Genomic DNA, 103,075 nt, shown 5'->3' on the forward strand with positions numbered 1-103,075 from the left:
CCTGAATTGAGCAGGCCCTGGTTAAGACAGTACAAGGCCCTCTCATAGTTGGTGAGCTCATTTAAGACACTTTGTTCTCATTGTAAGGCCAGACCTCTCATTTTAAAGTGGAGCCGAGGTTTTGTAACATCATAAATCCCAAACACTCGGGCTCAGCATTCCTATGCAGGCTGTCATACTCTTCTCCAGTTTCTGCTACTTGGTTTGTAAGGCCTACAGAACAAGAATATGTCACCTTTCTGTTCACGAATGGCTGAGCTGTTCACTGTTTGAGAATCTGTCCTAACCAGTTAGACCAGTCAGGTCTCTTCTATGAAGTTCAGCAATCAGGAGACTGCGCTAGAAATCTTTCTTCTGACACATGAGAAGAAGGTGCTGCTTGTTGACGCTTCGAGCTTTTTCGCTTGTGTGTTTTTGTTGTTCCTATTTTTAGGCGTATTTTAACACAACACTGCTTTAGTTTTCTTCTCACCCATATTAGATGTGCACATTCAGTCAAGAAGATGTTACTTAGCTGCACCAGTATGAGCAACAATCCTTATAGCACTGCTGGGATTTGAACTGACAAACTTCCACTTAGCCAGTGAGCCACCATGATAGATAGATAGATAGATAGATAGATAGATAGATAGATAGATAGATAGATAGATAGATAGATAGATAGATAGATAGATAGATAGATAGATAGATAGATAGAAGAGGTTCTACAGTACATAATAGATGATACATTGAAGGTACTAAGGAAGGACATTCAGCTGATTGCAGCCCACACACTGAGGACAAAACCACACTTTATTTGGATGCTGATTTGACATTAGAAGCCCCCTCTCTCCTATCACACACACACTACAGTCTTACTTTTACATATGTGCTGCTCATATAACCCCAAAAATCCTGTGGTGAACATTTTATCCACCTTCTTCAATATTGTGAAACAGTGATGAAGGGCTGTTTTAAAACACCTCTGGATAAGTCCGCTGTAATCACAAATCAGAGTAATGAAGGACAAGACAAAAGACAAAGGTCAGGAGTGGCTGTACATACATTTTTATCTCATCTGATGCTTGCAAATTCCAATGGCAACATCAACGTCTCCACCAATCACTAGCTGATACCTCATAGGTAAGCTGAGCTCTCCCATCACCTGATTTCTCCTAAAGGTTGGTTTCTTGCTGACCTAAATATCCTCTTTTCTTCCTAACCAATCAGAAGCTGCCACACACTTCCTGCTCCACCACTCCTGACCCCGTCATCAATGGGTGCGCCCAATGCTGTGGAGTTTCTATTGTTTTGTGTGACTCTGCTTTGCTTCTTCTCTGAGTCACAGGTGATTATTTCCCATTTTGTGTCCATTTTTATTATTTTTCCTTTGCTCCCATTGTTGATGTCTTGCCTAGGAGGCAGATAGCATCAGGCCAGAGCAGGGACATCCAACCTGTCAGCATTTGTCCTCAAATGGCTACAGTGAAAGACATTCTGGACTGCTGCCCTCCATTGTCGCCTCTTGAAATCAAGGTATGGAGGACACCTCAGGCTTTGAAGCCAAATACTGTAAACCTGCAGCAGCAACAGGAGCAGGGCCATCTTAATGAATGGGCAGGCTGGGCAGTTGCCTGGGGGCCACACTAGCAAATGGGCTCATGATAATCTATGTCTGTTGTGACTTGCTTTCAATAAATCAATACTATACTATACTAGAAACATTTATTATTGTGTTACAAGTGGGCATTGGCATGCGCCTCTGATTTCGTATCTCACGTGCCTGTATGTGTATGGATCAAACGCACTGCATAATGCAAAGGCGTATATGTTAACATCGCTTCAACTCAATTCCCTGCAAATAAATTTCTCAAATATTTGTGTTGAACACTTGATTAATAATAAATAATTCCTAGTAATTTCATACTGTGCCATCTCCATCTGTCTGGTTTGCCAATTGAGTATAATTTGTATGTTTTTACGTTATTATTCAAGGCTCATGTTATATTGTTCAAACGTCTGTGTTGATTAATTTGGTTAATCTTTGCTGTACAGCACGTTTTCTTTATTGTTTAAACACTGTTTTTGTTGGAAGCACCAATACAATAAAGATATGTTTAATTTTGTCGACCATTTTCATTTTTATTCCTGTGACTGGTTGTATAGGTAGGGGCCCCAGTGAATGTACCCGGGAGCATAGGTCAGGGGTGGGCAGATTCAGTCCTGGAGGGCCACAGTGGGTGCAGGTTTTTGTTCCAACCCAGTTGCTTAATAAGAAGCACTCATTGCTCAAGTAACACTTCTGCTTCACTTTAGTTGTCTCGCTCGTTAAGGTTTTGAACCCTTATTGCTTATTTTAGTCATAAACAGCTGTAGTATTGATTTTTAATTGTTCCTTATTAGCAATAACATGCAAATGACAAAAGAAACCAGCATTTCTCCATTTAGCTTGTTACCATTTACACCTGTGTGTATTCATCATGCACTATTGGGTTTAATTAAATACTTGGAAGGAAAGTGAAGAGAAAAAAGTAAAGCACTGAGAATAACTCGTCTGTTTTAGACTTCAAATCATTTGGATGATATCCTTAGAAAGGAAAACAAATCTAGGATATGAGAATGACCTGACATGGCAGAGTTAAAGCGCTAGCAAGCCATGAAATTAAATAATTGACAAGGATTGTTTTTTAATTAAGCAACTGTGTTGGAGAAAAAACCTGCAACCACTGCGGCCCTCCAGGACTGAATCTGCCCACCCCTGGCATAGGTAGATGTATAGGTAGATGGCCCGGAAACTCTAAGGTGTGGCTGCCTACCAAATATAGAAGTGCGGTGATGAGTCAGCATTTCCGGTCTTTTGGGAAGGTCTTTGGAGGGGTGGAGCGATCGCGTGGCTAACGTATAAGACGACGACGTCGACACGCGATTCTGCAGTAGTGAAAATAAGTGATGGAGAGACTTTGAGAGGACTGCGACGAGAAGCACAGCAGGCGCGATCGGCACTCAGCACAGTCCACTACTGAAGTGATGTGGCGTCACTGTCTTGGTGCCCCTCCGTGGGCTTCAGATGACAAGACGTCGCTTTAACTTTCGGAGTGTAGGACTCGGATTGACTTGTGCCGTGCCAGCTGGAGCTAAAGAGTTCGAGCCGGTATGCAGGTCGTGCCACTGTGTGACTAAAATAGGAACTCGGCACGAGAACCGCAGCCCGGGCGCCGTGAGCCCGCCAGGCTGGAAAAGTTCAGAGGAGACTTTTCGAATCGGATGTGGAGTCACAGGTAAGGCGCTAAATAAAATATTTTGAAGTCTTGCTTGGACAGCTTTTTTTTTTTCTTCTGTTATTTCACATTTTCTTAATGGATTCGTTATGGTGTTTAAACACTCTCATTACGATAAAGTGTGGGAAAGGTAAGCTGAATGAGGCGCAGGCTTGACGGGACGAAGTAGTCGCTTCAGTTGACATGCGGAGTGTAGGGTCCGCAGAATTGGAGTGTTCACGGGCATCAGTCTGTGATCTGTAGGGGCACAAGGATCACAAAAAATGTCCAAAATGACTCCCAAACAGTGTTAGCATTTGTGGTTCAAGGATCACAAAAAATGCCACAAACAGTATTAGCAGTTGTGGTTCACTTCAATGTATGTAAAGTGACTCCCGACCTTTGTCTTTTGTCGTGTCCTTCATTGCTGTGCTTTATGCTTACAGCGGATTTATCCAGAGGTGTTTTAAATGGCTCAGCCCTTCATCACTGTTTCACAGTATTGGAAGAAGATGGATAAAATGTTCACCACAGGATTTTTGGGGTTATATGAGCAACATATATGTAAAAGTAAGATTGTAGTGTGTGTGTGATAGGAGAGAGGGAGCTTCTAATGTCAAATCAGCATCCAAACAAAGTGTGGTGTTGTCCTCAGTGTGTGGGCTGCAAACAGCTTAATGTTCTTCCTTAGTACCTTAAATGTACTGTAGAACATCTTCTATCTGTCTGTCTGTCTGTCGCTCAATAAGAGTGCGGCTGTTTTAATTTTCTCGGCGATCAGTTCGGTAACGCAAACCGCCCATTTATACCTTTACCATTTGACAACAATATGGGTCATACTCGCACAGAGTAATAGCAGATAAACCAGTATAATAACCTGATGTGTCTTTATGTTGTGGTATATGCACCCTGCTGAAATACAAGGAAGCCCGTCCCGGACACCCTGTGGGTGGATCAATGTCATTCAATATGCAACCGACCAGAGAACCAGGTAGAACGTCTGCAGGTCTTTCTCTTCCAGATAATCCAGGGCGCCAGTCCAGCTGAGCAGTACAATGTTCTGCTGTGTCTTCAGCAGAGCGTGGCCATTTTGCCGGTGACCGCCGGTTTGTGGGTCGGTGTCAACTATACGTGTTCTTACGAGGCAAGGCGCCCAGTTGTAATTCTAATTTTCCACGACATTTCCACAGGCTCAAACACGAGCTAGACGGTGTCGGAACCCGGAGGCCGGGTGAATGAATGCGCTGATATATCGCATACCGCGCATACGGAAACAAAAGTCAGAATTTATTTTAATGTATTTTTCAGTTTCATACTTTCTTTTTTGGCGGACTAATGAGAAAACAAACTGGAGGCTGTTGTTTAACGTAAGTATTTATTGAAGAGGGACCTAAAATCCGTCAAACTGTTTAAAAAGCACAAATAAGTCATGATACATGAGGTGTTCACTTTTCTTTGCACACTGAGAACATGGAGCTTCTCATTAAAACAAAACAAAAAAAAACGGAGAATTTACATCAAACGTAAGGCTCATTTAAATAGCAATGTAAAACACTGAAAACAATTGAACGACTGGTCTTCTCTATCACATCCCGCACCGCCCGCCTGCCTGTCACTTGACATGGCACAGTCACCTTGCTCGTTCAGCTCCTCCTCCAGCTGCTTTGCCTGCTCGTTCTTGTTCATCGCTCTCAGTATTCGCAGAGTCTCGGTGGGTGCGACTACCATGGTGTAGTGCTCGATGAGCAATATGGCCAGAGAAATAGTCGTAGTCGCCGCGTCCACCTTGCCAGCCGGGATCCGAGTGCCATCTGTCTGGGTGATGTCGCACATCAGACATTTGAACGTCTTCAGATCATCCTCTTGCAGATTGTCCAGTGCTCCAGTGAGAATGATCAGCAAAGTCTTCATCTCTATACGACACTGACTGTAAAATCAGCTGGATTGGACTTTGTGAACTGCCAGTGCAAATGCAGCCAATTTATAGTGTGCCACCGACTACCGACGAGAGTCGTCTCTATCGACGTTGAGGTTCAACGCCATCCAACGTGTAGTTGAAGTTCGTGTCCATCTGAAGTCGATACTTCAGGTTCCGTTCCGTTTTCATTGTCCGAAACCGCTGCGTGTATACAGTCATCGCAAACTGCTGCATTTTCGCCAGAACCTTTGCATGTGGAAAGGAACGAAACCTGAAGTACCGACTTCAGAGGGACACGAACTTCGGTACTTCTGATACTTTCCACTTCGGTGACTGTTCGATGGATCGTATGTGCAGTCACCGAAGTGGAAACTTCTCCTCCTGAGTTTTTCAACCCGGTGGAAGATCCGAACACAATTCTCAGGCGTCGAAACCAAGTGCTGAACACCTGGAGAGGACTCTCGTCAGTAGTCGGTGGCACACTATAAATTGGCTGCTATAGCCGCATTTGCACTGGCAGTTCACAACGTCCAATCCATAACCGTGGAATTCAACTGATTTTACAGTCTGTGCCGCAGAGATGAAGACTTTGCTGATATATTCTCACTGGAGCACTGAACAATCTACAAGAGGATGACCTGAAGACGTTCAAAGGTCTGATGAGCGACATCAACCGGAGAGATGGCACTCGGATCCCGGGTGGCAAGGTGAACGCGTCGACTACGACTATTTCTCTGGCCAGGTTGCTCATCGAGCACTACACCATGCTAGTCGCACCCACGGAGACTCTGCGAATACTGAGAGCGATGAACAAGAACGAGCAGGCAAAGCAGCTGGAGGAGGAGCTGAACGTGCAAGGTGACATGACAGGCTGGCGGGCGGTGCAGGGTGTGATAGAGAAGACCAGTCGTTCGATTATTTTCAGTGTTTACATTGCATTTTAAACGAGCCTCACGTTTAATGTACATTCTCCGTTTTTTGTTTTAATTAGAAGATCCATTTTCTCAGTGTGCAAAGGAAAGTGGACAACTGAGCAACATCTTGGAGAAGACGAGAGGGGGCCCGACTCTCCAGAGCAGCCGTGCAGATGAGACGATAAGACAGAAAGAGGACGAAATCTGTGACCTGAGATATGAGATTGCTGTGCTGGTGTACACCTCATGCATCATGATTTATTTGTGCTTTTTAAACAGTTTGACGGATTTTAGATTCCTCTTCAATAAAGACTTATGTTAAACAACAGCCTCCAGTTTGTTTTCTCATTCGTCCACCAAAAAAGAAAATATTTAATACCAGAAACTGAAAAATACATTAAAATAAGACATTCTATCTCGTGTTTGAGCCTGTGGACACGAAAATTAGGATTACAACGGGGCGCATTTCCTCGTAAGAACACATAGTTCACACCGACCCACAAACCAGCGGTCACAGCCAGGAGATGAACATTGTACTGCTCACCCTGACTGGCGCCCTGGATTTTCTGGAAGAGAAAGACCTGAAGACGTTCTATGTGGTTCTCTGGTCGGTTGCACATAGAATGACATTGATTCATCCACAGGGTGTCTGGGACCTGCTTCCTTGTATTTCAGCAGGGTGCATACGTACCACAACATAAAGACACACCAGGTTATTACACGGGTTTCTCTGCTATATTCGATCTGGGCGAGTATGACCCATATTGTTGTCAACGGTAAAGGTATAAATGGGCGCTTTGTGACTGATCGCCGAGAAAAAACAGCCGCACAGTGTCTTAGAGATGAAAACGTTATTGAGCGTGATAGATAGATAGATAGATAGATAGATAGATAGATAGATAGATAGATAGATAGATAGATAGATAGATAGATAGATAGATCCGAAGTGTATAAGACAATTGAAGTGAACCACAACTGCTAACACTGTTTGGGAGCCATTTGGGACATTTTTTGTGATCCTTGTTCCCATACAGATCACAGACTGATGCCCGTGAACACTCCCAATTCTGCGGACCCTGCGTTCCGCATGTCAACTGAAGCGACAGATGAGGAACGCGACCGTCCCGTCCAGCCTGCGCCCCATTCAGCTTACTTTTCCAACACGTTACCGTAAGGAGTTGTTATGTTTAAACACCATAACGAATACATTAAGAAAATGTGAAATAACAGAAGAAAAAAACGCTGTCTAAGCAAGACTTCAAAATATTTTACTTAGCCTTACCTGTGACTCCATATCCAATTCGAGAAGTCTCCCCTGAACTTTTCCAGCCTGGCGGGCTCACGGCGGTTCTCGCGCCGAGTTCCTATTTTAGTCACACAGTGGCCCGACCTGCATACAGGTTCGAGATCTGCGCAACTCTGTAGCTCCAGCTGGCACTGCACAAGTTAATTCGAGTCCTACACTCAGAACGTAAAGGCTTCATCTTGTCATCAGAAGCCCACAGAGGGGCACCAAGACAGAGACGCCACATCACTTCAGTAGTGGAATGTGCTGAGTGCCGATCGTCACAGAGAAAAGCACAGCAGGTTTTTACCTCTCAGAGTCTCTCCATCACTGTAGCTTATATTCAGTACACCAGACTCCCGTGTCGACGTCGTCTTCTTATACGTTAGCCACGCGATCGCACCACCCCTCCAAAGATCTCCCCAAAAGACCGGAAACGCTGACTCATCACCGCACGTCTATATTTGGTAGGCTGACACACCTTAGAGTTTCAGCGTGGGCTTCTCCTGTTCAGGTCATCTTAACAGCATTATATGCCCCCGGGTACATTCACTGGGGCCCCTATCTATACAACCACTCACAGGAATAAAAATGAAAATGGTCGATAAAATTAAACATATCTTTATTGTATTGGTACTTCCAACAAAAACAGTGTTTAAACAATAAAGAAAACGTGCTGTACAGCAAAGATTAATCAAATTAATCAACACAGACGTTTGAACAATATAGCATGAGCCTTGAATAACATAAAAACATATAAATTATACTCAATTGGCAAACCAGACAGACAGAGATGGCACAGTATGAAATTACTAGGAATTATTTATTATTAATCAAGTGTTCAACACAAACATTTTGCGAAATTTATTTGCATAGACCCCGTGACCCTGTGTTCGGATTCAGCGGGTTGGAAAATGGATGGATGGATGGATATTTGCATAGAATTGAGTTGAAGCGATGTTAACATATACGTCTTTGCATTATGCAGTGTGTGTGATCCATACACATACAGGCACGTGAGATACAAAATCAGAGGCGCATGCCAATGTCCACTTGTAACACAATAATAAATGTTTATAGTTTAGTATAGTAGAGTATTGATTTATCGACAGCAAGTCACAACAAACATAGATTAGCATGAGCCCCTTTGCTCGTGTGCCCTGCCCCTGCCCCAAACCCCATTAGGCAACTGCCCAGCCTGCCCATTCATTAAGATGGCCCTGCTGCTGTTGCTGCTGCGGGTTTATTTTGCTTCAATGCCTGAGGTGTCCTCCATACCTCAATTCCAAGAGGAGGCAATGGAGGGCAGCAGTCCAGAATGTCTTTCACTGTAGCCATTGGAGGACAAATGAGGACTGGATGGATGTCCCTGCTCCTATCGCCCTGATCCTATCTGCCTCACGGGCAAGACATCAACAATGGGAGCAAAGGAAAAATAATAAAAATGGGCACAAAATGGGAAATAATTACCTGTGACTCAGAGAAGAAACAAAGCAGAGGCACACAAAACAATAGAATCTCCACAGCATTGGGTGCACCCATTGATGAGGGGGCCAGGAGTGGTGGAGCAGGATGTGTGTGGCAGCTTCTGATTGGTTAGGAAGAAAAGAGGATGTTTAGGTCAGCAAGAAACCAACCTTTAGGAGAAATCAGGTGATGGGAGAGCTCAGCTTACCTATGAGGTATCAGTCAGTGATTGGTGGAGACGTTGATGTCGCCATTGGAATTTGCAAGCATCAGATGAGATAAAAATACAGCCATTCCTGACCTTTGTCTTTTGTCTTGTCCACTTATACAGAGGTGATTTAAATGACTCACAATACTGAAGAAGATGGATAAAATGTTCATCACAGGATATGAGCAACAGATATGTAAAAGTAAGACTGTAGTGTGTGTGTGCTAGGAGAGAGGGAGCTTCTAATGTCAAATCAGCATCCAAACAAAGTGTGGTTTTGTCCTCAGTGTGTGGGCTGCAAACAGCTGAATGTCCTTCCTTAGTACCTTCAATGTCTGTCTATTATGTACTGTAGAACCTCTTCTATCTATCTATCTATCTATCTATCTATCTATCTATCTATCTATCTATCTATCTATCTATCTATCTATCTATCTATCTATCTATCTATCTATCTATCTATTTATCTATCTATCTATCTATCATGGTGGCTCACTGGCTAAGTGGAAAGTTGTCAGTTCAAATCCCAGCAGTGCTATAAGGATTGTTGCTCATACTGGTGCAGCTAAATAACGTCTTCTTGACTGAATGTGCACATCTAATATGGCTGAGAAGAAAACTAAAGCAGCGTTGTGTTAAAATACAACGCTTAAGAATAGGAACAACAAAAACACACATGCGACAAAGCTTGAAGCGTCAACAAGCAGCACCTTCTTCTCATGTGTCATAATAAAGATTTCTAGTGCAGTCTCCTGATTGCTGAACTTCACTGGAGAGACCTGACTGGTCTAACTGGTTAGGACGGATTCTCAAACAGTGAACAGCTCGGCCATTCGTGAACAGAAAGGTGACACATTCTTGTTCTGTAGGCCTTACAACCAAGTAGCAGAAATTGGAGAAGAGCATGACAGCCTGCATAGGAATGCTGAGCCCGAGTGTTTGGGATTTATGATGTTATAAAACCTCGGCTCCACTTTAAAATGAGAGGTCTGGCCTTACAATGAGAACAAAGTGTCTTAAATGAGCTCACCAACTATGAGAGGGCCTTGTACTGTCTTCACCAGGGCCTTCTCAATTCAGGGCCCACAGGGCACAATGTCCATCCCAATAGCAACCTTCTTTATTTTTTATTTGTTTTAACACACACACAGCAGGAGAAGGTTGTATCTGCTGATTTGTATTTTTGTTCTATTAGGTGTTCGGTTCCGTACACTGTAAAAAGCAATTCAAGGGACCTCTAACTGTCACTTAATCAAATGTATGCTATTAGGTTAAAAATTCAAGTTCAATGATTTTATTAAATAATTTAATTTGAAAACATTATTTAATGTGTTGACGTGAAAGAATTATATTAGTACATACTTTAGCTTAGACTTGCAAGTAATCTAAACTCAAATTTCTTTTTTCATTTATTGAAAAACAAAAAACAAAATCTGCGGTGGGTTGGCACCCTGCCCGGGACTGGTTCATGCCTTGTGCCCTGTGTTGGCTGGGATTGGCTCCAGCAGACCCCTGTGACCCTGTGTTCGGATTCAGCGGGTTGGAAAATGGATGGATGGATGGATGGATGGATGGATGAAAAACAAAATTTAAGTTCGTCTAACCTAATCTAACGCTATGGCTACTTAATTTCTAAGCTTCATGAGTGTGAAACTCCTCCCACTTAACATGCTGTGACAAGATCATAACGCCATACTGCAAATGATAAAAACAACTACGGTGAGTGATAGGATGGATATTTTAGTGATAGAGGAGCAAGTTCATGCTAATAATTATTTACATTGCTCTAATATACTAAAAATCATTTACTTATTTTGCTTGACTGATTGACTAGCTCTAGTGAAATTTAGTACCGTCCATCTTACCATATTTTCTCAACATTACTATTTTGTTCCAGCCACTAATGATTTCTCACATGCGTTTGTATGCTGATTAAGGATTTTAAATGCAATATTGCCTTACTGGATGTAAGCCTGATGGCATATTGAGAAGATACTTCATTAATTGTAATAATCTTTCTTTGAATTTAATTATTTTCAAGTTGTAAGGTTTAGAGTATACTCCGAAGCTGTAATGTAAAATGTTTTTGCATCTTGCAATAGAAGTCAGGTTTGACATATTTGGCAATTGAATATTACATTGAGGCCTATATTTTTGCTGCTTTTGTATGGCTATTTGTTAGACAAAGTTTTTGAAAGATGTTGAAAAATGTAAAAATGTAAATAAAAAAATGTAAATTTTGCAACACTTTCATTCTTTAAGTGGCTGTATTTTAATTTACTAAGTAATTAAACTCGATAAAGCTTAAAATTATAGGCAGAAAACAGTAATTACACCAACTTCATTTTTTACATCATCACAACTTTAAAATACATTAATAATTAAGTATGTAGAACTTAAAAGTGTCTTTAAAAATGTAACATAAATTAGTTGGGACAACTTATAATTTTTATGTGCAGTGAATTTAAAAAGATGTGTGTATCCTATATTTTTTAAGTAGATGGTACTTAAAAGTAATTTAAGATCTGAAGGAAAAACCTTTTCCAGTTACTCAGTGTTGTGGGTTGGTTCTACGTAATTTTAACCAGAAGTTGTAGTAACTCAAAAAGCTTGATGCAGAGTGTTGCGTTAAATTTATTTTGTTTGCCCAAAACTATTGTTTTTTTGTATGTTTCCCTTGATAGATAGATAGATAGATAGATAGATAGATAGATAGATAGATAGATAGATAGATAGATAGATAGATAGATAGATAGGCATTGTGCCCCGGGGGCCCTGAACTGAGCAGGCCCAAACAGAACCGGCTCTAAGTTAGTAAGACTCCTCGTTAGAGTACCAAAATTCCCAGTGTATGTGGACTCGAACGAATACACACACACATTAAGTATAAAAGACGAGCTTCTCTGTCAGTAGAACACATCGGGACGATTTCTGGCGAGATACCTGGAAGAAAATTAAATGGAGAACCGAATTACTGAATAAATGAAGCCGATTTGACCGACGAATCCCCGACGCGACTTTGCCCCCCTGAAGCACATGAGTGCTTTGAAATGGGCACTGAGCCCATCGGATGTTTCATCTACATACTGATTTCCACCTTCATGTGGGACGAGTCAAACGTCATCATCAGGGGTCTCGCCCGACTTGCTTCTAAGATCATGGAGAATGCCCACACCAATCTGAAGGAAATTCTGGCAGAGGAAATTCAAAATACGAACCCCACCGCCGCCTTGGTACTTTGGGTCGTGGATGTCTAGAAGTTCTTGACTTTTTATTATACTGATGGTAGGAGCTTCGCGGTGGCGCTGGTTCGACTTGTCGACGTTTCCCTTAGGGGTGCCGTCTTCATCTGCAGCAGGAAACAAAGACCCTGAGCTGTGGGCGGGATGAGACATGGACATAAAGCCGCTAATGCCGTGCAGATTAGACAAATGTGCAGAGTGGAAAATTAAACTAAACACTTTAAACTCATTCATTTGTGTGTCTCTTGTATCAGTTTGTATTTTTGAAATTAAAAAGGGATTTTTTTAGTGCTGAAGAAAGTTGATCGATTGATTGATTGATTGATTGATTTTTCTTGACCACTTTTTACACTGTGGACTCGTCCAGTTTCTTAAGACCGATTCCCAGACAGTGTCCTGTTTCAGGGAATAACTCAAAGTCATCTGTTTTCTTCTGTGTTGATGTGCTCCACCTTCATCTTCAGTGAAAGAGTCGACACCTTTTTGTTCGAGTTGTTTTCGTCTCTGGTGAGGGGTGGATCTCCAGACGTGTTAATTTATTATTTCAGAGAGTCGGTGCCACCGAGTGCCTAACAGAGGACGATACCGACATGAAACTCAGTGCTATGTATAGCACAGCCAGAACAACGTGAACCCATCAGGCTGGAAACGTTCGGACTAAACGCTTCGGATTGCCTGCGGAGCCAAAGACAAATCAATAAATAAAAAGAAATTGAAGGGGAGTTTGGCAGGATTCTACTGTGTCATTGCTCTCTTTTTTCTTTTTCTTTTTTTTTTCATTTCTGACAGAGCGATTTTGATACAGTGGGACAAAGTTAAGTGGAAAGTGGCGGAAGGCAGGGACCGACCCTGGACGGGACAGTCACAGTCCTCATCTGCCGCTTCAGTTGTCAAGCGAAGCGCAGAGACCGCAGGACTGGAGTGCTCACTGGCACCAATCTGCCATATGTACAGGCGAAGGGTGCTCTAAAGTGTGTTAACTAGTGAGAGCTGCACTTAAACATATCTGTCTGTGATTATGGCAAGCCAAATTAACATTTAGAGATATCTCAAAATGAATTTTATGATATCTGGAAATGCATTTTAGATATCTCAAATTGAATTATAGATATCTAAAAATACATCTATTTTAAGATATCTAAAAAGAATTGTATGATATCTCAAACAGATTTCAAGATATCTTGAAGTGATATGCTGTACATTTTCAGATATCTGAAATGCATTTCAAGATATATTAAATGCAATTTGAGATATCTTGAAATATGTTCATGTGCATTTTGAGATATCTCAAATACATTTCAAGATATCTTAAAATACAGCATGCAGGCATTTTGAGATATCTGAAATACATTTTCAGATATCTTAAAATAGCTTTCTGCACATTTCAAGATATCTCAAATACATTTTCAGATATCTTAAAGTAACTTCCTGCGAATTTCAAGATATCTCAAATACATTTTCAGATATCTTAAAATAACTTCCTGTGTATTTCAAGATATCTCAAATACATTTTCAGATATCTTAAAATCACTTCCTGTAAAATTTCTTATACTTTCAATGGAACTTCCTGCCTATTTTAAGATATCTTGAAATGCACAGGAAGTAATTTTGAGATATCATGAAATGTATTTGAGATATCTTGAAATGTGCAGGAAGTTATTTTAAGATATCTTGAAATGTATTTGAGATATCTTGAAATGTGCAGGAAGTCATTTTAAGATATCTGAAAATGCATTTCAGATATTTCAAAATGAATTTGGGATATCTTAAAATGAGAAGGAAGTTATTTTAAGATATCTCGAAATATAATTTAGATATCTTAAAAAGCATTTAAGATATCTTGAAATTCATTGTTGTTTCAGATATCTGAAATACATTTTTAGATATCTAAAATTAATTTCATGATATCTTAAAATGGGTCTCTGCTCTATTTCAGATATCTAACAATGTATTTCAAGATATCTAAAATTGTGTTTCAAGATATCTAAAATGCATTTTAAGATATCTTTAAAAGGACGCTCAATTATTTCAAGATATCTCAATAGCACTTTCAGATATCTACAATACAATTTAAGATATCTCAGATACATTTCCAGATATCTCAAAACAGCTTCCTGTCCATTTTCAGATATCTCAAATACATTTTCAGATATCTCAACATCACTTCCTGCTCATTTCAAGATATCTCAAATACATTTTAAGATATCTTATAATAAACAAGAAGTCCCATTGAAATAATAGGCAGTTTTACAGGAAATGATTTTGAGATATCTTGAAATGCATGAAAGGTCAATTTTAGATATCTGAAAATTCATTTGAGATATCTTGAAATACAGACACAATTATTTTGAGATATCTGAAACTGTATTTGAGATATCTTGAAATGCATTTGAGATATCCCGAAATGTATTGCAGATATCTTAAAATGTAAAGGAAAGTATTTTAAGATATCTCAAAGCGAGTTTCAGATATCTTAAAAAGTAAATTACATTTTAAGATATCCGAAATTCATTTTGAGATATCTCTAAATGTTAATTTGGCTTGCCATACTGTGATCGTAGGTTTTGTTTTGCTCAATTAACGAAAGCAAACAATCTGATAAATTCCTGTTTTAATTTAAAATGCCATCTTAAAGGAGGGCGGCACGGTGGCGCAGTGGTTAGCGCTGCTGCCTCGCAGTTGGGAGATCTGGGGACCTGGGTTCGATTCCCGGGTCCTCCCTGCGTGGAGTTTGCATGTTCTCCCCGTGTCTGCGTGGGTTTCCTCCGGGCGCTCCGGTTTCCTCCCACAGTCCAAAGACATGCTGGTTAGGTGGATTGGTGATTCTAAATTGACCCTAGTGTGTGCTTGGTGTGTGGGTGTGTTTGTGTGTGTCCTGCGGTGGGTTGGCACCCTGCCCAGGATTGTTTCCTGCCTTGTGCCCTGTGTTGGCTGGGATTGGCTCCAGCAGACCCCCGTGACCCTGTGTTCGGGTTCAGCGGGTTGGAAAATGGATGGATCTTAAAGGAACTGCAGGTCTGTCTTCCCGCAGAACTCCACACAGCGCGCTCCTCCCTCCTGCCTGTCAATTACGGTCCCGTAGCCACTCCTGTTAAGCCACGCCCACCTTGATTGCTCGGCTCCTCCCTCCGCACTTGTCCCGCTGATTCACCTGCTCATTCTTGTTCGACAGTCTTAGGGTTCACATCGTCTCTTTATGGACTGCTGTGCAATGTGCTACACAACGTCGGCTCCAGACCAAAGTGGGTAGGGGGCGTCTAACACTAGGGTGGGCATGATGTGATAGTATATGAGCACACCAACAAGTAAATATGGCAGCATGGTAAAAGGAATTTGATATTACATTTGGGGGCGCTTAGCGTGAATTGAACGGGACCAGGTGGTACATATCACCCTTTTGAATAGCAGAGAGGCGAACAGATATCGTAAGAAGACCCGAAGGTTAAACAGTTGTTATGTTGTACAGAACATTAGTTACAGAACAAAAATGGGTAAGATGGCGTCTGAAAGGGCTGTGATGTGAAAATAAATAAATAAAACAACACGTTTCATTGCACAGCCCAGCGTATTGAAATAATAAACAGGCTGTCCACTTCAGGGCTCCATTAGATGTCCATAACTGCCATGCCTGCCATTATGCACACGCCCATACAAAGTCATTTGTACCAGAACCACTAATTTAGGATGAGAAGTTATTTTTGTAATTCAGTCCCCCCTGCATTGGTACAGGTAGTGGTTGAAGCAGAACAGTAGAGGTGGCACTTAATGGCCCCCTTGGTACACAGTGCATCACTCTTAAAAATGAAGGTGACAGAGCGGTTCTTCAAAGTGATGCCATAGGGGAGCCATTTTTACTTCCCCATAGATGCATCCACATGGAGGTTCCACAAAGAACCTTTCATTTATTTAGATCTGTAAGAGGCTTCTTACAATAAATAACCATGAAGAGATGGTAACAGATTTCACAAATACTGATGGGCCATAACTTTAAGAGGACTCGTGCTGCATATGCCAGTAGCAAAGGTTATGTCCAAGTATTCTTAATCTGTTGGTCTCCTGCCAGGTAGCTCACCATACATTAAACTTTTTTTCTACATATTAGGAAGTTTTTTAAAGAACAAAGAAACAACTTCATATGCAAAGAACCCTTCTCAGAATGAGACAGTGCTTTGCCAAGAAAAGGTTCTGTGAGGGACCACAAGATCAAGTAGTGTTACCTACAGGGGGTTTTGCAGCACCCCAAACCCCAGACCCAGCCTCACAGACACAGATTCTGCCATAAATAAAAGGTCCATCTTGCACAAAGGCTTTAAACAAGGAAAAGACCAACCACAACACCATTCTTCTCTTCTCTTTCTCTCCTCCATAGCTCCCAGGTGAGCTATGTCCTCCTTGCCTCCACACGACTCCATCTCACAAGGATGAGGTCGAGTGGTGTCTTTTATCTTTTACCCAGGATGAGTACTTCTGATGTTCGGACAAAGCCTAATGAAAGTACTTGCGGGTCAATCAGAAATACCACAAAGTAGAGATTAAGAATCCCATCAGCTCACCCTGGCAGCCCACTTGGAACACAACAGGGTTGCCTCATTGGACTACAGATTCCAGCATGCTCTGTGGACATCTGTGTAGGAATCCTTACCCTGGGAGGCTGCCACTTAGTGTACTGGGAGAGAAGGTATTCATCTGTGCTCTTCTCCCCTGGTGCTTCCATTACACTGGTAAGGATTCTTGTTTCAATCCTGGCCGGGATGCCATTCCATGTGTGCCATCCATTACAGTAAATAATAAGAACTCATGGTACTCTTTGTTGTTTTGGCTGATAACTGTCCAAACTTTTGTGGATACTGCCCCCCTCGGATTTCTGAAGGCACGTAGATACATATAAACTGTTGAAATTATGTGAAACTAATGAAATTATTTGTTAGTTGTGAGGCAAAGTGCCAGCATTTCATAATCAATGACCCATTTTTGTTGCTAATTAACTCCTTTTCCCTTCATTTTAATAGCCCCGTTTTTGAGGCTTCAGTCCTCTGAATTGATTCTTTTCCTTCATTAAATGACAGCCAAACAGAAACGGGGACGTGAAGTGATCCACCAGATTTGAGAGACCGTTAAAGTATTTAAAGTTTTTTAGTGGAGTATTTTTTAGGTGAGATGTTTCCATACTTTGTTATGTGAGGTTTCACTGCAATTAAAAGAGTACTTGTGGGCAGACCCTTTTCAGACATTCTTATTAGCTTTGCCAGAATTTGTACATAGAATGTTTGCCATTTATTTGAATGTTATTTTCTATACAAGAATACGTCATTCTGCCATCAAGTTTATCCTGTGAGTTTGTATATAAGGATTTCTCCCATCATTCAGTGTTTTTGATTTTGCTTGCAGTTTTACTCAAATTCAACTGACTTCAGTAAAGGAAGCAAAACAGAAACTCTTGTCCGTGTGGTCAGTGGAAAGGAGTGAACCTGACTGCCGACTCGGGCAGAGGACAGGACAAAATGCTGACATTGGCTTCTTCCCTGGTGCGCTATAATACTGTAACACATGATAGACCCCAGCATCGGACCTTCATAAGACAGCGGTCATAGCACTATATAGTGCTTTTCAGTCTTGACAATATGAATTATTGGTATTGTGTGGTAGCAGCTTTCCTAATGGTTATAAGCTTTGTTCTGACTTGGGGGCAGGTGGTCTTTGGAACCCCTAGAGATTTCTTTTGCACCAGGTAGAGGTTTTATTTTTGTCTCCTCCCTGGCCTTCTTATAATATAACATGTCACAAAGATATCATCTTTAGTTGTTACTTACTTTTGTAACACCATTCCACCCATTATCACTGTAAAGCACTTTTAGCTACAATGAGCTAGTTGAGTCCGCTTTTCTGTTTTTCTGGAAAGATCTGTTGAGGTGTGGGGCAATCACATGGCTGCATCCTACAGTGGTCCGACAAGCCTGGTGCTCTCCGTGTCTCTGCCTTCGTCTCTCAGGTGAGTGTGGAGCTCAGCATAGTACTGACTCCTTCGCTCCAGCGTTCATTGAGCTGTCCTGCACTCTCCGGTGAGCCTTGTCTAGCTTGGGTCACAAAGTTGCACAGTAGACCAGAAAAGGTTTTCTGAAGAGTAGAAACTTCATTGCTGTACAGGTAGATATCAACACAAGTTCCTTTCAGATGCGGTCTGGCCTCCTAGGAAACGGACATTAAAAGTGACAGCTCAGCCACCAGCTCCTGGACACAAGACATTAGCTACTGGTGCAGAGGGGATCTGGGGAAGAGCGGACAGGAGAGTGAGACATTAGAATGGTTGTGGGTCGGTCCTTTAAACGTCCATGCGAGCAAACCTGCAGCTGATCCCGCACAGAGGAGGGTGAAGAGTGTGCAAGAGTGAGTTTATTTCCCAGGGGGAGTTTCTGAAGAGCGGCTTCGTTCCCAGGCTGTAGCGGTCACACTCCCAACCTCAGCTTTGTTCACACCTTTGTGAACTGAACAATCTACTAAACCAGGCATGGCTAGCCAAGACAGAACATCGACATTGACGTGAGCAGAACCAGGACCATGACAGACAATAAAATGAAACGCCTGCAAGCTAACAAACCACCTTGTGAGACGGGAGTTTGTATCATGTTGTCTGCAGGGGGGTCATGATCAGTCACTAAAGTAAATTTACGCCACCACAAATAGTAACGAACTCCCCCTTGACCAGCGTGCATCCGTTTAGCTCCCATCCTGTCCAGCGTACCCGTCGGGCGTGATCACACACTCCTCAGGGATCCCCAGTCGGACGCTTCTCTCTCATTAGTTCACCCCAGCGAGACACAGGATTGTTGAAGGAAACAAAACACGAAAACAAACTGCGTGACAGAACAATGATGGCGGCCCTCAGGTGTATTGTGTTCATTTGCAGTATGATAGAGAGAGCATGACCGGTGGCTAGGGTGAGGTAGCCACTTTGTAAATCACAGTCTGCCCACATAGGCTTGTAATTTTATCCACTGATTGCTCCTGGCGCCTTCTATGAGTGTCTATTTGTTTTATCATGGGCTGACACACTAAAAGCCATCTCAGTTCACAGATTTACAATCTGGTAAATGCTTTACTCCATCTGCGAATGCATAACGTCTGCAATACAATGGACTTCAAAAGCAGTCTCTAAATCAGCATGAGCTCCCAGCCGTGACTGAGCAGATAAGTGCTTCTGAACACTGAGAGCCGAATGGTGACGTCAGCAAAATTCTCTCTCACTCAGACCCCACCATCCCATGCAGCACCACTACACCACAGCGTTGCTATGCAACAATTTTCACTTGGCTGTGACATGACTGGGGGAAGTGGAAGGTGCATTGTTAGGATACTGCATTATTTTACCCATGTGCCAGGCAACATGGTATAAAGAGAAAGATATTCATTTTAGCATAGCAGTCAGGATAGTGTGGTGGATGGCCGGGGCCCATGCCAGACTGGGACACCCCTTCACTATATGTTCAGGGGGAGCAACCATGGACTTTTCAATACCTCCCCCTGGACGCTAGATGGCAACCCCCTGAGTTGGAGCAGTGCCTCGGTTTCCTGCAGGGCTCTATGGGGATTGGAGTTTGGTGCAGCCCTGTTAGGTCTCGCAGGCACCACCAGGGGGTGCTGCAGCTGGGACTCCTGAGTCCTTGTGGGCAGTGGTTTCTCCACACGCAGAAGTGCAGCCGGAACTTGGCAATCAAGAACCTGGAGCACTTCCGGGTGGACTATAAAAGGAGCCAGCAGCCACCACTCCGGGAGTCTAAGTCGGGAGGACAAGGACAACACTTGCCTGGAGGAGTGGTGGAGAAGAGTGTGTTATAGTGTGTGCTTTACTTTAGTTTATTTGGTGGGACATGGAGAAGACGTGGACCTCAGCTGAAGAAAAATAAAAGTTTATTTGTTGATTTTACGCATGCCTCTGTGTCAGTCTGTGTTGGGTCGGAGGTGGATATAGCGCCTTTTACAATAGATAGATAGATACGAGGGTTGTCTGGGTTCTGTGCGGAATTTTATCGTTTGTCGAGTGTCAGCCTGTCGAAATCTGTTCTGCTGTGTAGAGGGATTATTCAAGTGGTTGCATGTTTTTGTTCAGATGTTTTGCTCCCTCTCTTCCTCCAGAATGAACACAAGATGAAAACGAACTGAGAGTGTGCGCAGCATGCACTAGCGGCGAAGCTCCCTACTCCGTGCATGCGTGACTTTCGAGTGATGATTTTTTACGACTTTTCTGTTGGTTTAATCCGCTCGGTGGAACGCACCATGTTTGCCATCTTTTTCAACATCAATGGCATTGTCGCGTCAATTCCACTGATGGAGAGGACAACTGTGACCTCTGAGTGGTACACCACTCAGTGCCTGCCTGACGTTTTTTCTGCGATGGCTATAGGCCGGTCCAAGAACTTGCGAAGGCACTTTTTGCATCATGACGATGCGCCAGCCCACACGGCTAATGCGACGAAGCATTTCATTGAAGACAGTGGTGTCAACGTTTTGAACCCGCCACCCTACTCGCCTGATCTTGCACCATGTGACTTTTGGCTCTTCCCGAAGGTGACAGAACCCCTGCGAGGCCACAACTTTGAAACTCGAGAGGAACTGATTGCAGCTGTCAAAGAACAGCTGGACAACCTCCCAAAGACAGCCTTTCGCGCGTGTTTTGCGGCGTGGGTCAGAAGAGCCCAAAAGTGCATTGATGTTGGCGGTGAATACTTGGAAAAAGTTTAAAAAGAATCGAAGTACATGAGAAAAATAGAAAAAAAAATCCTTGGCTACTTATTTCGAGTGATTCCGCGTGGAACCCAGACAACCCTAGTAGATAGATAGATAGATAGATAGATAGATAGATAGATAGATAGATAGATAGATAGATAGATAGATAGATAGATAGATAGATAGATAGATAGATAGATAGATAGATACTTCATTTGTCCCAAAGAGGAAATTAAAACTTTACAGAGGTTTAAGAAAAAATTAAATATTACAACAAATCCCAACCTCCTAAACACAGAAAAGAACTTCTGACTTGGATAATAAGAGGGCTGCTGATGTTGGATTATCAAGCTAACTCAATCCAGTTCAGCAGCACTGATGGCAAGGCAGGAATTAACCCCGGGAAGGATGCCAGTCTATTGCTGGGCTCATTCATGCACACTCACACAGAGTCAGTCTTGAACCACCTTCAGTCTTATCATGTCACCGCTAAATGCTGAAGTAATGCCACATATTCTGAATGTCCCCATGGGATTAATAAAGTTTATCTAATGTAATGATAAAGAGAGGAATTAAAAAGTTTCATGATGATTGTGACCTTAGGGAAGTGTAGATAGATAGATAGATAGATAGATAGATAGATAGATAGATAGATAGATAGATAGATAGATAGATAGATAGATAGATAGATAGATAGATAGATAGATAGATAGATAGATAGATAGATAGATACTTTATTAATCCCAAGTATGATCCCAGGCTGAGAATAAATTTAGTTTCTTCTGTTTTTTCTTTAAAAAGTGTCTTTGAAGTCCTGTGAAAGAACACAAACTGAGAAATCAGTGTGTGAAATCAGAGATGTGAAGTTTTCTACAACAAGCTTGGTGAGATCTTTAATTTTAGTGCCTCCAACGTGCTCCCTGAAATAGCCTCCCTGTCTCACCTCCATAGATGACTGAACGCTTCCTACAAGAAATGCAGTAAATACGATTTTTAGACTGGAAAGTGGGATAGTCAGAGAGATGCTGAAAGTAGACAAGAGTACAAGGAGATAAGGCACAAGGTGAAGACAGAGGTGGTGAAGGCTAAAGAAAAGGTGCATGGTGAGTTGTATGAGAGGCTGGACACTAAGGAGGGAGAAAAGGACCGATTGGCTAGACAGAGGGACCGAGCTGGGAAAGATGTGCAGCAGGTTAGGCTGATAAAGGATAAAGATGGAAACGTACTCACAAGTGTGGAGAGTGTTTTGAGCAGATGGAAAGAGTATTTTGAGAGGCTGATGAATGAAGAGAACGAGAGAGAGAGAAGAGGTTGGATGATATGGAGATAGTGAATCAGAAAGTGCAACGGATTAGCAAGGAGGAAGTAAGGACAGCGATGAAGAGGATGAAGAATGGAAAGGCAGTTGGTCCAAATGACATACCTGTGGAAGCATGGAGGTGTTTAGGAGAGATGGCAGAGGAGTTTTTAACCAGATTGTTTAATGGAATCTTGGAAAGTGAGAGGATGCCCAAGGAGTGGAGAAGAAGTGTACTGGTACCGATATTTAAGAATAAGGGGGATGTGCAGGACGGCAGTAACTACAGGGGGATAAAATTGATGAGCCACAGCATGAAGTTATGGGAAAGAGTAGTGGAAGCTAGGTTAGGAAGTGAGGTGATGATTAGTGAGCAGCAGTATGGTTTCATGCCAAGAAAGAGCACCACAGATGTGACCTTTGCTCTGAAGGCGTTGATGGATAAGTAGACAGAAAGCCAAAAGGAGTTACATTGTGTCTTTGTGGACCTGGAGAAAGCATTTGACAGGGTGCCTCAAGAGGAGCTGTGGTATTGTATGAGGAAGTTGGCAGTGGCAGAGAAGTGTGTAAGAGTTGTACAGGATGAGGAGGTGGAGGTGGGATTACATCAGGGATTGGCTCTGAGTCCTTTCTTGTTTGCAATGGTGATGGACAGGTTGACAGACAAGATTAGACAGGAGTCCCTGTGGACTGTGATGTTTGCTGATGACATTGTGATCTGTAGCAATTGTAGGGAGCAGTTTGAGGAGACCCTGGATAGGTGGAGATATGCTCTAGAGAGGAGAGGAATGAATGTCAGTAGGAACAAGACAGAATACATGTGTGTAAATGAGAGGGAGGTCAGTAGAATGGTGAGGGTGCAGAGAGTAGAGCTGGCGAAGGTGGATGAGTTTAAATACTTGGGATCAACAATACAGAGTAACAGGGATTGTGGAACAGAGGTGAAAAAAAGAGTGCATGCAGGGTGGAATGGGTGGAGAAGAGTGTTAGGAATGATTTTTGACAGACAGGTATCAGCAGGAGTGAAAGGGAAAGTCTACAGGACGGTAGTGAGACCAGCTATGTTATGTGGTTTGGAGATGGTGGCACTGACCAGAAAGCAGGAGACAGAGCTGGAGGTAGCAGAGTTAAAGATACTAAGATTTGCACTGGGTGTGACGAGGATGGATAGGATTAGAAATGAGAACATTAGAGGGTCAGCTCAAGTTGGACGGTTTGGAGACAAAGTCACAGAGGCGAGATTGCGCTGGTGTGGACATGTGCAGAGGAGAGATGCTGAATATATTGGGAGAAGGATGCTAAGGATAGAGCTGCCAGGGAAGAGAAAAAGAGGAAGGCCTAAGCGAAGGTTTATGGATGTGGTGAGAGAGGACATGCAGGTGATGGGTGTGACAGAACAAGATGCAGAGGACAGAAAGATATGGAAGAAGATGATCTGCTGTGGCAACCCCTAACCGGAGCAGCCGAAAGAAGAAGAAAGAAGGACAAATAACATTACTATTAACGTTATTGTTAGATTGCAACTTCATATCGATCCTGCAGGTGGCAGCATCACGCCGTGACTGGTATTCTTTTGCGTTCTACTTAACGACGCTCGCTCTATCTCCCCGGTTTTGACGTTCCTGATGTCGGTACTTCGCGACGTTGGAGAGTTTGCTGGATGATTGGTTTCAGAGTTCCTCTTTTTGCAAAGTTTGCGATTCATTGCAAGCTATTTGCCTCTTAAAATAACGCTGTGGGTTAACGGATATGTACATATACGTCGTTGCGCCTACTCTCTGAGACCTTTCTGCCTGGGAGCGATGCGTCCGCGTATAGCGAAGATTGTTTGGGATGACGAGTTGTCAATAGTTATTTTGCTTGATAGTTTATTGAACTAAATGTCATACAGTCATTCATTTTCCAACCGCTATATCCTGACACAGGATCACAGGGACTGCTGGAGCCAATCCCAGCCAGCACAGGGCGCAAGGCAGGAACAAATCCCGGGCAGGGCGCCAACCCACCGCAGGACACACACACACACCCACTAAGCACACACTAGGGACAATTTATGATCGCCAATGCACCTCACCTGCGTGTCTTTGGACTGTGGGAGGAAACCCAGACAGACATGGGGAGAACATGCAAACTCCACGCAGGGAAGCGAACCTGGGTCTCCTTACTGCGAGGCGGCAGCACTGCCACTGTGCCACCGCAAGATATTTTATTTGAAGAAAATATTATTCCATACAATCAAGACTTACTTTTACAACAAAGAAAATAACGGTGCATACAATTGAGTCAAACTTAACAAACTAGAATTAAATCCCCACCTGAATTGACTTGACTTTAGGGGAGTGGGCCACGGCTCAGTCGTTAGCAGAATATCGACCGACAAGGGTTCTCTTCCAGAGAGCAGGATTAGTATGAAGCAAGGTTAAACTATGCAGGGTTCAACAGAAATAGGGCTAATTCTGTTCCAGCAAGTGTAGATTTAACTCCACCAGCGTTTCTAGGATGGATAAAGCCAAAAATTACAAGAGCCAAAGATTTGGATAACTCGCTCCTCTTGCTTTCTGAGGTGGGTCCAGGATTTGGGTTTTTTAGTATTGATTTCCCACAGTCAGATAGTTGAGAGATCATTTTCCATAAACTAACAATGTAAAAAAGCAAATTTAATATGAAGGATTAACGCCTTGCAACTTCAATAATCAAGATCAAAAGTCGTAAATGTCTTGTCAGAAATGCCGACCTTAGTTGCACTGTTTAAGAAACTGAAAAAGCCGATGAAATATTTAAAAACAAGTCACACCTCTTTTTGAAAGAAAAATCGACACAGAGGCACAACTCCTTCATATCTGTTGCAGCCCTTTACCCCACCTTTTGATGCTGATTGGTTGTTTGATTACGTGTTGAATGGCAATGCAATACACTCGGAGTGCAGTGTCAATTCCAAAAAAAACTTTAGTGTGGGTGAGCCTGGAAACAACTTGATGGGCAAGCACCCTCCCATAAAACTGCAACTGGAGAAGCAGCCCCTTATCAGCCATTGTCTACACACTCTCTTCAGTTTCAGACACTTGGTGGCCTCCAATGGTCTTCTTCTTATCCAGTTACTCATTTTTTGTGGACGACGTGCTCTAGGCAGTTTTCCATCCATGCTGTACTTTTATTTTTGTTTCTTAACAACTCTTTTCCCTGGACTCCAAGGGATATTCATTGTCTTGGATGCTTTCTTGTCTCCATCTTCTGACTTTTGTTTTTCAACCACCTTTTCACTGAGTTGTTTGGAGTGTTCTTTTTGTCGTCATTGTGTAGGTTAGGCAACCATGTTGACTCACCACAAGTTGGACTCTTCAGATATAAAATTGCATTTAGACTACAATCAAAAGAAACCACAGACAGGTGATGTCTACTGAACTAATTATGGCACTTCTAAAGCCGATGAAACATTAGAAATTTTACAAATGACAGCAGAGCCATTTCTTGCTATATGTGGAATAGGTAGATGTGTAGGGCCTCTGAAGTCACTAACACTGTACCCCAAGCTGCAAGTTGAACCTCAATATATTTGGTGGAGTATTAACATTACCTGTCTGTTTGTAACTAAGCTAAACCCCATCATTTGATTAATGAAGAACTTGTAAGCTTAAAAATTAAATGTAGAATATAAACAAAACTAAGCTAAAATAATAAGGAATCTTTGGTTTGTGTTTGTGGGGTAATCAATTCAAAATCAATGATTATCACTATAGGCTGTCGTGTCGCGTAGTAAGTGACATCTATGGTAGGTATGATGGGAAGACTCACTGACAGACGCACATCATGACAGGAGTACAAAAACAGTAGCCAAAGCCACATTGATACCTATGATGGCACCAAAAAGGCCTTATTCCTCTGGTGCTAAAAATGGTAAAAAGAAGAAAAATGTACACAGAATAAAGGTAAAGTATTTATTAACGATGTTACAATGGATCAGAGGCGGGAAGTAATGGAGTAAAACAACTTAATTACTGTTCACAAGTGGAATTTTCATGTAGGCTATCTGTATCTTTAAATATTTTATTTGTTTGAAACGTTTTACTTCAACTCACTACATTTCAAAGGAAAAAAATCTGTACTCCCTACAATTATATATACTGTATATGGTGGCAAAACATATTCTTGCCAAATACCACTTATTTTGTATTTCACTTGTTTTGTGATTCTCCACTTTGACTGTTGATTTTTTCTGCCAATATAGGTTTCTAATAATCTTAATATCTTTGCTGCTTAGACTTATTTGGTGTAAGCTCCACACTCCTTTTCAGAACCTGGGTTACACAATTGTATTGCAAAAAAGGGGCTTGTATTCTCATCTCTTTCTTATTTTTAGGTGATATTATTTTAATCTTCTGTTACATGTGTTTAGAGAAGAAGAAAAAAAACGGTCTACTATGGATCTTTTTTCTTCACTGATCTATTTTAAGTGAGACGCTTACATACTTCAGGGCTCCATTTCTCCACTATTAAAGAAGAAAACATAAGTACCACCACAGATATTACCAATTTACCGACAAATCAATAATATTTTAATGGTATCAAATTAAATTTAAATGGTCTGTGGAATGTTAAAGGGGTTAAATATCCACCCAAATGCTGACTCCTCTATAGAAATGTAATCTGTGGAATGTTAAAGGGGTTAAACATCCACCCAAATGCTGACTCCTCTATAGAAATGTAATCTGTCTGTGGAATGTAAAAGGGGTTAACCATCCACCCAAATGCTGACTCCTCTATAGAAATTTAATCTGTCTGTGGAATGTAAAAGGGGTTAACCATCCACCCAAATGCTGACTCCTCTATAGAAATGTAATCTGTCTGTGGAATGTAAAAGGGGTTAACCATCCACCCAAATGCTGACTCCTCTATAGAAATGTAATCTGTGGAATGTTAAAGGGGTTAAACATCCACCCAAATGCTGACTCCTCTATAGAAATGTAATCTGTCTGTGGAATGTAAAAGGGGTTAACCATCCACCCAAATGCTGACTCCTCTATAGAAATTTAATCTGTCTGTGGAATGTTAAAGGGGTTAACCATCCACCCAAATGCGGACTCCTCTATATAAAAATGTAATCTGTCTGTGGAATGTAAAAGGGGTTAACCATCCACTCAAATGCGGACTCCTCTATAGAAATGTAATCTGTGGAATGTTAAAGGGGTTAAACATCCACCCAAATGCTGACTCCTCTTATAGAAATGCAATCTGTCTGTGGAATGTAAAAGGGGTTAACCATCCACCCAAATGCGGACTCCTCTATAGAAATGTAATCTGTCTGTGGAATGTAAAAGGGGTTAAACATCCACCCAAATGCTGACTCTAATCTTCTCAAAACAGCACCTGCATGTCGTGTCCACAGTTACACTGCTTTTCTTGTTTGCCACCAGGCAGTTCATGTGTGTTGGAAGGCAGCAGATGGAACAAGTGGATAAAATGGTGAAGTGAAAAACTCACTCCACTGCTTTCTGCTTTATCATCCTTACATACACTTTATTGACTGAACTGAAATTTATATCATTGATTAACTGTTTTAAAACCCTGTCAATATGACAATTCATAAAATCATTTGGACTTCCTAACACACAGGAGTTCTTTTTAATTAATCATATTATCCTTGTCACATAACAACTTTGATCTGTGCATTTCAGAAACCGTTTTCCACATGAAAAAAATGCAAACAGAATTGATAGGACTGCCCAAGGTTAATGAATGACCTTAAAACACAGCTTATTAATAAATTTCCTACAAGTCATAAACACCATCACACACATCAAGGACGTGGTTTTCCCCTTGCATGAATTTTCAGATGGGATTTGAGGAGGGCAGATCGGTTGAAGCTCTTTCCACACACATAACACTGGTAAGGCTTCTCCCCAGTGTGAATCCTTTGGTGTATTCTAAGGGGTCCTGACTGATTAAAAGTCTTTCCACATTCAGCACAGCAGTAAGGCTTTTCTCCAGTGTGAATCCTTTGGTGGATTTTAAGGTGGGATGACTGGTTGAAGGTTTTTCCACACTCTGTGCACTCATATGGCTTCTCCCCAGTGTGAATCCTCTCATGAATTTTAAGGTTAGTTAACTGACTGAAGGCTTTTCCGCACTGCATGCAACAGTATGGTTTCTCTCCTGTGTGTATCCGTTGATGTGACTTCAAGTTTATTAAATAATTGAAGGTCTTCCCGCATTGGGAACAACTGAAGCGCTTCTCTCCCGTGTGATGTTCCATCAAACTGATGTGGTGTGTGAAACTCTTACCGGAATCAGTGCTTTGGTTATGTTGATGATGAATAACCCATTGTGGTATATAACTATCCTCTGACTGCTCCTGGACTGTGAAATTACTGCTCTCCATTTGAACCTCTTCAGAACTGTTACTAAATGAAGCACGCTCTACATTAGGTGCTCCCACTAGTACGCGAAAATAGTTCTCAGTCTCAGAGAGCTCCTCTTTAACGGGGGGAGATCCGAAAACCTGGACCTCTTCCTTAACAGGATACAAGCTCTGCTTCCTGTAAGTCCCTGAAACGTGAGAACTGTCCGTTTCACTGTGCTTGAAGCTTTGTTCAGAGTCCACTTCACAAGAGAAGGTATTTGAAGTGTTCTGGAAAGTTCCATGTAAATTCCGGTGAAAAGGTTGCTCTTCCTCTCGTTGCTCTTTTTGTTTATCATTTGGAGGACTATCATCTTTCAGTTCTATGAGAAGAAAGAAAGATAAAAATTTAATTTTGTCTTATTCTAATCTTGTTAACCCCAAATGTAACTAAACCAACACTGAGATTTTGCAAGCATTTCTATGCATTTAAAATCATACAAATCACATAAAATAGTAAGTGCACCCCATGAAATGGGCCCACAAATGTTACAGATGACAAAACATCAAGATTTGATCTTCATTTAAACATTATCTACAGAAAGTAACCGCACCAACATCTGCATTTACATTTTGTAGTCCACTGTATGATTTACAGTAAATATACATATAAGCAAATTTTGCATGTGGAAAAAGAAAGTCCATTCTTACGTATCACTGAATCAAGCACCTCAAATCAGAATCAGGTTCAAATGATTAGCACATCATTAGAGAGGATCTGAACCTGTCCTACTGGAACCTCAGGCACTTAGTTTGACTTTTATTTGTTGCTGAAGTGTGCGTTATCGCGAAGCCGAGACCGAAAGAGCTCTCTGAAGCTTTCAGAAAGGAGGTTATTGATGCCTAAGAACCTCAGAAGGAATTTAAAAAGATCTCCAAACAACTGGAAATCAAGTATTCAAACTGTCCAGAAGAGTATCTACAAATGGAGAAGCCAACACATCCAGGCCAGGCCACCACTGCAAGATCAGCCTGAGAACAGAATGCAAAATGCTGAAAGCAGTCTCAGAGAGACCCAGAATTTCATCACATGATGTCCAGGTAGCTCTTTCCACTGCTAATATCAAAGTGCATGAGCCTACCATTTGAAAGAGGCTGCGACAACACAGATTAGACCTACAGGAGTGGTGTGCCTGGAGGAAATCTTTGCTGTCCAGAAAGAACATCAGGCAAGGACAAAGTTTGCCACTAAATCCTAAGAAAAGGCCAGGACTTCTACAACAATGTGCTTTTGACAGGTAAGGCAAAGATAGTCATTTAGTGTGACTAAAGCACCAAGAGACGTATTCGGTGAAAACAAAAGACAGCATTTGACAAGAAGAACCTGATATTAACTATAAAGCATGGGGATGGAAATGTTATGGTTTGGGGCTGCTTTGCTGAATTAGTTCCATCAGAGCATGGAGTCAACCATGAGAAAGAGGCAGCACAAATTAGATCTGCATGGGAAAGTGGACCAGGAAGAAGCTTTTACTGTCCACAAAAACAAATGCAACAGGAGAGTTTGCTTATGAACACCTAAGCAAAGATCAGCACTTGTGGTTCTATTATATATTATATATATACTGTATATACATATACATATACACACACATGCAGGGCAAGTCAAAATTATGTTAATACTAATGGTACTGCTATGTATATATTTATAAACAATTTCTGTGGACAAATTATGTGCCACATATGGTACATGTGTTGATCATGATGACGAACAAGTTGAGACATTCCTGTAAATCATCTTGTATATATGAAGTATGTTTTGTGAATAAATTGTTTTTGCAATTCAAATGTTAACATAATTTTGACTCATCCTGTATATTATTTTATATATATATATATTATTGTAGCGTGCAGCCAGGACTCCTCCACGCTGGAAGGACCGGCGGAGCAAGCGTGGCCAGAGCGTTACCTCCCCTGGAACACTAGATGGCAAACCCTCTGGGTTGCAGCGGTAACTCGGACTCCCGCAGGGCTTCATGGGAGTTGGAGTTTGGTGCAGCCCTATTGGGATCCGCAGGCACTACCAGGGGGTGCTGCAGCAGGAGCTGCTGTGCCCTTATGGGCAGTTCTCCCGCCACACCTGGGTGTGCTGCCGGAAACGAGTAATCAAGCACCTGGAGCACTTCCGGGTACCTTATAAAAGGAGCCAGAAGCCATTACTCTGGGAGCCAGAGTCGGGAGGAGGAAGACAAAGTTTGACCCCAGGACTGAAGGAGTGAAAGAGACTTCTTGTATTGTGCTGTACTTGTGCTGGGCCAGTGTTACACTTGTGGGGAGCAGGGAAGGCATTTCCCACAAGGGAAAAAGAAAATAAAAATCAGAGTGTGCCTTGAAGGTGTGTATATGTATATATAGGTGTGTATGTGTATATGTATATATTATATACTTATCCTATATATCCTTACAGGGTATATACACATTAATTAAAGGATAAGTGTGTGTGCCTCTTTCTGGATGATATGTCTGTCACTCCATAACTCAGGTGAATCACAAACTCTTTCAGCAATAAAATGCATTCCATTTTTCATTCCAATAGATGACACATCACAAGCATTAACGCCGCTTTTACGAATCCTATACTAAATGGCTTAAAATTGAGATGTATGCATTTCATGCATCATTCTAAAGGATGGTGCATCACAAACATTAACACTGTTTTTACGAATCCCATGCCAAATAGCATATAGCAGAGACGTACGCATTGCATGGTGCACTGCAAACGTTAATACGAGAGATCTACATTGATAACTTGAGTACAACCAGCCTTAGACAGGTAGCACAGCTAGTATGTAAATAGAGAGACAGAAAAATATGGCAATTGGTGTCTAAAAGAAAGCTACCACATAGTAAAGAAAGGTAATCACTATAAGACAAAGTTGCTTTGAAACAAGGGTATAAAGATCAGATATAAACTATTTGATTCTGAACAAAGTCATAATCTTAATTATAATAGGCTGTGCACACTTATGTAACCAGAATTTTGTACGTTTTTGGATTGTTTCCCCTGTACAGTTTCCAATTTGTTTCTTTTTAATATGTTGCAATTTTTATGTTTTATATTTTATACGTTTCAATTCTCCTGTTTATAGGTTATACAAAAAGGTGGAAAACGTTCAATAATGACTTATCTTGGTATTGTTTTTTCATTTTTTTACTTCACAAAAACCTGCAGTTTGAATAGGGGTGTGTAGACTTTTTCCTTAATCCTGTTCAGGGTCATGTTTAGGCCTTTGCCTTTATCAGCAACATCACAACAGCCCCGTACCCTCAGCCCTCTCACACATACACCCATCCTGGCACTGATCCACCAATAAACCCTGTGAAATCCGCAAAACACGGTGAAATCTTACATTCACACAGTGGAAATGTACATAACGGGGATTTTAAAACAACGAGACAGCAGGGCTAACTACTGCGCCACCGTGCCTTTCGCGCAGTGCAAACATCTCGCTTACCCAGCCCGCTGCTGCCACTGTCGCTCACGCACGCGGTGTCTTCTTGGCTCCACTCCCGCACTGTCTGCGGTATATCCTTATGACCTCTGGGTACGCCTTTCGATCGCGTTTGCTCGGCGTGTGCCGTCTCTTCAGCAGCGCCAACTAGACGGCAGCGCGGGGAGTGGGAAGTTTCGCTGGTGGCAGCCGGTCCGCCATCACGGACAGCGCGTGATCCTTGTGGCCGAGCCTGTGTCTTCCCAGTCGCACTTAAACTTGACACATTACAGTCCGAAGTACGCAAATATTTCCGCATAGACCTCACTTCACTCCTGGACAGGTGCAACTGAAGCTTCAGACTTTCAATTTCCTTCTCCTTTTCGGACATTTCTAACAAAAAGCCTGCAAATCTGTTGTCCACGGAATGTGTGAAGTTTAATAATGCGGAGTCCAGTGCCGCTTTTAAAGATGCAAAATGCTCTTCAAAAAGGCTGCAGGAGAACCTGGACTCCATGCCAAGGACGATAGTCGCGCAGTTTACTGGCGTGTTCTCTGTCTTAAACGCTGACGATGGATTTGAGGGGCTCCGAAGGGAATCAGTCGGTGATTATTCAAAATTTCCAGAACAAGAACTGTTGGTTCTGAGGAGACCTCCAGGACGTCTTTGTAAAAATACAATTATCCGCGGTTTCCGTTTGGTAAGGTTGGCAATTCGCTGCTAGTTCTAAGCCTATTGGGTGGCGCCATTTGATCAGCACTCTGAAGCAGGAATCAGAAAAGAGACACGCCCACTTCCGCTTAGCTGTACATTCAAAACAATAAAACCCCAGACTTCCGGTATTCTATTCAAAGCGTCTTTACGTCATCGGAGTGCAGGGATGCAACTTGTGCGTCTTGACACAAATAACGGTTTACCTGTTTTTACAAGTAAAACCTAGCATTCACCCCTTATCATTTAAATAATTAAATACCTATTCTCTCATGGGTAAGTAGCATTCTTGATTTACACCTTTGGGGAGTCAACGTGCCGCTTTAAACTATAAATAAAGAAACTCTTAGAAAGTTAACGAAGGCACATGCAGTTTTTTCAAAGTCGGCTTTAGGCATATTTGTTACAATACCAGCCTTGATTAGAAGACATGTTTAATGATAATGTTGTTAACCATTTTGATTGTCTTAACAAAATAAACGTGTGCTATATAAAACAATCCTATTCAAAGCATTTTTATAATTCCCAACTGGTGCAAATGCATTTTGAAAAAAGAAAAACATGAATACGTTTTTCTTTCAGTATTTTTTTACACAAAATATCATTCAAATAAAGACTGTTAATCTTAATCTTCATTACACTTTTTATATTACCATGGCGACTTTAAGAATGTTATTACAATGCACAGATTTTAATATATACAGCATATTAAGTGTGGAATCTGGCATTTCGTATCATATTCTCAATTTGAAATGTTTCTTCAAAACCTCCAATTGTACCGTGAACATAATTAAGATCTAAAAATAAAAATTGGGCACATCAAGCATTGGTTTATCAAATTTACACTTGAGGACCAGACGGTGTACAGGGGATTCACAAAGTATTCAGACTACACTGCACTGCATTGTAGATTTATTTTTCAATGGATACATTTGCCATTTCTGACCATTAATTTACAGTCAATAACCCATAATGATAAAGTGAGAACACGTTTTTAGAAAAGTCTGCAAATTTACTAATAATCAAAAAGTGAAATTTCTCATTCATGTAAGCACTGTGACCCCATGCTGTGGTACTCGACTTGTGCTCACATGTATCCTGTTTACTTTAATTATCCTTGAGCTGTTTCTAGAACTTGATTGGAGTCCAAAGATGGAAATCATTGAGATGTGTATTTGTGTATATAAAGTCTGCATGTTTGCACAGAAACCAAGCCATGAAGTCCAAGGAACTCTCTGTGGACCTCAACAACATTGATTGCAATCAATCTGTGGTGAGTTATAGATCAGGATTTTTGGTTTTTTGATTTGATATACCTTATTAATCCCCAAGGGGCAATAGGATCTTCTTCTTCTTCTTTCAGCTGTTCCGGTTAGTGGTCACCACAGTGGATCATCTTCTTCCATATCTTTCTGTCCTCGTCATCTTGTTCTGTTACACCCATCACCTGCATGTCCCCTCTCACCACAACCATAAACCTTCTCTAAGGCCTTCCTCTTTTCCTCTTCCCTGGCAGCTCTATCCTTAGCATTCTTCTCCCAATATATTCAGCATCTCTCCTCTGCACATGTCCAAACCAACACAATCTCGCCTCTTTGACTTTGTCTCCCAACTGTCCAACTTGAGCTGATCCTCTAATGTCCTCATTTCTAATCCTATCCATCCTCGTCACGCCCAGTGTGAATCTTAGCATCTTTAACTCTGACACCTCCAGCTCTGTCTCCTGCTTTCTGGTCAGTGCCACCATCTCCAACCCATATAACATAGCTGGTCTCACTACCGTCCTGTAGACCTTCCCTTTCACTCCTGCTGATACCCGCCTGTCTCAAATCACTTCTGACACTCTTCTCCACCCGTTCCACCCTGCCAGCACTCTCTTTTTCACCTCTCTTTCACAATCCCCACTACTCTGTACTGTTGATCCCAAATATTTAAACTCATCCACCTTTGCCAACTCTACTCCCTGCATCCTCACCATTCTACTGACCTCCCTCTCATTTACACACCTGTATTCTGTCTTGTTCCTACTGACCTTCATTCCTCTCCTCTCTAGAGCATATCTCCACCTCTCCAGGGTCTCCTCAACCTGCTCCCTACTATTGCTACAGATCACAATGTTATCAGCAAACATCATAGTCCACGGGGACTCCTGTCTAATCTCGTATGTTGACCTGTCCATCACCATTGCAAATAAGAAAGGGCTCAGAGCCGATCCCTGATGTAATCCCACCTCCACCTTGAATGCATCCGTCAGTCTTACTGCAGACCTCACCACTGTCACACTTCCCTCGTACATATCCGTACAACTCTTATTACGTACTTCTCTGCCACTCCCGACTTCCTCATACAATACCACAACTCCTCTTGAGGCACCCTGTCATATGCTTTCTCCAGGTCCAAAAATGCAATGCAACTCCCCACAAAGTCTCAAAGCCTAAATTGCTGCCAAGGGGGTTTCTACAAAGTACTCAATATTTGCAGTGTTGGCCCTGCTTTCATTTTGAAGACCTCTGCAATTTACCCTGGCAGGCTGTCTGTTAATCAACTTCTGGGCCAAAACCTGACTGATGGTAGCCCATTCTTGCAGAATCACTGCTTGGAATTTGTTAGAATTTGTGGGTTTTTTGTTTGTCCGCCTGCCTCTTGAGGATTGAGCACAAGTTCTCAATGGGGAGTTTCCTGGCCATGGACCCCAAAAATGTTGATGGTTCGTTCCCCATGCCACTTATCTCTCACTTTTTCCTTCTGGCCCGGTGCTCCATCATGCTGGAAAAGGGCATTGTGGGTCACCAAACTGTTCTTGGATGATTGGGAGAAGTTGATCTCAAAGGATGTTTTGGTCCCATTCTTTATTCATGGCTGCTTTCTTAGGCAAAATTGTGAGTGAACCCACTGCCTTGGCTGACATGAATGGTCTCAGGATGCTTTATTGTTGGCCTGAGACAGAACTGATGGTAGCGCCGCTCACCTTTGCTTTTTTTCCAGATGCCCCAAACAATCGGAAAAGGGGTTTGATCACAGAAAATGACTTGACCCCAGCAGTCCAATCCCTGTATCTTTTGCAGAATATCCGTCTGTCCCCGATGTTTTCCTTGGCTTCTTTGCTGCCCTTCTTGACACCCACCAGGCCGTCCTCCAAAAGTCTTCACCTCACTCCCACCTGCCTGCTGCCATTCCTGAGCAAGCTCTGCACTGGTGGTGCCCCCAGCTGAATCAACTTTAGGAGATGGTCCTGGCACTTGCTGAACTTTCTTGGGCGCCCTGAAGCCTTCTTCACAACAAATGAACCTCTCTATTGTAACTCAGTCAGCATGACAGAGTGATCTCCAGCCGTGTCCTTCTCACCTGTTAACGAGAGGATCGCTGAAATGACGCCAGCAGGTCCTTTAGTGGCAGGGCCGAAATTCAGTGGTTTTTTGGGATTAAGTTCATTTTCATGGCAAAGAGGGACTTTGCAATTCATCTCATCACTCTTCAGAACATTCTGGAGTAGATGCAAATTGCCATCATTAAAACTGAGGCAGCAAACTTTGTGAAAATTAATATTTGTGTCATTCTCAAAACTTCTGGCCACGACTGTACGTTGCACAAAATGTAAAGTTTACACTAGACTGCTAGCACTTCATCCTACAAAACATAACATAAAGAGCTGGAGTCGTGGGTTATTTAAAAAACATTTAGGTACTCACTTACTTTTCTAATGGTCACCCAGGGTGCTTTAAACATCAACACTGTGGTTTTGCTCTTTCATGGATTTTCAGATGAGATTTGAGGAGGGCTGACTGGTTGAAGCTCTTCCCGCACACAGAACACGGGTACGGCTTTTTCCCCGTGTGAATACTTCTGTGTATTTTGAGGGGTCCCGACTGATTGAAAGTCTTGCCGCATTCAGGACAGCTGTAAGGTTTTTCCCCAGTGTGAATCCTCTGGTGGATTTTAAGGTGGGTTGACTGGTTGAAGGACTTTCCACACTGAGCGCACCTGTATGGCTTCTCTCCGGTGTGAATCCGCTCATGGATTTTAAGGTTAGTTAAATGACTGAAGGCCTTTCCACATTGCGCACAACTGTATGGCTTCTCTCCGGTGTGAATCCTCTGGTGAGACTTCAGGTTTATTAAATAATTGAAGCTCTTCCCACACTGGGTACAACTGAAGCGCTTCTCTCCCGAGTGCTGCGTCAAGTGTTCCTGCAGACTGGTGTTTTGTGCGAAATGTTTGGCAGACTCAGTGTGCCGGTTGTGTTGATGATGAATTACCCAACGTGGGATATAGTTCTCGTCCACTTGCTCCTTATACATATGCACCTCTACTTGACTGTGCTGCTCCTGCACTGTGAAATTACTGCTCTCCATTCGAACTTCTTCAGGACCGTCAATAGCCAAGTGACTCTGGGCAGCAGACTCTACAGAAGGTGCATCCAGCTGAACGTGCATATACTCCTCCATCTCAGAGAGCTCCTCTTTAACCTGAGCAGATCCACAAACCTGGTTTTCTTCTTTAAAATTATATGAGCTCTGCTCACTGCAGGCCCCCAGGAAGTGAGAATCGCTTGCTTTCAACTCCTTCTCTACATTGTGGCCGAAGCTCTGCTCAGGGAGGCCTTCACAAGAGGACGGATTTGGTAGGTTCTGGAGTGTCGCATGAAGGTCCTTGTTAAAAGGCTGCTTTTCCATAGTCATAATTTCTCTGGCGACTGGCAGTGTAGCTTTCTTTATATCTGTGTATAAAAAAATCGGAAAGGCCAATTAAGGTGTGTATCTTCAAATATTTGTAAATACCTAATATTCTCAAATATCCATCCATCCATCCATTTTCCAACCCGCTGAATCCGAACACAGGGTCACGGGGGTCTGCTGGTGCCAATCCCAGCCAACACAGGGCACAAGGCAGGAACCAATCCCGGGCTGGGCGCCAACCCCCTGCAGGACACACACACACACACTACAACAACAACATTTATTTATACAGTAATCCCTCCTCCATCGCGGGGGTTGCGTTCCAGAGCCACCCGCGAAATAAGAAAATCCGCGAAGTAGAAACCATATGTTTATATGGTTATTTTTATATTGTCATGCTTGGGTCACAGATTTGCGCAGAAACACAGGAGGTTGTAGAGAGACAGGAACGTTATTCAAACACTGCAAACAAACATTTGTCTCTTTTTCAAAAGTTTAAACTGTGCTCCATGACAAGACAGAAATGACAGTTCCATCTCACAATTAAAAGAATGCAAACATATCTTCCTCTTCAAAGGAGTGCGCATCAGGAGCAGTGACTGTCACAGAGATAGAGAAAAGCAAACAAATCAATAGGGCTATTTGGCTTTTAAGTATGCGAAGCACCACGGCACAAAGCTGTTGAAGGCGGCAGCTCACACCCCCTCCGTCAGGAGCAGACAAAGAGAGAGACAGAGTTTGTTTTTCAATCAAAAATCAATACGTGCCCTTCGAGCTTTTAAGTATGTGAAGCACTGTGCAGCATGTCGCTTCTGGAAGCAGCTGCACAGAAGGTAGCAACATGAAGATAATCTTTCAGCATTTTTAGACGAGCGTCTGTATTGTCTAGGTGTGCAAACAGCCCCCCTGCTCAATCCCCCTACGTCAGGATCAGAGAAAGTCAGCGCAAGAGAGAGAGAAAAGTACGTTGGGTAGCTTCTCAGCCATCTGCCAATAGCGTCCCTTGTATGAAATCAACTGGGCAAACCAACTGAGGAAGCATGTACCAGAAATTAAAAGACCCATTGTCCGCAGAAATCCGCGAACCAGCAAAAAATCCGCAATATATATTTAAATATGCTTACATATAAAATCCGCGATGGAGTGAAGCCGCGAAAGGCGAAGCGCGATATAGCGAGGGATTACTGTATAGCACATTTTCATACAAAAAAGTAGCTCAAAGTGCTTTACATAATGAAGAAAATAAAAATAAAAGACAAAGTAAGAAATTAAAATAAGACAACATTAGTTAACATAGAATAAGAGTAAGGTCCGATGGCCAGGGAGGACAGAAAAAACAAACAAAAAAAAAAACTTCATACGGCTGGGGAAAAAAATAAAATCTGCAGGGGTTCCAGGCCACAAGACCGCCAAGTCCCCTCTGGGCATTCTACCTAACATAAATGAAATAGTCCTCTTTGTATTTAATGTTCTCATGGAAGGACTTGTTGATGATGGTCAAGCAAGCAACCGCAGGCTCCCAGCGCTGTAGCAGTTCGCCGTAAAAGAGAATCCAAAAAGATCGCGGTCAAACTATAAGCGCCTACCATCGATGGGTAATACAAGGATTATTATAAATGCAGGGCACAGTATTACTTAGCCACTAACCTGTCCACGAGCCGGCCTGATTGCTGGGTCTGTGTATAGGAGAGCGGTAGATCCCGCTACAATAAATAACCATGCTGTTCCTGTTTCAAGCTGAATAAAGCTGGCTTTGCTAAAGTACTGAGACTCAGCCTCATGTTTTGGGGTGCATGACAAGGACTCGCATGTTACAGCACACACACATGGTCACCATGCTATAGTAAACAGTATATGCTCTTTACGGGTGTGACTATATGAGTGAGGCACGCCGAATGAGAACGAGCATGGGAGACGAGTACCCACAATCCCCACGTGATGCTCGACGGACAAAGACCTCGCTCGTTTATCAAGTTAAAATGTATTAAAAATTTTAGCTCGTCTTGCAGAACACTCGCAAACCAAGTTACACGCAATCCAAGGTTTCACTGTACCTGCAAACGTAATTTTAACATCATCCATCCATCCATCCATTTTCTAACCCGCTGAATCCGAACACAGGGTCACGGGAATTTTAACATCAGTTTCGCTGAAATGTATGTGAACTGAAACTTGCCTGTTTCACTTACTCATCAGTAATTGTTACAATGGGTTTTGACCTATGAAAATGATGCATATCACAGATCACTGTTGAACATGAACAAGTATCTAAAAATGTTAATATACTGTATCTAGGATGGGTAAAAAAAAAAAAAAAAAAAAGCAAGAGCTCTTCACCAAATTCAGTTACATTAGAAAAGTACTCCTAATCCAAAAGTAATTTACATGATGTTAATTGTTAACATTTTAAAACTTGTAATCATATCTCAAGTAATTAAAATAATTTAATCATCAGTTGATCTGAACCTGCGGTGGGTTGGCACCCTGCCCGGGATTGTTTCCTGCCTTGTGCCCTGTGTTGGCTGGGATTGGCTCCAGCAGACCCCCGTGACCCTGTGTTCGGATTCAGCGGGTTGGAAAATGGATGGATGGATGGATGATCTGAACTCAGTTCAAAAGAAAGTCTGATTACAGAGATTTTAGATCAGAACAAATATTCAAAATATATCCCTAAATATGAATGAGCTTCAATATAACAAAGACAGTACATGTATCGATTAACATTCCTGGATACTAGGGACAATTTAGGATTGCCAATCCACCTAACCCGCATGTCTTTGGACTGTGGGAGGAAACCCATGCAGACATGGGGAGAACATGCAAACTCCACGCAAGGAGGACCCGGGAAGCGGACCTCAGGTCTCCTAACTGCGAGACAGCAGCGCTACCACTGCGCCACCGTGCCACCCCATTCTCATATAACTTAATCCAATTTGGGATCACAGGGTGCCAGGGTCTGCCTAACAGCATCGGGCACAAAGCAGAAAAAAAAAACCCTGAGCAGGGCACCAGTCCATCGAAGTCCAAAATGAAATGAAATGAAGATTTGTATTATACATTTCTTTATCTCAACACCATTGCCAGTTAAAGCAAGTTTAACTATCGTATTTCTTAAAATCACCCATATGGGAAGTTAAAAATAATGACTGGCTTACGTCAGACAGGAAAGATAAAAGAGTGAAGAGGACAAATCCCTGCATTGCCTTCTATGCTGTCAGTGCTAATGATGAGAGTTATGGCACCCTTCTAGGGGCACAGAAACATGATAAAAAAAAAAGTTGTGGGTCCGGACTTTCAATAATAGGTCTGCCACGGTGCCCTTCACTGAAAAGTCAATTATCATGAATAACAAGGGGGGCTCTGCCCCCTGCTTGCTTCGCTCACCTACCCCCGGCGTTGGGTATCCTGAAATACATTAGTCGAGGCCGTTCGTCTTGGAGCCGTGCCCGCTTTGCTTGCGGCATTTCAGACGCGCGTTGTAGGCGCCTGCGTTCATTGATTTTATCCAGGCGGGCTCGTGTTTGTATATCCGTCAGTCGAGCTCGTTCGTTTTGAACCCGTGCCTGCATTGCTTCCACAGTTTCAGACGCGCGTTGTAGGCTCCTGCGTTCATTGATCTTATCCAGGTGGGCTCGTGTTTGTATTGTTGAGCTGTATTGTGTTTGCATTCGGTGTAAAGCGTTCAGCGGTTTCTACAATCCCAAGCAGCACGTTATTCCTAACTTTACTTCGCAGTAGTGCCACTCACAATATGGCGGTGACGCCTGCGCCTACCGTAGTTGTGCCACTCACAGTGGACCTGTGCCGCCTCCGTAGCCTCTTCCGTTTGAATCTTGGCTGCAGCGCAGAATCCTCTTTTTTGTGTGGCTGTGTCGTTAGTCGTTAGCTATGGGCGCATTGTTGCTTCATTTCTCATTCACGTCAGTTGAGCTCTTTCGTTTTTGGGCCATGACTCCTTCGTGTGCGGTGGATACGACTTCGCTTGCGATGTATGAGACGTGCGCTGTACGCGCCTGCGCAGTATGTCTCATGGTCCCATCGCCGTGTACCTGCGTCCATGCCATCCGGTTTACCATTCTCGGTTAGTAATATGGATAAGACACAAAAGAGCAGCTGGTTAATGTCTGGGACTTGATTTGTTGACGTCTTTTTGGTGAACTCTACTCCTACTTTCAAAATAACTAATATCAGACAAGTTTTGATAAGAACAGGCCATTCGGCCCAACAAACTGGCCCACCCTATTCACCCAGATTGTCCAAAATAACATCAAGCTGAAATCTGAAGGTCCCTAAAGTCCTACCGTTTACCACACTACTTGGTAATTTATTCCATGTGTCTATGATTCTTTGTGTGAAGAAAACCTTTCTAACATTTGTGTGAAATGTGCCCATAATAAGTTTACAGCCGTGTCTCTGTGTTCTTATTTGTTTTAAAGGAACAGCTGGGATTCTCTGATCTAATTCCTTTCATAATGTTAAACACTTCTGTCATGTCCCCTCTTAACCTCCATTTGGTTCAACTCCTTCAGTCTCTCCTCATAGATCACACCTCTCAGTAACCTGAATTACTCTAGTTGGAATTCTTTGCTATGTCTTTTCTGTAATGTGGAAACCAAACCTGAACAAAGAACTCCATGTGAGGACCTCACTGATGACTTATAAAGCTAAAATGTAACCTCCCTTGATTTGAACTCCACACACCATGATTTATAACTTAACATTCTGTTAGCTTTCTTGATCACTTCAGCACGCTCTCTGAATGTAGATAATGACAAGTCCACTGTGTCTCCCAGGTCCCCATTAGAAGGGATGCTTTCGAGTTTAAAACCACCCAGTGTGTATTCAAACTTAACATTTCTACTTCCTACATGTAATATTTTACAATAACTAATAAAGATGTACTGCGGTGGGTTGGCATCCTGCCCAGGATTGGTTCCCTGCCTTGTGCCCTGTGTTGGCTGGGATTGGCTCCAGCAGACCCCCGTGACCCTGTGTTCGGATTCAGCGGGTTGGAAAATGGATGGAATAAAGATGTGTGTTAATCATTCTGCCACAGAAAAGGAACGGCTGTAGAAATCATTGAAATCCCAGTACTGCCCTAAAATACAAATCCGTTAGATGAATGTTTGTAAACGTTCCACCACATCTATTTATTTGTAGCAGGCTCCATAAATACTTATTAATAGATTATAACAGATTTCTGAAGTAGCAATGGTTCATGATTTTTAAAGGACAATAACACATGCTGCTTTTCTCATTTTTCTCATGCTAGGTAGGTAGCCTACTAGATGTTAAAGATTTCAGTGTCGTCAACATACAGATGCTAGTCATAAAATTAGAATATCATGACAAAGTTGATTTATTTCAGTAATTCCATTCAAAAAGTGAACCTTGTATATTAGATTCATTCATTACACACAGACTGATGTATTTCAAATGTTTATTTCTTTTAATGTTGATGATTATAACTGACAACTAATGAAAGTCCCAAATTCAGTATCTCGGAAAATTAGAATATTGTGAAGAGGTTCAATATTGAAGACACCTGATGCCACACTCTAATCAGCTAATTAACTCAAAACACCTGCAAAAGCCTTTAAATGGTCTCTCAGTCCAGTTCTGTAGGCTACACAATCATGGGGAAGACTGCTGACTTGACAGTTGTCCAAAAGATGACCATTGACACCTTGCACAAGGAGGACAAGACACAAAAGGTCATTGCTAAAGAGGCTGGCTGTTCACAGAGCTCTGTGTCCAAGCACATTAATAGAGAGGCGAAGGGAAGGACAAGATGTGGTAGAAAAAAGTGGACAAGCAATAGGGATAACCGCACCCTGGAGAGGATTGTGAAACAAAACCCATTCAAAAATGTGGGGGAGATTCACAGAGAGTGGACTGCAGCTGGAGTCAGTGCTTCAAGAACCACCACGCACAGACGTATGCGAGACATGGGTTTCAGCTGTCGCATTCCTTGTGTCAAGCCACTCTTGAACAAGAGACAGCGTCAGAAGCGTCTCGCCTTTGGACTGCTGCTGAGTGGTCCAAAGTTATGTTCTCTGATGAAAGTAAATTTTGCATTTCCTTTGGAAATCAAGGTCCCAGAGTCTGGAGGAAGAGAGGAGAGGCACAGAATCCACGTTGCTTGAGGTCCAGTGTAAAGTTTCCACAGTCAGTGATGGTTTGGGGTGCCATGTCATCTGCTGGTGTTGGTCCATTGTGTTTTCTGAGGTCCAAGGTCAATGCAGCCGTCTACCAGGAAGTTTTAGAGCACTTCATGCTTCCTGCTGCAGACGAACTTTATGGAGATGCAAATTTCATTTTCCAACAGGACCTGGCACCTGCACACAGTGCCAAAGCTACCAGTACCTGGTTTAAGGACCATGGTATCCCTGTTCTTGATTGGCCAGCAAACTCGCCTGACCTTAACCCCATAGAAAATCTATGGGGTATTGTGAAGAGGAAGATGCAATACGCCAGACCCAACAATTCAGAAGAGCTGAAGGCCACTATCAGAGCAACATGGGCTCTCATAACACCTGAGCAGTGCCACAGACCGATCGACTCCATGCCACGCCGCATTGCTGCAGTAATCCAGGCCAAAGGAGCCCCAACTAAATATTGAGTGCTGTACATGCTCATACTTTAATGTTCATACCTTTCAGTTGGCCAACATTTCTAAAAATCCTTTTTTTGCATTGGTCTTAATTGATATTCTAATTATCCGAGATACTGAATTTGGGACTTTCATTAGTTGTCAGTTATAATCAGCAACATTAAAAGAAATAAACATGTGTAATACATCAGTCTGTGTGTAATGAATGAATCTAATATACAAGTTTTACTTTTTGAATGGAATTACTGAAAAAAATCAACTTTGTCATGATAATCTAATTTTATGACCAGCACCTGTATTAAGAACCTTTTCAAAAGCCAAATTCATATGCCAACTTCTACCAGGCACTGGCTCTGCGAGGAACCACACAACCCAGTAAAGTGTATTTTAAGAGTGTGCCATCACTAATCAATATATGCAAGTCCCGTTTCAGAACCCATCCATCCATCATCCAAATAATGGGTCACGGGGGTCTGCTGAGGCCAATCCCAGCCAGCATAGGGTGCAAGGCAGGCACAAATCCCGGGCAGGGCGCCAGCCCACCGCACTTATTAATTACTTAATGAATTAATTAATTAGTTAGTTAGTTATTGAAGCACAACCAATATTCTAGGAATCCTCCGTTAAGTCCTCTATCTGCATAATACTAATTGCTTACCGAACCCTGCCGTGGCACAGTCGCTCATGCCCGCGCTCTCCCGGCATCTCCAGCTGTGCACCGCCTGCGGTAAATGTCGGTACGCTCTGGTTGCTTGTTTCAGCTCCGTGTGCTCGGTCTGGACCGGTGCCGTTATTCGAGGAGATGACACATCAGCGATAAGTGATCGACAGCTAGAAGTAACCGCTGAGCCCCGTTGGCCACAGTCCGCCCCGGGCACTCGAACCGCTCTCGAGTCGGGCCGTGTACTCGCCGTCTTCTCCTTCTGGACCGCGCTGAATTGCTGCGCCTTACCGCTCGCTGTTTGCCCGCCTGTCGTGGACCTCGTGAAGTTAACGTCGGCGGTGCGCAGGTATTTCCGCATGGACCTCACTTCACTTCTGGACAGGTGCAGCTGAAGCTTCAGACTTTCGATTTCCTTTTCTTTTTCTGACATTTCCAATAGAAAGTCTGCAAACCGGCTGTCCACAGAATTCGTGAAGTTTAGTAGTACGGTATCCAGAGCCGCCTTTAAAGAGGCAAAGTGCTCCTGAAAAACGCTGCAAGAGAGCCTGCGCTCCATGTCAAAGCCGTGAACCCCAGTTTATTGGATGCTTTTTATGTGTTAAATCTGAAATGATGAAAACGATCGGCTCCGACGGAAGTTGGCAAGTAACGTTAGTGCACAAACTTTCCAGAAGATTCAGAAGAATACTCAATAAGAATAACGAACGGCAGCCGAAAGGTGAAATTCTCCACGACTTTGCACAGTGGGGTTGTTTTTCTCTTGGGCTCGTTACCTGTCCTGGCTGTACATTATGACAGTAGTATGAAGCTGGCATCGGAAAAATGCCCCGCCCTCTTCCGCTCCACTGAAAAATCCAAAAAAATAAAAGTCACCGACTTCCGGTTATCTGACTTCTATGTGTCGTGTCAGAGGCAACAAGGCTGCAGCGGTCTGCAGTTCCGAAAGAAAATAACGGGCTTCGTCGGTTTCCTTCGTTATGGTTACAAGATGAACCTCTCCAATTACGACAAAGTCATTCCTGTTCTTACCTATATTAAAATATATACAAATTGACTTCACGTTAGCAGGTAAATATTGGGACGGGATGCTCAGTTTGTGATTTATATTTTATCTGTGCCCACGAACAGACTGTCGAAAAGAGAATGAGAGCGTTGGACATTTTTAACAAACTGTCGATCTCAATTCAGAATTATTTTTTATTTAATTATATCAGTCTTTTCTATTTCTAACCTTCTTGTCCAGTTTCAGGTTTGGGTGAAAACCCCATAACACGGACTGCATTTCTTGAAGAAGAGGCAAGACGATCAGCTTTGGACTCTGAAGCATTTTGATATCAGACATAAAATTTCTCTTTTCTATTGTTCTTTTCTCTTAATGGATAGGTTCTGTCAAAAAATGTATTCTATATGAATTATTCTAGTGTGTCCAGTGTTATTCTATAAAAGTGATTTAAAGTATGTGTCTTTTCAAGAACATTGCGGTATAAAATCAGTACTGTATTAGTAATAATAATTGTCTGATGTACTGTACTCATGTAAATGTGGAGGTACGACAAAAACAGTGTATTGTTAACATTTATTTTCATCTTTTTCACACTTAAGTGACTAATAAATGTTAAGTACATACTAAAATCTCACAGGTAGACCTAGGTACTGTAGATCTAGATCAGTCAGTCAAAGGTGGTAAATAAAATGTGTTATGGTTTACAGTTCACTATGCCACACTGTTTGCAAAACAAACTCAAAACCAAGTTTGCACTTTTACTCAGTATTAACCCAGAGCAATATTCAAATGTGACTATATTGCAACTTAAAAAAATGGGTGGTGTACAATAAATCTGTTAATGCTCAAACATAAATGACCACACCTGTCCACTTCTAGATTACCATCAACACACTACAGTCTTCTTTGGTATAATAACAAGAACAGAACCCTTCCAGCATCTTTCAACACCCAGATTAAATCCAAAGAGTGTGGGTATCTCAACATGGTTTGCTTATTATTCTATACAAAATGCATTACAGTCAGTGATACAAGGGTGAAATACATTTTTGACAAAACGATATTTAATTGTCATTTCAACATTAGTCTTTATATATAATACGCTGCCGTAGCTGTTTGTTTGTCTGTCCAGAATTTTAAATCATCTGTAGCTCGCAAACTGTTTAACCTATTGACCTGAAATTTGGTACTGTACACATATACTATGTGACGTCTACAGTCTGCTTTCGGGGTGATGATTGACCTCCAAGGTTATTCCTCTTTTTATTTTACCGTGAATCAACTTTCGGCAGCAGCCAGCACCGTGCTGCACTGCTGCCATTCTCATTCCTACCACCTTCGCCGTCACTTCCCCTACCTCTTCATATCTTAAATCATTCTTGAGTCAGATTGAAGACTTAAGGGCCAGCTTAAGTGAAAAATTAAAGAAAACGTCCTAAGTAATTGCAACACAAACACTGACATAATCAGTTTTAACGAGAAAAGATGCCGAAGAAAGAAGAGAAGCAGCGGGCCGCTAGGGTGGAGTAAAGAAGAGCTGCTCAGGAAGCAGCAAGAACATCAACCTCTGAGCAAATGAATGGTAAACATACAGAGAAAGAGGATGAAAACTAGAAGTCAAGTGATAACGTGCAGTGTGCTGTTACTGGTAGTCGATAAAAATGATCGAATTTTCCAAAACATTGCAAAAACACATTTTGCACTAATTTGTACCTTTAAATCAACATGAATGTAATCTGCTTGTGCAGGAAAAGTATTTTCCTACCTTTACCATTTGATCAAGTGGCTAAAATTAGAATTTGGTGCACGAATACAGTTACTTATATCATTTATTACTCTTTAGCTCAGTGTTTCTCAACCTGTAAGTATTTGCGACCCGAGTTTTCATAACAGTTTTAATCGCCCCCCCCACCCAACATTTTTTTGAAAGGAGCCCACTAATACCAATTTGTTCTTTTTTAATTAATGATATATCATAGATGCATATTTTATTATACCTACTTAACTTTATCGATATTTATCTAACTCTATATTTATTTTTCTCGTATCAGAATGTACTTTAAGTTAATTTGTTTTGGTTTCAATAGATGTATTTTTCATATTTTCGATTCTTGTTTTCTTTTTTTCACATCTTCGCGCCCCCGCCCCACAGTTTGAGAACCACTGCTTTAGTTTTAAGCTTGAACAGGGAGCATGATCAGAACGATCAAAAAAACAAAAGAGTAGAAGGCGGCTGTAGCTGCGTTTTCCCAAAGTTCAGCAGCTCTAACTTAAAAAATGGGATTCAACAAAGGCCTGACATGCAGAAATGATTCCACAGACAAAATATCTTTGTTTTTAAGTGTTTAGTTAAGTTTCAAAATACAACAGTTCACACAAAAAAGAAAATTAATATAGCAAAAGAGGGAAAAAATGTATAATAAAAAAAAATTCAGTTCTAAGCTTAATCTTGTTACATCTTAAATCGTTACTAATCACTTATCATTTCTGAACCATTTCAAAGCGGTCAGAAAACTGTATGCTTATCTCATTTCTAAGTTGAAAATGGGTCAAGTCCCTGCTTACTGGGACCAGTTCTAAACACAACTGAATCGAATATCACACTGTTTCTCAGTTATAGCAAGAAGATTCTACCTCTTACTAACTTATAGGGGGAAAAGACTATACCATTGTCTAGGACTATGGAAGAAATTATGTTCAATTCAAATTAAGCAAACATTAATATGAGTTTAACTCAAAACTTTAACCTTATAAGATTGGCTCTTACAGCGACTTTATGAACAATTGAATTTACATAGAGTGTTGATCGATGCACACATTAAATCTGGTTGGTTCGTTGGTTTGCACATCCGATAACTTAGAAAATAAAAGTCTATTTTTATTCCACTCTTATTCTTCTTATTATGTTTAGCTTGAAATATCTGTGTAGTAGCAACCGTCCAATTCCTTCTTTAGTGGACAGCCAATCAATTAGTCATCTTTCGGTACATTTTGTGTATTACATTTCTGCCTGTTGTTCACCTGACCTTTATCTCTTTTCCTGATATGATCAGTCACTTATACTATTTCTTTAAGATGAACGCTATGTTACCCAAAAATCATCCTCTGGTTATCCCCATGAAGTTCTGATTGCATCGTATCACGCAGTTTCATTTCGTGAAGTGTATGAAACAAACATTTTTCCAGAACTGCAAGAGTGAGTTTCGGTGGGGATTGATATTGAGAGGTTAATTCCAGTACCATACCATTTAAAATTGTTTTTTTTAGATCTTTACCAGTACCAGTATAATATGCGCACCTATTCAGAGCACACACCAGCACTGATGCAACACACAGGGTGGCCCATATTTACGTATACAATTGAAAAGGCGTTATTGTCAGGAGACTACACCAAAGTTATTATCAAGTAACATAATTATGTTAAATGTTTTTTCATCCCATTCTCCATGGCGTGGTCTATCAATGTGCCATCCAGATCGATACCGACTTTGAAAGGCATTTGCCACAAGAGCTGTGATGGCATCAGAACACACATTCCTGGGCCTTCCTGCTCCCTTCACTTGCAAAACAGTACTGCTGATGCTGAATTTTCCAGGCCTGGGGGGCCGCAATGGCTGCAGGTTTTCATTCTAACCAGTGACCAGTTTTTACTGCTAACATCCTTTTCCTTCATTTTAGTAGCCCTGTTTTTAAGGGTTCAGTCCTCTGAATTAACTCTTTTCTTCATTAAATGGCTGCCAAACAGAAAAGAGACGTGAAACGAGCCAACAGATGACCAGCTAAATTGGAATTTCAAACTCCAACCAATCTCTTAATGAGAAGCTGATTCTTGCTGTTAATTAAAGCTGTTATTTAATTCCATGGCTTGTTGCTGCTCTCATTCTCACACAGCTGACAATTCCAAAACTGCTGACTGTTAAAATGTTTTGGTGACCTGAGAGATAAACCTTACTGAGACCATCACCATTCTTTATTTTCAGATATTGTGTGATGGGCACAGGTGAGCTGGTCATGTGGCAGTTCATGTTGTGTCTCATTATTGTTTGGCTGCTAATTAAGGAGAAAGAAACAACTATGGGGCCTGAGTCAAGTGAATTAAAACAAAGGCAAAACAAGTTAATCAGCAGCAAAAACTGGTCACTAATGAAGAAGGTGGTTAGAATGAAAACCTGCAGCCACTGCGGCCCTCCAGGACTGGAGTTCGACACCCATGGCCTACAGGGACGAAGTGGAGCAGCTGACAACAACCTGCTCCGGAACACAATTCAGACCAAGGAGCTTATGGAAGACCTGTCCTGGGGTGTGAACACAGCAGAGCTGGCCAAGAAAGCTCAGCAGAGACTTTATTTCCTCAGAGTCCTCAGGAAAAATAACATTCCCCAAAAACTGCTGGTGTCCTCCTATCACTGCTCTATCAAGAGTATCCTGTATTAACTGCCTCGGCGTGTGGTTTAGAGCAGGGGTAGGCAACGTCGGTCCTGGAGTGCCACAGTATGTGCAGGTTTTTGTTCCAACCCAGTTCCTTAACGAGAACTCAATTATTGCTGATGAAGCACATATTGCTTAAGTGTTTTAGAGGAAGACACTTCAGCGGATCGTAAAGACAGCCCAGCAGATCATCGGCTGCACTTTACCTTCTCTGGATGAACTGCACGGCCCTCGCTGCATCAGGAAGGCAGAAAATATCTTAAAGGACTCCTCACACCCCACTCATGACATGTTCCAACTGTTGCTATCTGGTAAAAGATATAGGAGCGTCAAAACAAAGACTACTGCGGTGGGTTGGCACCCTGCCCGGGATTGGTTCCCTGCCTTGTGCCCTGTGTTGGCTGGGATTGGCTCCAGCAGACCCCCGTGACCCTGTTTGGATTCAGCGGGTTGGAGAATGGATGGATGGATGGAAAACAAAGACTAATAGACTGAATGACAGTTTCTAACCTGTAGCTATTAGGGCACTGAATGCCACCTCCAATGCAGTAGTGCAATAGAGGACATCTTGTGCAATAGTGTTCATGTGCAATTAAGGTCTTACGTTGAATGTTTGTGTTCTACCTTATTTCTTCTTATCCTTTATCCTTTTTTAAATTATATTTTATTTATATTTTGACACCGCAGGGACTGCACCTAATTTCGTCGTATTTGTTACAATGACAATAAAGATATTCTGATTCTGATATTTTTTAAATTAGGCATACAATGTCATAGCTGCCAGATGACTTTCGTCCCTGTCGTTATAATTATGTTCCTCATCATACAATTTAAATAAATAAAGATTGGAATGGTGGGTGGGGGGTAATTTATCTTAAAATATTTAAGCACTTTTGTCACCAATTTTGCAGTAATAAAGACCACTGTGCACGTCAACGATGTGTTTTCCTCTCCCATGAATTCTCAGATGGGATTTGAGGTGGGTTGACTGGTTGAAGCTCTTCCCACACACAGTGCACGGGTAGGGCCTCTCGCCGGTGTGAATCTGTCTGTGTTTTTGGAGGTCACCCGATCGACTGAAAGTCTTGCCGCACTCAGGGCAGCAGTAAGGTTTCTCTCCAGTGTGAATCCTCTGGTGACTTTTAAGGTGGGATGACTGTTTGAAAGACTTTCCGCACTGAACACAACTATATGGTTTCTCCCCAGTGTGAGTTCTTTCATGCTTTTTAAAATACGCTAAACGCCTGAAGGTCATTCCACATTGCGTGCAGTTGTACGCTTTCACCCCCGTGTGTGTCCTTTGATGTGACCTTAAATGTATTAAATAACCGAAGGCCCTCCCACATTCTGAACAAATAAAACGCTTTCCTCCTGCATGGAGTATCTGCTGTTCTGGCAAATGGGTGTTCTGTGTGAAACTCTCACTAGATCCAGTGCCCAGGTTGTGATGACTGTCACAATGTGGAATACAGTCCTCCTCATACATGTGCATCTCTTCCTGACTGCACTCCTCCTGGACTGTGAAATTACTGCCCTCCATCTCAATTTCACCAGGTTTGTCAATAGCCAAGTGACTCTGGTCAGGAGACTCTACAGAAGGCGTTTCTGTTTTAACATGCAGATGGTTCTCCATCTCAGATTGCTGCTCCTCTTTAACTGGGACAGATCCACAAACCTGGATCTCTTCCTTAACGTGATATACGATCGGTTCACTGCTGGTCCTTAAGAAACGAGAATCGTTCACTTTCACGTCCTCTCCTTCAGTATTGCTGAATATCTGTTTAGAAATATCTTCAGAAGAAGGAGAAAGGTTTGGAGGTTTCTGGAGAGTTGCATCTAAGTCCTGGTTACAATTCTGAACTTCCACTGGCCCAATTTCTGGAAGCACAGATTTCTCTATAACTGTATAAAAAATAAAAATGTAGTTAGAATATCAGGGGGAAAAAAAAAAATCTGTGCATTACAAAACGTTTCTTCACCACAAGACCAAATGACAGCTAATACAAGTTTACCTATTCCTTACAATCACAATTATTGCAGTTAAAAAGTATGTGAATTACTTGTTTCACATAAGAAAGTTAAAAATTAGTTCCCAAATTGACTTTTACACAGTAAGAGCCATTCATGGAGACAAGTTAGTGCATCAGGGTAGCTGGTTAATGTTGTAGATGTTGATTGCTTTATTTTTTTAACCCTATCGTTGCTCTCAAAAATAGCAAATGTTAAATTTTGGATTTGTTCATTACTAGTCTACTAACATGACCAACGCTACTCATGACATAAATTTCACCTTCAAATTTTGTGATATAAAATACAGCCTTGCATCACGTATTATGTGACTTTTGTACATGGCTGAAACGAAGCACAAAGACAAACTAAAATGATTGGTTAATTTCAGCGGGTTTCACTCCTTCTGCCCAAAACAATCTCACTATGGCAAACTGTTCAAAAATAGGAAAGGTGATGTATAAATAAAATGTAACCGTATTATTAACAACAACTGTGCAGTCCCTCAGCAGAGTGCTCGTGTTCATTTGAGTAGCAGTACTGTGCGTTAGTGATGGGTCGCTCGATACTCAGGTTTCGACACTGTGTTGAGCTTTCGAAGCACTGGAGCTTGAAGCGCCGCTTCGAGGCTTTCTTCAAATGCGCCCGTCACGTGATTTTGAGGCGCACTAGCATAATGACGTCATTGATATCTGCGCAGTGAGCAGTCGATTTGGTCACTCACTGGTCTGCTAAAGTGCTTTGGCTCAAAGCATAAAAGCAGTTGTCCGTGCTACAGCAATAAGGTGCGCTAACCCGAGTTCAAATCCTAATGGGGTTCGCATATGGTGAAATAAGGATTTTGTATGAAACAGTTAAGTAGTACTTGTCGGTAAGTTAAATGTATTTTGGAGACATTATGAACGATTTACATGGGGCACCCTTTTTCCTTGGTGTGGGAATCGTGTCCACCTAGAATCTGTAACAAATTAATGAGCATATTTTGCGTAAGGTAGCACATATTATAACAATCCAGAATCTATTCTACCCCATGTCGATCATATCAGAGAGGCTAAGAAAAGCTTCACTAAAGCCGACGTGGTCTTTACACCAGTATATGCGCAAGACACTCTCATTAAACGTTTTTACTATTCAGTGATTCCCAGATCTGTAGCTGATTTTGTATTATGATTTCCCAAAAAGCAATGTGAGTAAAAGCGTGTGCTGCATAACTAATCACAACTGTCTTTAAAACAGAATCGGCACCATCAACAGTGTCTTCTGCAATTTAAGGAAAGCCTCGGGATTTCTGCGTTAATGAGACAAAAAGTTGTAAAGAAACTTTGCGAATTCATCCAGAGGTGAACATAAAGATCACTCAAGTACTAACAAGAAGGAGCAGCTGGATAAGCACATCTGGAGCCAAACTTTCAAAAAAGCACCTGACTTTGTCAGCAACATCCTTTCCTTCTGAATGCATCTTATCAAATTCCAGTGTGCATGTCTGCTTAGTGCTTCGAATCATTCAAGCTCCCGTTTGAAGTACATATGGCATAAACAGAGTTTAAAAACTCGACAGAATTCCCATTGAAATGAATGTTTGTGGATGATCCATACATGTTAAATGATTGTGCCCGATAATAGTTTGTGGCAAAAAATTATAAATTATAAAACATACAAATGCCGACTTGTAGAATGCATAATGCTGCAAAGAAGAGCTTTAGTAATATGGGTGACAACACATCTCTCACTATAATACTCTCATAAATATCCATTCTTCGCCTCATGCAACGTTTTCATGCAACACTGAACGTATGTCATATAGTATACATCTATATATAATTGTTTTTGTCTTCATTACATACATACATAAAAAACATACATTATATACATCCACCCTGCTGAAAACAGTAGTGGTGCAGCGGTAGCGTTGCCGCTCCATAATAAGGCCTGCGTGGGTTCGGGTCCCACATCCACCTATTGTGAATTGAGACCCAAAAGAGTGTTTTTCTTTTTTTTTCCCCCATTTAACAGCAAATTCCACCGTGGACTGAGAGCGAGGAAGGCGAGAACACTAGTAAAGATCTATCAAATGGAAATGGCCGTCTTGTTTTATGTCTATAACAACAAAAAAAAAAAATATTTCAGTGACGATTTCAACTGTTATTGTAGTTGTTGATGGCGGGTTTAGCGGTTTAAATGTTTACATATTAAATTAATATGGTGCAATGTGTTCTTACTTTGAGTGTTGTAGGGGGGAGAGATGCACAGTAAATGTGTTAGTAACTGGAATTGCGCCTCTATAACTGGAAGATTGCTTAGGAATGATACAGACTGGACAACTATATGTTTTAGGAAATGTTTTATTATTGCACAGTGCTGTGACTAAGACAACTTTTTACTGATTGCCTGTCCGGACCTTGAAGATGTGTTCACGAGGGAGGGATGCTGCTGATATAACCAAATGCTTTTTCAACAGCAGGTCCAGATGTGTTTATCCCGCTGCTTTTTGTTGCCTCAGCACTCAAGAGGATCTTTAATGCCGACCTTGATCCAGGCACTGCTCACCTTGGAGTGTCCCATGTGTGTCTCTCAGCCGCTCTGATGTGCTCCGGATTGACACCTTTGAATGTTTGGTGCAGCGGAGCAAATTCAACCTGATCTACCACAGTGGGTTTGTTATCACCTTATTCAATGGAGGGGTTCATGGACGTTAAATGGCGATGAATAGAAGATGAATTAATGTAAATACGTGAGCTGCCTTACGCAATTAGTCATCGCATTTTGAAGGCGATTCTAAGTGGGGATGATTCCCGAACAGATCTCTTATGCGCTCCTTTCACAGTATCTCTCAAAATTATTTAGTTCAAATTGGTTATAAACATTTCACTCGAGATTAATTTTTTTAATTATTATTAATTATTATGAGTCGTTAATTCGGATCGAACTCGGGCTAGCACTACACTCAGAATTTGAAAAGCAACCACCTTAGTTAATTGAGCCACTGACGGCGTCTTTTCTTCGTAGCGAACTCGTTACTTTTGAGCTCCAAAAAAGTATTGTAAAGTATTAATAAATTAAATATTTTAATACTTGATCGAATAACAACTGTGATTTAAGGATTTCAACTTTTCTTTCTCAAATGTGCTTACCTAGATCATGGTAAAGTACAGGGATAAACCTTTATTTTCTGTCTACTCCGTTTTAATTAAGTCAGACCAAAGAAAACATTTAAGGCTATTAAATGTGATCTCAAGAAAAGATGAGGGTTAATTATAATACTAATAACAGGAGCGATTATAATGATACAGTCCTAAGTAAATACTAATTTTAATAAGTGACTCCGTGCGAACAATAACTACAAAGAGGACTATTTCATTTATGTTAGGTAGAATGCACAAAGGGGACTGGGCGGTCTCGTGGCCTGGAACCCCTACAGATTTTATTTTTTTCTCCAGCCTTCTGGAGTTTTTTTTTTGTTTTTTCTGTCCACCCTGGCCATCGGACCTTACTACTTTTTATGTTAACTAAGGTTGTCTTATTTTAATTTCTTATTTGTCTTTTATTCTTCTTTTCTTCATTATGTAAAGCACTTTGAGCTACTTTTTGTATGAAAATGTGCTATATAAATAAATGTTGTTGTTGTTGTTGTTAATTGAAAGAGCCGGGAATCCATGAGTAAGGCGTCTTATTTTGTTTAACTCTTGCTATTGTATAGTGCAGGGGTAGGCAACGTCGGTCCTGGAGTGCCACAGTATGTGCAGGTTTTTGTTCCAACCCAGTTCCTTAACGAGAACTCAATTATTGCTGATGAAGCACATATTGCTTAAGTGACATTTTAATGCTTCATTTTAGTGGTCTCGCTTGTTAAGGTTCTCCAACCTTAATTGCTTATTTCAATCTTAAACTGCTGCATTCAGTGCTCCTTATTAGCAATAAGATGTAAAAGACTAAGCAGCCAGCAGTTCTCCAGCTAGCTTTTTTCCAATTACATCTGTGTGTGTTCATCATGCACGGTTTGATTTAATAAAACACTTAATAGAAAAATGTGACAGACTGAAAATGATCTGTTTTAGGCTTCAAATCATTTGGATGATATCCTTGGAAAGGAAAAAAATCTACGATATAAAAGCCTTACATTGCACAGACTAACAAGCCATAAAATTAAATAAGGTCTGAGATTGGCAATGATTGGTTTCTAATTAAGCAATTGGGTTGAATGAAAACCTGTAGCCACTGCGGCTCACCAGGACCGACATTGCCTACCCCTGTTTTACATCTTATTGCTAATAAGGAGCAATTAAAACACTGAATGCAGCAGTTTAAGATTGATATAAGCAATTAAGGTTGGAGAACCTTAACAAGCGAGACCATTAAAATGAAGCATTAAAATGTCACTTAAGCAATATGTGCTTCATCAGCAATAATTGAGTTCTTGTTAAGTAACTGGGTTGGAACAAAAACCTGCACATACTGTGGCACTCCAGGACAGACGTTGCCTACCCCTGGTATAGTGCATTCTGCCTGTCGGCGTTAGTAATATTTATATTTTTTAGACATCAGACACTAGAAGCTGCTAACGAACCCTTCTCATCGTTGTCTGTCTGTAGCAGCGAAAAAGTAAAAGCAATAAGAGTTTTAACAGACGTCATTGAAGTGGATCATAAGTTTGTGTAACGTTAATGAAAATGGCCAGGAGGTGTCCCTACAGAGGTGAGTGTCAGTTGCTTCGAAGCTTCGATACGATTTCCGACACAATTGCTTCAAACATGTTGATGCATTGGGCGGCACGGTGGCGCAGTGGGTAGCACTGCTGCCTCGCAGTTGGGAGATCTGGGGACCTGGGTTCGCTTCCCGGGTCCTCCCTGCGTGGAGTTTGCATGTTCTCCCCGTGTCTGCGTGGGTTTCCTCCGGGTGCTCCGGTTTCCTCCCACAGTCCAAAGACATGCAGGTTAGGTGGATTGGCGATTCTAAATTGGCCCTAGTGTGTGCTTGGTGTGTGGGTGTGTTTGTGTGTGTCCTGCGGTGGGTTGGCACCCTGCCCAGGATTGGTTCCCTGCCTCGTGCCCTGTGTTGGCTGGGATTGGCTCCAGCAGACCCCCGTGACCCTGTGTTCGGATTCAGCGGGTTGGAAAATGGATGGATGGATGGATGTTGATGCATCGTGAGGCTTCACTCCGCCCATCACTACGGTACGTGTTCGAACTACCCATAAACCACCGCGAACGTGCAGTATTCCCATAAACCACCGCGAACGCACAGTATTGTGCCAGCTTTTATCCGTTTAAAATTTTAATTGCTTTTACTATTTGATTTACCCTCGTTATTTATTTTGCTGTGTTGTGGAATTCTGTACAAGTTACCCTTTGGAATAATGCCGATTCTTTTTTAACATTAAATTGAATTTATTAAAAGCAAACAATACTTATTTTTACAAAAACTAAGTTCAAATCAAATCAAGTGTTATTCCAAAACAAAAAGAACTGGCGCATCTTGTACTGCATAATCCGTAAAATGTTCCAAGCTTACCCACAATTGCCGTGCCACAGTTGGTCACAGAAGCACTCCATCCAGGCATCGACTGCGGTAAATCCCGGTAGTTTTTAGGAAGTGAGGGACTGACGGCGGTAGCTGGTAGTCCGCATTGGATGTCGTCTGACTCTACGGGCCGAATCAAGCCGTGCCGTGAATTCGTCGCCTTACCGCCCGCTGTTTGTCCGCCTGTTACGGACCTCGCGAAGTTAAAGTCAGCGGAGCGCTGGTTTTTCAGCATGGACTTCACTTCACTCCTGGACACGTGCAGCTGAAGCTTCAGACTTTCGATTTCCATTTCCTTTCCGGACATTTCCAACAGAATGTCTGCAAATCTGTTGTCCACAGAATTCGTGAACGTTAATAATGCAGCATCCATTGACGCTTTTAAAGAAGCGAAGTGCTCTTGTAAGATGCTGCAGGAAAGTCTGCGCTCCATGTCAAAAGTCTCGAACTCCACGTTTATAGAATACTCGACCGATTCAAATATCCAAAGTTTGCTGGAGGCTCACCAGTAGTGATGGGCCGCTCGATACTTAGGTTTCGATACTGTGTCGAGCTTTCGAAGCGCCGCTTCGAGGCTTGCTTCAAATGCGCCCGTCACGTGATTTTAGTCACGCTTGCGTAATGACGTCATTGATATCTGTGCAGTCAGCAGTCGATTTGGTCATTCACTAGTCTGTTAAAGCGCTTTGGCTCAAAGCGTAAAAGCAGTTGTTCTTGCTACAGCGAAAAGGTTCGCTAACCCATGATCAAATCCTAATTTAGGCTCGCATATGTTGAAATAAGGATTTTGTATAAAACAGGTAAGTAGTACTTGTCTGAAAGTTAACAAATATATTTTGGAGACATTATGAACGATTTACATGGGGCACCTTTTTCCTTGCTGTGGAATCGTGTCCACCTAGAATCTGTAACAAATTAATGAGCATATTTTGCGTAAGGTAGCACGTATTATAACAATCCAGAATCTACTCTACGCCATGTCGATCATATCAGAGAGGTTAAGAAACGCTTCACTAAAGCCGACGTGGTCATTACACCAGTATATGCGCAAGACACTCTCATTAAACGTTTTTACTATTCAGTGATTCCCAGATCTGTAGCTGATTTGTATTACTGATTTCCAAAAAGCAATGTGAGTAAAAGCATGTGCTGCATAACTAATCACAACTGTCTTCTGCAATTTTAGGAAAGCTTCGGGAGTTCTGCGTTAATGAGACAAAAACGTTGTAAAGAAACTTTGCGAATTCATCCAGAGGTGAATATAAAGATCACTCAAGTACTGACAAGAAGGAGCAGCTGGATAAGCACATCTGGAGCCAAACTTTCAAAAAAAGCACCTGACTTTGTCAGCAACATCCTTTCCTTCTGAATGCATCTTATCAAAGGCTGCGCCGGGGGGGTAAATAAGTAATCTTCCGAACTGCAGCTCAACGGAGTAAATCATTGATGTAAATAAAATTATCGAAAGACTAAGCTTTTGTCGTTTCTGTATTCTTAAACCATCTTCCAGTCCCACAATCCCCCGCATTCACTGTCACATTTAATGTTCCCTGCTCCTCACCTGTCGTGTCACCCAAAGTATCAACACTCAGTGTCATTCAAGGCTTTACCGTCCTTCCTTTCATAGACATAAAATAAGACACACATTCCCTCTACATACGTGTCCAATAATAATAGTAAACTGGCAGGAACGAGAAAAAGCACAAGATGGGAATATTCATGACAAGAGCCTCGGCACCAGGGTGAGGATGTGCCTTGTCACCATTACGTGAGCTCGTCTGCCACCCTTCAGTTGCACTGGCACACCTTACACTCTGGGGCAATTGCAATGGAGAATACCGACAATGTACACCTTCAGAAGTGGAATAAATCGACTGTATAAGTAGAACATTTCAGATAAACTATGAATTTTGTTAATCATAAACAATGCAACATAACTATTATATGTGTTGTTACTTTTTATTTATTCTCACCAAACGTTACATATCTACATGGGAAATGAACATGGGTAATATGTTTATAATCATTCTCACTAAAATACACTGTCAAAATATATTAATGAGCAAACTGAGACACATTGGCCTTTAGGAAATATAAAAAAGCGTATGCGCTGCCATTTAGGACAGAATGCATTGTTAACATCATGCACTCTGTACTGATGCGATGTCACAAAAAAAAAAGAAACAGCACAGTCCGTGCAAACTCATCGCCTCCTTGGTTTTTGACCTTATGATTGTCAACATCAAATCAATAAAGTCATTTTAAGAAGATGACAAGTCTGCTATAGTCAGTTCAATGAACGCTCCTTTTAAAAAATTGCTTATACCGAATATAAATCAGAATCTCAATGATGCGGGACTCGCGAGTAGTAGCGAATAATATATGACACTGAGAAATTGTAATTCCTAATAACGGGAACAAGTAAAAACTACGATTTCCTAAAACGGACACTGTAAATGTAGGCATTTCAATAAATAATTTAGGGGACTTGTGTGTGCATTTCAATACCAATTTAAGAACTACGTAGGCTACCTGTTGTACTATAAACGCTACCTCAAGCAGCACTTAACAGTAAATAGTCTAACAGGACAATGACTGACTGAAACGAAGATGCTGCGCCGCTACAATAAAGGTTCACACTGTCATTCTGCATGTTTAGAAGGCGCTGATTGGCTGAAACTGTTTAGAGCGAATTGTCTTAAATTGGTAGTGCCGTATAGCGATCAGAAACGAAAAGACACATTTAGGCATGCTGCACAGTAGTTTGTTTTTCTACAATACAAATTCAGTACGACACCAGGGTCTCCAAACACACAAATATGAAGCTTATTACGTTTTACAGTGAAACTCTTTACATACACAATATAATTAGGGACGTGTGCCCCCTGCCCGTCTACGGCGGCCCAATCTTCCCTCGACAGCTCGATTCGCTCGCTATCCGTCCAAGCCCAAAATATTGTTAAATGGAGGAATTGAAAAAAACCTTTCACAAGTGGAGGATCGACGACGCGAACCGCTGGTGTTTTTACCGAGAGACAGTTGCGATACCATTGAGCCACCTAATCAGGATAATCAACGAGCTTCGCACAACTGAACTACTACTACTGTTCTTACTGCCGCGGATGTGGAAATATGTTGTTTGACATATGCACGTTAAATTGGTTTAATTGACACGAGAGTATCATTGTTGTATTCTCCTAATGAAGACAAAAAAATTATATTTATAGATGTATACTATATGACGTACGGTTTTGAACAAAATTAAGCGTTCCATAAAAAGGTTGCACGATTTACCTAATCTTTTTATATATATAAAGTTGATATATGACAATATATCTTTGACACTATGTATCAGACAAAGGAAATCACAGCAAACCACAAGAACAATATTTACTTCTCAGCAACTACCTGAATTGTAGTTTAACTATATTAAGTGAAGTGTGTAATGTCAATACGAATTATAAAATATAACTAGAGAGTTAAGTGTCAGATAGACTCTCAAAATATAGAGGTCAATGCCTTTGAGTGTGCTGAGGCTTCACAAAGATTCAGTAACCATGTCTCGAGACCTCGAAGCCCTATCATGATCCAATCTCTGTACTACGCATGTCTGAGGCTTCAGAGCGCCGTCATGAGCTCAGTACTACGCATGTCTGAGGCTTCAGAGCTCCGTCATGAGCTCAGTACTACGCATGTCTGAGGCTTCAAATCCCCGTTTGAAGCCCGTCATGACGTAATCTCAGTAGTACTACGCATGTCTGAGGCTTCAAATCCCCGTTCGAAGCCTGTCATGACGCAATCTCAGTAGTACTACGCATGTCTGAGGCTTCAAATCTGCTCGAGGCTTCGAAGCCTCAGTTACCCCAGTGCGCATGTCTGAGGCTTCGAATCTGCTCGACGCTTCGAAGCCTCAGTTAACCCAGTGTGCATGTCTGAGACTTCGGCGCCACGTCATGAGCTCAGTACTACGCATGTCTGAGGCTTCAAATCCCCGTTTGAAGCCCGTCATGACGCAATCTCAGTAGTACTACGCATGTCTGAGGCTTCGAATCTGTTCGAGGCTTCGAAGCCTCAGTTAACCTAGTGCGTATGTCAGAGGCTTCGGTGTCCCGTCACGATCTCAGTACTCAGCATGTCTGAGGCTTCGGCACCCCATCAGGATGCAATCTCAGTACTACGCATGTCTGCTCATTGCTTCGAACCGCAATGCATGGGGGCGGGACATTTCCATTCCTCATGTCAGCTTACTGCTTTGACCCGAGAGTTAGGAAGTTATATTAATTACATTACACTGCATATTCCACCACCAGGTTACAAAATTTCAACAGAGTTGTGATTGGTGAAACAAATCTTTCTGGATCATCAACACAACTGAAATTATTGTGCAGTACATTACTTAGTGTCAAACTATAAAATGACAAATTTTGCATATTAAAATGCTGACTATTAGAATGCATAAGAACAGCTGTACTAATATGGTTCAAAACACTTCCTTCACCATAATACTCTGGCTGTTCTCATAAATATTCCAGTCTCTGTGTTGCACTGCCTCACTTCTATAGTGAACAGTGTTATGCGTGTATTCACTGAATATAGAAATCAACATATATATGATTGTACCGCTACTTCGCGGTTCACTTTTCGCGGATTCACGACTTCGCGGGTTTTAAATACAAGTGATTGCCTGCCTATCGCGGAAGTTATGTTCCAGACCCATCAGCAACAGGAGAAAATCCGCGATATAGAAAGACCATATAAATAAACATTTTTATAGTTTAAGCCTTAAAATACCCATCCCACATGCTTTAAACACATGTAAACTTATAAAACACACTTTGTTAACACATATGATATGTGAATGTCGGGCTAAGGATATGAGTAACATCTCACTATTATAAAACATTTTAACTTCACGCAAGACAAGACAGTGAGACAGGAAAATTGGTGATGTACAGGCTTTTAAATTATTGACACGCAGAGCGACAAGCAGCACAAAGCCAGCACAAAGTCCACTTCTCCTTAGCGTTCATTCTGCTCCCTACCCCCTTGACAATGCGAAGTGGCAGGAGCGTGCTTCTCCTCCGGGGAGGGGGGGTGTGAGCGAAGGTGCACTCAGCTCTCTCACACACACACACACACACACACTCCTCCTCCTCCTCCTCCTTCCGAACACACAGAGCGACAAGCAGTCATTTTGGCAGAAGCAGCACAAAGTCCATTTCTGATCAGCATGAGTTCATCTGCCCCCTTCACAAAGCAACTGCAGACACATTGACGTCTGATCGCTGCGTGCAGTGTGCAGTGTTGGTCTGAGGTGTTTAAGAATGTAGAAAGTGTTTAAGAGCATAGGAAGTGTTTATAAGAGCGTGGGAAAGGTTAACAAGAGAGTGAGAAAGGTTTATAAGAGTATGGAAAGGGTTTATAAAGCCTTAAAATATGTATAAATAATAAAATAAATATAGGTCGCTACTTCGCGGATTTTCACCTATCGCGGGGGTGAGGGATTACTGTATATATATATATATATTTGCAGCTGGAGATCCACAAAGGGAGAAAAAATGTATCATGTATCATAAAGTAGTTTTTATTCCTGAGCTTTCAACCCCTGCCAGGGGTCTTCATCAGAGGATAATGCTTAGACTTGCAAGAATCAAAGGCAATATATAGCAAAACATTATGTGGATGGGGGGTGGCTAAATCAGTGTGATGGGGGGGGGGGGGGGTATTGGGTGTACAGTTTATTTATTATGAACATGTTCTTCTTCTGTGTCCTCACAGGTGGCGCAATGGTAGTGCTTCTGCTTTGCAGTAAGGAGACTGTGGAAGATTGTGGGTTTGGTTCCTCCCTGTGTGGATAGCGCTTTGAGTACTAAGAAAAGCGCTATATAAATGTAATGAATTATTATTAAGTTTACATATGCTGGATTTACGTCCAAGTGTCTGTTGATGGCGTTCTCATTTGATAGCCAAGATTCGGCCAGCTCTCTGCCACTTTTAGTACTGGCCTTAAATTTGACTTGTCCCAGTTAAATGTATGTCCTGTTGATTTAGTATGCGTGTAGATCAATGAAAGTGAGTCCTTTCTTCTGATGGCGTTGCGATGTTCCTGTATACGTGTTGCGATTCTTTTTGAAGTTTGTCCTATGTATACTGCTGAGCAAGAACTGCGTGGAATACTATAAACTGCGTTTCGTGTTTCTGCTGTCGATTTCTTGTTTTTAGCATTAAAGAGGACCGTGCGCAGATTGTTCGTGGGTTTACTTTGGTCAGCGGCTGTTGTATGTAAAGTGCTTTATAAATAAAGTTGACTTGACTTGATTTGACTTGTGCACTATTCTGACACCTGACTTGGCCAGGATGCCCGCTGTACCTTCTGACACATTGTGGTGATAAGGGAGTGAGTGCCAGGTGGGGTGGGGGTTCTGATTCAGTTCAATTGTTTGCTGAGTTTTTTGGCGTCTTCTGTGTAAGCTCCGATTAATGAATGTTTTTGAGTATCCGTTTGAAGTTATTCATTCATTTTTGTTTCCTTCGTATTACAGTGGGTGTGGACTCTTCTGAATAGAGTTTTAACACAGCTCCGTTTATGAGATACCGGGTGGTTGCTGGTGAAGTGTAATATCTTGTTTGATATTCTATATGTTCTATTTACTGTGTTATATGTTGTTTTTATACTGTTTGCTACGATATCACTGTTTCTGTCCCTTCTCATAAATATTCCTTTTCTTCCTCAGGTTCATTATTATTGCTATAATTACTGCATTAATGTTCAATATGTCTGTCAGTCAGTCAGTCATTGTCCAACCTGCTATATCTAAACACAGGGTCACGGGGGTCTGCTGGAGCCAATCCCAGCCAGCACAGAGCACAAGGCAGGAACAAATCCCCGGCAGCATGCCAGCCCACCGCAGGACACACACATACACCAAGCACACACTAGGGACATGTTAGGATCTCCAATGCACCTCACCTGCATGTCTTTGGACTGTGGGAAGAAACCGGAGCACCCGAAGGAAACCCACGCAAACACGAGGAAAACATGCAAACACCACGCAGGGAGGAGCCGGGAAATTAACCCGGGTCTCCTTACTGTGAGGCAGCAGTGTGATAAAGATGTATCTAATGAAAATATGTGTCTTGTTTCATGTGTATGATGAAATGGTAGATCTAGCTAACGTAGAGGGTTTCATTAGTTGTATTAGCTATATTATGTTACAATATGTAAACTGCAGGTCTTGTACTTTGAACGTTAGGTGATATACGTGTATCAAGTCTTATTTGCGCATGCTTCGAGATGAATGATTAGTATGGGCTGCTCTTACCGTAAACAAGAATAAATGTTTCTGGCAAAGACAGATTTTTTTTTGAAATTACTATAAATATGGGTAGCTGCCTGCTCTTTGTTTCCAGTGCATTAGTAGATCTTCATGCCGGCGTCTGTATCAATCGATGAAGAGTCTACAGCGTCGTCATTAACAAGGCTAACATGGGGTGAAGTAATTGACAGTGCTGATAAAAGTAAACACACGACATATCTCAGTGACATTTGCTTTACCTCCCCTTCATCATCTCACGTGCACTTTTAAACAAGCTTCAAGGTGTCGTTTTGAAACATTTGTGCGTCAAAAGCTCAGCGTCTCATTTCCAATGCACGTGATGATGTGGATGTGTAGCGCCAGTTCGTATCAGTATAGTTATTGCAAAATTTAGTGACAGTTAGTGATGGACCAATCGCATTTCCACGAGGTGTAGTCTAGTTTGGTTGAAGAGTTTAATTCAAAAACTGATATATGCTGGTTTTACATTGGAATTAGAATATGAATGTACATATATATAGAGAGATTGCATCCGGCGCCGCCGTGAGTGGCAGCCTTTTCAGCAGCTCCGTGTATGACTGTATGTGTATGTGTACTTTTCTACTTTTTATTTTTCTATTTTTATTTATTGATCACTCCTACCACTTTATTTTATGTGGATTCCATCCCTGGACACACTTACTTTTACAACGTGGGCATGGATTTTAACACGCCGAGACTCGCCTATTCAAGTACTCAACTTCGGGCGCTGAGAACAAATTCCAGTGCCGGTGTGGTTCCATATTTACCCGACGAGGTAAGAAGGCGGTATCGTGGCAGCAGAGCCGGCACTAAGCTAAAAAAGAAGCGGCTTGCGAGAAAGTGGCGTTTCAAGCCTTCTGTGCCTTCTGTGATTCTGGGGAATGTGAACTCAATCTCAAATAAGATCGACGAACTGGCTGCGCTGGTGAAAAATGTAAGGACCTACAGAGAATGCAGTTTGTTGTGTTTCTGCGAAACGTGGCTAAATAACACCATCCCAGATGCCAACGTGGAGCTATCCGGGTTTAGCACAGTTAGAGCGGACAGAGATGCAAGTACCTGTGGTAAGCACAAAGGAGGAGGACTCGCTCTCTATGTTAATACACGGTGGTGTAACTCTGGACATGTTAACGTCAAAATCTCCACTTGCTGCAGGGACATCGAACTGTTGGCCGTAAGTTTACGTCCCTACTATTTGCCCAGAGAGTTTGGACATGTCATTGTTGTTATTGTATACATTCCTCCTCGGGCAGACGTGGAGTCAGCGAGTGACATCATCCATTCTGCTGTTGCTAAGTTACAAACGCAGCACCCCTGAGGCGCTTGTGCTAATCGCTGGAGACTTTAACCCATGTGACGCTGGACAAAACATTGCCTGCATTCTCCCAGTATGTGGACTGTAACACCCGGGGAAAATAAGACTATTGATTTACTGTATGCAAACGTTAAAGACGCATACAGCGCCACCCCGCTGCCTGCGCTTGGGAAAGGAGATCATAACCTGGTTCAGCTTCAGCCTCACTATAAACCAAAAGTGAGAGTCCTACCTGTAACCACACGATCATTCAGGAAGTGGACCCTGGAGGCTGAGAATACTCTGAGAGAATGTTTTGGAACTACAGACTGGGATATCCTGCAGGGATCTCATAGTGAGAACACTGAGGAAGTTGTTGACTGCACCACTGACTACATCAACTTCTGTATGGACATTGTAGTTCCAGTAAGAACTGTATGCTGCTAAGCTAACAACAAGCCATGGATTACAAGTGACATCAAGGGCCTTTTGAATCAGAAGAAAAGGGCTTTTAAAGACGGTGATCAGCATGAGCTCAAGCGCGTGCAGAAGGAACTCCGAGTCCAACTCAGGGTGGCGAAGGAGCAGTACAGGAGAAAGCTGGAGCAGAAGTTGCAGAATAACAGCATGAAGGAAGTGTGGGATGGGATGAAGATCATCATTGGCTGCAGCTCGAAGCGGGGTACCACCATTGAGAGAGACGTGAAGAGAGCAAACCAAATGAACAACTTTTTTAACAGGTTTGACCACCCTAACCCACTCTCACTCTCACCTCGGAGTACTGCACCCTCCACACATCCTTCTGCTGATACCAGCATAGGAAAAACATCCCCACCCATAATAACAACAGCGCAAGTGAGCAGAGAGCTGAGGAGACTTCGTGCCAGCAAAAGCAGCGGGTCCAGATGGAGTATCGCCACGACTGCTGAAGGTCTGTGCATCGGAGCTGGGGGGTCCTCTACAGCGCATCTTCAACCTGAGCCTGGAACAGGGGAGAGTCCCGAGGCTTTGGAAAACATCTTGTATCACCCCAGTCCCAAAGGTATCACGTCCTAGTGAGCTGAATGACTTTCGGCCTGTTGCTCTGACATCACATGTGATGAAGACCATGGAGAGGCTGCTGCTTCACCACCTTAGGCCACAGGTTCAACACGCCCTTGACCCTCTGCAGTTTGCATATCAGGAGAAGGTGGGAGCGGAAGATGCCATCATCTATATGCTACACCGATTCCTCTCTCACTTGGACAGAGGCAGTGGTGCTGTAAGAATTATGTTTCTAGACTTCTCTAGCGCCTTCAACACAATCCAACCTCTGCTCCTTAGGGACAAGCTGACAGAGATGGGATTAGATTCATACCTAGTGGCATGGATCGTGGACTATCTTAAAGACAGACCTCAGTATGTGCGTCTTGGGAACTGCACGTCTGACATTGTGGTCAGCAACACAGGAGCGCCACAAGGGACTGTACTTTCTCCGGTCCTGTTCAGCCTATATACATCGGACTTCCAATACAACTCGGAGTCCTGCCATGTGCAAAAGTTCGCTGATGACACTGCTATCGTGGGCTGTATCAGGAATGGGCTGGAGGAGGAGTATAGGGACCTAATCAATGACTTTGTTAAATGGTCCGACTCAAACCACCTACACCTGAACACCAGCAAAACCAAGGAGCTGGTGGTGGATTTTAGGAGGCCCAGACCCCTCATAGACCCAGTGATGATCAAAGGTGACTGTGTGCAGATGGTGCAGACCTATAAATATCTGGGAGTGCAGCTGGATGATAAATTAGACTGGACTGCCAATACTGATGCGCTGTGCAAGAAAGGACAAAGCCGGTTATACTTCCTTAGAAGGCTGGCTTCCTTCAACATCTGCAATAAGATGCTGCAGATGTTCTATCAAACAGTTGTGGCGAGCACCCTCTTCTACGCAGTGGTGTGCTGGGGAGGCAGAATTAAGAGGAAAGACGCCTCACGCCTGGACAAACTGGTGAGGAAGGCAAGCTCTATTGTTGGCATGGAGCTGGACAGTTTAACATCTGTGGCAGAGCGAAGGGCGCTCAGCAGGCTCCTATCAATTATGGAGAATCCACTGCATCCACTAAATAGTGTCATCTCCAGACAGAGGAGCAGCTTCAGCGACAGACTGCTGTCACTGTCCTGCTCCACAGACAGATTGAGGAGATCGTTCCTCCCCCAAACTATGCGACTCTTTAATTCCACCGGGGGGGTAAACGTTAATATTTAACATTATACATAGTTATTGTCTGTTTTTTTCACCTGTATTATTATCATTCTTTAATTTAATATTATTTATTGTATCAGTATGCTGCTGCTGAAGAATGTGAATTTCCCATCGGGATTAATAAAGTATCTATCTATCTATCTATCTATCTATCTATCTATCTATCTATCTATCTATCTATCTATCATTATGCAGATTAAATTCCCGATTAGAAGTCTAACACCAACCAGGTTTTCAAGGAGCATTGCCGCATAATCGGAACTATCAATCAAACGCACCAGGCAACGGCAATCTGCAATCCCCAGACAGATGCTGACCAGGTTTGTTATTGAACACGAGACCTGGCGCTGTCCGACTGGCATAATTGTTCAAGCCACCGTTATGCATACATTTACTTCTAAACAACAGTAATCCGTGCTAGCGCCTAACATAACTAGTCAACGTTGATCCGATTACTGCAGAATAATTACTTGCTAAGCGTATGTCGATTTACAATGATTGACATTATTGCCAATTATAATTTTTGACTTCAAAGGTGTATATCACAACTTCATAGAGATTCGGTATTCGTCCACAATGCTCTAAGAGTTTACTGTTAAAATGTGCTGTTAATAAAAATGGCCAGGAGGTGTCCCTAGAGAGGTGAGTGTCAAATGCTTCGAAGCTTCGATACGATTTCCGACACAATTGCTTCAAACGTGTTGATGCTTCATGAGGCTTCACTCCGCCCATCACTACCGTAAAGTGTTCACGCATGCGTTAAACAGATTGGGCAGCACCGTAAAGTGTGTGATGACGTAACCTTTCAATACGCACGCGCACGCAGATCGAGCCGCCAACGGGAACCAGGTAGTGATACACATCGCATGTGCTTAATAAAAAAAACATTAAAAAATACACTTTACGGCACGGCCCGATCGGAACTGTGCATGCAGTACAACCTGACATTACGGTATATACATTTTAGTTCCACATTAGTTGACCATAATGAAAATATTCATCCTGTAAAATAAACGAAGCAGCCTTTGTGGCGTAACGTTGATGTCCAATGTTCGATCGCCGTAAGAGGAAGCTTAGGTGTGCACACCTGATGAGCCCCAAAACACATGCTGTGCACTCTTTGTATTATTTGGCAGGTACTGTACTGTCTGTGTACGTGTATACAGTGCATCCAGAAAGTATTCACAGCGCATCACTTTTTCCACATTTTGTTATGTTACAGCCTTATTCCAAAATGGATTAAATTCATTTTTTCCTCAGAATTCTACACACAACACCCCATAATGACAACGTGAAAAAAGTTTACTTGAGGTTTTTGCAAATTTATTAAAAATAAAAAAACTGAGAAATCCCATGTACATAAGTATTCACAGCTTTTGCTCAATACTTTGTCGATGCACCTTTGGCAGCAATTACAGCCTCAAGTCTTTTTGAATATGATGCCACAAGCTTGGCACACCTACCCTTGGCCAGTTTCGCCCATTCCTCTTTGCAGCACCTCTCAAGCTCCATCAGGTTGGATGGGAAGCGTCGGTGCACAGCCATTTTAAGATCTCTCCAGAGATGTTCTATCTGATTCAAGTCTGGGCTCTGGCTGGGCCACTCGAGGACATTCACAGAGTTGTCCTGAAGCCACTCCTTTGATATCTTGGCTGTGTGCTTAGGGTCGTTGTCCTGCTGAAAGATGAACCGTCGCCCCAGCCTGAGGTCAAGAGTGCTCTGGAGCAGGTTTTCATCCAGGATGTCTCTGTACATTGCTGCAGTCATCTTTCCCTTATCCTGACTAGTCTCCCAGTCCCTGCCGCTGAAAAACATCCCCACAGCATGATGCTTCCACCACCATGCTTCACTGTAGGGATGGTGCCAGGTTTCCTCCAAACATGACACCTGGCATTCACACCCAAAGAGTTCAATCTTTGTTTCATCAGACCAGAGAATTTTCTTTCTCATGGTCTGAGAGTCCTTCAGGTGCCTTTTGGCAAACTCCAGGCGGGCTGCCATGTGCCTTTTACTAAGGAGTGGTTTCCGTCTGGCCACTCTACCATACAGGCCTGATTGGTGGATTACTGCAGACATGGTTGTCCTTCTGGAAGGTTCTCCTCTCTCCACAGATGACCTCTGGAGCTCTGACAGAGTGACCATCGGGTTCTTGGTCACCCCCTGACTAAGGCCCTTCTCCCCCGATCGCTCAGTTTAGATGGCCGGCCAGCTCTAGGAAGAGTCCTGGTGGTTTCAAACTTCTTCTACTTACAGATGATGGAGGCCACTGTGCTCATTGGAACCTTTAAAGCAGCAGAAATGTTTCTGTAACCTTCCCCAGATTTGTGCCTCGAGACAATCCTGTCTCGGAGGTCTACAGACAACTCCTTTGACTTCATGCTTGGTTTGTGCTCTGACATGAACTGTCAACTGTAGGACCTTATATAGACAGGTGTGTGCCTTTCCAAATCATGTCCAGTCAACTGAATTTACCACAGGTGGACTCCAATTAAGCTGCAGAAACATCTCAAGGATGATCAGGGGAAACAGGATGCACCAGAGCTCAATTTTGAGCTTCACAGCAAAGGCTGTGAATACTTATGTACATGTGCTTTCTCATTTTTTTTTATTTTTAATAAATTTGCAAAAACCTCAGGTAAACTTTTTTCATGTTGTCATTATGGGGTGTTGTATGTAGAATTCCAAAGAAAAAAATGAATTTAATCCATTTTGGAATAAGGCTGTAACATAACAAAATGTGGAAAAAGTGATGTGCTGTGAATACTTTCTGGATGCACTGTGTCTGTATATATAATTATATAAGTATGTTGTGTTTTTATTTTTCCATTGACGTAATAAATTATATAAAATCCCCTTTCCGTTTTTATCTATTGTTGCAATTTCCTTCAATGGACAAATTGTGTTTGTTTAAAAACATCTTTAGATATTGATTATTATAAATACAATTGCCAATTTTTTTAAGGCATCAAGTATACAAAACCTAATGTGGCCAACCAGTTTTATAGAAATAAATGGCCCTTTTTCAACAAAAGAAAAGAATTAACACTGTTGCATGTGCATTGTGCGGACTGTCCCCCTTATTGTTAACTGTGACAGTCCACTTGTTAAAATTCTTTAATTCGTTCTCAGTTGTGCAATCAGGTCAGATGCTGAAGAAATCAACAGCATGAAGCCACCGGTTCAAATCCTCATTGGCTATTCATTTTACAAAGAAGTTCAACTTTACATACACAGATTTAAATTGAGTGAGCAGTTATCACTTGAATCAATCTATATGATTTTTTTTTTTTTTTACAGTAAGTTTCTTGCTGCTATAGTTCATATTTGTAATACGTTTGTTCTTAGTGATGTGTTTTTAATGTTATTTCAAGGTGTCTCTGTAAACCCCCCCCCCCCCCCCAAAAAAAACAAACTTACCTATTAAGACAATAAAACTGAACTTAATTTAACAGCTGTAAAATAAAGTATTCTCCAGTAACTGTCCAGAATTTAAACAGCATGAAATAGTTCAGTTTATGATGAACACCATGTGGACAGAGGGCAGTGATATTCTTTCTTACAAGTTTAATCAACATAACACACCATTGTTTGTGTGCAGACTCATCTCATGTGAATGGTTGTATTCACCCATATTGATACAGAGCCAGTTCATTTTTATAACTTTTTAATAAAAAGAAAATACAATACATTTTCATACATTATTTTATTGAATAAATAAATGGTCTGCGGTGGGTTGGCACCCTGCCCAGGATTGGTTCCTGCCTTGTGCCCTGTGTTGGCTGGGATTGGCTCCAGCAGACCCCCCGTGACCCTGTGTTCGGATTCAGCAGGTTGGAAAATGGATGGATGGATAAATAAATGCTATGTTTAAAAATAAAAAAAGTGAAATATCTGTGAACAATGTTTGTCAAAAAAACATACACACAAATTATATATACACATTTTATATAAATATATATATATATAAATATATATATATATATTTATATTTATGTGTGTGTGTGTGTGTGTGTGTGCGTGAGTAGAAAATTCATTAATAATAAAGATGTATAAAAGGTAAATGCATTTAACTAGAACACAAATACAATGAAGATGGCCAACAATGGGGAGGTTTTAAAAGCTATTAGGGAAGGTCAACACAAATATATTTACAGATCTTTAAAAAAAAATGTTAGCCAAGGCTTTGAACACAGTAAAAGCGAATCATTAAATTTGTCAAAAAAGGAAAAATGCTATTTTAGCTTTATGAACAAGATGCCACTCAGAGTCAAAGAGTTGTTATCCAGTAATATTCCATTAAAAATGTGTTCTATTTAAAGTGACATTTTTCCTGATCTGTCCGTTAACATTTGTTCATTAATAATATTTCTATATCACCTTTGCTTACAAGTGTAGCTCAACTTGCTCTTCAAAAACATACAGTTACAAAGAAAATTGAAGGCATTATAAAAGTAAATAAGAAGCAAATGGAAGGGTCCTTGTCCTTTATAATAAATACACTGCCTGGTCAAATGGCTGGGAATAAAGACAAACTTGCAGTCTTCAAAGATACTGGAGATAATAAACCTCTGGGGGTCCCAAGCCAAAGCACGCACAGCCCTCTCTGCACATCCCAGCACACATAATTGTGGCCGTCTCAGTCCAATCACATTTCTATTTTAGGACATCTTGTGAACTTTTCTTCTCTCCAGCATCACAGGCAGTTGGATTTGATTTAACAGACGGTGGAGACGAGGGGGGTGGGGGGTGGGGGGGCTGCACCATTGCAATAAACTGGAAAAAGATGGTTTTTATGGTTGATCTTGGACTAAAAAGCAAAGCAACATTTGAGAAAAGAAATGTTGGGAGCAGACACTCCAGAATACAGACAGGGTCTAAAATACTCAAAGCCTGCTAATTATTTAATAAAACCTTCAAATCAATTCTGTGTGAGACAGGCAGGCAGTGTAATGAGACCGAGACAGTTTTCAGAAGAAAAAAAAAACATAATAGGCCAGTACCTCGTGATCACTTGGCAAAGGCACAGCAGATCAGAGCAGAGGTTTAGATGGAGGATTCTAGAAGAGCGGGCAGGAGGACCAGCCGATACTTCAATGTGGCACACATCTCTCTATCCTTCTTCTTCAACTGCTGCCCCATAACACAACCGGACTCTTCTACTTCACTGTAAATGTTAAAAATATAAACACAGTAGATACACGATGTTCACTCACGGAGTTCAAACATTAATAAAGTGTACCCTTACTACTTCTTCTGCCTCCTTTCTTGGTACACCTGTAGACCAATTATTACCAAGGTAAACCATCACAATAGATAAAGTTCTGCTTAAAGTCTAACTAACAATATTTTTAATTACTGTTGTGTTTTGATGGATTTTGAAAGTACCCCAACTTAATTGTCCTTATATGTAGCATCATTATTTTTTACTTTTACATTATGCATATAGTAAACATTGAGTTACAATCTCTGTATATCTGAACTTCTAATGTGCTGTGCTCAGGTGTCATTACTTACATGAAAACAACTTTGTTTTTCTCTCCTGCCTTAGTTTTATTTTAGGTTAAAATTAATTCTTGGTTCTTTCAAAATCCAACAACAAAGCACAGTAACTTAAGAAAATAAATGTTATTTTGCAAAACAGAAAAACATCCCCTTTTTTTGACTGCTGGTACTGATGTGCCTCAGTCTCTGTGTTTGCGAGGATTCACACTCTGAGGCTTTCCTGTCTAAAATTAAAAAGCCGTGTTAGTCACTGGACAGAGTGAGCAAACATAGAGGTCAGTATTCAAGGCAGCAAAATATTACAGATCAAGTCATAAATATGGGGAGGCTTTGCAGGAATTATGCAGTAGTCTTACCTGTAGAAATAGCAAATCTAACATGAACTGCACATTATCCCAAACTGAGACGTCCTGAATGCGCTGAAGAAACGGCGAGGGCTTGTGGTAGAAATCGACATCTTAACCCTTTCAGCCCTGACTTCAAATATGCAACCGTTTTTGTAAAGCACTGGCACGTTTGCAGCCTTTGGAATCGGGTGTGCTACTGTTAGTGCAGACTGGAGAGACTCGCATGTAGTCCGTGAAACATGCACGGAATTGAAAATGGACGCTTGCTGACTAGTAAGTAAGTAGCTCCACTTTTGATTTTTTTTCCTCAAGAAGATTGATGTATCAGGCAGCTCTTGTATAACAATAGTAATATTTTTTTGTGTTTTTGTTTTTTTCATTTTTGAGCTTCCTAGACACCCAAAGGTATTAGATCTCAAAAAATGATTTTTCCTATAAAAAAAGAAAATCCAGGGCCGAAAAGGTTAATTGAAGAGAGAAATGTATCCCCTAAAAGAAAACATCTGATAAAACCTTTTAAATCAGCAACATTTGTCCATCTTTATCATTTATTACTCTTTAGCTCAGCGTTTCTCAACCTTTAAGTATTTGTGACCCGAGTTTTCATAACGGTTTTAATTGCGCCCCCCTAACTTTTTTTGAAGGGAGCCCACTAATACCAATTTGTTCTTTTTTAATTAATGATATATCATAGATGCATATTTTATTATACCTACTTAATTTTTAACGACATTTATCTAACTCTATATTTTTCTAGTATCAGAATGTACTTTAAGTTAATTTGTTTTGGTTTCAATAGATGTATTTTTCATATTTTCGATTCTAGTTTTCTTTTTTTCACAACTTCACACCCACCTAGGGAGGCCCGCCCCACAGTTTGAGAACCACTGCTTTAGCTATATGCTTGAACAGGGAGCATGATCAGAACGATCAAAAAACAAAAGAGTAGAAGGCAGCTGTAGCTGCGTTTTCCCAAAGTTACCAAAGTTCAGCAGCTCTAAATTAAAAAATGGGATTCAACAAAGGCCTGACACGCAGAAATGATTCCACAGACAAAATACCTTCACTTTTAAGTGTTTAGTTAAGTTTCAAAATAAAACAGTTCACACAAAAAAGAAAATTAATACAGCAAAAAAGGGAAAATGTATAATAAGAAAACTTCCGTTCTAAGCTTAATCTTGTTACATCTTAAATCGTTACTAATCACTTATCATTTCTGAACCATTTCAAAGCAGTCAGAAAACTTTATGCTTATCCCATTTCTAAGTTGAAAATGGGTCTTCAAGTCCCTGCTTACTGGGACCAGTTCTAAACACAACTGAATCTAATATCACACTGTTTCTCAGTTATAGCAAAAAGATTTTATCTCTTACTAACTTATGGGGGGAAAAGACTATACCATTGTCTATGACTATTGAAGAAATTATATTCCATTCAAATTAAGCAAACTCACAACTTTAGCCTTACAGCAGCTTTATAAACAATTGAATTTACATAGAGTGTCGATCGATGTGCACATTAAATCTGGTTGGTTCATTGGTTTGCACATCCAATAACTTAGAAAATAAAGTTAATTAAAACAAAGGAAAAACAAGTTAATCAGCAGCAAAAACTGGTTACTAATGAAGAAGGTGGTTAGAATGAAAACCTGCATCCACTGCGGCCCTCCAGAACTGGAGTTCGACACCCATGGCCTACAGGGACGAAGTGGAGCAGCTGACAACAACCTGCTCCTGAACACAATTCAGACCAAGGAGCTCATGGAAGACCTGTCCTGGGGTGTGAACACAGCAGAGCTGGCCAAGAAGGCTCAGCAGAGACTTTATTTCCTCAGGGTCCTCAGGAAAAATAACATCCCCCAAAAACTGCTGGTGTCCTCCTATCGCTGCTCTATCGAGAGTATCCTGTATTAACTGCCTCGGCGTGTGGTTTAGAGGAAGACACTTCAGCGGATCGTAAAGACAGCCCAGCAGATCATCGGCTGCACTTTACCTTCTCTGGATGAACTGCACGGCCCTCGCTGCATCAGGAAGGCAGAAAATATCTTAAAGGACTCCTCACACCCCACTCATGACATGTTCCAACTGTTGCCATCTGGCAAAAGATATAGGAGCGTCAAAACAAAGACTAATAGACTGAATGACAGTTTCTAACCTGTAGCTATTAGGGCACTGAATGCCACCTCCAATGCAGTAGTGCAATAGAGGACATCTTGTGCAATAGTGTTCATGTGCAATTAAGGTCTTACGTTGAATGTTTGTGTTCTACCTTATTTCTTCTTATCCTTTATCCTTTTTTAAATTATATTTTATTTATATTTTGACACCGCAGGGACTGCACCTAATTTCATTGTATTTGTTACAATGACAACAAAGATATTCTGATTCTGATATTTTTTAAATTAGGCATACAATGTCATAGCTGCCAGATGACTTTCGTCCCTGTCATTATAATTATGTTCCTCATCATACAATTTAAATAAATAAAGATTGGAATGGTGGGTGGGGGGTAATTTACCTTAAAATATTTAAGCACTTTTGTCACCAATTTTGCAGTAATAAAGACCACTGTGCACGTCAATGATGTGTTTTCCTCGCCCATGAATTCTCAGATGGGATTTGAGGTGGGCTGACTGGTTGAAGCTCTTCCCACACACAATGCACGGGTAGGGCCTCTCGCCGGTGTGAATCTTTCTGTGTGTTTTGAGGGCACCCGATCGACTGAAAGTCTTGCCGCACTCAGGGCAGCAGTAAGGTTTCTCTCCAGTGTGAATCCTCTGGTGACTTTTAAGGTGGGATGACTGTTTGAAAGACTTTCCGCACTGAACACACCTATATGGTTTCTCCCCAGTGTGAGTTCTTTCATGATTTTTAAAATACGCTAAACGCCTGAAGGTCTTTCCACATTGCGTGCAGTTGTACGCTTTCACCCCCGTGTGTGTCCTTTGATGTGACCTTAAATGTATTAAATAACCGAAGGCCCTCCCACATTCTGAACAAATAAAACGCTTTCCTCCTGCATGGAGTATCTGCTGTTCTGGCAAATGGGTGTTCTGTGTGAAACTCTCACTAGATCCAGTGCCCAGGTTGTGATGACTGTCACAATGTGGAATACAGTCCTCCTCATACATGTGCATCTCTTCTTGACTGCACTCCTCCTGGACTGTGAAATTACTGCCCTCCATCTCAATTTCACCAGGTCTGTCAATAGCCAAGTGACTCTGGTCAGGAGACTCTACAGAAGGTGTTTCTGTTTGAACATGCAGATGGTTCTCCATCTCAGATTGCTGCTCCTCTTTAACTGGGACAGATCCACAAACCTGGATCTCTTCCTTAACGTGATATACAATCGGTTCACTGCTGGTCCTTAAGAAACGAGAATCGTTCACTTTCACGTCCTCTCCTTCACTATCGCTGAATATCTGTTTAGAAATATCTTCAGAAGAAGGAGAAAGGTTTGGAGGTTTCTGGAGAGTTGCATCTAAGTCCTGGTTACAATTCTGAACTTCCACTGGCACAATTTCTGGAAGCATAGATTTCTCTATAACTGTATAAAAAATAAAAATGTAGTTAGAATATCAGGGAAAAAAAAAAAAATCTGTGCATTACAAAACGTTTCTTCACTACAAGACCAAATGACAGCTAATACAAGTTTACCTATTCCTTACAATCACAATTATTGCAGTTGAAAAGTATGTGAATTACTTGTTTCACATAAGAAAGTTAAAAATTAGTTCCCAAATTGACTTTTACACAGTAAGAGCCATTCATGGAGACAAGTTAGTGCACAAGGGTAGCTGGTTAATGTTGTAGACGTTGATTTCTTTATTTTTTTAACCCTATCGTTGCTCTCAAAAATAGCAAATGTTAAATTTTGCTTTCATAAATTTTGGATTTGTTCATTACTAGTCTATTAACGTGACCAACGCTACTCACGACATAAATTTCACCTTCAAATTTTGCGATATAAAATACAGCCTTGCATCACGTATTATGTGACTTTTGCACATGGCTGAAACGAAGCACAAAGACAAACTAAAATGATTGGTTAATTTCAGCGGGTTTCACTCCTTCTGCCCAAAACAATCTCACTATGGCAAACTGTTCAAAAATAGGAAAGGTGATGTATAAATAAAATGTAACCGTATTATTAACAACAACGGTGCAGTCCCTCAGCAGAGTGCTCGTGTTCATTTGAGTAGCAGCACTGTGCGTTAGTGATGGGTCGCTCGATATTGAGGTTTCGACACTGTGTCGAGCTTTCGAAGTGCTGCTTCGAGGCTTTCTTCAAATGCGCCCGTCACATGATTTTGAGGCATGCTAGCGTAATGACGTCATTGATATCTGCGCAGTCAGCAGTCGATTTGGTCACTCACTGGTCTGCTAAAGTGCTTTGGCTCAAAGCGTAAAAGCAGTTGTCCGTGCTACAGCGATAAGGTGCGCTAACCCGAGTTCAAATCCTAATGGGGTTCGCATATGGTGAAATAAGGATTTTGTATGAAACAGTTAAGTAGTAATATTACGGGACTCGCGAGTAGTAATGAATAATATATGACACTGAGAAATTATAATTCCTAATAACGGGAACAAGTAAAAACTACGACTTCCTAAAATGGACACTGTAAATGTATAGGCGTTTCAATAAATAATTTAGGAGACTTGTGTGTGCATTTCAATATCGATTTAAGAACTAGGCAGGCCACCTGTTGTACTATAAACGGTAGCTCAAGCAGCACTTAACAGTAAATAGTCTAACAGGACAATGACTGACTGAAACGAAGATGCTGCGCTGCTACAATAAAGGGTCACACTGTCATTCTGCATGTTTAGAAGGCGCTGAATGGCTGAAACTGTTTATAGCCAATTGTCCCAAGTTGAAAGTGCCGTATAGCGATCAGAAACGAAAAGACACATTTAGGCATGCTGCACAGTAGTTTGTTTTTCTACAACACAAATTCAGTACGACACCAGGGTCTCCAAACACACAAATATGAAGCTTATTACATTTTACAGTGAAACTCTTTACATACATGATATAATTAGGGACGTGTGCCCCCTGCACGACTACGGCGGCCCAACCTTCCCTCAATAGGTCGATTAGCTCGCTATCTGTCCAAGCTGAAAATATTGTTAAATGGAGGAATTGAAAAAAAAAAAAAAAAAAAAAAGAGGAGGAGGATCAATGACACGAACCCCTGGTGTTGTTACTGAGAGACAGTTGCAATACCATTGAGCCACCTAATGGGGATAATTAACGAGCTTCGCACAACTGAACTACTACTACTGTTCTTACTGCGGCGGATGTAGAAAAATGTTGTTTGACATATACACGTTAAAATGGTTTAATTGACACGAGAGTATCATTGTTGTATTCTCCTAATGAAGACGAAAAAATTATATTTATAGATGTATACTATATGATGTACAGTTTTGAACAAAATTAAGCGTTCCATAAAAAGGTTGCACGATTTACCTAATCTTTATATATATATATATATACGAGCTGTATATACCCGGCGTTGCCCGGGGCAGAAGTAACCTAATCGGTCAAACACTTACATATATACCAAAGTAAACCTAATCGGTTAAACAGCTTCATATATACAGAAGCGAACCTAATTGGTACACACATATATATATATATATATATACACATATATATATATATATATATATACACATATATATATATATATATATATATATATATACACATATATATATATATATATATATATATACACATATCATGATAGGGCTTCGAAGCCTTGAGCAGACATGGTCACTGGTTACTGAATCTTTGTGAAGCCTTAGCACACTCAAAGGCATTGACCTCTATATTTTGAGAGTCTATCTGACACTTAACTCTCTAGTTATATTTTGTAATTCATATTGTCATTACACACTTCAGTTGATGTAGTTAAACTACAATTCAGGTAGTTGCTGAGAATTAATTATTTTTCTTGTGGATTGCTGTGATTTCCTTTGTCTGATACATAGTGTCCAAAGATATATTGTCATATATCAACTTTATATATATATATACAGTGGAACCTCGAGATACGATCACCTCTGTAGACGAGAAATTCAAGATATGAGGAAAGTATGAGCGAAAAATTCAGATCTAAATACGAGCATTGGCTCGCATAACGAGCCACGAGACAGGCTGTGGATATAGCACGCGGCTTAGCGAGGGGGCGTGGTAGCAGTAGCGAGCCGCAGGGCGATCTGCGGTGTCTGCATTTCTCACCTAAGTGCACAGGTGGGAAACTGCCCACATACATGATCGTTCCTGTGGCTGATGGACTGCAGCTGCCATGTACTCCACGCATATATAGAGAAGCGCGAGCCGGTTAAGGGGGAGAAGAAGTAAAAGAAAAGAGAGGAGAGAGAACGGAGGTGGCAGGAGGAGGCAGGAAGCAGCAGCAGCAGCAGCAGCAGCAGGAAGTCGGTGTGGGAGAGCGAGTGAGTGCAGGCTCGCGTGTAGCTGAACAGGCGAGCCAAACAGCTGAAGCAGGATGGTGTAGAGAAGGTCAGCTGCATCAAGAGTGTCTCGCCTGTTGCAGAGCCCACACGGGAGAAGCAGGTGAGATGCTGACGCTAACAGAGAATAAGCACCGGGGATTGTCATCTGTTTTTTAAAGACTGCTTCCTGTTGACGTTTTAACGTCGTGTTAAAAGATTGTTATTCTTGTGTATTTTAAACCTCCACTTCACAACTGTTTTAAGGATTATTTATTTAAAGATTTATTGAATGCTCTACTGCACTTTGGACACCTGTTTTGATTCTTTTAATAATCAGTTATATTATTTACCAGTGTTATTTATTAAAGGTAGACTACAGTATATATTATTTCAGTGTTATTTGTTAGGAAAATTGATTTTTATGTTAATATTTTTGGGGTGCGGAACGGATTAACTGGATTTCCATTATTTTCAATGGGGAAGTTTGTTCTAGATACGAGAAATTCGCTATACAAGCTCAGTGCTGGAACGAATTAAACTCGTATCTAGAGATTCCACTGTATGTATGTATATATATATATATATCTATAATAATAAAAGGCAAAGCCCTCACTGACTGACTGACTGACTCACTGACTCACTCATCACTAATTCTCCAACTTCCCGTGTAGGTGGAAGGCTGAAATTTGGCAGGCTCATTCCTTACAGCTTACTTACAAAAGTTAGGCAGTTTTCATTTCAAAATTATACGCGTAATGGTCATAACTGGAACCTCTTTTATGTCCATATACTGTAATGGTAGGCAGCAAGATGGCCGTAGGAGACTGAGTTGTGTGTCGCGTCATCACGCCTCCCACGTAATCACGTGAACTGACTGTGAACTCAGTACGTAGAAAAGAAGGAGGAGCCCCAAAGAGCACAGAAGAAAACATTCATTACACAATTGACAAGGCAGCGAAACAATAAGAAGCAAGTGAGTGACGCATACACATATATATATACATATATATACACATATATATATATATATACATATATATACACATATATACATATATATATATATATATATATATATATATATATATACATATATATATATACATATATATATATACATATACACATATATATATATATATATATATATATATATATATATACATATACACATATATATATATATATATACATATATATATATATACATATATATATATATAGCTGATTACCCAGTGGATTCGCTGACTGAGTGCAAGAGAAAAAAATAAAATGTATGTATAAAATAAGTTTAATTGCCAAATTTATTTTTCCACAAATAAAGAGCACTTACAATAACATAGAAATCAATATAAACAACATTAACATCATTATCATTTGAGAATATGAAGTAATATATAAGAAGCACATTGCATATAAATATAAATTATTAAACAGTAAAATGTTCTTCTATAAAACACTACTGTGGCTATTCGTTTGTCTGTCCAGGATTTTAAATGAGCTGTAGCTCGCAAACCGTTTCACCTATTGACTTGAAATTTGGTACACAGATACTACGTCACGTCTACTATTCGCTTTCCCACACATATGAATACATATATATATATATATATATATATATATACACATACATATACACACACATACACATATATACATATACATACATAGTGCGTTGCAACACGGGCTGCGATTGTTACATGGGAGGGAGAGGACAAATCACAGCTTCCCGCTTTCTAATCGGGCTTGTGATTGCTGCTTTGACGGATGCCCAGATCCCACAGTATTTCCCCTTAGGAGAGGCGTTAGGCAAGTGTAATTGAATAGCGGTGCTGCAAGTTATTACTCTTTTTATCTTTATTTTATTTTATTGTAGAATCAACTCACAGCTGCGCGCACCAGTGCGTGCGTGGCGGATGCGTACGGCTGACGTTTTCATTGTCTACCACCTTCGCTAATCATTCTTGAGGCAGATTGAAGAGTTAAGTGCCAGCTTAACTGAAAAATTAAAGAAAACATACTAAGTTTTAAAAAAAATCAGTTTTAACGGGTAAAGATGCCGACGAAAGAAGAGAAGCAGCGGGACGCTAGGGTCAAGAGCTGCTCATTAAGCAGCAAGCTCATCAACCTCTGAGCAAACGAATGGTAAACGTACAGAGAAAGAGGATAAATACTATGAATGGTCATGTCAAGTGTATTCACTCCACGTTATCGTGCAGTGCGCTGTTACTGGTATTTTGATAAAAGAATCTGAATAACATATAAGAAGCGTATAAATTATTAAACAGTAAAACATTAACATTTAAGAAGTAAAGATACATTGAGTACTACTGTAGTGCTTTCGGGTATAGTACATTTTTTGTTTGCCCATTACATGCATAAATGTATACATTTTTTGGTGTACCTACCCAAGAACACGCGACATGACCCGGCAGTTAAAAATTTATCGCTCCAGCAATTTTAACTCTGTTACAAAGTCATCTAATATGGTATTGCAAACGGCAGCGGGAGCGTTTCTATAAACTCAATTTAAACTTACTGTTTACACCGTGCTTTGAAGATGCATAGTATGCGACACGTGTTTCGCCGTAATTGTGGGCTCATCAGGAGTACACAGTCACTGCACTCCCTTACGGGAATCGATCCTCGGACGTAGAGGCGAAGCCCCTAACGTTGTGCCACGGCGTGAGGTTCGTTCATTTGACAGCATATAGATCGGGGTAATTACATTGCAGGCATTCGTAGTCTGATTCACAATCTGATTGTATGGGTGGTTACCTACCAGGTAACGCTTGTGGTTGGTGAGCAAGTCGGCTAACTTCTGTCACGGTGCCCTCTTTCAGTTGCGAGAAGCAGATCATACAATGGTTGAAATAGTTTAATATATATAGCAAAATCACCGCGCTTCGCAGGGGCGAATATGTTATTGCAAACGGCAGCGTTTCTATAAACTTAAAGTTACGGTTTATACCGTGCCTTGTTTCATATTCTTTTCCTACCTTATCAATTGTGTAATGTGTTTTTTGAACAGGTTTGATTCATGGAAGAGATCACTCCTGCTGCGTTCAGTCACTTCACGTGAGCCACTGTCTTGTGTGATGTTGCGATGTCCACGGGTTTATTTAATGTTAGCTAAGACCCGGCAGTTAAAAGTTTCTCGCTACAGCAATTTTAACTCTGTTACAAAGTGATGCAAACTCTCGTTTATACCTCGTGTCTTCTCATTAAACTTGTATCTCGCGAATATGGCATTGCAAACGGCAGCGGGAGCGTTTCTATAAAGTTAAGGTTACGGTTTACACCGTGCTTTTTTATACCTCGTGTCTTCTCATTAAACTTGTATCTCGCGAATATGGTATTGCAAACGGCAGCGGGAGCGGTTCTATAAAGTTAATTTAGACTTACGGTTTACACCGTGCTTTTTTATACCTCGTGTCTTATGAAGATGCTTGTATGCGTCACTCACTCGCTTCTTATTGTTTCGCTGCCTTGTCAATTGTGTAATGAATGTTTTCTTCTGTGCTCTTTGGGGCTCCTCCTTCTTTTCTACGTACTGAGTTCACAGTCAGTTCACGTGATTACGTGGGAGGCGTGATGACGCGACACACAACTCAGTCTCCTACGGCCATCTTGCTGCCTACCATTACAGTATATGGACATAAAAGAGGTTCCAGTTATGACCATTACGCGTATAATTTTGAAATGAAAACTGCCTAACTTTTGTAAGTAAGCTGTAAGGAATGAGCCTGCCAAATTTCAGCCTTCCACCTACACGGGAAGTTGGAGAATTAGTGATGAGTGAGTCAGTGAGTCAGTCAGTCAGTCAGTGAGGGCTTTGCCTTTTATTATTATAGATATATATATATATATACATACATACAGTGGAATCTCTAGATACGAGTTTAATTCGTTCCAGCACTGAGCTTGTATAGCGAATTTCTCGTATCTAGAACAAACTTCCCCATTGAAAATAATGGAAATCCAGTTAATCCGTTCCGCACCCCAAAAATATTAACATAAAAATCAATTTTCCTAACAAATAACACTGAAATAATATATACTGTAGTCTACCTTTAATAAATAACACTGGTAAATAATATAACTGATTATTAAAAGAATCAAAACAGGTGTCCAAAGTGCAGTAGAGCATTCAATAAATCTTTAAATAAATAATCCTTAAAACAGTTGTGAAGTGGAGGTTTAAAATACACAAGAATAACAATCTTTTAACACGACGTTAAAACGTCAACAGGAAGCAGTCTTTAAAAAACAGATGACAATCCCCGGTGCTTATTCTCTGTTAGCGTCAGCATCTCACCTGCTTCTCCCGTGTGGGCTCTGCAACAGGCGAGACACTCTTGATGCAGCTGACCTTCTCTACACCATCCTGCTTCAGCTGTTTGGCTCGCCTGTTCAGCTACACGCGAGCCTGCACTCACTCGCTCTCCCACACCGACTTCCTGCTGCTGCTGCTGCTGCTTCCTGCCTCCTCCTGCCACCTCCGTTCTCTCTCCTCTCTTTTCTTTTACTTCTTCTCCCCCTTAACCGGCTCGCGCTTCTCTATATATGCGTGGAGTACATGGCAGCTGCAGTCCATCAGCCACAGGAACGATCATGTATGTGGGCAGTTTCCCACCTGTGCACTTAGGTGAGAAATGCAGACACCGCAGATCGCCCTGCGGCTCGCTACTGCTACCACGCCCCCTCGCTAAGCCGCGTGCTATATCCACAGCCTGTCTCGTGGCTCGTTATGCGAGCCAATGCTCGTATTTAGATCTGAATTTTTCGCTCATACTTTCCTCATATCTTGAATTTCTCGTCTACAGAGGTGATCGTATCTCGAGGTTCCACTGTATATATATATATAAAGTTGATATATGACAATATATCTTTGGACACTATGTATCAGACAAAGGAAATCACAGCAATCCACAAGAAAAATAATTAATTCTCAGCAACTACCTGAATTGTAGTTTAACTACATCAACTGAAGTGTGTAATGACAATATGAATTACAAAATATAACTAGAGAGTTAAGTGTCAGATAGACTCTCAAAATATAGAGGTCAATGCCTTTGAGTGTGCTAAGGCTTCACAAAGATTCAGTAACCAGTGACCATGTCTGCTCAAGGCTTCGAAGCCCTATCATGATCCAATCTCAGTACTACGCATGTCTGAGGCTTTGAAGTCCCATCATGATGCAATCTCAGTACTACGCATGTCTGCTCGAGGCTTCGAAGCCTCTGTTAACCCAGTGCGCGTGCTCAAGGCATCGAAGCCTCGTCATACTGCAATCTCAGTACTACACATGTCTGCTCGAGGCTTAGAAGCCCCTTCATGATGCAATCTCAGTACGCATGTCTGCTCAGTGCTTCTAACCAAGCTTGACGATTCCAGCGTGCATGTCTGCTTAGTGCTTCGAATCATTCGAGCTCCCGTTTGAAGTACATATGGCATAAACAGAGTTTAAAAACTCGACAGAATTCCCATTGAAATGAATGTTTGTGGATGATCCATACATGTTAAATGATTGTGCCCGATAATACTTTGTGGCAAAAAATTATAAATTATAAAACATACAAATGCCGACTTGTAGAATGCATAATGCTGCAAAGAAGAGCTTTAGTAATATGGGTGACGACACATCTCTCACTATAATACTCTCATAAATATCCATTCTTCGCCTCATGCAACGTTTTCATGCAACACTGAACGTATGTCATATAGTATACATCTATATATAATTGTTTTTGTCTTCATTACATACATACATACATAAAAAAACATACATTATATACATCCACCCTGCTGAAAACAGTAGTGGTGCAGCGGTAGCGTTGCCGCTCCATAATAAGGCCTGCGTGGGTTCGGGTCCCACATCCACCCATTGTGAATTGAGACCCAAAAGAGTGTTTTTCTTTTTTTTTCCCCATTTAACAGCAAATTCCACCGTGGACTGAGAGCGAGCAAGGCGAGAACACTAGTAAAGATCTATCAAATGGAAATGGGCATCTTGTTTTATGTATATAACAAAAAAAAAATATTTGAGTGACGATTTCAACTGTTATTGTAGTTGTTGATGGCGGGTTTAGCGGTTTAAATATTAAATTAATAAGGTGCAATGTGTTCTTACTTTGAGTGTTGGGGGGGGGGGAGCTACACAGTAAATGTGTTAGTAACTGGGATTGCGCCTCTATAACTGGAAGATTGCTTAGGAATGATACAGACTGGACAACTATATGTTTTAGGAAATGTTTTATTATTGCACAGTGCTGTGACTAAGACAAATTTTTACTGATTGCCTGTCCGGACCTTGAAGATGTGTTCACGAGGGAGGGATGCTGCTGTTGAAAGCAAATGCTTTTTCAACAGCAGGTCCAGATGTGTTTATCCCGGTGCTTTTTGTTGCCTCAGCACTCAAGAGAATCTTTAATGCCGACCTTGATCCATGCACTGCTCACCTTGGAGTGTCCCGTGTGTGTCTGTGTGTCGGTGACTGATCTGCGCTGTGTCTCTCAGACTCTCTGATGTGCTCCGGATTGACACCTTTGAATGTTTGGTGCAGCAGAGCAAATTTAACCTGATCTACCACAGTGGGTTTGTTATCACCGTATTCAATGGAGGGGTTCATGAACGTCAAATGGCGATGAATAGAAGATGAATTAATGTAAATACATGAGCTACCTTACGCAATTAGTCATCGCATTTTGATAGCGATTCTAAGTGGGGATGATTCCCGAACAGATCTCTTATGCGATCCTTCCACAGTATCTCTCAAAATTATTTAGTTCAAATTGGTTATAAACATTTCACTCGAGATTATTTTTTTAATTATTAGTAATTATTAATGAGTCTTTAATTCGGATCGAACTCGAGCTAGCACTGCGCTCAGAATTTGAAAAGCAACCACCTTAGTTAATTGAGCCACTGACGGCGTCTTTTCTTCGTAGCGAACTCGTTACTTTTGAGCTCCAAAAAATATTGTAAAGTATTAAAAAATTAAATATTTTAATACTTGATCGAATAACAACTGTGATTTAAGGATTTCACCTTTTCTTTCTCAAATGTGCTTACCTAGATCATGGTAAAGTACAGGGATAAACCTTTATTTTCTGTCTACTCCGTTTTAATCAAGTCAGACCAAAGAAAAAATGTAAGGCTATTAAATGTGATCTCAAGAAAAGATGAGGGTTAATTATAATACTAATAACAGGAGCGATTATAATGATACAGTCCTAAGTAAATACTAATTGAAAGAGCCGGGAATCCATGAGTAAGGCGTCTTATTTTGTTTAACTCTTGCTATCGTATAGTGCATTCTGCCTGTCAGCGTTAGTTATATTTATATTTTTTAGACATCAGACACTAGAAGCTGCTGACGAATCCTTCTCTTCGTTGTCTGTCTGTAGCAGCGAAAAAGTAAAAGCAATAAGAGTTTTAACAGACGTCATTGAAAAGGATCATAAGTTTGTGTAACGTTAATGAAAATGGCCAGGAGGTGTCCCTAGAGAGTGAGTGTCAGTTGCTTCGAAGCTTCGATACGATTTCCGACACAATTGCTTCAAACATGTTGATGCATTGGGCGGCACGGTGGCACAGTGGGTAGCGCTGCTGCCTCGCAGTTGGGAGATCTGGGGACCTGGGTTCGCTTCCCGGGTCCTCCCTGTGTGGAGTTTGCATGTTCTCCCCGTGTCTGCGTGGGTTTCCTCCGGGCGCTCCGGTTTCCTCCCACAGTCCAAAGACATGCAGGTTAGGTGGATTGGCGATTCTAAATTGGCCCTAGTGTGTGCTTGGTGTGTGGGTGTGTTTGTGTGTGTCCTGTGGTGGGTTGGCACCCTGCCCTGGATTGGTTCCTGCCTTGTGCCCTGTGTTGGCTGGGATTGGCTCCAGCAGACCCCCGTGACCCTGTGTTCGGATTCAGCAGGTTGGAAAATGGATGGATGGATGGATGTTGATGCATCGTGAGGCTTCACTCCACCCATCACTACGTTGCGTGTTCGAACTACCCATAAACCATCGCGAACGCGCAGTATTCCCATAAACCACCGCGAACACACAGTATTGTGCCAGCTTTTATCCGTTTACATTTTTAATTGCTTTTACTATTTGATTTACCCTTGTTATTTATTTTGCTGTGTTGTGGAATTCTGTACAAATTACCCTTTGGAATAATGCCTATTCTTTTTTAACATTAAATTAAATTTATCAAAAGCAAACAATACTTATTTTTACAAAAACTAAGATCAAATCAAGTGTTATTCCAAAACAAAAAGAATAGGCGCATCTTGTACTGCATAATCCGTAAAATGTTCCAAGCTTACCCACAATTGCCGTGCCACAGTTGGTCACAGAAGCACTCCATCCAGGCATCGACTGCGGTAAATCCCGGTAGCTTTTAGGAAGTGAGGGACAGCCGGCTGTAGCTGGTAGTCCGCATTGGATGTCGTCTGACTCTACGGGCCGAACCAAGCCGTGCATTGAATTCGTCGCCTTACCGCCTGCTGTTTGTCCGCCTGTTACGGACCTCGCGAAGTTAAAGTCAGCGGTGCGCCGGTTTTTCCGCATGGACTTCACTTCACTCCTGGACACGTGCAACTGAAGCTTCAGACTTGCGATTTCCATGTCCTTTCCGGACATTTCCAACAGAATGTCTGCAAATCTGCTGTCTACAGAATTCGTGAAGGTTAATAATGCAGCATCCAGTGACGCTTTTAAAGAAGCGAAGTGCTCTTGTAAGATGCTGCAGGAAAGTCTGCGCTCCATGTCAAAAGTCACGAACTCCCCGTTTATGGAATACTCGACCGATTCAAATATCCAAAGTTTGCTGGAGGCTCACCAGTGCTGCTAGGATGAAATACGCGTCACATCGAATTCAATAAAAAATAACTCACGGTTGTCGTAAAAAGAAATTAGACGCAAAATTGTGCAGTGGCACTAGTTTTTTTTATTCTTTTTCGGTCCTATACTTAATCTTGCTGATGGTACAGCTACCTTGTCATTACCCGATCTGCGTGCCTTGCAAGCGCAGACGTATTGAAAGCCTAACATGCCGTAAAGTGTTCACGCATGCGTTAAACAGATTGGGCAGCACCGTAAAGTGTGTGATGGCGTAGCCTTTCAATACGCAAGCGCACGCAGATCGAGACCGCAACGGGAACCAGGTAGTGATACACACCGCATGTGCTTAATGAAAAAAAACATTAAAAAAATAAAACAAAAAAATCCACTTTACGGCACGGCCCGATCGGAACTGTGCATGCAGTACAACCTGACATTACGGTATATTCATTTTAGTTCCACATTAGTTGACCATAATGAAAATAATCATCCTGTAAAATAAACGAAGAAGCCTTTGTGGCGTAACGTTGATGTCCAAAGTTCGATCGCCGTAAGAGGACGCTTAGGTGTGCACACCTGATTAGCCCCAAAACACATGCTCTGCACTCTTTGTATTATTTGGCAGGTACTGTACTGTCTGTGTACGTGTATACAGTGCATCCAGAAAGTATTCACAGTGCTTCATCACTTTTTCCACATTTTGTTATGTTACAGCCTTATTCCAAAATGGATTAAATTCATTTTTTCCTCAGAATTCTGCACACAACACCCCATAATGACAACGTAAATAAAGTTTACTTGAGGTTTTTGCAAATTTATTAAAAATAAAAAAAACTGAGAAATCACATGTACATAAGTATTCACAGCTTTTGATCAATACTTTGTCGATGCACCTTTGGCAGCAATTACAGACTCAAGTCTTTCTGAATATGATGCTACAAGCTTGGCACACCTATCCTTGGCCAGTTTCGCCCATTCCTCTTTGCGGCACCTCACAAGCTCCATCAGGTTGGATGGGAAGCGTCGGTGCTCAGCCATTTTAAGATCCCTCCAGAGATGTTCAATCGGATTCAAGTTGGGGCTCTGGCTGGGCCACTCAAGGACCAGGGGTCGTTGCCCTGCTGAAAGATGAACCGTCGCCCCAGTCTGAGGTCAAGAGTGCTCTGGAGCAGGTTTTCATCCAGGATGTCTCTGTACATTGCTGAAGTCATCTTTCCCTTTATCCTGACTGGTCTCCCAGTTCCTGCCGCTGAAAAACATCCCCACAGCACGATGCTTCCACCACCATGCTTCACAGTAGGGATGGTGCCAGGTTTCCTCCAAACATGACACCTGGCATTCACACCAAAGAGTTCAATCTTTGTCTCATCAGACCAGAGAATTTTCTTTTTCATGGTCTGAGAGTCCTTCAGGTGCCTTTTGGCAAACTCCAGGCAGGCTGCCATGTGCCTTTTACTAAGGAGTGGCTTCCATCTGGCCACTCTACCATACAGGCCTGATTGGTGGATTGCTGCAGAGATGGTTGTCCTTCTGGAAGTTTCTCCTCTCTCCACAGAAGACCTCTGGAGCTCTGACAGAGTGACCATCAGGTTCTTGGTCACCTCCCTGACTAAGGCCCTTCTCCCCCGATTGCTCAGTTTAGATGGCCAGCCATGTACATGTGCTTTCTCAATTTTTTTATTTTTAATAAATTTGCAAAACCTCAGGTAAACTTTTTTCACGTTGTCATTATGGGATGTTGTGTGTAGAATTCCATAGAAAAAAATGAATTTAATCCATTTTGGAATAAGGCTGTAACATAACAAAATGTGGAAAAAGTGATGCGCTGTGAATACTTTCCGGATGCACTATATATATATATATATATATATATATATATATATATATATATATATATATATATAAATAATACAAGTATGTAGTGTTTTTATTTTTCCACTCACGTAATAAATTATATAAAGTCCCCTTTCTGTTTTTATCTATTGTTGCAATTTCCTTCAATGGACAAATTGTGTTTGTTTAAAAACATCTTTAGATATCAATTATTATAAATAAAATTGCCATTTGTTTTAAGGCATCAGGTTTACAAAACCTAATGTAGCCAACCAGTTTTATAGAAATAAATGGCCTTTTTTCAACAAAAGAAAAGAATTAACACTGTTGCATGGCATTGTGCTGATTGTCCCTCTTATTGTTAACTGTGACAGTCTACTTGTTAAAATTCTTTAATTCGTTCTCAGTTGTGCAATCAGGTCAGATGCTGAAGAAATCAAGAGTATAAAGCCACCAGTTCAAATCCTCATTTATTCCAATGGCTATTAGTTTTAAAAAGAAGTTCAACTTTACATCCACAGATTTAAATTGAGTGAGCAGTTATCACTTGAATCAATCTATATGATTTTTTTTTTTTACAGTAAGTTGCTTGCTGCTATAGTTCACATTTGTAATACGTTTGTTCTTAGTGCTGTGTTTTTAATGTTATTTCAAGGTGTCTCTGTAAACCCCCCACAAAAAACCAAACTTACCTATTAAGACAATAAAACTGAACTGAATTTAACAGCTGTAAAATAAAGTATTCTCCAGTAACTGAGCACAATTTAAACAGCATGAAATAGTTCAGTTTATGATGAACACCATGTGGACAGAGGGCAGTGATATTCTTTCTTACAAGTTTAATCAACATAACACACCATTGTTTGTGTGCAGACTCATCTCATGTGAATGGTTTTATTCACCCATATTGATACAGAGCCAGTTCATTTTTATAACTTTTTAATAAAAAGGAAATACAATACATTTTCATACATTTTTTATTGAATAAATAAATGGTATGTTTAAAAATAACAAAAGTGAAATATCTGTGAACAATGTTTGTCAAAAAAAACATTATACACACAAATTATACATAAACACACACATATACATACATATACATACATATATATATATGTGTGTGTGTGTGTGTGTGTGTGTATGTGCATGTGAGTAGAAAATTCATTAATAATAAAGATGTATAAAAGGTAAATGCATTTAACTAGAACACAAATACAATGAAGATGGCCAACAATGGGGAGGTTTTAAAAGCTATTAGGGAAGGACAACACAAATATATTTACAGATCTTTAAAAAAAAATGTTAGCCAAGGCTTTGAACACAGTAAAAGTGAATCATTAAATTTGTCAAAAAAGGAAAAATGCTATTTTAGCTTTATGAACAAGATGCTACTCAGAGTCGAAGAGTTGTTATCCAGCAATATTCCATAAAAATGTGTTCTATTTAAACTGACATTTTTCCTGATCTGTCCGTTAACATTTGTTCACTAATAATATTTCTATATCACCTTTGCTTACAAGTGTAGCTCAACTTGCTCTTCAAAACCATACAGTTACAAAGAAAATTGAAGGCATTATAAAAGTAAGTAAGAAGCAAATGGAAGGGTCCTTGTCCTTTGTAATAAATACACTGCCTGGTCAAATGGCTGGGAATAAAGACAAACTTGCAGTCTTCAAGGATACTGGAGATAATAAACCTCTGGATGTCCCAAGCCAAAGCACGCACAGCCCTCTCTGCACATCCCAGCACACGTAATTGTGGCCGTCTCACTCCAATCACATTTCTATTTTAGGACATCTTGTGAACTTTTCTTCTCTCCAGCATCACAGGAAGTTGGACTTGATGTAACAGACGGTGGAGACATGGGGGGGTTGGGGGGGGGGGGGGGGGGATTGCACCATTGCAATAAACTGGAAAAAGACAACAGAGAAAAACAGCATAAGTTAGTTCCCAGTGCAGAGCTTACAAAGTGTACACAGTATCATTTCTAATCTGTTACAACCAATGCAAGAAATTAAGAAAAAGACAAATTAGAAAAGTGGGCTTGTTGAAGATTTTCGAAATGCTTGACATTTGTAGCCTGGCACTCCTCTATTGGCAAAGTACAGAAAGCTGCCGGTTTTTATGGTTGATCTTGGAATAAAAAGCAAAGCAACATTTGAGAAAAGAAATGTTGGGAGCAGACACTCCAAAATACAGACAGGGTCTAAAATACTCAAAGCCTGCTAATTATTATTTAATACAGGGGTGTGCAAAGCCATTCCTGGAGGGCCGCAGTGGCCGCGGGTTTTTATTCCAACCCAGTTGTTTAATTAGAAAACAATCCTTGCCAATAATTACATTTCATGGCTTTTTAGTGCTTTAACTCTGCTATGTCAAGTCATTCTCAAATCCTAGATTTTTTTTTCCATTCTAAAGATATCCAAATATTTTGAAGTGTAAAACGGATGGGTAATTCTCAGTCCTTGACTTTTTTGTCTTCTCTTTCCTTCCAAGTATTTAATTAAACCAAATAGTGCATGATAAATACACACAGGTGTAAAGGGTAACAAGCAAAATGGATAACTGCTGGTTTCTTTTGTCATTTGCATCTTATTGCTAATAAGGAGCAATTAAAAACCAAGAATGCAGCTGTTTAAGACTTAAATAAGCAATAAGGGTTCAAAATCTTAACGAGGGAGATAACTAAAATGAAGCAGAAGTGTTTCTAGAGCAATTAGTGCTTCTTATTAAGCAATTGGGTTGGAACAAAAGCCTGCAGCCACTGCGGCCCTCCAGGAATGACTTTGCACATCCCTGATTTAATAGAATCTTCAAATCAATTCTGTGTGAGACAGGCAGCCAGCGTAATGAGACAGAGACAGTTTTCAGAAGAAAAAAAAAACAAATAGGCCAGTACCTCGTGATCACTTGGCAAAGGAACAGCAGATGAGAGCAGAGGTTTAGATGGAGGATTCTAGAAGAGCGGGCAGGAGGACCAGCCGATACTTCAACATGGCACACATCTCTCCATCCTTCTTCTTCAACTACTGCCCCATAACACGACTGGACTCTTCTACTTCACTGTAAATGTTAAAAATATAAACACAGTAGATACACGATGTTCACTCACGGAGTTCAAACATTAATAAAGTGTACCCTTACTACTTCTTCTGCCTCCTTTCTTGGTACACCTGTAGATCAATTATTACCAAGGTAAACCATCACAATAGATAAAGTTCTGCTTAAAGTCTAACTAACAATATTATTTTTAATTGCTGTTGTGTTTTGTTGGATTTTGAAAGAACCCCAACTTAATTGTCCTTATATGTAGCATCATTTTTTTTTACTTTTACATTATGCATATAGTAGACATTGAGTTACAATCTCTGTATATCTGAACTTCTAATGTGCTGTGCTCAGGTGTCATTACTTACATGAAAACAACTTCGTTTTTCTCTCCTGCCTTAGTTTTATTTTAGGTTAGAATTAATTCTTGGTTCTTTCAAAATCCAACAACAAAGCACAGTAACTTAAGAAAATAAATGTTATTTTGCAAAACGGAACAACATCCCCGTTTTGTGACTGCTGGTACTGATGTGCCTCAGTCTCTGTGTTTGCGAGGATTCACACTCTGAGGCTTTCCTGTCTAAAATTTAAAAGCCGTGTTAGTCACTGGACAGAGTGAGCAAACATAGAGGTCAGTATTCAAGGCAGCAAAATATTACAGATCAAGTAATAAATATGGGGAGGCTTTGCAGGAATTATGCAGTAGTCTTACCTGTAGAAATAACAAATCTAACATGAACTGCACATTATCCCAAACTGAGACGTCCTGAATGCGCTGAAGAAACGGCGAGGGCTTGTGGTAGAAATCGACATCTTAACCCTTTCAGCCCTGACTTCAAATATGCAACCGTTTTTGTAAAGCACTGGCACGTTTACAGTCTTTGGAATCAGGTGTGCTACTGTTAGCGCAGACTGGAGAGACTCGCATGTAGTCCGTGAAACATGCACGGAAGTGAAAATGGACGCTCGCTGACTAGTAAGTAAGTAGCTCCACTTTTGATTTTATTTCCTCAAGAAGATTGAAGTATCAGGCACCTCTTGTATAATAATAGTAATATTTTATTGTGTTTTTTTTCATTTTTGAGCTTCCTAGACACCCAAAGGTATTATATCTCAAAAAATGATTTTTCCTATAAAAACAGAAACTCCAGGGCCGAAAGGGTTAATTGAAGAAAGAAATGCATCCCCTAAAAGAAAACATCTGATAAAACCTTTTAAATCAGCAACATTTGTCCATCTTTATCATTTAATACTCTTTAGCTCAGCGTTTCTCAACCTTTAAGTATTTGCGACCTGAATTTTCATAACGGTTTTAATCGCGCCCCCCTAACGTTTCTTTGAAAGGAGCCCACTAATAACAATTTGTTCTTTTTTAATTAATGATATATCATAGATGCATATTTTATTATACCTACTTAATTTTAATCGACATTTATCTAACTCTATATTTTTCTAGTATCAGAATGTACTTTAAGTTAATTTGTTTTGGTTTCAATAGATGTATTTTTCATATTTTCGATTGTAGTTTTCTTTTTTTCACAACTTCGCACCCCCATAGGGAGGCCCGCCCCACAGTTTGAGAAACACTGCTTTAGCTATATGCTTGAACAGGGAGCATGATCAGAACGATCAAAAAACAAAAGAGTAGAAGGTGGCTGTAGCTGCGTTTTCTCAAAGTTACCAAAGTTCAGCAAAAATGGGATTCAACAAAGGCCTGACGTGCAGAAATGATTCCACAGACAAAATATCTTTGTTTTTAAGTGTTTAGTTAAGTTTCAAAATAAAACAGTTCACACAAAAAAGAAAATTAATACAGCAAAAAAGGGAAAATGTATAAGAAGAAAACTTCCGTTCTAAGCTTAATCTTGTTACATCTTAAATCGTTACTAATCACTTATCATTTCTGAACCATTTCAAAGCGGTCAGAAAACTGTATGCTTATCCCATTTCTAAGTTGAAAATGGGTCTTCAAGTCCCTGCTTACTGGGACCAGTTCTAAACACAACTGAATCTAATATCACACTGTTTCTCAGTTATAGCAAAAAGATTCTGTCTCTTACTAACTTATAGGGGGAAAAGACTATACCATTGTCTGACTACGGAAGAAATTATATTCTATTCAAATTAAGCAAACTCATAACTTTAGCCTTATAAGATTGGATCTTACAGCAGCTTTATAAACAATTGAATTTACATAGAGTGTCGATTGAAGCACACATTAAATCTGGTTGGTTCATTGGTTTGCACATCCGATAACTTAGAAAATAAAAGTCTATTTTTATTCCACTCTTGTTCTTCTTATTATGTTTAGCTTGAAATATCTGTGTAGTAGCAACCATCCAATTCCTTGTTTAGTGGACAGCCAATCAATTAGTCATCTTTCGGTACATTTTGTGTATTACATTCCTGCCTGTTGTTCACCTGACCTTTATCTGTTTTCCTGATATGATCAGTCACTTATACTATTTCTTTAAGGTAAACACTATATTACCCAAAAATTATTCTCTGGTTATCACCATGAAGTTCTGCTTGCATCGTATCATGCAGTTTCAATTTGTGAAGTGTACGAAACAAAACATTTTTCCAGAGCTGCAAGAGTGAGTTTCGGTGGGGATTGTTATTGAGAGGAAAGCTGACGGTTAATTCCAGTACCAAAAATTCCAAAATGCCAGTACCATACCATTTAAAATTTGTGTTTTGTTTTTTTCAGATCTTTACCAGTACCAGTATACTATGCGCACCTATTCAGAGCGCACACCAGCACTGATGCAACATACAGAGTGGCCCATATTTATGTATACGATTGAAAAGGCGTTATTGTCAGGAGATTACACCAATGTTATTATCAAGTAACATAATGGAATTATGTTAAATGTTTTTTCATCCCATTCTCCATGGCCTGGTCCACCAATGTGTCATCCAGATCGATACCAGCTTTGAAAGGCATTCGCCATAAGAGCTGTGTTGGCATCGGTACACACAATCCTGGGCCTTCCTGCTCCCTTCACTTGCAAAACAGTACCGCTGATGCCGAATTTTGTGCTTATTCTTGTGATGGTTTAGCACACTAGGGCCACAGCCTCCAAACTGAACCGCCATTCAGAGACTCTATTTCCTCAGAGTCCTCAGGAAAAATAACATCCCCCAAAAACTGCTGGTGTCCTATCGCTGCTCTATCGAGAGTATCCTGTATTAACTGCCTCGGCGTGTGGTTTAGAGGATGACACTTCAGCGGATCGTAAAGACAGCCCAGCAGATCATCGGCTGCACTTTACCTTCTCTGGATGAACTGCACGGCTCTCGCTGCCTCAGGAAGGCAGAAAATATCTTAAAGGACTCCTCACACCCCGCTCATGACATGTTCCAACTGTTGCCATCTGGCAAAAGATATAGGAGCATCAAAACAAAGACTAATAGACTGAATGACAGTTTCTAACCTGTAGCTATTAGGGCACTGAATGCCACCTCCAATGCAGTAGTGCAATAGAGGACATCTTGAGCAACAGTGTTCATGTGCAATTAAGGTCTTACGTTGAATGTTTGTGTTCTACCTTATTTCTTCTTATCCTTTATCCTTTTTTAAATTATATTTATATTTTGACACCGCAGGGACTGCACCTAATTTCGTTGTATTTGTTACAATGACAATAAAGATATTCTGATATTTTTTTAATTAGGCATACAATGTCATAGCTGCCAGATGACTTTCGTCCCTGTCGTTATAATTATGTTCCTCATCATACAATTTAAATAAATAAAGATAGGAATGGTGGGTGGGGGGTAATTTATCTTAAAATATTTAAGCACTTTCGTCACCAGTTTTGCAGTAATAAAGACCACTGTGCACGTCAATGATGTGTTATCCTCTCCCATGAATTCTCAGATGGGATTTGAGGTGGGCTGACTGGTAGAAGCTCTTCCCACACACAGTGCACGGGTAGGGCCTCTCACCAGTGTGAACCTTTCTGTGTAGTTTGAGGGCACCCGACTGACTGAATGTCTTGCCGCAATCAGAGCAGCAGTAAGGTTTCTCTCCAGTGTGAATCCTCTGGTGATTTCTAAGGTGGGATGACTGTTTGAAAGAGTTTCCGCACTGAACACACCTATACGGTTTCTCCCCAGTGTGAATTCTTTCATGAATTTTAATGGACGTTAAACGACTGAAGGTCTTTCCACATTGCATGCAGCTGAACGTTTTCTCCCCCTTGTGTGTCCTTTGATGTGACTTTAAATGTATTAAATAACTGAAGGTCTTCCCACATTGAGAACAAAAAAAACGCTTTCCTCCTGCATGGAGTATCTGCTGTTCTGGCAAATGGGTGTTCTGTGTGAAACTCTCACTAGATCCAGTGCCCTGGTTGTGATGACTGTAACAATGTGGAATACAGTCCTCCTCATACATGTGCATCTCTTCTTGACTGCACTCCTCCTGGACTGTGAAATTACTGCCCTCCATCTCAATTTCACCAGGTCTGTCAATAGCCAAGTGACTCTGGTCAGGAGACTCTACAGAAGGCGTTTCTGTTTTAACATGCAGATGGTTCTCCATCTCAGATTGCTGCTCCTCTTTAACTGGGACAGATCCACAAACCTGGCTCTCTTCCTTAACATGATATACGATCGGTTCACTGCTTGTCCTTAAGAAACGAGAATCATTCACTTTCACGTCCTCTCCTTCACTATGGCTGAATATCTGTTTAGAAATATCTTCAGAAGAAGGAGAAAGGTTTGGAGGTTTCTGAAGAGTTGAATTTAAGTCCTGGTTACAATTCTGAACTTCTATTGGCCCAATTTCTAGAAGCACAGATTTCTCTGTATCTGTATAAAAAATAAAAATGTACTTAGTATAACAGGGAAAAAAATCTGTGCTTTACAAAACGTTTCTTCACCACAAGACCAAATGACAGCTAATACAAGTTTACCTATTCCTTACAATCACAATTATTGCAATTAAAAAGTATGTAAATTACTTCTTTCACATAAGAAAGTTAAAAATTAGTTCCCAAATTGACTTTTACACAGTAAGAGCCCTTCATGGCGACAAGTTAGTGCACAAGGGTAGCTGGTTAATGTTGTAGACGTTGATTTCTTTATTTTTTTTAACCCTATCCTTGCTCTCAAAAATAGCAAATGTTAAAGTTTGCATTTATAAATTTTGGATTTGTTCATTACTAGTCTACTAACGTGACCAACGCTACTCACGACACAAATTTCACTTTCGAATTTTAAGATATAAAATACAGCCTTGCATCACGTATTATGTGACTTTTGCACATGGCTGAAACGAAACACAAAGACAAACTAAAATGATTGGTTAATTTCAGCGGGCTTCACTCCTTCTGCCCAAAACAATCTCACTATGGCACATTGTTCAAAAATATTAAAGATGATGTATAAATAAAATGTAACCGTTTTATTAACAACAACGGTGCAGTCCCTCAGCAGAGTGCTCGTGTTCATTTAAGTAGCGGCACTGTGCGTGTTCGAACTACCCATAAACCATCGCGAACGTGCAGTATTCCCATAAACCACCGCGAACGCACAGTATTGTGCCAGCTTTTATCCGTTTAAATTATTAATTGCTTGTACTATTTGATTTACCCTCGTTATTTATTTTGCTGTGTTCTGTAATACGGTACAAGCTACCCTTTGGAATAATGCCGATCTTTACTAATATACGGTGTTATTCTTTAACATTAAATTGAATTTATTAAAAGCAAATAACACTCATTTTTACAAAAAAGTTCAAATCAAATCAAAATTGTTATTCCAAAACAAAAAGAATAGGCGCATCTTGTACTGCATAATCCGTAAAATGTTCCATGCTTACCCAAAATTGCCGTGCCACAGTCGCTCACAGAAGCACTCCATCCAGGCATCGACCGCGGTAAATCCCGGTTGTCTTTAGGAAGTGAAGGACAGCCGGCGTTAGCTGGTAGTCCGCATTGGGTGTCGTCTGACTCTACGGGCCGAACCAAGCCGTGCCGTGAATTCGTCGCCTTACCGCCCGCTGTTTGTCCGCCTGTTACGGACCTCGCGAAGTTAAAGTCAGCGGTGCGCTGGTTTTCCCGCATGGACTTCACTTCACTCCTGGACACGTGCAACTGAAGCTTCAGTCTTTCGATTTCCATGTCCTTTCCGGACATTTCCAACAGAATGTCTGCAAATCTGCTGTCTACTGAATTCGTGAAGGTTAATAATGCAGCATTCAGTGACGCTTTAAAAGAAGCGAAGTGCTCTTGTAAGATGCTGCAGGAAAGTCTGCGCTCCATTTCAAAAGTCTCGAACTCCCCGTTTATGGAATACTCTAGCGATTCAAATATCCAAACTTTGCCGGAGGCTCACCAGTGCTGCTAGGATGAAATACGCGTCACATCGAATTCAATAAAAAAAATAACTAACGGTTGTCGTAAAAAGAAATTAGACGCAAAATTGTGCAGTACCACTGTTTTTTTTATTCTTTTTTTTGGTCCTATACTTAATCTTGCTTATGGTATAACAGCTACCTCAGCAAAAAAGACACACCCACTTCCGCTCCGCTACAATCCATAAGAATTCAAAGTCTCCAACTTCCGGTTATCCGACTCCTAGCAGCGTTTCGTTTCCGCGGCAACAAAGCTGTAGCTGTATGTATTTCCGGAATTAAAAAGCGCTGAGTATAATCCACATCGCAATGGAAACGTGTACTTGTGGACTACATGACCAAAGGATAACTTATATAAAAAGGGAAGCAATGGACCAAGCATTGAACCCCGAGGGACTCGATATTTTACCCTGCTCATATCGGAGTTTTCATTGTTTATTTATACAAACTGATAGCCTTAGATAATATCTAAAGCAGGACTGTGCCCGCCAACATACACCTGCAAGGTTTTCCAGTCAGCCTAAAAGTATCGCATGCTCTACAGCAGAGTGTTTTCAACTTTTTTTAATGATGGCACCAGTAAGTCATTTATTTTATTTTGTGGCAGCTCTATTCAATTTTCTGTTATATCCACTTACCCAACTCACCATCACCCAGTGCCACCAAAGTTATACATTTTATGACTTCTTTAAGGACACTACATACACATCTATTTTCTTATTCCTGAACAGGGTCGTGGCGGTTGCTGAAGCCTATCCCAGCAAGCATAGGGCGCAAGGCAGGAATGATTCCCCTGATGGGACACCAGTCCATTGCAGTACAAACACACACACCAATTCCAGAATAGGCCCAATTTAATGTCACCAAGTTACCTAACCTGCATGTCTTTGGACTGTGGGGTGAAACCGGAGCACCCAGAGGAAACCCCCAGACATGACGAGAACATGCAAACTCCACACAGGGAGGATCTGGGACACAAACTCAGATCTCCTAACTGCGATGCAGCAGTGTTACCAGCTGTGTCACTAATTGACTATAAGGGCACAATGAAATAAACAAAGCAGACAAACCTGATTTATGACCGTAACTTTTCAATAAGATATTTTGGCCTGCCATGATTCACAGATCTTTTTGATATTACGTAAAAGACTGGATAGACACACTCTTGTTTATTCCTCAGTTATTTGTAGCCTTTCTGGTTTGTTAGATATTGTAGTTGCATCACAGAAAATCCTAACTCACACAAATAAGATCTAAAACATTATAGAAGAACCCATCTAAGACAGGTTGAAATCTAAATAATAAATATAGAACTCAGTGTTAATGTTTGCAGTGCACCACTTATTGCAATGTATTTCGTAATGCATTTAATAATAAAATACATTGCATTTGTCATTCCAGCAGATGGCGCATCACAAACATTTGTAGTAATAAAATGCATTACTACCAATGCTTGTGATGCGCCATCTGTTGGAATGACAGAGACATTGCAAGTGAACGGACACAGATACACAGACATTTGGAATATATTTTGTAATGCATCCTCTTTAATAAAATCCCTGTGTGCGTCCAGGTGTCCGTGTGTGTGTGTCTTCAGGTGAAGTGCGCATGCTCGGGGCATGGTGCGATGCGCGATATTACTGTCAGAAAAAGTTACAGGCGTTTTACGGAAATACGAACCAGTATTACTGCTAGAGGAAATTAAAGGTACACAATACAGTGACGCATATTACAGCCACATACAAGCCAGTATTACTGTCAGAGAAAATTAAAGGCATATTACTGACGCGCACGCCTGTATTACCGCCAGAGAAAAATAAAGGTATATTATGGATGTACAAGCCAGCGGACGTACAAGACAGTATTACTGTCACAGAAAATTAAAGGCACACAATACACAGTGGCAGCCCACGAAGAACGGTCAGCTCAGCAAGTAAACATCAACAAAAGAAAGGCTGAAAGAAAGAAAAATACGACCAACAAAAAGAATGAGGTCAAAGTCCCTTGCCATTTAATATAGACTGTTCCTACTAATGTTTATGCACTACTGTTCTAGCACCCGTTATTGTA

The 103,075-nt window shown here is 41.1% G+C and overlaps 1 protein-coding gene across 1 annotated transcript; it reads right to left on the reverse strand.

Moving 5' to 3' along the window:
* Window positions 1-26,209: 26,209 nt before the first annotated feature.
* On the reverse strand, window positions 26,210-90,141 carry LOC114662989 (uncharacterized). Its single transcript, XM_028816747.2, has 9 exons — window positions 89,244-90,141; window positions 76,994-78,004; window positions 76,451-76,478; window positions 57,725-58,062; window positions 51,101-52,111; window positions 44,773-45,357; window positions 36,558-37,542; window positions 32,138-32,724; window positions 26,210-29,005 (listed from the first exon to the last, which is right to left on the reverse strand). The coding sequence occupies exons 1-9, from the start codon at window positions 89,683-89,685 to the stop codon at window positions 28,083-28,085; spliced, it is 5,910 nt and encodes a 1,969-aa protein (XP_028672580.2). The 5' UTR covers window positions 89,686-90,141; the 3' UTR covers window positions 26,210-28,082.
* Between the last annotated feature and the right edge of the window lie 12,934 nt (window positions 90,142-103,075).

This window comes from Erpetoichthys calabaricus, chromosome 12, assembly GCF_900747795.2.
Source record: "Erpetoichthys calabaricus chromosome 12, fErpCal1.3, whole genome shotgun sequence".
NCBI classification, from domain to species: domain Eukaryota; kingdom Metazoa; phylum Chordata; class Cladistia; order Polypteriformes; family Polypteridae; genus Erpetoichthys; species Erpetoichthys calabaricus.

Coding starts and splice junctions, on each gene's coding strand:
- LOC114662989 (XM_028816747.2), bottom strand. CDS start 89,685: ATGGAGCGCAGACTTTCCTGCAGCATCTTACAAGAGCACTTCGCTTCT. Junction 52,112..57,724: donor CTGTGGCACGGCAATTGTGG/GTAAGCTTGGAA, acceptor TTTTTTATACAG/TTATAGAGAAATCTGTGCTT. Junction 45,358..51,100: donor CTGCAAAATTGGTGACAAAA/GTGCTTAAATAT, acceptor AAAGCATCCAAT/AAACTGGGGTTCACGGCTTT.